At 37.5% G+C, this 137,392-nt stretch overlaps 2 protein-coding genes across 10 annotated transcripts; both read left to right on the top strand.

Moving 5' to 3' along the window:
* The first annotated feature begins 16,716 nt into the window (after window positions 1-16,716).
* On the top strand, window positions 16,717-76,610 carry LOC106874233 (uncharacterized). 9 transcript variants are annotated; one of them, XM_089353932.1, is made up of 9 exons: window positions 16,717-17,160; window positions 32,361-32,521; window positions 35,811-35,919; window positions 49,100-49,913; window positions 58,775-58,866; window positions 61,950-62,229; window positions 63,838-63,932; window positions 65,559-65,664; window positions 72,910-76,610. In XM_089353932.1, exons 3-9 carry the CDS (start codon window positions 35,854-35,856, stop codon window positions 73,083-73,085), a joined length of 1,629 nt encoding a protein of 542 aa, XP_089210058.1. In that variant the 5' UTR covers window positions 16,717-17,160; window positions 32,361-32,521; window positions 35,811-35,853; the 3' UTR covers window positions 73,086-76,610. The 9 variants fall into 9 exon arrangements, with proteins under 9 accessions (XP_089210058.1, XP_089210019.1, XP_089210028.1 ...); XM_089353924.1 differs by lacking the exon at window positions 16,717-17,160 and adding an exon at window positions 17,734-17,861; XM_089353893.1 differs by lacking the exon at window positions 32,361-32,521.
* A 38,097-nt stretch (window positions 76,611-114,707) lies between these two features.
* On the top strand, window positions 114,708-118,530 carry LOC149137624 (uncharacterized; the record flags this gene model as incomplete). Its single annotated transcript, XM_089347987.1, has 3 exons — window positions 114,708-114,914; window positions 116,193-116,252; window positions 118,477-118,530. Coding segments are annotated over 3 exons (321 nt in total), but the record flags the coding sequence as incomplete, so codon positions are not given.
* Window positions 118,531-137,392: the final 18,862 nt, after the last annotated feature.

Below are 137,392 nucleotides of genomic sequence, written 5' to 3'. Positions count from 1 at the left end.
CATTGTCGGTTCTGTGATCACTGGTTCACTTTTCACTCTCTAATTTTTAGAAATACCTGTGTCCCTGAAATTAAATCCGTGTGGTCTCGAGAGCAGCTTTGATTAACTATTAAACAATACATGCATAATGTGCTTAGAACACCAAAAGAAGAGAGGCATTAGAAAGCTTTTCTGTTCTTTTCCACTATCATATTTACTATTATGCAAATGATAAAATTATAGCTGCTTTTTTTTTTCAATGATAAAAGAAAAGACTTTGAAAATTTGTATATATTTTTTCTCGCTCTAAGGCATTGGTCTCCACTCTTTCATGTACTACGGAGTGGTTTCATACAAGACTATTTTCCCACAGACCGGGAGTTGTTGGCACTCCGTCGCTTACGACGTCGAGGGTTCCAGTTGATCCGATCAACGGAACAGCCTGCTCGTGAAATTAACGTGCAAGTGGCTGAGCACTCCACAGACACCTGTACCCTTAACGTAGTTCTCAGGGATATGCAGCGTGACACAGTGTGACAAGGCTGACCCTTTGAATTACAGGCACAACAGAAACAGGAAGTAAGAGTGAGAGAAAGTTGTGGTGAAAGAGTACAGCAGGGTTCGCCACCATCCCCTGCCGGAGTCTCGTGGAGCTTTAGGTGTTTTCGCTCAATAAACACTCACAACGCCCAGTCTGGGAATCGAAACCGCGATCCTATGACCGCGAGTCCGCTGCCTTAACCACTGGGCCATTGCGCCTCCACACAGACCGGGAGATAACGCGCATAAAATTAAAACAAACAAACAAACAAACAATAAAATGCATAACGTACAAGGGTGGACAAGTGTAGGTATACACTTGGTTAAGATGAGTAGAATGTTCTTTTCATTTCTTTATTTCTTTTTTTTTATACCTAAGTGATTCAAAAGTCGACTAAGGGATCTGTAGGAGATGCCCTAGTTCATTGGAAGCCCTTTAAAAAAAAAAAAATTCTGGTGACTTTGAGTGTCTGATTGAGTCAAGTAACTGTAAACCTACCTTTGCCCATTCCTGTATAATTTAATTATTACAAGGATAATACGTATGTATTGCATATATAATCCACATATAATGGAAAAACACTCAACAGATTGCAATAGTCATAGAATAGAAATAAAATTTTTTAAATTATTCTTTCTATGCGGCCCGGGACCAAATGATCCGCAGTCCGGTGGTTGGGAACCCCTGTACATGAGGCTTTCGCCTCACGGGCGCCATTTGCAAAGACTTGGAAAATTTACATTTTCTTGTTGATCTAGTTATACATAAATACGTAATGTGTTCATTATGCTAACAACTATTTTGTACTAAATAAATATAATTAAAATTTATTAAAAAAAAAAAAGAAGAAAAACAGTTTATATTCAGTATAGTTGCGGGATCTGACCTGAGGAATGAACTAGAAGAAAACGGTATTTTTAATTGTATTATTTCACATTTAGCACATTATTATGGCTTAATGTCTTGTCAGTGAGATAATTGAAGGGTCGAGAGGGCAACATTGTTAGACTGTGTTTAGAACATTAGTTGACCTTAATCCGGCCCTGTTCGGAAATTACATTAAAGGAGGAAAAAATAGTCTAAATATAGAGAACTGAGTAATTAACGTCAACAGCTTGTTTATCTAAATATAAACAATTTACATAGTAAGTAGTAGTAAATACGAGTAATTAAAATAGAATATCGATTTCCACAATCTGACCAAATAGGTTTTGTACTATTCACAGATAAACAGTGGACGACATTTCATAAATATCTCGCATCTATCGTAATATCATCGTAATGCACTATTCTATATTGTATTGATTTTGAGTGATTCAGCATACGTGTGGGGAGGGTGGGTGTGTTATGTGAGAATCACGGACGATCCACTGATTCGATATGGCTTCGAATAACCAGCAGAAAACTTGACTGTTCGTACACTAGCTAGTACTGTCGCTGAGTAACATTTATTACCAAGACATTTATTTCTCAACTGTCCGGTCCATTTAGCTTCAAGTCGGTTCTGTAAGAGAAGGAACTGCGGCTTTTAGCTACGCCTTCTATTAAAAAAAAATTCTGCTGAGGTTAGCTTTGCCTTCATTTTTCTGGCGGTCGAATTTAATTAACGTTTGGTAGACTTTCAAACACAAATTTCAGTTATTCTGTTACGTGAAAAAAACGTACTACTATTAGTAGAATAGCAATCTGTCTAAGCTACAGAAAACGGAGATGAATACTAACTAGCCATATGGATCCTTAATATTTGGAAATGACTAGATATCTTTCTCAAGGGTTTTAGCGGGATAATTAAAGTGAAATGACTTCAGTTTAGGATTACGAACAGGAAGCGATCTCTGAACGTCGTGTGTTCAGCTTCATTATGTTATGGGGAAAGGGAGGTTCACGTGAAAAAAAAAAAAAAAAAACTATCCGTGTGTGAAGACCATCAAAGGAGGGGAAGTGAATTAGAGAGAATACACTGAGATTTCCCTTTATCTAAAGGATTCATTATGGTGACAACAGTGGAAAAGTAAAATTTGTGTGTGTGTGTGTGCGCGCGCGCGTATGCATATGTGCGTGCTTGTCTTTCACCGCTTGACAACTGCTAGTTTGTTTGCATCCTCGTAACTTAGCGCTACAGCAAAACGAGAACAACAGAATAAGCACTAGATGTGAAATAATATTGGGACCGATTGATCGATTAAACTTGTCATGGGCAAACTGCGACCCGCAGGACTTTCTGACTGGCACACCTAACGAAAAATTACCTTGAATTTTTGGAAAATTTTCAGATTAACACCCGCACGATTTGCACTAGGGTGTTAGGGTTAGGGTTTTAGGGTCAGGGTTAGGGTCTTAGGGTTAGGGTTTTAGGGTTAGGGTTAGGGTTAGGGACGGAATTACCTAACCCTAACCCTAAAACCCTAACCCTAATCCTAAACCTAACCCTAACCCTAAAACCCTAACCCTAATCCTAAACCTAACCCTAACTCTAAACCCTAACCCTAACCCTAACCTTAAACCCTAACCGTAACCGTAACCCTAAAACCCTAACCCTTACTCTAAAACCCTAACCCTAACACCCTAGTGAAAATCGTGCGGGTGTTAATCTGAAAATTTATCGAATTTTTTTAAGTGGTGCGGCCGGCCTGATGATGATTTCTGTCTCATGCAGCCCGCTTCTCAAAAAAGGTTGTCTATACCTGGTCTAACCCTTCAAGGCGGTGTCTAAGCACGGCTGCCGTCCAATGACTGGAACAAGCAAAAAGAATTTGTGGTTGTGTTGATAGGCGCAGGCGTGTCTGTGCGGTAAGAAGCTTGCTTCCCAACCACATGATTCCGGGTTCGGTCCCACTGCGTAGTACCTTGGGCAAGTGTTTTCTACTATAACCTCGAGCCGACCAAAGCTATTATAAGTGGATTTGGTAGGCAGAAACTGAAAGAAGACCGTCGTATATGTATGCGTGTCTGTGTTTTTGTGTCTGTGCTTGTCCCCACCATCGCTTGACAACCGTAACTTAGTGGTTCGGCAAAAGTAACCGATAGAATAAGACCCAGGCTTATAAAGAAAATAAGTACTGTGGTCGATAAGTTTGACTAAAAACTCCTGAAGGCGGTGTCCCTGCATGGCCGCAGTCTAATGACTGAAATAATTAAAAGATAGAATATATGTGGTTTCTTCAATTGAAGTAATCCCACTTCATCTCCGCTATTAATACCCATGGTTTCGGGTCCCGGAAAAATACACGAGGCAAAAATTTTGCCTAGTACCCTAGGCAAAAACATAAACCTTGCAGCTCTCAGTTTCATCTTCATTTAAAATCTTGGGAATTCTTGGCTAACGAATCAACAATCTATTTTATATTTTTCTGAATATCAAGCACCATTGAGTGAGCAACGGGAGCTTCCTTGCCAATCGAGATAAAATGAATGACCTGGTTACATTTGAAAGCTGTTGACGACATTTACATCGTAATGTTTTTGGAAAAGTAATGAGTACCACATCGTTTCATTCTCGCCTTTTATTCTTCTGTCCAATTCAATGTATATGTTATTACATCATTGCAAACGTAGTCAAGTAGTTGTTCTCCCAATGTGATTTCCCGAAGAGGCCTTCATTTCTAAAAGGACTCATCTACTACCCTAACACCACAAATATTCCTCCAGGAAAGGAATCACCACCACCACCACCACCACTATCATCTGGTTTTGTTCCATTGTTAGAAATCACATTGTTGTTTATAATTTAGACTTAAGGCTAGAATAAGAACCGCAGCTACACAAATCAATGCATTTTGTTGGACACGCTAAAATTTTTACTTTTCCACTTGTCACCGTAATAATTCTTTCCAATTTTGGTGCAAGGCAAGCAATTTTGCAAAATTACATTGATTCCAGTATTTGACTGGCATTTCATCGAGCCCGGAGGGATGAAAGACGAAGTTAGAACGTATAATGAGTTGTAAGAAATACCACAAAACACTTTTTTCCGGCTCTCTTAGTGATTCTGTCAGCTCGTCACATGGCTCTTGCCATAACAACGATTAGGTCTAACATAAGACAAATGACCAGAAATATAGGCGAGGGAGAAGGGTTAGTCGATTAAATCGACTCCGATACTGAGCTTGTATTATATTTTATCACTCCGAAATGATAAAAGGCAAAGTTGACCACGATTCTGTTTGATCTCAGAATGTAAAGAGTGTCGGACCCCCCCCCCCCCCCTCAACTTTGAGGGTATTTTATCCGACGCTACCATAGCAGCATTACTCATAAAACCGACCATTCATCACCTTCGACCGATGTGTTTGTCGGTAATATACCACCATCAGAGCTGAGAAAAAAAACTTTGAAACTCTTAATCATATGCTCTGCTCTGCCTTGTATGAGACAACATTTATTGATTTCTGGATTTTTGTTTTATAGTTCGGCTTTAACGGCGTCATTTATTTTTAGTGCATATTTGGCTCTTTGTTTGTTACCAAGCCGGTTTCTAATGATTTTTCTATGACGTAAGCTACTAGAGTTTTTCAGTCTATTTCTTCTTCTTCCATTTTCAAATATCACTCTTGTTCACTTTATCTGTGTTTTTGATTCCTTTTTTCTTTTTTTCTTTTTGTTCCCTTTATTTTTATATTTTGATCAATTTCTTTCAATTGATAACATCTATATAAGATATTTTGTTCTATCAAATGACCTTCACCTATTCTCATTATATCCGAGATCTTCCAACCTAACACATATTTTACTTCAATGGGTGCATCAGTTGGATTTTCTTGCTCTCGTTGGCCGACTGACTGAAATGAAAATAACGAATGGCAGAGACAAAAAGAAAGACAATGCTACATTTCAAAACCATATGTTTCATAGAACGATAAAGAGATGATGGAAGAAGGAGGAGAGAAAGAACAAATGTGTGTGTGTGTGTGTGTGTGTGTGTGTGTGTGTGTGTGTGTGTGTGTGTGTGTGTGCGTGCGTGCGTGTGTGTGTAGTGCATGCGTAGGTGTGGATGTAAATAGGAATATATTGAAACATGGCTATAGCAATTTTTTCCCCTATTTGAATATTGCCATCTTCAAATTCATTGTATATATGTATGTATGTATGTATGTATGTATGTATGTATGTATGTATGTATGTATACATGCATGAATGTGTGTACGCTTTTTCGTTCGTTCTTTTTTTTTCTTTTCTTTTTCTGAATTCTTCCCACAAGGATAGAGAACTGGTTTCTTGCAAAGAAACAAAGCTTCATGCTTGGAATTTGGGTAACAAAGGCAATGTGTGTGTGTTTGTGTGTTTGTTTGTGTGTGTGTGTGTGTGTGTGTGTGTGTGTGCGTGTGTTATATCTAATTCGGAACAATAATGTTGCTAGTCTATTAACGTTCCAAAGCAGAATCTTTTGAGTATCGGATAAATGCCTTGACGTATTTTTCCGACTCTACGCTCCGGATTCAAATTCTGCCGATGTCGACTTTGCCTTTCATCCTTTCGGGGTCGCAGACCTTGTGCCTTTAGCAGAAAGGATTATTATTATCATCATCATCATCATCATCATCATCATTATTATTATAATTGTTATTATTATTATTATTATTATCATTATTATGATTATTATTATCATTATTATTATTGAATGAGAGAGCAGTGCATGCCATCAAAATGACACTGGGGTAAAATATACGAAGCCCAGAATACCCATCATAACTACCCATCTGATAAGAGTACACCATGCACATGCATCACGACCATATGTGCGCGACATGGTGATCTCATAACAAGATAAACAGCGCATGACCTTGCAGGTGGGGGTCCAGTTGGAATTTTGTTCAGGTCGTGTAGCCCATCCCGCTCAATGGTCCTTGAATAAGGGTTGTTGAACGAAACATCCATGATTCCAGAGGTGAATCATTCAAACTCCATAGAATTCCACTCAACACATGGCTATGATGCTTCCCCACTACTTCTGCTCGTGATCAGAGATGCACATATCGTCAACCACTAAAGGACATGCTCAACTGGTTAAGGTCAAACAACTGACAAGCAAATCTGTGGTACTGAGCAGAATATTTGTTGTAGCCCATCTTCTATACCAAGACAAAAGAATGTACATGATAACACTTCCAATCAATTAAGACCAGAAGCCATGAGAGCCAGTGCCTGACCGGACAACATTCTTAGCGGCATTTCGTCCGTCCTGCTTTATTTTCTGAGTTCAAATGCCGCAGAGGTCGACTTTGGCTTTTCACTTCCTAAAGAAGAACTTCTCTTCTCCTCTGGAAAGAATCCTACATTTATTTTCTGTGATTCTATATAATCTCTTCAACACTCCCATCTTTTTTCTGTTCCTCTCTCTCTGCCCCTTCTTTCTTTCTTTCTTTCTTTCTTTCTTTCTTTCTTTCTTTCTTTCTTTCTTTCTTTCTTTCTCTTCCCTCTCTCTGTGTCTCTGTCTCTGTCTGTCTGTCTGTCTGTCTCTGTCTGTGTCTGTGTCTGTCTGTCTGTCTGTCTGTGTCTGGCTCTGTCTCCCCCCTCTGTCTGAACGGTCTACATCTGATTAGTGGAGCGTATGTTTATCTGTGCATTGGGATCTACTTCCTCATCTTTGTGTTGATATTCTTCCTCTTTTCTCCACGCGATGATTCCTGTACCATATTTTATTAGTGATTGCTATTATGACGTGTCTCTACCCATTCAATTTAGATTTTAAATATTCTATACTGGAGGCTTCCTTCATATCTATACTTTGAACTCTCTCTCTCTCTCTCTCTCTCTCTCTTTCGCTCTCTCTCTCTCTCTCTCTCTCTCTCTCTCTCTCTCTTTCGCTCTCTCTCTCTCTCTCTCTCTCGTTAAAGGCGCAAAACTGATATGATTTTTGGACGATAACTGACGAGGGAAGAGCATGTCCACGTCTTGTGTGCGATATATGTATATGTATATATATATATATATATATATATATATATATATATATATATTGCCATTTTTGTTTGGAATTTAAAATTTCCCTTTGAACAATTTACCAGAACAGTAGGTTTTAATAGCATTAATGGCCGAAATCTGTCACCAGAGGCGCCTCAATCTATGTTCAATCCAATTTCTCGTATCAAGATTGTGTGTGTGTGTGTGTGTGTGTGTGTGTGTGTGTGTGTGTGTGTGTGTGTGTGTGTGTGTGTGTGTGTGTTGTGTGTGCGTGTGCGCATGCGTGTGTGTTTGTATGTATGTATTTATGTAGGTATATGTAAATAAGATATATGTGAAATATATCCAACAGACATTATAGTGGAACAAGCTAGACAAAACTTATAGGTAATTGTTACCGTTAATGATATAAAATACATTTGACTACATTACAAGGACATTGACGCAAGTGAAATATAATAGCTCTAGTTTTGAACTGAAATTGGATCGCGCTTTCATTAAATATCACTCTCATAGTTTACAACGCTTGGCATGATGGGTAACTATTTTAATGGTACAGCGAGGTTTTGATCATCTGAAACTCTGTAGAATTACTAATATAAACCTGCGTCTCAGATTGCTGCTTTTCTCGGTCAACAGATATTTTTAAAACACTGGATGTCTTTCTGAAGTAAGGAAAACAGTATATTTTGGCAGCCATGTCTTTCCTCAAGATAGAAATGAGTGAAGTGACTTGATTTCAAATCGTAGCCGTACGAGGGGTTGCTGAAAAGTTCCTGACTCTGGGTAAAAGGAAATACAAGACGATCAGTTCATTATGATTTTAGTCAACATATTCCCCGCTGAGATTCACACACTTATTGCAGCGGTCTTTTAGTTTTTCTAAACCTTGTAAAAGAACTCGGAAGCCTGGGCCTTTAACCAGGCCTTTTGTGATATCCTTAAATCCAGGAACTTTTCTCCACACCGTCGTATCAATTTACTAAAAATTTCTTTTTGTTCAAACGTTTTCGCTACAGATATTTGTAAAATGTAGTCCTCTGTGTATCGTACTTTTGTGTATATACAGTGCTGATAGGCCAGTTATTGCGGTATCTGTCCAGAGATGACATCTTTATGTATGTGCTGTTTCATAAGCTCAACACGTCCATAAGAGAATGCTATCTCTACATGTTTCAGTTAGTTTAACTGTGACGATTATTACTATTATCATTATTATCTACGCGCATCTCGGTCCTCAGCTGACGGCACTTCCATGCCTGTAAAGTTTATCTCGAACAGGGAGCTTTGCCTGTTCGAGATAAACTTTGCAGGCACGGAAGTGCCGTCAACTGAGCATGTCCGAGATGTGCACAGAACAACGAGACGGTTCTGCATGCACTAGTCCAGTACCCGAGCATTGCTGACCTATGGGTTTATGTTGAACACCTGCTGTCGCGTGTGGGACGGATCCGGCTATCAACTGAATCCATCGTGAAGATCGCCCCGCCGCCTTCCTTTAACCGGGAAGGAAAGGCTGTGTTTATATGCCTGGTGGCCATGGCGAAAGAGGTTGTATGGTAGACGAAATTGAAGGAGCTGAAGACAAACGCTTTTCTCTTCAGCCAATCCCTGATCAACTTCTTCAAATTTCACTTGAAAAGTTAAATAAGGTAGATAGGGAAGTGTTGTCTTCTAGCCAGTTTGCTGAAAGGTGGATGAAAGTGGTGAGAATGATGCGAGTGAACGGACCTGCCCTGAGCATACGTCTGTAGTTGGAAAAAAGGAAAGAAAAAAAGGCGCCAAAAGTCAGGGTACCCTTGTTTTTTTTATGGGGTTTTTCCATGAGCAGCCATCGAACGTTTCTTCCCTATTGAGGATTATACATTGTTGATTTCTTTCTTTCTTAAAAATAATTTTGTTAGTCTTGTTTACATGCAAGACCTTCACAACAACACACACTCACATACATACATACACACACACACACATTCTTTGCCTTGTCTTGTACTGTCCATAATGTTTTTCGTAATGTAAACCTCTGTAGTTAATAAAGAAATTTTTATTATTATTATTATTATTATTATTATTATTATTATTATTATTATTATTATTAGTAGTAGTAGTAGTAGTAGTAGTAGTAGTAGTAGTAGTAGTTTATGAGCATAATATGCTTGTATATGTATGCCTATGGTTAAACATAACTAATATACCGGTAGTGTAATGGATACTTCTATCCCTTAGACGGTTATTTTAACCTCTAACTCAATTAACCTCTTATATATATATATATATATATATATATATATATATATATATATATGAGAGTATTTATAATTATAAGCATAATTATAATTAGAGTTCAGCAAAAATTGCTTCACCATATACCGAAATTTAGAAATAGCAGTTAAAACACTATTCCACTACCATAATATAACTCCCATATATCTTACTGTTCCGTTAAGGTAAAATCAACAGAAAACGTACTTCATCCAGTGAGAGATAAATATCATTTAATGTCAGGAGTATAAAGGTACGAGCTACTAATACTTTCTTGGTTTGGAGACGCGGGTCTAGGTAGGTTCTTACAACATATATTGTGTCTTTACCATGAACCTTCTTCTCGTTTTTTCTCGTGATTTCTCTTGTACTAACTTCCTGATTTGCCAATGTGTTCAGAGTATTAAGGTTGCTTTGAGACACAAGGCGCGTTATAAAAACTTGCCTAGACACGCGTCTCCAAAGCAAGAAACTGTTAGTAGCTCGTATCTTTATACTGTGTACATTAAATGATTATATGTGTGTGTGTGTGTGTGTGTGCGTGTGCGTGTGTGTGTGTTCTTTTACTTATTTCAGTCATTTGATGGCAGCCATGCTGGACCACTGCCCTAAAGAGCTTTAGTCGAAGAAATCGACCCAAGGACTTATTTTTTGTAAGCCTAGTACTAATTCTGTCGGTCTCTTTTGTCGAACCGCTATGTTACGGGGACGTAAACACATCAACATTGATTGTTAAGCGATGATATGACACACACACACACACAAACACACACACAAATAAATAAATACATATATATATAAAGAAAACAGAAAATGGAGAAATATTGATGAACCACAATTGACTTACATCGATTATTATTTATTAATTCAATAGACTGCAGTCTATTTGTATTGAATTAATAAATAATAATTGATGTAAGTCAATTGTTGTTCATCAATATTTCTCCATTTTCTGTTTTCTTTAAATTTTGATTCTTGATAAACTCATGTTTATCCTTGTCGTTACCTATAATTTATGAGCATAATATGCTTGCATACGTATCCCCATGATTAAACATAGGTAATATACCGGTAGTGTAATGGCTGCTTCAATCCCTTAGACGGTTATTTTAATCTCTAACTCAGCTAACCTATGTATATATATATATATATATATATATATATATATATATATATATATATATATATATCGCTCATAGGTTATGAGCGATAGTGGTGTCAATTAGACCCAGAGGTTTCAGGTAATGCTGAGTAAGTGCTATGGATAGACCACTGCTGAGCTCCAGGTTCGGTGGTTATGCGAATAAGGGGTCCAACGTAAGTCATATATCAGCCTGTGAATATAAGGATTTACTTTTCGTAATGAGATAAAAGACCACGGCTGTGTATAATATAGAGCATTTGTAAATAGAATGTCTTACAGCTGTTTCCAGTATATTTATTATATCCCTTCATCGGAGACGGTGTGAGAGGATGATTAAACAATAGTTAGTTTAGTTAAGATAGGAAATAGAGAGTGAATGTAGAGATATTGTATTTGTAAATCGATTTGGAAACAGCATATAACACTATAAATAAAGTATGCAGATATTGGGCTGCCTGTTTATAAATTCTTATGATGTCAACAATATGTGATATATATGTGTGTGTGTGTGTGTGTGATGGGCTTCTGCACAGTTTCTGTCAATTAAATTTATCTCACAATATACTGACCGACCCAAAGCTACAAAACACACTTTTCCCCGATACGGTATAATGATATCGAATCCGGTAGTACGGTCGCGAAGCAAACTTCTTAACTATGCTGCTAAACTTGCGCCTATGCTGCATCACATTTTTGATATTATACTTTGAAATTCATTATCAATCTTAGATTTTAATTTCATTTTAGATTAATACATTATGACAGGAAATTACTTTCCGTCTCATCATATAAACAGTTTGCATTCATCTAACCAAAGAAGCGGCGAGCAATGTTGAAAATGCCAAGATCCTGGTTAGCAGCGGCTATGAGTTAGTTTCAATCACCGGTTGAAGCCAGTTTCTCTTCAGCTATTTTACAAATATTCAAGAAAGAAGCATAAACATTGTAGCATAATCTTCATTCTTCTTATTAAATATTATAGAGATGAAAACAGGTTGCTTCGTAACTTAGTAACAAATCAATATTACTGGAGATAAATGTTTTAGGAGAATATCACGCATAAGCTTTTCACTTGACACAAAGCAAGTGTTCACGTGGAAAGAGAACTACAGCCGGATACATTACGACCATTGTGTGCGCGCGCGTGTATGTGTGTGTATGCTTATTTCCTACAAAAGATGGATTCACCTTAAAAAAATGATCCAGCAGTGACTTAACTCAGAATTATTAAATACTAGCAAATCTACCCATCTACGATGGAGACATAAAGTGAGAAAGGGAAGTTATAACAGCAGTATGTATTGAGAAATGTGTAAATGGACTTGATAGATATATAATGTGATAGATATAATGTGATAGAAACGTGTAAATGGGCTTGATAGATATATAATGCGATTTCTTAGAGAAATCACATTATTGTTGGTGATGCAGCATTCTATTGCAGCTATATGACACGTGTTTGCGACTAAGTGACATGTGATGGCGATTCACTCCCGAATTGAAATAGGCTCTCAGCCTCTGTATCATGAATGATTATGTGGACCACTCCTAATGAAAGCCAAAGCTCCCTTCGACCACTACATAAAAAGTATTAAGAAAATATGTTATTTAGATATACTTTTATTTTAGTTGTTTACACTATTTAACGCTTGTTTATACTCTTATACATTCAAAGTTCACAAATTACCTGAGGGAACAAAGAGACGGACAGACGGACTGACATAACGCCCATTATAGTAAAATTGTTTTGTGTTCTGTGATGCATGCCAACTCGTTGCTCTTCTGAGCGAGTTATCTTGAAACTTGTTTCGTCCTGTTCTCGATCATTACTCCCTGTCTATATTAATCTTCAGATATACTTTTCTGTATATTTTCTTGTGATTGTTTTCTTATCCTTGTGTGACATCTGACCGTCGATTTTAGAAAATATTAAGGATTAGTGAAAATTCATCATATTTGTTTTTCTACGTTTCTAGAATCCACGTGAAAATGAACAAAAAAAAAAAAACAATATGGAAAGTTTAATATGTGTTAACCTATAAAGCCTAACACACACACACACACACACACAAACACACACACATGTACACGCACATGTAAAATAAGTGTGGTACGGGGAGGGGGCGTACAGAATAATAGGTATTCACACATATTGATGCGGACAAGCTCAAACTTCTCGTCAGTTATCAGCCAAACATCACCAGTATTCGACACTTAGGATAAAATTCTTCAGTTTGGCAGGTTAGGAACAAAACCTGCCGGGATAGAAACAAGCTGACATGAAAGACGCTTACAAACAGGAATAATCTTCTCTATTATAGGCACAAGGCCCGAAGCTTTGGGGGAGTGGACTAGCCGATCACATCGACCCCAGAATTTGAATGGTACATAATTTAATCGACCTCGAAAGGATGAAAGGCAAAGTCGACCTCGGCGGAATTTGAACTCAGAACGTAGCGACGGGCGAAATACCGCTATGCATTTCATCCAGCGTGTTGACGACTCTGTCAGCTGGCCTGCCTAAGCAAACAGAAATAATGAGACAGGCACAATAACAAGACCAGAAGAAGTCTTTGGACTAGAAGGTAAACAAGGACGAGTTGCAAGAACAGGAAAAACATAACGGCGAAACGAATAAGCAATGACAGAAAGTGAAAAATACGTAAACGAAGAATGTCTTGCGACAAAGAAGAAAATTAAGCCGTGTTTGTGTGAACTAACGCTAATGGGAAAGAGGTGACTATTTCGGGCTTAGCAAGGGAAGATAGACAGACAGACAGACAGACAGACAGACAGACAGATAGATAGATAGATAAGGAGATCAAGTTTTGAGAAAGAAAGGAGTCCTTTAAAACAATATTTTAAAAGGAGGCCTAATTGTGGAGTTGAAGTTAATTAAAATCGCAGACAAATCCTGAGCTACAAGAACAATAGCTGACCACGACAGCTGTGAATGTCAAAAGGGTGGGTCGCATAGAAAAACAGGAAGATCACATAGTGGCTTATGGGAGGGGTGAGAAAGAAAAGGAACTAGTTAATTGAGAGAAAGACCGAGAAGTGGGCGAAAGGGCTGTAGGAAAATAAGGGTAGATAAGTAGATTGTGATAAAATATTGGTTTCAACTTTTGGCACAAGGCCAGCAATTTCAGTGGAGGGGTTAAGTCGATTTCCTCAACTCCAATAATCAACTGTTACTTTATTTTTTTTTTGACTCCTAAAGGATGAAAGGCAAAGTCTTACTCGATGGAATTTGAACTCAGAACGTAAAGACGGATGAAATGTCGCTAAGCATTGTGTCCGGCGAGCAAATGATTCTGCCAGTTTGCCGCCTTCGATAAAGATAAAATGTTAAAATGAAGGGAAGACATAGAAAAAGAAATGAAACATGAAGGTAGAGAGATAGTTAAATCAATAGGTGGACTGAAAGAGAGATGGAAAGGCGAATATAAGAAAGAAGAGAAAGACCGAAAGAAGGATGAACAGATGGGTACATATATAGATAGACAAGAAGAGAGAAATGATGCACGAAATGGAGACCACGGAAGTTAATTAATTAATTACAAAATCTGACACAGGGAGACATACACAATAATAGGAAACATACACTCATAATAGACGCAAACTAGTTCAAACCCCTCTTCAGGAATCGACCAAATAACTCTAGAATTTCAACACCCATGATAATGTTCTTCAGTTTAGAGGTGTCATGAACAAAAACTCCTGGGATAAAAACGAGCTAACATGAAAGACGAATACTAACAGAATCATTAAGACGGGTACAATAACAGGAACAGGTGCGTTCTATCCTGTGATGCACCTGTACACATCATCAGTGATGTTTCGAGGAGTCAGATATTTCGGGTCTTTTAAAACCAGACACCCTCACCTAGATGACCCAGCCGGGACTGATAAAACCCCAGCTTGGGTCCAGTTACCGCTGCCTCTGGTAACACTGCTCCTTCCAGTGATCGCACCTCCTGATCCACCTCCACATTAGAGGCAACCTTTGCAACCTCCTCAGCCAACCAGATGGCCTTCGGCTTTGCTGGAGCAAGCTCTACAGATGAACTGGCCCGCAAGCCCTTTGTATCTCACCCCGATGTGATCATACCTTGCCTGTCACCCATTAATGCTTGTCGCTAATGAGGTGCACTGGGTGGTACATTTCCCCCCTCACAATTCAATGGTGCACCCTCAGATTTAGAAAATGCAATTTACAAAAGTCTCCTCGCAAATTAGTGCCCACCCAGAATATTCTGCAGCACCAAATCTGGCGTCGGGCCTATACTCATTGCTTTGGCATAGCTCCACCAGCTCAGCATACTTCTTTTTCTTACTCTCATTGTCCTCCTCGATACAGTCCCCTTAGGGAACGGTGACTTCTAACAGAACCACTTGCCTGGATGCTCCTGAGATCAATACTATATCCAGCCTTAATGTTACAAATAGGACGAGGAGGCGGGCCTAGTAGCTGGCGTCTTCTCCTCGCCAACCCCGTCAAAGGTAAAACACTTTCTCCGTTGAGCGACGTGTTTCCTCACAGTATGTGCTTACCGAATTTATTCACAAGGTATTGGTCAGCTTAGGGAGGATTGAACTCGGAACTGTGTGGTTGCGAAGCAAACTTCTTAACAACACAACCATGCCTATGTTTTTTTCTTCTTCCAAATTTTTACAAAGTGGTAACACTGTGGATGTAAAACAAGATGCTTGTCACAATGTACAAGCTAAAAACAGTTCAAATACAGCATCGAAGTTTCTCAATCTTTTCATGAATATAACACACCCACTTTCAGCCTCCACGGTTATCTACGAAACACTTTAAAATGAACTTGACTCCACTCATAGATTTTTTTCATGTTTCTCTTTATTTTCATATTACATATTTGTATTTGTATGATCCCAACACATTGCGTGACGTCCTCCGACCCCTCCTCAAACATAAGACACACTGGGTGAATGCCCGAGTTGCCCGTACCTTAAGCCGAGTCTCAGTGATTCTCCAAGTGTTCGCTTGGATAATCTCAATTGATCGGAGATTTGTTTGTTAACCCATAAACTGCTGGGATTTTGCTGTATGTAACACGAACAGCTGAGCCTGTTTTGGGTGAAGGTCAACATCGATCTATCACTCGAAAAAAATACTCAGTGTTTCTTAACACCTTCTGTGATTGACTACACTGTTTCTGGGGTGAAAGGCTATCGTGTGCATACATTATACGTCATCAAAATTAGGTAGATCACGCCCTTCTTCCGTGGCCACGCACTTGGCCTGTCGCACTGGCGCGTTGGCCACTGAGGTGGCCTATCGCAGTTTATGGGTTAAACACCTTCAGAAGAGAAGAAATATTGCCAGGTTTTGGTAATGTCTTTTCACAACTGGAAACAGTTAAATTTCTAAACGGACTTGAGTAAAGTGGACAGTTGTAGGCAACACTACTCTCGCAAAAAAGATAAGCAATTTCTGAATCTGAGTTGTGTGTTTTTTCTTTTTTTAAAGTTAATGTTTATATACGAGCGTAACAGTGTTTTGTTTAAATGCTTCCGTAGACAAAAAATGTTTGCAAATTTAGCTATCTTTTGCAAAGTGTACGTACTATCTTGCAAATCGTCAAAACTCTAGAAAATATCAATATCTTTTAGTAACAACGATAAAAGAAATGACAAACTGATTTAGGCAAGAAATTAACAGATTTCATTCAATATCATATTGTTGAAGTAGCGTAAGAAAGAAAAAATCTTTTCCACGTGCGAATGTGTTTATTTTTTTTTCTTTTCCTCAGAAATCGAAGTAATCAATTTCGACTTATCTGCCCTTGGTTTGCATTCGTGTGGTTACCGAAAAGAGAGAGAGAAGTAACACTAGATATAGATATATACATAGACAGAGAAGGGGAAACGGAGAGAGATAAAGAGAAAGAGACAACAGAGGAAGAAAAAAAGAAAGAAAGAGAGATACGGAGAGAGAGAGAGAGGAGGAGGTGAGGCGAGAACGAAAACGTTTAAAGCAGAAGTGCAAAGAAAGAAGTCTTGACGCATTTCGGTCTGGAGTTGTCACGTGACTCGCTGAAACGGGCAGAATTAGGGAAGATTAACAAAATATTTTCTAACTCTGGCAACATATACATCATTATTTATTATAATAATACACTCCCCCATAGACACATGTGGCCAGGAACACAGCTGCTGGCAGATACCAACTCGTTCCCGCGAACTCCTCTTAAATCTGTGCATTTAATACGAGTGACTGCACCCTATATCATTATCAATCATTTTTATCCTTCCCAGGTATGGGGTCTGTTGGCCTCAACGATCCCTCAATTATCTACAAAAAAAGGTAAATACTTTTTTACATAGATAACAGAAGAAAAAATGAATACTTCATCGTTGATTACAATTTTCGTTACTTTCCCTTTCTTTTACCAATTTTGTGGAGTAATCTTTGAAGTTTATTTACAAAATCCAAAGCTGGCGATGCTTTATCGTACTCGAAGATGTTGAATGAAAAATGTTAATATATCCAATAAATTATTTTTTAGCAAGAATTGTTAATTTAGTAGCGAAATAAACAAGTCATATTTCAATGGAGCATGTGCATAAAAAAAGAATATAAATATAATAATGTTTTTTTTTTCGTATCCTTATGTTTTATGATCATTAAAACTTAGAACCGGCCCACAAGTAACAGCTTAGAGAAAGAAGACAATATTTGTCAGTTTGGATACAAGTACCACTTAAAATTAAACCCAATTCACAATTGAAATTCCCCGCCCAACTGGCAAACGCAAATAGATAAATGTAATCTGTCTATTGATATATATATATAGATAGTGTTTTAAATGTTTAAAGCCTGTTTTGTATTATTGTTTACTCGAGCTGTTACTCTTCTCTCTCCCCCCTCTCACGTATGACGCTTATAGATAAAGCGTGGCACCATTTGACAAATATACACATGTATGCGCACACGCACGCACAAGTGTTTTCGTTTCGAGTTTTCTGTTAAGTAATATGAAACATGGAACATATGATGCTGGAAAGGTAAATGTTTATTGTACCTTTTAAGTATTTTGTTTTATCTTTAGGATATATATACTTAACTGTATATATATATATATATATATATATATATATATATATGTACACTTACACTTACTACATAGCACACACAAATAGACTCAACTAACGAGTTGACCGCCTACCACATAGTGAAAAATTAGAATGACTAGCTTCCTTGTCTTCAGAAGTTCTAAGAAAAGGAACGTAATATATGTAGTTTTGTTTTATTCATCTTAAAATTTAACCTTGGTGTGAAACTTTAAATCTTCAATATAGAAAATTCTATTCCAGCATAAACTATTGAACTCTTGTATTGGATCTTAATTTGCATGGTATGATTTCTTTTTCTAATGCATAACTGTTTAAAGTTATAGCTATGAGAATAGGAAGTTATTATAGTTATATATATTCTGAAGGGCATTACATAAACAACTTTAAATAATAGTAAGTGGCGAGAATGAATCCATCGTATTCAGTAAAAGTAGCACCCGCTACTTTGTATACAAATGTAATTTGGAAACCTTAAAATCCGTTCGACGTGTCTTTCCGGTTTTATGTTATATACCACAGATGGAATTGTAGTATTGTTTTTGAGTACTTTGAAGCTGGAGTATTTATAAGGATCGAAGAAATGGGGAGTTGTTTATGCTTTTAAGAAAACCGACGTCATCAATTCCTATTGTGACATTAATACTCCGAAATTTTGCGTGCCAATCAAAAGTAATGGATTTACAAAATCTCGAATATTATTTAATGATTCTTAGATTGAATCTAATTGGATATGTTCAGGTACAGTTGAAACTGTTCACATTCCCTTTTGATATATTTATATCTGGCAGAAAAACAGACTGGCATTAAAAAAAAAATGTATTTTGACAGTATAAATCCTCACTATTGCTGAGAGATATCTGGAGAAATTTAGAGGTTTTTTAAAGATATACAATGATATTGCACAAGGTGATTCCAGATATCCAGGTTCTATGAAAATTACTTTTTTTTTTGTTCTGTTGTCATAAGGCTACAGTTCTTAGAAAGATTTAGTCAATTGACTCAACACCAGTAAATAACTAATTTATTTTATCAACTCTGAAAGATAAGTCAAACGTCGATCCCAGTAGTAAAATCTAGTTACAGCAATCAGTTGTTTTGCCTACGTAATACAGTAAAATCAAAACCACTTTGAAGAGAGAGTTGGGGTAAGTTCTCAGGTACCAACCCTTCTGTTTCATAGGCTTACTCAAATTCAGCTTTGCACGGGAAGCCAACGAACCGCCCGTCGAAAAGCATCTCATCAGAGCACTTACAAAGAAAGAAGGATCAGCATTGCAAACGTCTTGATTCTACTTTCATTAACTATTTGGAGGGACCTACAAGTTGAGTTGTTGGTTTCTGAAGACATGTATTTGTAATTTGTTATTTAAAAATCCAATATAGTATATTTTCTAAACTAGTACTTTTCATTCAGGGTGACAGGGCTCTCTGCATTATCATACACAGAGTTCAGGGATATAACAAGGTTTAAAAAAAAACAAAAAAACTATTAGCTTTAAGCATAAAGAAAGAAAAAAACACAGGCTTTAAACAGATAAAGAAAACAAAAGTTATTTTGAAAAAAGGAGAAAGCAAAAAAACTGGTTGCAACAATAGTTTTTATAGATTTTTAAATATAGTTTTATCCGTGCGCCAAAATAAATCATTTAGGGGGCATCGTTGTTGAAAATATTTACCCCTGACAAAAATATAATTCTAGATCTTATGTACAATATATACATGTTGTTGGCACACAAAGGATGACTATTAAAATGTTAGGTATTCTCTTTGTTGTTTATTTGAAATCAAAATAAAAGCAATATTTAAATCGATATTTTTCTATTGCTAAGCACCTTTAGTTTATATTGTTTAGTCCCACGTCTTGTCTTGATCTAGCACGTCTATTATCAAAGGCTTTCCAGCTGTGATCATTCTCGTCGTTTGTTTATTCCAATGTCACCGTTTCAATGACTGCAATTTTGAAAATCTGGCTGCTATTTCTAACAGGTTCAGTGATCACGTAAAGATGCTTTTGCTGAAGGTAGTGTAGTGGTCGTTATTAGTCACTGGTTAGCCTTGATCAAAAGCATTCTAGCCATCACCTTCCTTTTTTTTTTAGAATCCCAAAGACTACACTGAGTGTCCATTCTCTTTTTTTGTGAGCACAGAGAGGTTTAATTTGTGAGCGATGTGGCTGTTATTTTTAGCAGGTCGAATAACTGCATAGAGGTCCAATCGCCCAATATCCAAGTATTAGGTGGTTGATTTGGGTAGTCTTTGTTTTATCCTTATGCAGCTAACTATTGTTAATGGAAGGTTTGATAGGAATTAAATAAGATAATTTTGCTGAAATTATTGCACACATTTTAAAATCTAAACTATGGTGCCATTAGAATAATAATTATAAGTAACAGGGATTTCTAATTTTGACACAAGATCTCACATTTTGGGAGAAAAGAATACTTTATTTAATTAAGTATATTTGATTACACTCGAGAGCTGGAAAGCAAAGGCTATTCTGAGTTCAAATTCCACCAAGGTTGACTTTGCCTTTCATCCTTTCGGAATTAGTAAAATAAGGACCCGTTGAGCACTGGGGTTGATGTAATTGACTTAACCTGTCCTCTGAAATTTCAGGCCTTGTGCCTATATTAGAAAGGATTATTATAAAAGCTGAGAGAATCGTTAGCACACTGGGAAAAATGCTCAGCAGTATTTTATCCATCCTCAGATCTGAGTTCAAATTCTGCTGAGGTTGACTTTGCTTTTCATCCTTTTGGGATCGATAAATTAAGTACCTGTTAAATACTGGCGCTGATGTAATTGACTAGTCATCTTCTCCAAAATTTCAGGCATTGTTCCTTTAGTAGAAAGGATTATTATTATTATCAAGTGAGAGAAATGCATGCCATCTAAGTGACACTGGGGTGCCAATATATGAAGCCCAATGTACCCATCTGATCAGGGTACACTAGGTACATGCATCACTACTATATGTGCATGACATGGTGATTTCATATCAAGATAAACAGCACATGACCTTGCAGGTCAGTTAGCGCCCAGTTAGAATTTTCTTCAGGGCGAGTAGCCCATCCCACTCAAAAGGTCCCTGAATAGGGTTTATTGATGATGAATGAAACACCAATGTTTCCAGAGGTGAAATATTCAAACTCCAAAGAATTCCTCTCGACACATGGCTATGATGCTCCTCCACTACTCTTGCTCATGATCAAAGTTGCACATAGCAGCATCCGCTAAGGGTCAATCAGGTCAGTGGTATTGAGCAGAATATTTGCTGTAACCCATCTTTTATACCAAAACAAAACATGTACATGGTAACACTTCCAATAAGTTTTATTATTATTATTATTATTATTATTATTATTATTATTATTCGCCTTCCTGACACTTGTGCCAGTGGCACGTGAAAATACATTCAAGCAAGATCGTTGCCAGTGCCGGTGGACTGGCTCTTGTGCAGGTGACACGTAAAATACACCATTTCGAGCGTGGCTGTTGCCAGCACCGCCTGACTGGCCCTCGTGCCGGTGGCACGTAAAACACCCACTACACTCTCGGAGTGGCTGGCATTAGGAAGGTCATCCAGCTGTAGAAACTCTGCCAAATCAGATTAGAGCCTGGTGTCGCCTCCTGGTCCACCAGTCCTCAGTCAAATCGTCTAACCCATGCTAGCATGGAAAGCGGACGTTAAACGACGATGATGATGGTGTGGCAACTGATCTTAATGAATAGTTTAATATAAAAATATGTTAGCAAATGTTTTCAGATGTGCCTCTTTGGAGATAAATTGCCTATGATGCAGCTTGCATGACTAAAAGACTATATTAGAGTGGGAAGCAGTTTTACGCTAGAATGTGAGAGGTTAAGACAAAGAAGGGGCCTGAAGAGTACAGGTTTCTTGTACAAGAACTAAATGTCTACTCACATTATAGAAGAAATAATGGGAAAAGAGAGGTAAAATAGTGGTGATAAAGTGTTAAGGCAGACCCTCAAGATACAAGGTAAATAGAAATGATGGGGACAGAACAAAAAGAGTGGGTGGGCTTGGGATGGTTAGAGATGGGCACAGGCACGGCCATGTGATAAGAAGCTTGCTTCTCAACCACATGATTCTAGCTTCAGTCCCACTGTGTGGCACCTTGGGCAAGTGTTCACTATAACCTTGGGCTGACCAAAGCCTAGTGAGTGGATTTGGTAGACAGAAACTGAAAGAAGTCCATCTTGTATATATCTGTGTGTGTGTGTGTGATTTTGTATGTGTTTGTCTCCCACCACAGCTTGACAACTGGTGTTGGTGTGTTTACATCGCTACTACTTAGCAGTTCGGCAAAAGAGACCAATAGAATAAGGACCAGACGTAGCAAAAACCAAAATAATAAATAAGTACTAGGGTTGATTCATTTGACTAAAAATTCTTGGTGGTGCCTCAGCATGGCTGCAGTATAATAACTGAAACAAGTAAAAGATAGAAGATATATTTTAATTAATAGATAATAATCTATCAATTATCTCTCTATTTTCTTATCTCATTATACAATAAATAAATATATATAAACTACAGCTTATATTGTTGCCTTGCAGTTGAGTATTAACTGTAATGTTCAACATTCTTTGTATGGGTAACTAGCCAGTACTTTCATTAGATTTTGCTATCCCTCAATGAGGTTTGTAACCTTTATTTGTACTTTTGTATGTGTGTGTGTGTATATATATATATATATATATATATATATATATAGTTCACTTTAAACTCTACTAGTGGCAACACTGAATAAAGCTACATGGATACATTTAACCTGGATGAGATCTTAGTGCAACTAAACCAACAGGATGCAAATGGACACCATATCCTAAGATACTTATGCAGTAGAAACATATGTTGAACACTGGTTTAAAGGGAACAAACATATGAAAGACTGTAATATTAAAAACACTGTAGATGTATAATTCTCCATCTTTATGTTATATATATATATACACATGTACACACACTAAATATGACTAGGGTATTAGAATACCTACATTGCTAGAAATAAGAGCTACAAAGCTCTAGTCCTTTCAGTACATATGTATACAATTAAGTGCTTTTTAGCTCTTATTTTTAGCAATGTAGGTGTTCTAATACCCTAGTCATATTTAGTGACAATTATAGTTCTCCTTTTGAGTAAAACATTGCACACGACTGCTTATATTAATTATATATATATAAGGTTAGATATATGTATTTTTGATTTGTCCTTTCATCAATCTATCATAAAAATAGCAGTCTGATCTATTGATTTAACCTGATTGTCCTGTGAGAACCTTTTGTGGACCTAGGTTATAAATAGAAAGATGGTATATATGAATGAAACACACCAACATATGTTGCACATTGTTTACAATTACCATTATCATAATTAATGCTATGATATATTTTTTCAATGTTGGCATTGTTTACAATTATCATAATTAATGCTATAATATATTTTGTTAATGTTGGCTTCTGTCTGATATGTTATATAATGCAACATATCACTTCACGTGATCCTAAATCAGTTCATCTTTGATCTGTCACTGCTATATATATATATATAGTTATGATATTGCATATATTATAATATATTATATATTCTGTTATCATATGTGATGTTATATATCAGGCAGAGTTATTGAAGCAGATTTTTCTATGGTTAGATGCCTTTCCTGTTTCCAAGCAAGGCAATATTTTTTCATGGCCAGACATGTTTTCACAGAATATTGGAAGTGAATGATATCCATTTACAACAATCACACAAGAAGACACAAACATACACTGTCACATGTTTACACACACATATACACAATAGGCTTCTCTCAGTTTTCATCTGCCAAATTCACTCACAAGGCTTTATTGCCCCTGTTTTTTTTTTTAAACTATATCTGCACTAAGGTGGCAAGCTGGCGGAATCATTAGCATGCGCAGCGAAATGCTTAGTGGCATTTTGTCCATCGTTACATCCTGAGTTCAAATTCAGCTGAGGCTCACTTTGCCTTACATCCTTTAGGGGTCGATAAAATAAGTATAAGTTGATTACTTGAGCTGATGTAATCGCCCTACTCCCTCCCTTGAAATTACTGGCCTTGTGCTAAAATTTGAAACCAATACTTTCATCTGCAGTGTTGACTTGATCCTATTCCAGAATGTGTATATTGTTTACATCCAGCCTTATATTTACCGTATTTCTAAACTAGCTGTCTAATGGGTAGGTAAACGGAAGTTAAAGTTCCCTAGGGTATTAGAATACCTACATTGCTAGAAATAAGAGCTACAAAGCTCTAGTCCCTTCAGTACATATGTATACAATTAAGTGCTTTTTAGCTCTTATTTTCAGCAATGTAGGTGTTCTGACACCCTAGTCATATTTAATGACAATCATAGTTTTCCTTTTGGGTAAAACATTGCACATGACTACTTATATTAATTTTACACACACACACACACACACACACACACACACACACACACACATATATATATGTATATATAAGGTTTGATACATGTATTTTTGATTTGTCCTTTCATCAATCTATCATAAAAATAACAGTCTGATCTATTGATTTAACCTGATTGTCCTTTGTTATAATTTATACTTTATTATCTTTGGGAAAGACCCACTACTCTCCCAGTTTTTTGGTCCCAAGTTAGGTTTAGTTGATCATCCATTTATGGATATCTCTAATCATGAAGTCTAACAATTGAATCATTGCTACACATTTGCATTGGAGAATATAAGTATTCATCCTTTTTATTATGGGGGAAAATTCCTTTTATTATTTTCCATGAACATTTCTCATAAAATTTAAGCTTAATGAATCATGTTCTAAGAATGTTCCTCTTCATTCAATTATTCAGAAATAAATGGTGATGAACAAGTACTTTTTCTTTTCTTATACTGAGAATTTGAAACTTCAAACCTGCTTTAACTTTCAGAAACAGAATAACACAGTGATTTTATGCATATATATGTAAAGGGTAAGGGTAAAGACCCCCTTTGGTCATGAATGACCTTGGGATTGCACCTAGAAAGTTACCCTCTGAGGCACAAGTTCCGGTAAGGTTGTTTATGGAAGACCAGCAGTAGTCCATGCATATCAGCCTCCCTTCTCCATGCCACTGATGTTATCCAAGAGAAAGGCAAAAGGCTGATACAGCTTGGCACCAGTGAACTAGATCAACATGAAATAAAGTGTCTTGCTCAAGAACACAACACACAACCTAGTTTAGGAATCAAACTCACTGCCTCATGTTTGTGACCCCAATGCTCTAACCACTGAGCCATGTACCTTCATCACACACACACACACACACACACACACACACACACACACACACACACACACACACACACATGTATATATATAGATATAACTATTTTACTCAACTCCTTATCTAAGTTTTCTTGTTTCTCCCATTTGCCTTAAGAAACTCAGTGGGACAACATTTTCTTATTCTCCTATTTAAACTCTTATTTCTTTGTGTAAGTAATAATGAGAGAACATCATCCATATGGTTTATTGTTGATATTTTAAAACGCTGCTTCTGATTCCAACTTTTACATGATATGCTTGTTTGTGTGAGGCTGTAGTGATATTAATAACATTTTAAAAAATAAATAGTTCCTTTATTATCATTAAATTTTATTAATGAATAGATCCTTTATCAAATAAATATGCCTATTTGTTTGTTTGTTTTTTTCCTCTTCTCTGTCCATCCTAGAGTCAAATTGTATAGGAAATTGTTTTAAGGTTAACTTTTCATTTCACATCATATCCTTAAAGTAAAAAATATAGACTTTATTTTTGAAACGTTTATAATACCTTTATTGTTATTTATTCCTTAGTGTAGAAGTTAACTAAATACTAAACAATTAAAATCTCTGTAGGAGGAAGTTCTCTTTGTAGAGTTTGCATCACAGGAAGACTGTGTCTAAGGGAAGAAGGTGCTTAGCTGCTGATATATTTCTCAGATATACAGTTGCATTCCTTAATCTTTTCAGACATTTACATTTCTTATCAGCATCCTGTAATTTAAAAAATCTATTTCCCCTCCCCACAGCCAATTTTAAAGGATTCTTGCCCTGTGTTATTCATATAATCCTTGAAGCGTGGGTCTCGATCTCTTATCTAGTATCGTTTTTCTATAAATAAATATGACAAAATCGTTAGTTTTCATGTTTTACATCTTTTCCTGGTTATTTATGTGTCAAGAGTAAACAACTTACATCGTTTTCAGTAACATTGGCAATTAATAGGACTGGTAGTTGCGGATAAGTTTCAACAGTCTGCCTGGTGCAGTATGGGGCATATTACCTAATCCTTTTGAGACCTGGAGTCGTAAAAAGATTCAAAAAAACAAATCTACTTTAATATAAAAATTATTAATGTTTTACATTCGTTTATCTGCTGGATGGGTTTGTAATGTTGCAGTTACCTTCCATATGCTTAGTCTTTTCAACGTAAGCATATGATGCTGCCTCTGCAAATGCTTTTGGTAGTGTCTCCATCTACACTCTTAAAAAAAACAATAGAAATTTATATAAGTTATTTATATAAGAAATTTATATAAGGTTGTTTTAAGAGTGAAGATGAGATCTTAATGTGATTAAAAGTGCCCATACAAAAACTTTGTTTACTCATCTTACGACTATTTATAGCAGTCTACATAATTACACCAATATGTTGGAGTAGGTAATTGAGTCTTCAACGAGAAAATAGTTTATGAGAGCCGTCAGGATAGGAATTTAGATTAAGAACTAGAAGACAAGCTATAAAGTCTACATGAACTCACTTATCTGGATTTCAAGGCAGTGGAATTTAATTGTGTAGCCTTGACAATGTTTATCTCTGTTGACTCAATCTCTGTCTATTTATTTTAACTATAATTTGCGGTTTGATTGTTCATAAACTTTTTCTTTAATTGTATATACACTTCCTCCTTGAATCGTTACTAACAACTTCCTTTTGGCTCCTAATTTTAATATGACATTTTGTTTTGACACGGTGACTACGCGTAAATAGTAAAATAATATATAAACTTTACCGAGTTAGTTCTAAAAAAAAAAAAAAAAAAAAAGAGTCTTAGTGACATTGCAACAAAATTTGATGTCATTTAACTGAGGTATCTGCATAACTTAATCATCATCGTACTAATTTCTTAATACAAAACCAGCATTATTTATTTTCATCTGAACTATCACTTATATTAGAAGCCTAGCTTTAACCCCTTAGTGACTTAATTCTCAGTTGTCATCCGAGCTCAACTTCTGATCGACCAAACACAAATCTGTTCTTTAGGGTATAACATTCCCCCTCTGTCTAGCTAATGACCGTTCTGCACACTCTAACATGCAGCGATAGTGGAGGCGCAATGGCCCAGTGGTTAGGGCAGCGGACTCGCGGTCATAGGATCGCGGTTTCGATTCCCAGACTGGGCGTTGTGAGTGTTTATTGAGCGAAAAACACCCAAAGCTCCACGAGGCTCCGACAGGGGATGGTGGTGAACCCTGCTGTACTCGTCCACCACAACTTTCTCTCACTCTTACCTCCTGTTTTTGTTGTGCCTGTAATTCAAAGGGTCAGCCTTGTCACACTGTGCCACGCTGATTATCCCCGAGAACTACGTTAAGGGTACACGTGTCTGTGGAGTGCTCAGCTACTTGCACGTTAATTTCACGAGCAGGCTGTTCCGTTGATCGGATCAACTGGAACCCTCGACGTCGTAAGCGACGGAGTGCCAACAACAACAACATGCAGCGATAAATCTTATAAGGTTGCAGTTTGACGACCTGGACATGTTACACTGTCCAGCCTATTTCTGTATAGTCGCATATTTCTCATGGCCGTAGGGAAGTGAGCAAGGCGGACTCTATCTGGGCGTGACAGTTGCTTTACTTCTATATTTGGTGCTCATCCCTGCACAATGTTTTGGGGGTCAGTGAGGATGTTAGTGTTGCAGGAATTTCAGCGTGCGTGTGTTCCTTAGACAGCGTTTTTAGGATACTCTTTTACTTGTTTCAGTCATTTGACTGCGGCCATGCTGGAGCACCGCCTTTAGTCGATCAAATCGACCCCGGGACTTATTCTTTGTAAGCCTAGTACTTATTCTATCGATTCTATCGGTCTCTTTTGCCGAACCGCTAAGTGACGTGGACATAAACACACCAGCATCGGTTGTCAAGCAATGCTAGGGGGACAAACACAGACACACACACACATATATATATATATATACATATATACGACGGGCTTCTTTCAGTTTCTGTCTACCAAATCCACTCACAAGGCTTTGGTCGACCCGAGGCTATAGTAGAAGACACTTGCCCAAGGTGCTATGCAGTGGGACTGAACCCGGAACCATGTGGTTGGTAAGCAAGCTACTTACCACACAGCCACTCCTAGTGTTTAGATGCATTTTTTCTTTAAGTGGCAGGGCTATGATGATTGAAACTTGCCATACGTAGCAACAAACTATGCTCCTCGCATGTCAAATGCTCTAACATTTTGAATATACTTCTGATGTTGTGCAGATAGCCTTTGTACAACCAATAAATGGTACATAGTGCACTGTTTGGTATCTTCCGTGGTTTATTTTGATTTGTTGCAGAAAGCGGTTAAGGGCTCAGGCAATCAGTGATGGATCCAGTATATAGGTTATTATTTTATCCTTTTACCCGCACGATTTTCACTAAGAAAAAAAAAAAAAAATCAAATTTTTTCTTTTCTTAGTAATCAACCAAATATATTCTTTTCGTTGAAGTACATACCTCGAGTCCAGTAATCTGGAAGATCACATTTATCAATATCATTTGAAACACCATTGCATGTACTTCTAGCATCAGATGAAATGACAGCCTTTGGGAGATCATTATTTACAAGTAAATTCTTATCATCTTGGCTGGGTTTTTTTTTTCACTTTTTTTTTACCGTTTAATTCTTCATGAAGCTCTCTTAAACTATTTTATTATACTCATTTTCACATGGGTACAGATTAATTGTTTAGATATTTGATACTTGTATATAATGTGTGCAACATTGTTACTACTTGCATTTTTGCTGAATGAGACTGCTTACAATAAAAATATTCACTACTCACAATTTAGTCAGAGAGAAATTATAGAAATTTATTACTTTTCTCTCTGTCATTCTTATCTAACCTAAGTGCAGAGACCATATCTAAAACTGAAATTTCTTATTGGAGAAGACAATAATAAAAAAAAGATCTATTGAATTACACATTATTCAGCATAATTCTGACCTTCCATAGTAATTTCTATTTCTACAAGCACATATAAAAGCTGGTCTGAATACTAAGCCACAGTAACTTAAATTTTTAATGGAAAACTTATGTGAAGTACACTACTCGTACTTTTATAAGTACTATGTTATATAATATTGTCATTATGCAGAAAAACACTTAGCTTAAGTGGGTTAAAATACTGTGCAGACTCTCATGTATGTCCAACCAAAACCAAGCTGAATAAACAACTAGACAAGCTGAAGCATGCAGCGTAGTAGTTCATGAAACCATTCATCTTCTCTACCGCAACAAACATCCCAGGAAATGTTGGTAAAGTCGTTGGGCATCTCATCCATATGGTCATATAAGAAGCAACTGTATGTAATTATTATATGTGGTTGTTTATTGATGTTGTGTTTTAGTTGAGACAGATGGATTAAAGTTCGATTGTCAGGTGGCACTGAGTGTTTAAAGGATTTATTGAAAAGACCATGGAATAAATGACAGAAGAAAATAATAGTTGAAGTGACCCTTATTTTACTGTTACCATATATAAAAGACAACTGCTTTGAGCTGTTGTATAAAGATTACTTGGTTCTGTCATGGGTAGTTGGGATCTTTCTGATTTGACGGGCAACACTTTTCATTTATGTTTTATGTTGTGTTTTTGGTACCGAAACACTTTCAAACTTCGTATACTTGTATATTTTGTGTTATAGAACAGATAAAAATTTAACAAGTGGTGCCCGTCAAATCAGAAAGATCCGGTAGTTGTGTTCATCTATGCTAGGAGAATGGAAGGAAAAAAGAGAGAGAGTAGTAGGTGGTTGATGAGTAGAGATGGTGAAAGTTGTGCATAACCCCCCCCCCCCCCCCCATTACATGCAAAACGTACTCCCTGTGCCAGGCGATAGGGAGATGCTCTTCAAGGAGGTGCCAAGAGAAAGAATTGAATTTGGGTTTGTTTATTACGTTTTCCTACTTAATTTAGGTCAGGCTAAAAAAAAGATTTTTTTTGCCTTTTATCTGATCTGAACTGTATTTAACCTAAGGATTCTCAGAAAACAATAGGACTTATCTAAATATAACAGTTGACTCTCATAAATTTCTTGATGCTAATGCTGAGAACAATAAGAAGGGACTCAGGTAGAAAAATCTACATTTGCTTCATGTTATTAGACTTTCCAACTGGATTTCCAAGTGTGATCAAATGAGACTATGGATATTGTTCAACCATGTTGTTCTTGATCTACTCTTAGGTCTCTTGCCACTTGGATAGGCTTGAAGAATCCATCTTGTGGTTCTTTCCTGTGACATTCTAATTACATGTCCATAGTACTGGAGCTATGACCTTTCAATGCAGTGAAGTAGCAACTCAACCTGGAGAGACACTCTGATCTCTGAGCTACAGACCTGTAAAGTGGCATTAATCCAAAGATCCTTTCAGAGGAACCCCATTTTGGCTGCTTGTACTCATGACTCTACTCTTTCAGTCATTATTCAATGTTCATGACCATAAGTGAGGATAAGCACAAAAATCAAATTGAAGATAGCATGCTTGGTTTTCCTATCAACTTCTCTTGTGAGGATTGAATGCTGGAGCTAGTTTATAACTGTACCAGCATCTGGAAGTCACACATCCAATCCAGCCTAGAGATATTTAACCTTCACAACTTGTCTCACTGATGTTCCACTAACATGCAGAATGCATTGGGAAGAACTTGAGAGGACAAATGTCTCGTGTAATTTGAATCAATTTTTAGGAATTTGAATTATAAATCATTGTTACTATTAGAATATCTAATATAACATTTAGAATTCAAGAGAGATGAGTTGGGTAACTTTTGGTTTCTTAATTTAAACTTAAATATACACATTCATCACTGAAATATATTTCCAGGCCCTTAATGTTCTTGGCTGTAATGTCAATATGATATATAAATCTAATATGTATAACATCTTTTGCTTTTGATGGAGATCCAGGCCAGAGGCTTCCCTTACATTATTTTTTTAAGCCTAGTGTTTATTCTATCAATCACTTTTGTTGAACTGCTAGTTTACGTTGACACACCAACACCAGTTTGTCAAATGGTGATGGGTGGACAAACACAAACACACACACAGAGATACATATGTGTGTGTGTGTATATATATATATGTATATATGGCAGGCTTCTTTCAGCTTCCATCTACCAAATCCATTTAGAAGGCTTTAATTGACCTTACCCAAGGTGCCATGCAGTGAGATTGAACCCAGACCCATGTAGTTGAGAAGCAAGCTTCTTACCACACAGTCATGCCTGTACCTGTAGACAAAAACTCAAGACAACACTCACATTTGAAGTATTCTGGTTGATCGTGTACAACAGTGGGATAAGGCTCGTTTCATTATCTCTGCTATATTCAGGAAGCTTACCAACACTGATACACTCCTGCTTTGGTTTGAGGTCATGACTCATGCACCACTGTAAATTCTCCATTAACATTCCGTGTCTCCTCAAGGTGGCAAGCTGGTAGAAGCATTAGCACACCAGGCAAAATGCTTAGTGGCTGAGGTCGACTTTGCCTTTCATCCGTTTGGGGTCAATAAAATGAGTACCAGTTGTGTACTGAGGTTAATGTAATTGACTTGCCTCATTCCCCAAACTTGCTAGCCTTGTTCCAGAATTTAAGACCTATGTTTTATGTTTCCTGTACAGTTGTTGGCACTCCGTTGCTTACGACATTGAGGGTTCCAGTTGATCCTATCAACAGAACAGCCTGCTCGTGAAATTAACATGCAAGTGGCTGAGCACTCCACAGACAGGTGTACCCTTAACGTAGTTCTCAGGAGTATTCAGCGTGACACAGTGTGATGAGGCTGACCCTTTGAATTACAGGCACAACAGAAACAGGAAGTAAAAGTGAGAGAAAGTTGTGGTGGAAGAATACAGCAGGGTTCACCACCATCCCCTGCCGGAGCTTTGTGGAGCTTTAAGTATTTTCGCTCAATAAACACTCACAACGCCCGGTCTGGGAATCGAAACCGTGATCCTATGACCGCGAGTCCGCTGCCCTAACCACTGGGCCATTGCGCCTCCTTCCTGTACAGTACTCCACAGTTAAACATGTGCCATGCTGATATTACTAATGTTAAATTTCTGTTTTGTCATCTGACATATCTAATTTTACAGAATACTTACAACTACAATTAATGGTAATGTGATCTTCGAACAGAGCTATAATTTGGTAATCTACAATCAAACGAGGTCAGGGGCATTCTAGAGCAGCAACCATCTCATCATTTTGTGTATCTTGGACTTCATCATGAATGTGTCTTTCATATTTAAACACAGTAAAGTCTGATTTTATTTCTATTTCTAGCAGGTCAATTGATTGCATAGATACTTTCTCCTTGTTGATTAACAGCACAGATGAAATAGCTCATAATATACTAATAAATTACCTATACAGCTATAAATTATCAAAATATAAACTCGTATTTTATCAGTTCCTTGTCTAACACTACTAACATGACCTTAAACTGTGATCTCCATGTTATATGTACTATTGTTACATATAAAGTTTTAGAATAGCTTTATAATTGGTCTCTTTAGACAGTTAACTCTGCTCACTATCAGCCTTTTCATATTATTTCAAAATTATTAATTCATGTAATTATTCAATTATGGTATGATTGGCTGGTTCTAGTGGTATTAGGGAGAGACGAAGGACAGTTAAATGGTAGGATTTAATAATCAACAAGGAATGTAAACATAATGGCTTTTCACTTGAGCAAAGCCATAGTATATCAACATCCATGCTCATTCACATATGCATGCACACACACACAGATACACACATCATGGGCTTCATACAGTTTTCAAATACTAAATTCCACACAAGGCATTGCTTGGCTCAGGTCTATAGAAAACATTTACTCAAATTGCTTCACAATGACACGACATCTATTTATTTATACATGCAATCATTTTAATTAACTTCTGTGTGTGTGTGTGTGTGTGTGTGTGTGTGTGTGTCTACACACACAAGTACATGGCTCAGTGGTTAGAGCATCAGGCTTACAATCATGAGGTAGTGAGTTCGATTCCTGAATCAGGCTGTATTGTGTTCTTGAGTAAGACACTTTATTGCGTATTGCTCCAGTTCACTCAGCTGTAGAAATGAGTTGCAACACCAATGGTGTCAAGCTGTATCAGCTTTTGCCTTTCCCTTGGATATAACATCGGAGAGGGGAGGCTGGTATGCATGGGCAATGGCTGGTCTTCCACAAACAACCTTGATTGGAGTTGTGTCTGAAAAAGGGTACTTTCTAGGTGCAATCGCATGGTCATTTGTAACTGAAGGGGTTCTTTATCCTTTACCTATATGTAGGTGCCATATAATAAGCACCTGTGCATCTATGCTGGCACCATGTAAAAAGCATTCATGCTGGCACCACGTAAAAAAAGCACTCACGCTGGCACCATGTAAAAGTACCCAGTACACTCAGAAAAGTTGTTGGTGTTAGGAAGTGCATCAAGCCATAGAAACTATGCCAAAACAGACAACTAGAGCCTGGGGTAGCCCTCCGGCTTGCCATCTCCCATCAAACCCATATCAGCATGGTAAATGAACATTAAATGATGATGAGCAGGAGGATACACACATGCGCGCACACACATACATCAATGACTTTAACCCTTTAGCATTCAAACCAGCCATCTCTTGCCTATATGTAACAATTTTATGTTGAAATTGGCCAGATCTGGCCTCTCACCTTAACCTTACTATGTCATTCTAAAACTAAACAATCACATCATTGAAATCTCTAAACTTCAAGATCATGAATGATTAATTCAAAACAATATAAACTAACAAACAAACAAACATTTTATTTGGCAAATTAATCTGAATACTAAAGGGTTAATTTGTTGGTGAGCTAGCTTTTGCTGATTAGCGAAATGGTCTTTCAGATGTTGTGTAACATAGGCGCAGGAGTGGCTGTGTGGTAAGTAGCTTGCTTACCAACCACATGGTTCCGGGTTCAGTCCTACTGCGTGGCACTTTGGGCAAGTGTCTTCTACTATAGCCTTGGGCTGACCAAAGCCTTGTGAGTGGATTTGGTAGACGGAAATTGAAAGAAGCCCGTCGTATATATATATATATATATATATATATATATATCATCATCATCATCATCATCGTTTAACGTCCGCTTTCCATGCTAGCATGGGTTGGACGATTTGAATGAGAACTGGTGAAACCGGATGGCAACACCAGCCTCCAATCTGATTTGGCAGAGTTTCTACAGCTGGATGCCCTTCCTAATGCCATGTGTGTGTGTGTGTGTGTTTGTCCCCCCACCATCGCTTGACAAACGATGCTGCTGTGTTTACGTCCTCGTAACTTAGCGGTTCGGCAAAAATTGACCGATAGAATAAGTTCTAGGCTTACAAAGAGTAAGTCCTGGGGTCGATTTGCTCGACTAAAGGCGGTGCTCCAGCATGGCCGCAGTCAAATGACTGAAACAAGTAAAAGAGTAACATGTTTGTCTGTGTCTCTAGCAGAGCCATACCTTCCAAGACAGATGTAGACTATAGTCCAATGTTCTGCTTGTAAAGGTCAGCAATTAATAAGGACTGAGGCATTTTCTGTCCGCCCCCCCCCCCCAATCCCATGCTTAAAGTGTAGCTTTAGTAGTATTGCTTCATTTTTGTATCTGTTTAGCAAGATTCTTAATGTGAATTCGTCTGTTGAAACAAATTTTGTTGTGTCTGTGGAGAGCCATACTGCCTCAATATCTAACACACACCAGTTCAATTTCCATTTATTTATTTTTCTGTGTCATCCAAAATTTTGCTGCTTTTGCAGCCTTGTCAATGGATGTTGAATCTGTCCATTATCAATATTATATATCTTTTATTTGTTTCATTTATTGAACTGAGACCTTGCTTGGGCACTGCCTTGAAGGGTTTTGTTGAATAAATTGGCCCCAGGACTTACTTTTAAGCTTGGGACTTATTCTATCAACCAGAAACAGTTTTGAAGCTGTTAGTTATGTGTTGTTATAGTCCATGCTTTTTTCCATGAAATAAAGCAACTAGGTTGTCAACATCTTCGTTCATTGAAGCATTTGTAATGTGTTGTCCTTTGCTTTGTGATGCATTTGTAATGAAGGTTAAAAAAGGAATGAAGTCATATCATTTGTGTAGAAATATAGCTGGTTAGAAGTAACATGTTTGTCATTAGAGTACAGAAAAGGTGTGGAAGATATTACGAAACTTTGGAGTATTCATATTGAGTGAATGTTGGAGAGAGAGATCTGAGGTAGTCTAACATAAAATAGATGATCTACAAAATGGAGTGGGTTAACAGGTAAGAAATTTTACTAGAAGGTTCTAAGGTTAAATATGGTTGAAATCTTTGTCAGTGTTAAGACTAACAACATTGCTTTTACTGAGTGACCTAGTAATTCCTCTCAAACTCTTTTTCATTAACTTGTGCTTTACTCATTACATATTGATGTTTTCCTTGCTGTCTCGCTCTCTCTCTCTTTCATTTTTCTTTTTTCTTTCTTTAAAATTCTGCCTTGTATTTTAAATACTGTTGAATAATTTGATGCAAATCTTTTATATTTGCAGCCGTTCAAAATGGTACCATGGAATCGCAGACTTCGCCAATGTAATGAAGGCATTTATTGGCACCAATTATTTATCTGTACCATATGCTTTCAGTCAAAGTGGAATTATTGTAAGTAAAATATATTTAAATAGATGTGTGTATATATATACACATATACATTATTGTAAGTAATATGTATTTAAATAGATGCGTGTGTGTGTATCTATCTATCTATCTATCTATATATATATATATATATATATATATTCGTTTATATTTATATAAAGGGCATTATTACAAAAAAATAACAACGCCACACAGTGGACTTCTCAAAATAACCACATTTAGTACCTAATGCAATGAAAAACAACCAACAGAAGCCTACCTACTTAACTGTGTATCGACCGATTTCGCAATTACTAGAATGAATCTAGATTTCGTATATATATATATATATATATATATATATATATATATATATATATATATATATATATAAACAAATAATAAATGAGTACATGCATATATACTTACAAGTATGTGCATACCTACATCTACCTTTATATATAGGTGCATATCTGGGTACAGGACGTTGCAAACAAAACGTAGACCAAAAAATAATAATAACCAGAGTGCAGAAAACATACAGGCCACATAGAGAACATTTTCCTTCATCAGCTGCTACCATTCTAACACAGGCGTTTCGAAGAGTTAGGGCAATATTTTTTTTTATCTTATTTTGTACTTGTTTCAGTCATTTGACTGCGGCTATGCTGGGGCACCACCTTGAAGAGTTTAAGTCAAATAAATTGACCCCAGGACTTATTTTGTCAAGCCTAGTACTTCGTCTATTGTTCTCTTTTGCCGAACCACTCAGTTACGGGTAAGTAAGCACATCAACACCAGTTGTCAAGCGGTTTTGGGGGACAAACAAACATATATACGATGAGCGTCTTTCAGTTTCCGTCTACCAAATTCACTCACAAGGCTTTGGTCGGCCCAAGACACTTGCCCAAGGTGTCATGCAGTGGGAGTGAACCTGGAATCATGTGGTTGGTAAGTAAGCTACTTACCACACACCCACTCTTGCACTGCACTTCACTGTGTGTGTGTGTATAAAAGCACAGGGATAGTTGTTTCATTCAGAAATTACTTTTACAATAATGTGGTATGAGGTCCAATATCAATGAACCTACAGCACTTTGGACAAGTAGTGTTTTCTACTGTGGTCTTAGGTTGTGAGTGGAATTGTGTGATGAAAACTCTGCAGAAGCCCATTAGATATGTGTATGACTGGGTTATGTTTTACAGAGGCCCAAAAGCTGTTATTGTTTTTGCTGTCTTAAATTAGCAACTCAACAAATACAGGTCAATGAAGTTTATACTGGGGCTAATATTATCATCTTCATTTAATGTTGGTTTTCCTTGCTGGCATGGGTTGGATGGTTTGACTGAAAGCTGAGGAGCTGCACCAGGTTCCATTCTGATTTGGCATGGTTTCTACAGCTGGATACCCTTCTTAATGCCAACTACTCCAAAAGTGTAGTGGGTGCTTTTTATGTGGCGCCCATATATATATATATATATATACTGAGTTATATTAGATATTTTTATCAATCTTTAACACACCCCATTTATGTTAAGCCTGTTAAACACACTCACATATAAAAAACTTTTCCCCCAATACTTACATTAAAATAAAACTACCTAAAATAACTGATTTTAATTTGCATTAAGATGTGAAAATCAATAAACTGGCTACCATAGACATCGAATAGCATTTCACTACCATTTGCCTTTATGTATGTGTGTATTTGCACACATTTCTTTGTGTAAACATACATATATCTGTGTGCACGTGTGTTATATAATATAATGTGAAATTTAATAATTGTAACTTAGCCATAAGTTTCACCTGCTGGTTTGTCAGGGTCGACAAACTGACAGGTGAAACTTAGTCTTATTCAGGAATTATTAACTTGTACTAAATTTTATATTACTCTTTACTTTGAATTAAATACTTGTTTTTCTCCCATTTGTAGGCAATAGTATAATCCACTCACATATATATATATATATATATATATATATATACACACACACACACACACACACACATTATATATATTGGTGCAGGCATGGCTGTGTGGTAAGAAGCTTTCTTCCCTACCACATGGTTCCAGATTCAGTCCCGCTGTGTGGCATCATGGGCAGGTGTCCTCTAGTATAATTTTGAGCCGACCAAAGCCTTGTGTGTGGATTTTGTAGACAGAAACTGAAAGAATCCCGTCGTGTGTGTGTGTGTGTGTGTATATATATATATATATATATATATATATATATATATATATAGGCACAGGAGTGGCTGTGTGGTAAGTAGCTTGCTTACCAACCACATGGTTCTGGGTTCATTCCCACTGCGCAAGTGTCTTCTACTATAGCCTCAGGCCGAGGTAGATGGAAACTGAAAGAAGCCCGTCGTATATATATGTATATGTGTGTATGTTTGTGTCTGTGTTTGTCCCCACAACATCGCTTGGCAACCAATAGTGGTGTGTTTACGTCCCTGTAACTTAGCAGTTCAGGAAAAGAGACCGGGGTCGATTTGCTCGACTAGAGGCGGTGCTCCAGCATGGCCGCGGTCAAATGACTGAAACAAGTAAAAGAGATATATATCTGTGTCTGTGTTTGTCCCCCCACCACCTCGCTGCTTGACAATTGGTGTTTGTGTGTTTACATCCCAGTAATTTAGTGGTTCAGTGAAATGACTGAAACAAGTGAAAGAATAAAAGAACACACACACGCACACACTGTGTTTTTCAACTAACCTGTTTCGTCTTCTGGCAGTGGTTAACTGATCTTATAGCGTGTTATATTACTTGTCATAGTCCTTATGCATTTGGCACTCCTGACAACAGAGAAAAGTAGCAATCTTCGTTATTGTGTATGTCATTATTTTGTTTGTTTTTTTTGTCCATCGACCTAGTTTTCATGGTTGGTTGCTCTTCCCATTCTGCATTATTTATCAAAATAGTAGTGATTGTTAGAGTGTAGAGATAAGAGTTCGGGTGAGCCTGTACTTGTTTTCAGTACCTCGATTCAATTCCTTTCAAGAAGTTGGAGGAAATATCATAATACCTGCTCTTGTTTCTTGTAACACAGTCCACTGAAGGTTTTTTTTAATTTTAATACTCTTTACTCTTTCACTTGTTTCAGTCATTTGACTGCGGCCATGCTGGAGCACCGCCTTTTTAGTCGAGCAAATCAACCCCAGGACTTATTCTTTGGAAGCCTAGTACTTATTCTGTCGGTCTCTTTTGCCACCATTGGTTGTCAAATGATGGTGGGGGGACAAACACACACATATATATATATATATACACATATATACGATGGGCTTCTTTCAGTTTCCGTCTACCAAATTCACTCACAAGGCTTTGGTCGGCCCGAGGCTATAGAAGACACTTGCCCAAGGTGCCACGCAGTGGGAATGAACCCGGAACCATGTGGTTGGTAAGCAAGCTACTTACCACACAGCCACTCCTGCACCTCCTGGTTAAATTTTTCTTCTACATTTCTTTAGGTCATCTAGGTAGAAACAGTTATAGGAACACCTGAGAATATTATGTTATAGAAAGGTTTCCTTAACCAACGACTATTATATCTTCACCTGTCTGCTCTGGATTTTGTGATTGAAACTTATGAACTAGCTCTCATAAAGTTCTTGAAACAAATTGATGCTCATTTGTTGCTTAAAGCAATTTTAATTTCTTTAGACACCTTAACTTCTTTTCCCTTTAAAACTAAAGGCTTGCAGCCTGTTGATTTGGTTTCTGAAAGTGTTTAGATTAAGTCTGTTATTATGAGCTATGTTTTTAAAAGTATTACAAGTTTTTAGCAAATAGTATGTTTTGATCAAGATCATTTTGAAGCATGTTATGTTCAAGCACTTAATATTTCATAATATCTATAGCAAACGTTTTGTTCAACATACAGCCATGTGCATTTACATTTTTAATGCTATCATTATCATTTTAGAGTTGTTCTATGTTGGTTCTACAGTAGAAAAAGTATAAGCTTATAGAGAGCAGGCTCGGAGTATTTCCATCATCTCAAATTACTCTCCTTTCTTAGTAACCATTATCGAGGCTTTTCATAAAACCAGATCTATTGAAGATCAGCTTGCCTATCACTCACCAGTGGGCCTTGGCCTTCCTTAAAAATAAATTCAAAAACAATGTTTTTAGGCATAGACGTGGCTGCATGGTAAGAAGCTTACTTCCCAACCACATGGTTCCAAGTTCAGTCCCACTGCATGGCACCTGGGGAAAGTGTTTTCTGCAATAGCCTGAGGCCAACAAAAGCCTTCTGAGTGGATTTGGTAGATGGAAACTGAAAAATACCTGTGATAAACTGAAAAATACCTGTGATATATGTGTGTCTGTGTTTGTCCCTCCCCACCATACTGCTTGACAACTGGTGTTGATGTGTTTACATTCCTGTAACTTAGCAGTTTGGCTTAAGTGACTGATAGAATAAGTACTAGGCGTTAAAAAAAATGCCTTGGGGTCAATTTGTTTAACTAAAAACCCTTCAAGGTGGTGCTCCAGCATGGCTGCAGTCATGACTGAAACAAGTAAAAGAATAGACATCAAAAAAAGTATTTAATGTTGTTTGCCAAACAAATCTCATTGAAAAACAACCTACCTACATTGCTTCATTTGTCTCTCATCTTTTTATTAGTGGCATCCAATCATATTGCAGCATGTGTGATTGGAGTTTTCTTTTACCTACACTCTATTAATGGAGGTGCAATGGCCCAGTGGTTAGGGCAGCGGACTCGCAATCATAGGATCGTGGTTTCAATTCCCAGACAGGGCGTTGTGAGTGTTTATTGAGCGAAAAACACCTAAAGCTCCATGAGGCTCCGGCAGGGGATGGTGGTGAACCCTGCTGTACTCTTTCACCACAAATTTCTCTCACTCTTATTTCCTGTTTCTGTTGTGCCTGTAATTCAAAGGGTCAGCCTTGTCACACTGTGTCACACTGAATATCCCCGAGAACTATGTTAAGGGTACATGTGTCTGTGGAGTGCTCAGCCACTTGCACGTTAATTTCAGGAGCAGGCTGTTCTGTTGATCGGATCAACTGGAACCCTTGACGTCGTAAGCGACGGAGTGCCAACAACAACACTCTATTAAGTCTAGTATGCTCCAAGGTTTGGTTTCATTTCTTGCATTCTGCCAACCTGATTTCCCCTCAAAAAAACCACTCCTTAGCAGATGATATTTCCTTTCAGTTTATCTTAAACTTCTGCACTCACATGTAACCTTGATACCTCCTGTTTTCAGCCTTTTTGCCAATCATTTTGACCATGTCTTACTGCTCGTTCCAGGTGATTTGGGATGATTGTGTGTGAATAATGCTGTGCAAGTTCTTCCTACTTATATCTAATGTGCAACCTATTATTTTGGGTCTAACCGATGGAAGCTTTTGAAATCATACAGTGGAGCTTTCATTATAGCTGCCTGGGTATCATGCATGTATGCAACAATGAAATACTGCTCCTTCTGGAGTTAACTTATGTTTAAGGGCACATGGAAGATTTATCATGGGTAGGAGATGTCTGGATTCTTCAGTCACATATGCAGCTGTATTCCCCAGTAAAGTGCTGCATAGTCAGTCATGGCCTTCATTGATCTCCAATGATTGAACACCAATGAACTCTTCACACATTTGGAATGGTGCTCCTACTGCACATACACACTCTATACTATTTCCCCCAAAAAAATCGCCTGGCTGATTGGCTTGAAGATGCTCGTCAACCAACTCCTCCTTTTAGTCAACATCTATGCTCTCATACCTTAACATTTTTTAACCATTATGACAGACTTCTGCCCCTAGGAGCTGACTACTCTTGTGTTACCTCTACCTAGGGACCCCTGACTCACTCTCACTTGTCTTTCTTCTTAACACCCATATTCTGTCCCCATCCCCATCCCTGGTCTTGCACTAATCACTACATTCTCTATTTTCTCACAAGAACATTGGTCTTCTGGAATTCCTTCTTTACCCATGTTTTTTCTGAAACCTTCAACTGGCAACTATGCAAGAGGAAGATTAATTCCATCGATCTCACCGGATTCAGTGTGCCTGTGTAGGCCCAGCCCCTTCCTTCAGGCCAAACCAATAAGAAAAATATTTTAAATTAAAGCTGATGCATGATAATAAGAGTAATCAAGATGCTGTTATAATTTACAGTTGGATGTGGAACTGTAGGGGATCTAATTCTTGATAAATAACAGCAAGAAATCTTTTCAATTTTCAGGGTACTATAGGCCTTTGATAAGCTCCAGTGCTATATAGTCTAGTGTGAAATGAGAAGCCTGAATTTGAAAGGCTCTAAAGAATGGTTCAGCATATATGTTTCTGGAGGAAGTAATTGTAGGATAAAGCCAGCAGTGGAATTAGTGAAGAATTTAATGTTGTCATGACATCATATTAAGATTCCATCTTCTGCCTGCCTTGCTTCATCAGTTTGTTCATTCACTTGTGTTGTGTCCATTTTTACATGCTAGAATGAATTAAACACACATCTTGTTGAGGCATTGTTTTACAGCCAGATGACATTTTTGATGCTAATCCTTGCCTGTATCTTAAGTTAGAGATCTTTCTCCACATGGCCTCAAAGACACAAAACAAGTGGGTGATTTATTGACAAGAAATGCCAACAGAACACTATACAAATACTAACTTTTGAATAAACGAGCAGCAGATGTTAACAAACACTGCACGCATACATACATCATCATCATCATTTAAAGAAGTCTGTTTTCCATGGTTAAAATGTTTAGCAGGTATGATAAGACTGCTATTTCTTGTAGATTGGGTAATTTATGAAGTAACTATCTTATTGATTAGGGTGAGAAATATTATCCCTGATGACAAAAAAGACATTTCTCTCATTGTAAAATAATCAGAAAATTAGAGATATGTGTAAGAAGTGTAATAATACTGTATAACAATATAACAAGTTGAAGATTGATTGTAGAGGATAGGATTTGTAGCGATCAGAACTTTTAATTGCTTTTTTTTTCTTTTAATTGGTTTGTCATTGAATTGCAGCTGGGCTAATACATCATCTTCGAGGGTTTTGGTTAACTACATTAGCTCAATGAAGGTGTATGGTCTCGTGGGAGGCAGCGTTTGATTCCCAGTCTGTGGAGAACATGACTAAAGTTCTTCATTTCACATTGCTTGAGTTCCCTCTACTGAAAATGCAGCAGAGTTGAACCTCACATTATTAGTCCCTTGGGTGTGTGGTAAGAAGCTTGCTTCCCAACCACATGATTCTGGATTCAGCCCCACTGCAAGACACCCTGGGCAAGTGTCTTCTACTGTAGCCTCGGGCAAACCAAATCCTTGTGAGTGGATTTGGTAGACCGAAACTGAAAGAAGTCCGTCGTGTGTGTGTGTTTTTGTGTCTGCCCCCCCCCCCCCCCAACCACCGCTTTACAACCGGTGTTGGTGTGTTTACGTCTCAGTAACTTAGCGGTTTGGCGAAGTGACGATAGAACGAGTACTAGGCTTCAAAAAATAAGTCCTGTGGTCGATTTGTTCGACTAAAAACCTTCAAAGTGGTGCTCCAGCATGGCCATAGTCAAATGACTTAAGTTAAAAAAAAAATTATAATATAAAGATGTCAACAGACCTTCACGGCTGTAAGCACACTGGATACTGTTTTTTTAAATCAGTTTTTGGAAGAGGAGATAACCAAAGTCATCTCCTGGATGTAAAGGGACATAACTGCGCTGGGCAACGAAAATCTCGAGGAATTTTCGCTCGATGCACAGATTTTTACACACACACACACTCTCTCTTTCTCTTTCTCTCTCTCTCACTCTCGCACACGTATTTATGTTTGTGTATTTCAGGTTACTCTTGGTGCTACTGGGGTACAACTCTGTAGTTATGCCGCTACTGGTAGCACGTAACCCAGTACAACCTGTCACAAGGTCGTGCCGTCGACGACTAAACTGACAACCCTACCACGTCTGCTTGGTTATGAGGGTGCTTTTCGATGGACAACCTGCACAACGAAAAAGCTGTCGAAAGACGGATGCACTTAGTAGAGTCAATGGCCAGCCAAGAGCTGGGAGTGAACGACCTCTAGTCTTTATTTAAACATCTGTTTAAGAGTAGAAAATTGATGTAACACCTGTAACTTCGTTTTTTTAAATCCTATAATGTAGACTAGTTCTTCTTTGACAAATACATGCGTTTGGGATTATCTCTGTTCAAAGCGTTTTCAAAAGCTTCAGGCACGGGCGTTGCATCATTTTTAACACTTCTATTATGTGTTGTATACTATGGATTGCCGTAGTCGAATAAGACAAACTGGTCGATGAAAAACATGATGAAATGAAGGCTTGTGTAAGTGGTACACTCTCTGGACATCTGCTGCTCGAGGCACCTATAATTGCCACATCCATGCTGCTTATATTCAAGAGAACAATGCCAGCTGTCATGTTTAATGGGCTTTTACATATATAATATACCAAATTACGTGTGTCTAAAGAGAGAAAATAAAAGCGTTGTTGTCCATGCATACAAGTTGTTCCCTGCATCGCTCTCCAGCTGAGCATTCCTACCTTGAGGGCTTGTGGGTGCTGGTGCCACGTAAAAGGCACATGTGCAGGTGTCACGTAAATGCACCTGTGCTGGATAAAAGCACCCAGCCGTAGAAACTAAGCCAAAACAGACATGGAGCCTGGGCAGCTCTTCATGTATGCAGAGTGCGATGGGTAAATTGTCGCTATTTTATACTTTTAACTTCATGCATGCACATCGTTTGTTTTTGATTTTGTCGACTATATAGTATAGTAGGGTCAGTCAGACACTGTCTGTGAGAAAAAAACAGTACCATGACGTGATTCACTCTGCCAGAAGTTTGGAAACAACATGCTGTACTGCTTGGCATTTGTGCTGGAAGCTCCAATACGAACGTTTCAAAGTGTTTGGGTGTCAATCTGAGGACAGTGCAGAGGATTCAGAAAGAGTTGGACAAGACTAATGGTGATTACAAAGGTACGGCAGCTCAGAAATTTCATTCTGATAAGAAAAGAACTCCTGAATTTGTTGGTGTGATCCAGGCCATGATTAACAACGATCCCTCCATGTCAGTCAGGTCCATCGCCAGGGACATGGGAGTGTCTGAGTTTCTTATGAAGTAGATAGTGTTTAAAAGCATTCAGTATTCCTCATACAAGATGAGAAAGGGCCAATTTGTACCCAAGCCATCACGGACAAAATGAAAGACTGCGCTATGAAGCTTTTGAACAAACTTAAGCATCCCCTCCAACCAAACATGTTTTTGCTTTTCTCAGATGAGAATTTCAGGATCAGAGTGTGAACACACAGAACAACCATTGGCTTGTTGTGTCCCCAAAACATGTACCGAGAGTGATAAAAATCAAACATCCAATCAACATCATGGTGTTTGGAGTGATCACGAGTGATGGTGGTGTTATGCCTCCTTTCATCTTCCCACAACATGGAGGCCTACATCAAGTGCCTGGAGAAGGTAGTGTTGCCCTGGGTTAAGAGAGTGGCTGCTGAAAGACCTTATGTCTGACAACAGGGCTCTGCACCATGCCACACAAGCAGAAGAACCCAGTCATGGCTGTCAGACAATTTCTGTGACCACATCACTCTTAACATCTGGCACCTAACTCCCCAGACTGCAACCCCCTTGATTATTATGTGTGGGGTGCAGTTGAATGAGAGACCAACAAAACTCCTTGTAACACCAAAGATGAACTGAAGGCAAGGATTATGACAGCATTTACCAACTTAAACCAAGAGATTGTCCAGAAAAGTTCCAGGAGATTCCGAAGTCGTTCGGAGGCCATGGTTGAAGCCAATGGCGATTTTATTGAATAAATTTACTCTTTAGTATTTCAAGATATTTTTATGTAATTTTGGTAAATATATCTGTTAAAATAAGATGTCAGTGTTATTTTTATTTTTGATTGATTTAGACAATTTATTCACCACACCCTGTATATATGTATGTATGTATGTCTATGTCTGTCTGTGTGTATGCATGCATGCATGTTCGGAAAGGATCGATGGGCCACGCTTTCACGGTCCGTATTCGTACTGAAAATTGAGATCGAGCGAGCTTTGCCAAATTACATACATACATGCATGCATGCCAAATTTCACTCACAAAACATTTTGGAACATATATGGATTAAATTTTGCTGACATAGGCTAACACCACCAGTGATCACAGAGTCTGGACCTTACCTTACAGCAATACTGTATATTCTACAACCTTCTTTTCTCACTATGCCTAACAAAACTATTTACACCATATACTCAAAAACTTTCTATTTACTTCTTATTCTCGAAACTGAGTTCCTTCATCCCTACTTCTTCAAACCCTTATTTACAATTTTGCATCCCTAATACCAAAGTCTTTATATCCACCATCCCTGCTCTCTCAGTGAAAATGTCTAAAACTCTGGATTTTTCACCCCCTCACAGCTAATTAACTCACTCTAATTTATTGTTCTTTTACAAACTTTTATAGGAATTGGGTTTCAAAGATGGTGTCAAGGGATCAGAACACAGCAACTGATAATGTTTTGAAATTCCATCCTATCTATATATTACAAGGCCAAAACGAAAGAAAAACATGTAGTGATGTGGATGACTCTTTGTGTGAATCTGATTTATAATTTAGCACTTTATGGCAGATGTACTGCAAGGTGAAGACAACCTAGAACATATTATCTGTACACATTGAGAATGATGATGACAATTTCTTTTGATATTGAATCAGCACAAGGCTGAGTATCACAGAACACACAGAATTCTTCATTTACCTCCCAAAAGGTAAAAGGCAAAGATAACATTTAGAACATGGGACAAAATTAAATACTGTACCGAGTATGTTAGCCACTCCTCAACAGCACAGTTTAGGCACAAGGTCAGTAATTTTGAGGAGAAGGGGATTGATTACATTGACCCCAGTGCATGACTGGTGCTTAATTTTATCAACCCCAAAGAGGTAAAAGGAGGTGTTAATCTCAGTGAAGTTAGAACTCAGAATGTAAAGAACGTGAATAAATACTGCAAAGCATTTTTCTCTGATGCTGTAATCATTTTGCCAGCTCTCTGTCTTAACAATGACAATAATAATATATTGTCATCATCCTTTAATGTCTGTTTTCCATGCTAGCATGGGTTGGATAGTTTGACCAGAGCTGGCAACCTGGAGAGCTGTACCAGGTTCCAATCTGATTTAGTTTGGTTTCTACAGCTGGATGCCCTTCCTAACACCAGGCATTTTACAGAGTGTGCTGGGTGCTTTTTAAGTGGTACCAGCAAGTAATAATTTTTTTCTGATTTTGATACATAGCCAGGGGTAGGGTTAAGTTAATACCATTGATCCTAGGACTTGATAGGAAGAGCCGACATCAAAGAATCAAAAAGCGATGTCGCTGCAAACGCTTGACCGCCACAAGCCAGTTATCCCTGTGGTAACTTTTCTGACACCTCTTGGTGGATGCATATTTATTTATTTTATTTATTTTATTGATTTTGAAAGGACAAAAGCAAAGTTGATCTTGTAGAATGTATACCACATAGAATTTGGTCTAATGATTCTTCCTGTCTACCACCTTTTATAGTTGTAACAATTACAATGACAATAATATTCTCACATAAGCACAATGTTTGAAATTTTGGAAGGGCAGCATTTTTGGGGGAAGTGTTCAACTGGTTCTTATTTTATCGACTCCGAAAGGATGAAAGCAAAATCGACCATGGCAGAATTTGGAATGATAAAGAAGGGAGCTGAGAAGTATATTAAGCAACTCCCTGGTAACTTCAATCTCCATGAACTACAAAGGATAACCTTGATGGGTACAGCCCATATACTACAGAAAGCACTCTCCATCTAAAATGGAATAAATGTGGTGATAATCTTAGCATGCATAGCAAAGCAAAAGTCCCTTGGCTACTCTTGGCCTCCGGAGGATGCCTGGCACTAAGGCAGCTGCAATAAAGTTACAATGAAAAGAAACCATAAATAATAATAATAATAATAATAATAATAATAATAATAATAATCATGTGTTGAGAGGAATTCTTTGGGGTTTCAATAATTCACCTTTGGAAACATGGGTGTTTTGCTCAACATCCTTAAACAAACCTTATTCAGGGACCTTTTGAGCGGGATGGGCTACTCGACCTGAAGAAAATTCTAACTGGGCCCCACCTGCAAGGTCATGTGCTGTTTATCTTGATATGAGATCACCATGTCGTGCACATATGGTTGTGATGCGTGTGCCTGGTGTACCCTTATCAGGCAGGTAGTAATGATGGGTATAGTGGGCTTCGTATATTTTACCCCAGTGTCACTTTGATGGCATGCACTGCTCTCTCACTCAATAATAATAATGATGATGATGATGATGATGATGATGATGATGATGATGATGATGATGATAATAATAATAATGTGAGCTGGCAGAATCATTAGCACAACAGATAAGATGCTTAGCTGCATTTCTTCCAGCTTAGTTCAGATGCTTTTGAGGTTGTCTTTGCTTTTCATCCTTCTTGAGATCAATAAAATAAGTTATCAATGAAGTATTGGGATCAATGTAATCAAATTGTACCCTCTCTTGAATATTGCTGACCCTATCCCAAATTCAAAAGAAATAATGATAATAAATTTAACCATACTGATAAATGTTATGTACATGAACCTAATAAAGTACTAGAAAGTAAGAAATATTGGACGTTGTGAGGCTTTAACATTCGGGTGGACAGAGTAATATAAGTAGAAAGCCTGATTTAGTAATTTAGTAGATAAAGAGAATAGAAAGTGTCAGATAATTGACTTTACAGTCCCAAATGATGAGGAAGTCAATATGACAGGTATAGAAAAAATGGCAGAGTACCAGGACCTAGGCATTGAGTTACAGAGATTATGGAAAGTGCAGGTAAAATGTATACCTGTAGTTATAGGTGCATTAAGAACTATCCCTAAAGATTTGAACAGATGGATAATGGAAATAAGCATAAAACCCAGTTTAGTACACCTCCAGTAAACTGTTATGAGGGACAGCTAGAATATTTAGAGTTCTTGGTATCTAAGGTTACTTGTTGTAGCCTGATGTTAGCAATTTTTCTTTTCCAACTGTCTAATTTGTTGAGTGTATATGAAATAATGATGATGATGATTCAATCTGGACAGCACTTCTAAAATAATTTCATTTTGCTCTACTTTCAGGCGGGCTTGATTCTACTTCTCATCATTGCTAGCCTTACCAGCCACTGTTGTCAGCTGATTGTGAAATGTAAATACTATGCTTTGGATATTCTTCTTTGGAAATTCGATGCCCGTCACCTGAAGTCATCTGATAATATGGACCAACAGCGCCTCGAGCTGGAAAGTCAACTACAGAAACAACTATCCTATGGAGACATTGGCATGATTGCGTTTGGCCGTATTGGTCAAGGTGTCGTGAACTTTTGTGTCTTTTTAACGCAGTTTGGTTACTGCATCGGCTATTCCATTTTTGTTGGTAACACACTGCTATCTTTTTTCCCCGTTGTTCCGCAATGTGTGCTTTTACATGTGGCAAACAACACTCAGCTTAACACCTCCTTAAGTTTGAAGCACATAATGGGAATTCCTTCTAACCAATTTAATCGTTTACCAAACCACAGTATATCTTGGAACTGCACTAATGTTTTTAACAAAAGTGGAACTTTAATTCCACCTTCAGTGACTGAAACCCCTAAGGGCACTAAAAAAACAGTTATCTCACACCTCAGTAACCACAATGCCACTTTCCCAGTTACGACATCAATATCACCTTTAATATCCACAGATATAATCACTTCATCTTCACATATTTTGCTACCACATGTCTCCTATGTAAAGATGGCACCCAATCTGTATATTCTCATTTTGCTTCAATTACCGATTCTCATCCTCTTCTCCTTTGTTCGAAATATGCGTGTCTTGGGAATTATAAGTATTTGTGCCAATGCATCTATTGTTCTTGGTTGGGGTGCCATCATGATTTTCCTTTTCATAAGTAAGTAGTAAAACTGATTTGTTAATCCTTTTTGTTAATGTCTGTCTATCTATTTGTCTTTGTATTTTTATTATCATGCTTAACACAGTTTATTTTTAACCCTTTAGCATTCATATTATTCTGTTAAATGTAATGCTTCTTTATTCACATTGTTTTGAATTAATCATAAATGATCTTGTAGCTTCAGGAATTCAATTGTGTGATGGTTTATTTTTAGAGTAACATTGTAGGGTAGGTGTGAGAAGCCAGATCTGGCCAATTTGAACCAAAAACAGATAAAATAGATATAGCTGGTCTCAGTGCTAAAGGGTTAATATTTTGCACTGTTTTTTAGAAAATAAAATGATGCTTGCAAAGAGGTTGTGAAAACTATGTTAAATACTCAGCAAAAATAATTAATAGAAATATGTTGCAGAAATGCTTAACCCTTCACTATTTAAACTGGCCCTATCTGGCCAAAATATTCTACCAGTTTTATGTTCAAACTGGCTAGATCTGGTTTCTAACACTAACCCTGCAATATCATTCTAAAAATTAATAGTTACCTCATCAAAATCTGAAAGCTACAAGATAATGCATGATTAGTTTAAAACAATGAGAATAAATAAGCATTGCTTTTGACTGAATAATATCTATGTTAAAAGGTTAATCTTGAGTATGTGATTTTCTCTAAAGGAAAAAAAAAAGAAAAATATCTTGAGCTGGTGTTAGCCATCAATATCTAATTTTTACAAATCATGGATGCTTTTACTCCTTTCAATGTTGTGGGTTTAGAAGAGGTATAGGTTTACTCACTGTATTGTGAGCTAAGAAAGAGCCAGTTAGGATAATGACAGCATCTCTGGCAGTAGTTTTTCCTGCCTTTGTTTTATTTATCACACTGATAACAGATTTGTAATACTTTGTAATAGTGCACTTATGGAAGACAAGGCAAATGGGTCCTTATTTCATTCATGCTGTTTATTGATTTGTCGTTTGTTTCAGCTGCATAGCATCGATACATTATAGGTATAATTTTACTGTTTCAACATAACATCAGCATTCATTGAAATGTGTTGACTGAAATATTAATAATCCACTTCCTTGAAATGTATAAATCATAAGTTAGTAACAATGAAATGGAATTGTACAGATTATCTTTTATCTTTCACTTGTTTCAGTCATTGGACTGCAACCATGCTTGAGCACTGCTTTGATGGGTTTAGTCAAACAAATTAACCCCTGTAGTCATTTTTTAACTCTTTAGTATGCAGATTATTGTCAAATGTAATGCTTATGTATTCACATTGTTTTGAATTAATCGTGCATTGTCTTGTAGCTTTGAGATTTTGATCATGTGATTGTATATTTTGGGAATAACATCATAGAGTAGGTGTGAGAGACAAGATATGGCTCGTTTGGACACAAAACGGGTCAAGTATTTGGGTTGGATATGGCCGGTTTGTATGCTAAATGGTTAAATCCTGGTACTTATTTCGTTGGTCTCTTTTTGCTTAAGTTACAGGGACATAAACAACCCAACACTGGTTGTCTAGTAGTGAGAGGAACAAACACAGGCATAAAGACACACACACATATATATGATGGGCTTCTTTGAGCTTCTCTCTACCAAATTTATTCACAAGATTTTGGTCAGCCCAGGGCTATAATTGAAGACACTTGCCTAAGTTGCAATGCAATGAGGCTAACCCTGGAGCCATGTGGTTGGAAACGAACTTATTATTACACAGCCAGTTATTCAGTCAACTGAACTACATATACAGTGTCCTATCTGTGTAGGAGGCTGTGTATTCCATACAGGTTTGATGAAATCTTCAGACACAAAGAGAATGAGTAATACATGACAACACTGGCTAGTTTTAAGTGCTGATACTGTCCAGCCAGTAGGTCTTGGTATGATTTCAGTCTATCCAGTTGCATTTACAAGGCTTGTGTCAGCCCATTTCTATGGCAGACGACACTTGCCCTACTTAATAAGCATTACTAAGATCATGGTGATTTCATGGCTGCTAAGTGAACTTTTTAACTTCTCAACCCTGTCTTCACCATCACCACTCTCTCACTAATTTCCTTAAGTCTTGTAGGTCAGATTAATTTTGCAGTGATTATCTTTCAAACATTACACAGAAAGAGAAAAATAAAAAATTAAAAAAAGTATTATATATGCTTTGAGAAGTGTCTTCTACTATAGCCTTTGGCTGACCAAAGCTTTGAAAGTGGATTTGGTAGACAGAAACTGAAAGAAGCCCATTGTGTTTGTGTATGTATGTGTGCTGGGTGGTTGGTGTTAAGAAGGACATCCAGCTGTAAAAACCCTGCCAAAACAGACTGAAGTCTGGTGCAGGATCCTGCTTGGCTTTCTCCTGTCAAACCATCCAGCCCATGCCAGCATGGAAGTTGGATATTAAAGGATGATGATGAGGAGGATATAGATAGGTGTGTTTGTTCCCACTCCACCCACCGCTTGACAACCAGTGTTGGTGTGTTTACGTCCCCATAACTTCGCTTCAGAAAAAGAGATCGATAGAATAAGTTTGAGGCTTAAAAATTAAAAAAAAAAAAGGCAAGTATTGGGATTGATTTGTTCAACTAAAATTCTTCAAGGCAGTGCACCAGCATGGTCACACTCTAATGATTAAAAGAAGTAAAATATGTGTGTGTGTGTGTGTGTGCATGCACATGTGTGTGTGTGTGTGTGTACGTGCGTGTGTGTGTGAGACACCAATATATTTTGATATAAATATAAACACATCTGGTAATATAAAGTGCGCAAAAACCATGTATGAGAATACTAATGCTATGAGTCATCAGATATTTTAAAACAGAATGTTTGTTTTGCTTTTCTTTCATTTTGAATACAAATATATTTTGAATAATATTTATAATGTTGAAATTTTAATGATTTTTTTTTGTTTTTTAATTGTTTTTATTACTAATATGACTACAGATTGTTCAAATTATTCATGTTTTTTAATCCAATGCTTAACACTAATGAATAATTTCTGACGCTTAAAATATTTTTGCTCGTTTGATATTAAACAATGTTATCATATGCATGTAAGCAAAAATAATATCAGGTAGTTGGTTCAGGGTTACATGCACATATACATATACATTTTATATATATATATATATATATATATATACATATATATATATATTTAAATAATTTGGGAAAACGAATTCCCAAATCAATCAGGTACAACCATTTACCATTACATGCATCTGCATATCATACAGTGGGGTCTTACTTTCTTGCTTATCATATATTTATATATTTATCTAGAAATATACAAAATATATAATAGAAATCAATAATAATTCAGCTTTTGAGATTAATAGATATGCAGGTATTCTATTTCAGATAATACATAAAAATAACCTAATGAGTATGCCTGAAGGTGAACTCATGGTATCTATTTGTACATCACAAAATAATACTTTAAAGTATTATTTTCTGATGTGCAAATAGATACAAGTTTACCTTCAGATATACTCAGGTTATTTTTTTACACAGACAGTAAAACACACACACACATGATGACTTCTTTCAGTTTCCATGTACCAAATCCACTCAGAAGGCTTTGGTTGGCCCAAGGCTATTACAGAAGACACTTGCTCAAAGTGTCAAGTAGAGTAGACTAAACCTGGAACCATGTGGTTGGGAAGCAAGCTTCTTACCACACAGCCATACCTGTATGCCTGTATGTATGTATGTGGCTGTGTGGTAAGAAGCTTGCTTCCCAACCACTGTGTGACACCTTGGGCTGACCAAAGCCTTGTGAATGGATTTGGTAGACGGAAACTGGAAGAAGCCTGTCATGTGTGTATATATATATATATATATATATCTCGTGTATGTGTGTATGTATATATATATATATATATATATATATATATATATATATATATACACGCAGCTATCCTCATTCATTCTCACCACATGTCCAAACCAGCGCAATCGTCTCTCTTGCACACCACAACTGATGCTTCTTATGTTCAGCTTTTCTCTCAGAGTGTAAGTATCTTGAGAGAAAAGCTGAACATAAGAAGCATCAGTTGTGGTGTGCAAGAGAGACGATTGCGCTGGTTTGGACATGTGGTGGGAATGAATGAGGATAGCTGCGTGAAAAAGTGCCACTCCCTGACAGTTGAGGGAACCCGTGGAAGAGGTAGGCCCAGGAAGACCTGGGCTGAGGTGGTGAGGCAAGACCTTCGAACATTGGGCCTCACCGAGGCGATGACTACTGACCGAGACCTTTGGAAATGTGCTGTGCGTGAGAAGACCTGGCAAGCCAGGTGAGATCGTTGCCAGGGCCCCTGGACTGGCTCTTGTGTGGGTAGCACATAAGATGTACCATCCTGAGCGTGACCGTTGTCAGTACCGCCTGACTGGCCTGGTAGGGTTTTCGAGCGAGATCATTGCCAGTGCCCCTGGACTGGCTCTTGTGCGGGTGGCACATAAAAGACACCATTTCGAGCGTGGCCATTTTCGTGTGGGTGACACGTAAAAGCACCCACTACACTCTCTGAGTGGCTGGCGTTAGGAAGGGCATCCAGCTGTAGAAACTCTGCCAAATTAGATTGGAGCCTGGTGTTGCAATCCGGTTTCACCAGTCCTCAGTCAAATCGTCCAACCCATGCTAGCATGGAAAGCGGACGTTAAACGATGATGATGATGATGATGATGATATATCCATAACTTAGTGGTTCAGCAAAATAGACCGATAGAATAAGTACTAAGCTTACAAAGAATAAGTCCTGGGGTCGATTTCTTTGACTAACACCCTTTAAGGCGGTGCTCCAGCATGGCTGCAGTCAAATGACTGAAACAAGTAGAAAGAATATAAAGAAATAACCTTATTTTATGTCGCTCCAGTCCACTCAGCTGGCAAAAATGAGTTGTATTTGTATTTCAAAGGGCTGCCCTTGTCACACTGTGTGTCACGCTGAATCTCCCTGAGAACTAGGTTAAGGTTACACGTGTCTGTGGAGTGCTTGGCTACTTAAACGTTAATTTCATGAGCAAGCTGTTCCATTGATTGTATCAGCCGGGACCTTCGTCATCGTAACTGACGGAGTGCTCCATAAATTTTAGTGTTGTTTCTCTATCCATCATGTTTATATGTTCATTAACTTCTCTTAGACCATTGGTGCAAAGACAACAAAACTCAAACCAGCAACTTCCCTAATCCCTGGGAATGTCCTAAGGGGGTCTATTTTTTTAAGGGCCACCTACCTGGGGCCCCACTAACCCCCCCCCCCCATCCTATTTTTACTGCATTTTATACTAAATACATGGCATTGACAACCAAATCATAGCAATGACAATGAATTTCTTACCATGAACTCCCAGGGAGTATCGTAAGGAGGTTCAATTTCTGAAGGGCCGCTGAAATGAGACCCCACTGACCCCCTTATTTTTACTGCATTTACCTCACTCCTACGCTTATTGATTAAACTACGATCAGTATCAGTGCTTAGCACATTTGCAGAAATAAGTTTGGGCATTCTATAAATGCCTTCATATACATTCACGTACATTCACATACATTCAAAATTGAGATAAAGAGTTATAACCGGTACGTTTCAAGTGTGGTAGTGTAGATATTTATATTTTGTAGTTTATGAAACTTGTGTCTAGTGTATATCATCATCATCATCATCATCATCGTTTAACGTCCGCTTTCCATGCTAGCATGGGTTGGACGATTTGACTGAGGACTGGTGAAACCGGATGGCAACACCAGGCTCCAATCTAAATTTGGCAGAGTTTCTACCGCTGGATGCCCTTCCTAACGCCATGCCCATATATATATATATATCATCATCATCGTTCAATGTCCGTTTTCCATGCTGGCGTGGGTTGGAAGGTTTGACTGAGGTCTGGAGAGCCAGCAGCTGCACCAGGCTCCAATCTGATCTGGATGCCCTTCCTAATGCCAACCACTCTGAGAGTGTAGTGGGTGCTTTTTATGTATCAATCAGTCAGTCAGGCATCGTTCACATTCGGATAGTGCTTTTTACATGCCACCAACATTTGGATAGTGCTTTTTATGTGCCACCGGCACAGGAGCCAGTCAGGCGAGCCTGGCATTGTTCATGTTCAGATAGTGCTTTTTATGTGCCGCCGACACAGGAGCCAGTCGGGGGGCACTGGCATCAGACATGTTCGGATGGTACTTTTTACGTGCCACTGGCACAGGAGCTGGTTGGGCAAGCCTGGCATCGTTCACATTCGGAGAATGCTTTTTATGTGGCGCCAGTACGGGAGCCAGTCAGGTGGACCTGGCATCGACCACGTTCAGATGGTGCTTTTTACATGTTACTGGCATGGGAGCCAGTCAGGTGGGCCTGGCATAGTTCATACCAGCATGGGAGCCAGTCTGGGGGCACTGGCATCGGCCACGTTTGGATGATGCATTTTACGTGCCACTGAAACGGAAGCCAGTCAGGAGGCACTGGCCACAGCTACGATTTTGGTTTTTTACTTTTTATTATATTTGTTTCACTCATTGGACTGCAGCCTTGAAGTATTAAGTCAAACAAATTGCCTCCAGTACTTGTTTTAAGTCTGGTACTTAGTGTGTGTGTGTGTGTGTGAGAGAGACACACAAGTGCACATTGCACACACACACACACATGTGCACACGTATGTATGTATACTTGCATATGTGTTATGCAAGTATTTTTGTATGTGTATGTATATATATATATATATATATATATATATATATATATATATATATATATATATATATATGTATGTGTGTGTTTGTGTGTCTGTTTGTCCTCCCAGCATTGCTTGACAACCGATGATGGTGTGTTTACGTCCTTGTAACTTAGCGGTTCGGCAAAAGAATTAAGTACTAGGCTTACAAAGAATAAGCTCTGGGGTCGATTTGTTCGACTATAAAGGCGGTGCTCCAGCATGGCCGCTGTCAAATGACTGAAACAAGTAAAAGAGTATAAAAAAAGAGTATGTAATTCTGTTTTATTATGTTGATGTTCGTAAAAAGAATTCTAAATTTTTCTATCAAATAAATATCTTGAAATGTTAGCGGATGTTAAATAATGATGATGATTTTCAAAAAAAAAAAAATGCTATTTTTTATGTAACAGCAGTTACGTATTAATCAAAGTGGATTTGATTATGTATTTTTTTGACAGCAGAATTTATGTAAAACTAATTATATTAATTTCTTAGCATTTCATAGTTATTTAAAATATATATTGTACTTCATGTAATTGCTGTATAGAAGATGCAACCATAGAATTAACTAACATAAACATTTCCACTTGTATTAATTGGAAATATGATAGGAGCCATTGTTGTTGGTAAACTGGATGGTATAAACAAGTAGTTTAAGTGCAGTTGTTCCTAATTTTTCCATATGAAAGGGCCAATTTAAAGGATTAAATTTGGTCCAAGCTTAAATGTCCTACGAAGGCTATGGGTATGGTCCTTTTTTCCAGACGAAATCATTGATAAAAAAAATATGCTTACTCTTTTACTCTTTTACTTGTTTCAGTCATTTGATTGTGACCATGCTGGAGCACTGCCTTTTAGTCGATCAAATCGACCCCACGACTTATTCCTTGTAAGCCTAGTACTTATTCTATCGGGCTCTTTTGCCGAACCGCTAAGTTACGGGGACGTAAACATACCAGCATCGGTTGTCAAGCAATGTTGAGGGGGACAAACACAGACACACAAACACACATATATATATATACATATACATATATACGACGGGCTTCTTTCAGTTTCCGTCTACCAAATCCACTCACAAGGCTTTGGTCGGCCCAAGACTATAGTAGAAGACACTTGCTCAAGGTGCCACACAGTGGGACTGAACCCGGAACCATGTGGTTGGTAACCAAGCTACTTACCACACAGCCACTCCTGTGCCTAGTTGTGAAACAATGTCTTTAATTTTGCTGAAACATAAAGTAATTAGTTGGTTTTAGGTTAAAATTTACTTAATATTCTATATTTGCGGGTGTATAAGTTACACTTTAAGCAAGTTTAACTCTTTAGCATTCAAGTTAATTTGTCAAATATAACGTGTTTTTATTTGTATTGTTTTGAACTAATCACATTATCTTGTCTCTAGATTTCAATGTGATTGTTTAATTTTAGACTAGCATTGTAGGGTAGGTGTGAGAAGACAGATCTGGCTGGTTTGAACATAAAACTGGTTGAATATTTGGACCAGATATGGCTGGTTTAAGTGCTAAAGGGTTAATGTTTCATTATACACTCATGCACTTCGTATCCTGTTTGTAATATGGTTGCATTAGATGCATAGCAATTTTTTGTTACATTTAAGAATATTAAAAAAAGTGTCTTATACCCTGGCATATATAGTAATTTGTGTTTTGGTATTATACCTAATGCTATATGTCACCAGTTTACCTAATTTTTTTGATAAAGAGCAGTTGACATGATCATTCATTGTTGGATATTTCTAATCATGGAAAGTCAAACAACACTTTAAAATAATTAATTTACAAGTGTTTGGGTTATTTATTTTAATTTTTGCTAATTACATTGATAAAGAAAAATAAAACAAATGTTATAAAAGCATTGTTGTTCACTTGAAGCATTGAAGTACAGAAATAGGAAATGAAAATGGAAATCTTCGCTCCCAAAATATAAAAATTTAAAGGTTTTTTTGTAAAACTTTCTAGAAACTTTCTTTATTTCCTCTTTTAATTTCTAAAACAAATGTTATTTATTTTGATTAATCACTTTATTCAGTTTTGGTGAGAGGTGAGAGGGAGTGTGTATTGTTTCTTAGGGTTTCTTTTTTTTGTTAATTTTATTGACCTTTTGTTTTTTTTCTTTTTTTATCCAGAATTTTCATTCAGTGATGAGTTGAAATTAATATCTTCAGAAGCATCGATATTTTTTGGCTTGTTAGCTAGTGCCTTTGAAGGAATTGGAACTGTGAGTATGTTTAATCCTTCAGCATTCAAATTACTCTGTCAAACGTGATGCTTATTTATTTACATTATTTTTGAATTAATCATGTACTATCTCACAACACTGTGGAGGTGCAATGGCCCAGTGGTTAGGGCAGCGAACTCGCGGTCATAGGATCGCGGTTTCAATTCCCAGACTGGGCGTTGTGAGTGTTTATTGAGTGAAAACACCTAAAAGCTCCACAAGGCTCCAGCAGGGGATGGTGGCGAACCCTGCTGTACTCTTTCACCACAACTTTCTCTCACTCTTACTTCCTGTTTCTGTTGTGCCTGTAATTCAAAGGGTCAGCCTTGTCACACTGTGTCACGCTGAATATCCCCCGAGAACTACGTTAAGGGTACATGTGTCTGTGGAGTGCTCATCCACTTGCACGTTAATTTCAGGAGCAGGCTGTTCTATTGATCGGATCAACTGGAACCCTCGATGTCGTAAGCGACGGAGTGCAAACAACAACAACAATCTCACAACACTAAGATTTCAATGATGTGATTGTTTATTTTTAGATTGACATTGTAGGTATGTATGAGAGGCCAGAGCTGGTCAGTTTGAACATAAAACAGGCAAAATATTTGGGCCTGAGATAACCAGTTTAAATGTTCATGGGCTAAGTAATTCATTATTTGAATGACATAGTAGCTAATGAAATATAATACTTAATAAGGTTACTACTCCACTGGATAGACTACTGATGCTCCTGGCTAAAGCATGTATTCAGCATTCCCTCTAAACTCTGTTTGTGCCATTACACGATTGTTGTATTGCTGTTGTGCACATCAAAATGTTGTTATTCATTTTAATTTACAAGTGTCTTCTTCTATAACCCTGGGTCACCCAAAACCTTGTGAGTCAATTTGATAGATAGAAACTGAAAGAAGCCCATCCTGTGTGTGTGTGTGTGTGTGATCATCATCGTCACCCTTTAGTACGTTTTCCATGCTGGCATGGGTTAGACAGTTTGACCAGAGCTGGCAAGTTCCAGTCTGATTTGGTTTTGTTTCTATAACTTGATGCCCTTTCTAGCACCAATCACTTTACAGGGTGTGCTGGCTGCTTTTTATGTGACAAAATGAAATGAATGGATTATATGGGTATTACTACATGTGTTTCAGTAGCAGATTTGTTCTATTTAATTGTCCTCTGTTTAATTAAATATATATATATATATGTGTGTGTAGGAGGCGCAATGGCCCAGTGGTTAGGGCAGTGGACTCGCGGTCATAGGATCGCGGTTTTGATTACCAAACCGGGCGTTGTGAGTGTTTATTGAGCGAAAACTCCTAAAGCTCCACGAGGCTCCGGCAGGGGATGGTGGCGAATCCTGCTGTACTCTTTCACCACAACTTTCTCTCACTCTTACTTCCTGTTTCTGTTGTGTCTGTAATTCAAAGGGTCAGCCTTGTCACACTGTGTCATGCTGAATATCCCCGAGAACTACATTAAGGGTACACGTGTCTGGAGTGCTCAGCCACTTGCACGTTAATTTCACAAGCAGGCTGTTCTGTTGATCGGATCAACTGGAACCCTCGACGTCGTAAGCGAGTGCCAACAATATGTGTGTGTGTGTGTGTATTACTGTCTTCTTGCCTCATAGTTGCTAATGAGTGACACTGTCATGCAAGTGGTGTTCTTCATTTCCAGTATTCTGTGGAAAGATGTCTGCTCATAGGAAAATATTACCTTACTTGGAAACAAGTGAGGGGTTGCAACAAAAAATTACATCCAGTCATAGAAAAATCTGTCTCAAAAAAAAAAATTCCCATCCCACCATGCATGCATGGAAAAGCGGATGTTAAAACAAAGCTGATGATCATGGTGTGCTTAATAAACTACATTAAAGTTTGAAATCTGTGGACTAAAACTTTTTTGGCTCAAAGCATCAGAAGTTCTTCTCACATGTTAAGAAAAATTAGAGGCAACACAGCTTGTAATAACAGTTGGGCTTATTTAGTTCCAGGTCAGTCTTTAATCATATGCCTTTTTTAGGAGTGTGATATAAAAACTGTTTTGGTCTACTTGACTAATGAATAACATCTGTTGTATTTCACAGATGAGTAATTGAAGGTTTTTAGCAAATGAATAACGTGTGATATTTCACAGATGAGTAATTAAAGGATTTTAGCACAAAAGAAAAAAAATATCAAAACCCTTATTCAATTTCACTGCATAATTATTTTACCCTATTTAATTTGAAATGCAGAAAATAGGAAGGGTACAAAATATTGTAAGAGATGTCCCAGCTTCCTGCTTATTGAAGAAGCTTTCATGGTTACACAACCTGCTAGAAATAGTTGAGTTCCATGTCAAGTCTTGATGCTAAACAACAACAGTCACTGAAACTACCTTAATTGTATGCCTTTTGTAGGTGCACAATATAAAAGTTGATGTTTTGGTCTACTGAAATGCAGAAAATAGGGTGGGATCGAAATATTGTAAGGGATATCCCAACTTCCTACTTATTGAGGGAGCTGTTCATAGTCACTAGTATCACCTAATTATTGTTTAAAATCTGTTATTAAATTGCCAATATGGAGAGACACATTGAATTTACATAATAAAAATGTTTATGTTCTGATATGCATTAGAACATAAACATTTGTACAAAACACCAACATTCAGTGCAGTATTTAGCACAGAATAGCATGCCAAAATTATATACAAATACAAGTTTTAGCCAGCTGTTCAGGTGTTGTAAAATTCTGGATTGTGAAGACACACTTCATTGGGAAACAGGACCCCACCCCTACAAAAGAGAATTGGATATGTAGAAGTACATATTTCACATTCTCAAATCTTATTGCTTAACTGTTAATTGTAAGCACTTTTAGGTACATTGTTCTTTAGACCCATGAAAGTATATGTCTTTAGCTGGCAACAAGGCTTCCTTCCTGTCAACATTTATATATAATAGTAATATATTCTTGTTTTCTTATGTTACTTTGTTGTTTCACTGTTAATCACTGCACCAACATACCCACAGTGCAAAAATATTGCTTGAAATAAATTCATACATTATGTATAATCATTTTTTTGTTTCTTTTTTCTTGCAGATTATTCCAATTGAAAGTAGTATGGATGGGAACCGCCACAATTTCTCTAAATTTCTTAACGGTGCTATACTGATAGTTAGCTTCATTCTGCTGGTGCTTGGTTTGTTTGGTTACTTACGGTTTGGCTCTCATGTTAACCAATTGATCAACCTGTCCCTTATTCATAGTGGTTTAGGTGCGCATTTGCTTAATGCCTGCCTCATTGTTGCTGTGATCTGTACATATCCTCTAATGATTTATCCTGTGTTGCAGATGATTGAAAACTTTGTCTTTGTGCAAGGTAGGTAGAATTTATAATTTTTTTTTTCTTGTTTTGAAATGCATTTGTTTGATTCTACCTGTGGATGAGAGAATGTTCCAGAAAATTTTCTCAATTTGGATATTGTTTAACCCTTTAGTGTTCAGATTATTCTGTCAAATGTTTTGAATTTACCCTGCATTCTCCTGTAACCTTGAGATTTCGATGATGTAAATTGTTTATGTTCAAAATGACATTGTAGGGTAGGTGTGAAATGTTAGATCTGGACAATTTGAACTTAAAACAGGTAGAATATTTGGGCTAGATATGGTTGGCTTAAATGCTAAAGGATTAGTTTTCTGATTTTTCGTAATATCATTCTTGAAACCAAAATCTGCAATATTAATTTAAAAAGATATTTCAATTTTAATTTTTTTAATACTATTTTTACTCTTTGACAGGCCATGTTAATTCAACTCAATGCTATTATAAGAGTTTGATTTCTGTAAAATATCACCTGGCTCTAATTTATTTAATACTCAATAGATTTATATTCATAAAAAAAGATTGTATTACTTAAACACTATTTGAAAAAAGAACTTTGGGCTTTAAACTACATGTTTTCAGATTTTATGTAAGGCTCCTTCAAGTAAATGTATTAATTTTCTAAGGCGTAGCTGTGTGGTTAAGAAACTTGCTGTCCAACTATACGGTTATAGGTTCAATCCCACTGCATATTACTAGCGGGGAGACAAATAAATCCCCATCACTTCCAGTGCTGAGACCACCATATCATGTGATTTTGACCTTCCTTGGTCTTATCAACAATAGACACTCAACTGCTAGAGATAGCAGCACTCATCTCCCTCCCAGTGATATATAGAATAACAGTGCCTAAACATTATCATACTTCATGGTAATTGTTTCTAACTTAAGCACAAAACCAACAGTTTTGTGAGGTTGGGTTTAGTCGATTATATTGTCCCCAGCACTTGACTGGTACTATATTTTTATCAACCCTGGACGGACGAAAGATAAAGTTCATCAGTGAGATTTGATCTAGAATATTAAGAGCTGTAACAAATGCCACAAGGCATTTTGTGTAGTACTCTAACTATTCCTCTAATCCACAGTTCTAATACTTCTCAGTATTTAATACTTTGAACCCAAATCTGGTGTATAAATAATCGTGTGTTGCTTGAACTGGTTTGTTTTAAAGTCCATCATAAACTTGTTTTATTTAGTGAATAATTAATTAGGCATTACAATGCTGTATAATAAATGAAATCATTGTTCTTTTGATTAATTTGCAGAAGCAATATTTGAAGTGTCACACAGTTTTCAAGCTATATCCATAAAAGAAATAACATTTATAACCACTATCTTCCTCGTTTCTGCTATCATTAATTCCATCATTTTGAATTCCATATGTGAGACTAATTTTTCACGATGCAGCTATTTCTAAGGGCAGTAACTATAAAATATTTGATGTAGTTTTTTCGAGTTACCTCCCCTATTTAAACCGCATTCTCTTCTCAGTTTTATTTATTTATTCATTTTTAATTATTAAAAGCAACTTATCGATATTCATTATATATTCATATACAAAACACTTGCATAGATATATTTATATATGTATTCATATTACAGAAACACTACCTGACAGTGAGACCATGTCCACAAATCTCCTAGATTCATTTGAAGAGGATTATCCATTACCTGTAACCAAACCAATTCCTTCATCAGTGAGTTTTTTTTGTTTTTTTTTTGTTTTTTTGTTGTTTGGGGTGGGGGGGTTCTGTTGTAATCTGCAACAATTTATTCATCAAAAACATCATCTTAGACTGTGTCTCTGTTCTATTTGTATTGGGTGCCCAATTATACATTTAACATTAATCATACAAGATTTGGGCTGCCATCACTGCACTTATATAGAAGAGAGGCCCAATGGAGAAACTTCGTCGTAGTATGTCTTGCTAAATAAGGAAGTTAATCATCACTATCTTTTGTATGTCCACTTTTGTACGGTCAGATGTTCTTCCTGTTGCCAGCCCTCATTTGTTTCCCAGTCAGGTAATATTTCCTCGTTATCTGACATTTTTCACAGAAGATTTGGAGTGAACAACATCACTTGCATGATGGAAACTTTTATTTTCCATTTATCTTGCAATGTCAAGGCAAAAATACTGTAACACACACGCACACACACGACGGGTTTCTTACAGTTTCAATCTACCAAATCCACTCAAAGCTTTGGACAGCCTTAAAGGTTATTGAAACTTTCTTTCTCATGAGGAAATCTTGTCTATTTGCATTTTTGTTCCTAGATCATATAGCAGTGTGATAAGAAAGAAGCATCCAGAATGGTGTTCACATGCTTATGTCCAAACCAAATGACTACATTATATGTCATAAGGGAGAAGAACTTTTCAAATTGCTTCTGAAAACTACAACCATTGTAACTTGACTCTTAAGCGTTTTCCTTGTCTTGGCATCATGTAATCATCATCATCATCATTTAACGTCCACTCTCCATGCTTGCTGATAAGCCAGAGAGCTGCACCAGGTTCCAGTCTGATTTGGCATGGTTTCTATGGCTGGATACCTTTCCTTATGCCAACTATTCCAGAAGTGTAATGGATGCTTTCATATGACACTGACATGAGTGCCATTTACATGGCACCAGCAATGACCATGACTACAATGCATGGGTTCCATTTACATGGCACCGGCATGACCACAACTACATTGCATAGGTGCCATTTACATGACACTGGTAACAACCACGACTACAATTTATGATGATTCACAGGTGCCCTTTGATGATTATAAATGAGTATTACCATTATACAAGTGATGGTGATCGTTTCCTGTCTCCCATGAAAAAAAAAAAATGTCTGGTCATAGGAAATAAATTGGTTTCAAATTTTGGCACAAGACCAGAAATTTCAGAGAAGGGGATAAATCGATTACGTCAACTCCATTGCTCAACTAATACTTACTTTATCAACCTTGATTGGATGAAAAGGCAAAGTCGACCTTGGTAGAATTTAAACTCAGAACATGGAAACAAACAAAATGCCGCTATGCATTTTGCCTGGTGTGCTAACGATTCTGCCAGCTTGCCTCCCTCGTCATGGGAAATATTACCTTGCTTGCAAACAGGTGGCAAGAAGGGTATCTGGCTATAAAAAAAAACCTGCCTCAACAAAATTTCCATTTGACTCATGAAAGCATTGTAAAGGCAACATTAAATAATTATGATAATAATGATCTTGATAATCCATCAGAGCTGAATGATTAGAAAATTAAAGCAAATAGAATTCATGAGAAAAAGTATTTAAATCTGTCTTCCGTATCATTTTGTACAGGTTCCTTCTTGGAAAAGACATGGTGTTAGAATCTCCGTCATTACATCAACTATTGGTTTTGGTATTCTCTTTCAACACCACTTTGCATACTTAACAGCTATTTTAGGTGAGTTTTTTTTTTTGTTTATTTTTCCTTCTTTTTGTGAGAACTATGTTATATCAGTAATTTCTGTTGAACTTTTTGTCTTCTAGCTGTAAGTATCCATAGAATCTTAAAAGTTTGTGTTAGATGTTTTTTATTTTAAAATAATTGGATGTGTGTGTGTATGTCTGTTAATATGTATGTATATATATATATATATATATATATATATATATATATATATATATATATATATATATATATATATATACATATATACTGCATGACTGCAGTCCAGTGACTAAAATGAGGGAAAGGCGTGTGTGTGTGTGTGTGTGTGTGTGTGTGTGTGTCTGTGTGCGTTCTACTATAGTCTTGGGTCAACCAAAGCCTTGTGAGTGGATTTGGTAGATGGAAACTGAAAGAAACCTGTCATATATATATATATATATATATATATATCTTCGAAACGTCTAGTTAGAATAGAGGCAGCTGACGAAGGATTAATTCCAAGTGGCTATCTGTTTTCCTATGTGTTCGTTCCATTGTCTGTAGCTCATTGTTCTAACGTCCTGTACCCTGATATGCATCTATATACACATGTAGATGTAAGTATGTACATATATGTGTGTATATCATCATCATCATCATCATCATCATCGTTTAACGTCAGCTTTCCATGCTAGCATGGGTTGGACGATTTGACTGAGGACTGGTGAAACCGGATGGCAACACCAGGCTCCAATCTAATTTGGCAGAGTTTCTACAGCTGGATGCCCTTCCTAACGCCAACCACTCAGAGAGTGTAGTGGGTGCTTTTACGTGTCACCCGCATGAAAACGGCCACGCTCGAAATGGTGTCTTTTATGTGCCACCCGCACAAGCCAGTCCAGGGGCACTGGCAACGATCTCACTCGAAAATTCTACGGGAGCCAGTCAGGCGGTACTGGCAACGGCCACTCTCAAAATGGTGCATCTCATGTGCCACCCGCACAAGAGCCAGTCCAGGGGCACTGGCAACGATCTTACTTGGCTTGCCGGGTCTTCTCACGCACAGCACATTTCCAAAGGTCTCGGTCAGTAGTCATCGCCTCGGTGAGGCCCAATGTACGAAGGTCTTGCCTCACCACCTCAGCCCAGGTCTTCCTGGGCCTACCTCTTCCACGGGTTCCCTCAACTGTTAGGGTGTGGCACCTTTTCATGCAGCTATCCTCATCCATTCTCACCACATGTCCATACCAGCGCAATCATCTCTCTTGCACACCACAACTGATGCTTCTAATGTTCAGCTTTTCTCTCAAGATACTTACACTCTGACGGGTATTCACATTGACATTACACATCCAACGGAGCATACTGGCTTCATTCCTTGCGAGCTTACATATGTCCTCAGCAGTTACAGCCCATGTTTCACTGTCATGTAGCATGGCTGTTCGTACGCATGCGTCATACAGTCTGCCTTTTACTCTGAGTGAGAGTCCCTTTGTCGCCAGCAGGGGTAAGAGCTCTCTAAACTTTGCCCAGGCTATTCTTATTCTAGCAGCTACACTTTCAGCGCACCCACCCCCACTACTAACTTGGTCGCCCAGATAGCGGAAGCTATCAACTACCTCTAGTTTTTCACCCTGGAATGAGATAGAAGTTGTTTCCTGTTTGTTTACAGTCTTTATTGCACCTGAACATCTGCCACAAACAAAAACTAACTTGCTAGTTAACCTGCCTTTGATGTTGCTGCACCTCTTATGTGTCCATAGCTTGCACTGGGTACTTCTTATAGAGTTACTACCTACTCCTTTTCTACATACTGAGCAGGGCTATCTACCTGAAGGGCTTTGTGTTTTATCTACCTTCCTACTTATTAGGATTTTGGTTTTAGCTAGGTTGACTCTAAGGCCCTTCAATTCTAGACCTTGCTTCCACACCTGAAACTTCTCCTCTAGTTCTGATAGTGACTCCGCAATTAGGGCAAGGTCATCAGCATAGAGGAGCTCCCAGGGGCAACCTGTCTTGAACTCCTCTGTGATTGCCTGGAGGACTATGATAAATAAGAGGGGGCTGAGGACGGAACCTTGGTGGACCCCTACCTCTACCCGGAATTCATTGCTGTACTCATTTCCAACCCTCACCTTACTGGCAGGATCTCTGTACATGGCTCGCACAGCTCTCACTAACCATTCTTCTATCCCAAGTTTCCTCATTGACCACCAGATAAGGGATCGGGGGACCCTGTCAAAGGCTTTCTCCATGTCAACGAAAGCCAGGTACAGAGGTTTATCCTTAGCTAGGTATTTCTCCTGCAGCTGTCTCACTAGAAATAAGGCATCAGTAGTGCTTTGACCTGGCACGACCCCGAACTGCATCTCATCTAAATTGATTCGCTCCCTAATTAGTTGGGCTATGACCCTCTCTGTAACTTTCATAACTTGATCTAACAGCTTGATGCCTCTGTAATTATTTGTATCTAAAGCGTCACCTTTACCTTTGTAGCAGTTGACTATGATGCTGCTACACCAGTCATTGGGTATGACTCCTTCGTGTATCACCTGGTTCGTAATACGGGTGACTAGGCTATAGCCAACACTGCCAGATATTTTGAGCATCTCTGCAGTGATTCCTGATGGGCCGGGGGCTTTCCCGGTCTTCATACTCTTAATTGCTTTATCTACCCTGGTACTATCAACTCGGATAGCTGGTCCCTCTATTGGGTCGACATACGGCAGGCTCTCTTCCTCCCATTCATTCTCTTTATTAAGCAATCTATCGTAGTGGCATCTCCAGACCTCTTTCTTTGCATCCTCATTTAGTGCAAGCGTACCATCATCCATGCGAACACATTTCTCTCCTACAACATCACTATTCTCTCTCCTACACTGTCTTGCAACACGAAATACCTCAAGTCTTTGGTCCTCACGGCGCAGATATGCATATATATTCTTTGTATTATATATATATATATATATATATATATATATATATATATAAATGAGAATGTGTGTCTGTCTGTCTGTCTGTCTGTGTGAATCCCTAAAACTCGAGAACTACACAACCAATTTCATTCAAATTTTACAGATGCCTTACTTAGGGTTCCAGTTGTGTTTTAGTCAAAAAAGAATTTTAACTCCTTCCAGAGTTCGAGCCCACAGCAACATAATATCTCCTCCACTATTTAAGTATTGCGTGTCAAAAGTGAAACAAAAACACTCATGTCAAATACTTTCACTTTAAAAATGAAACTATTCTACTAACTGAAACAATCACATTTCGATACTGTAATGACAGATACTTTCAGAGAGAGAGAGAGAGAGATGTATATGTATACATATAGATGTATATGTACACGTTATTCCACTAACTGAAACAATCACATTTCGATACTTTCAGAGAGAGAGAAAGAGATGGATATGTATACATATACATGTATATGTACACGTATATGCATAGATATATATATATAGATATAGATCTATATGCATACATGTATATGTATACACATGTGTAGATCATCATCATCGTTTAACGTCCGCTTTCCATGCTAGCATGGGTTGGATGATTTGACTGAGGACTGGTGAAACCGGATGGCAACACCAGGCTCCAGTCTGATTTGGCAGAGTTTCTACAGCTGGATGCCCTTCCTAACGCCAACCACTCAGATGTATATATATATATAGATGTACATGTAATATGTACACATATATACATATATATACATGCATACAGATATCTATACATATATACACCCATCACACACAAACACATGCACACAAACACACACATTAGTCATTTGTTTTCTTATCCAAAACTACGTCAAAAGTACTGAACGGATCTTTATGAAATTTGGAAATTATATTCTATGTATAACGGCCATAACTCCCATGAAAATTCATATATTTTTGATGTTGATGAAATTTTAACCCGAACATAACAGATGAGCATTATTTGTAATTCAACGGTACAACAGTGTAAGACTACCCTTTCAGATATACTTTCATTGTGATTTCTGCAATGTGGTGCATAAATTGTCAAGTAAATGAGACGCATCTTTGCCTCCACTGATTCACTTGCAAAGTGTTGAGTAAAATTATTTCGTTGCAGACCTCCTTTGGGTCTTTTTATTATCACTACGACACACATAGTCCCCAGTTGGTAACATTGATTTCAAGGCCCTCCTAGATGAGAGACTGGCATTCCACTTAATGTCTATGTTCCACGCTGGCATGGATTGGAGAGTTATTAATGTAGAAATATGGTATCGTAGCTACTAACAGTTGAGGGTTGCGTAGTCTAGACGGCGTTTTTAGATTTCATTATTCTCTTTAACCCGGGCAAAGCCGGGTATTTCTGCTAGTATATATATATATATATATATATATATATATATATATATATATATATATATATGTTTGTGTGTGTCTGTCTGTGTTTGTTCTCCTATCAGACAAATGACTGAAACAAGTGAAAGAATAAAGATTAAAAGAATATGAGTATGTGTGTTTAAGGTCTCTGTTAGTCAGAATAAAGCAGGGCAGACCAAGGCATGGTTTTTCTGTGAAGACCAGTTTTTTCTCATGCTTCCTGTCTCTCTCCACATGATGTAGGATTTTACTGGCAGCAAACACATTAAGATGAGTGATGTGCAAACTCACACACACACACACATGCACATACATGAAGAAATTTGTTATATCTTTATGCCTCCAGTATCATAGTACAGTTGATATTGTTGATGATAGATAAAGAATACACTGTAACAGTATTATAACAATCAATATTTCCAACACACTAACTTGAACTGTAAACTGTACCTGAACTTCAAAGACCAAATTATGAACTGCCAACTACATCAGACCACTACTATTTATATGTAGTGGTTCCGTCTATTCCTGTATGGGGGTGTCTATTCCTGTCTCACCACAACAGACTTCTTTCCATTTCTAGTTACAAATCCATGGTTACTAGAAGACACTTGCTCTAGGTAGCACACAGTAGGACTGAACCTGAAGCCACATAGTTGGGAAGTGAAACCTATCCAATCTTTGCACCTGAAACCTATTCTTCCCTACTTGTTATTCACTCCCTGTTCTTCATTCATCATATTCACCCCAATCTTTATTCCCCCATCTCCCACCTTACACATTTGCAAACTTTACCCACCTATACTCCCAGTTCTTCTGCTTCCATTCACTTCTACTCACCTCATAACTTGAGGTTCACCTAGACACCTCTTCACCACTTTTTTCATCTCTTCCTTGCTTCACCCTAATTACTTCCCACCCTCTCTTCTATAATATGGGTTGTCATGTAGCCCACCTTTTGCAAGAAACCTGCTAACATAAAGCTACGTTTCTTGAGTTTTGTAGTCTTGGGAGCTGATGGCAGCACATATTTACTTGACATCTTTAAGTGTTAGTGACTGTTAATGAAAGAAATGTAATTTGGGAATTTATACTAAATAAAGAAATATTAACTTAAGAGAGACAAAAGCATGTTTGCATGAATAAAGAATTATCTCGAAATCTCTTGGTATTGATTTGTTTGGTGCATTGGCCTTCATAGGTTTGTTAGTTGAGAAAGACTTGTTTGACACCTCAAAAGTATTTAGTAATGAATATTAATGAAGTATAATGTGGAAATTACATTATTAAATTACAGTGATGTATAGAAAATGTTAATGAATTTGAATAACATCATAATCCTCATGTAATGTCTATGTTCCATCGGATGGTTCAACAGATCCGTTTAATCCAACAACTATATTGTGCTCCGATGTCTACTTTGGCATGGTTTCTATGGTTGGATGTCCTTCCTAATGCCAACCACTTTACATCGTGTACTGGGTGTTTTTTGCTTTTTCATGCCAATATTGAGGTTGTCATGCAGCTTGCAAGACTATGACCCCCAAAGGATTGGGAAGTCAGATTTAAAATTATGAGAGAAAATGGGGTCAGAACTGAACAGGTTCTTGTAGAAGAGCTGCATGGTTACTCACATTTCATAGGGGTATGAGAAAATCATCAATACGAACAGCAAAGATGAGGTGTCCAGGTGGTCTTTCAAGGCATGAGGTGAGCAGAAGTTGGGAGGTGGGTTGCAAGGTTGTATGGGGTGTAGGAGATAAAGAGACTATATGTAAGGACAAATTCGGCATTACTTTTATACAGTCTAATCTTAGTCATAATGCTGTATTTTTTAAACTTCCATTCAACAGCAGTTCTACAGATACAAATACATCATAATCATTTGGATCTAATATATAATCCTTTGTTAATAGTATTAGCAAATTAGCAACATAAAGAAAATGATGGTGACACTTGTTTACAACTATCACACAATATTAAGATGAGGAAGCAGAAACATGCATTCACTCACATATATGCGACAAGCTTCTTTCAGTTTCTGTCTCCTCAATCCACAAGGTTTTGTTTAACCTGGGACCATTGTGGGGGATACTTGATCAAGGTGCCACGCAGTGGAACTGAACCCGAATCATTGTAGTTGGGAAGCAAACTTCTTAACCATGCAACCGTGTTTGTGGTGTGTGTTATGTATACACACATGCTCTTGTGCGGGTGGCACATAAGACACCATTTCGAGCATGGCCGTTTTCGTGCGGGTGACACGTAAAAGCACCCACCACACTCTCTGAGTGGTTGGCGTTAGGAAGGGCATCCAGCTGTAGAAACTCTGCCAAATTAGATTGGAGCCTGGTGTTGCCATCCGGTTTCACCAGTCCTCAGTCAAATCGTCCAACCCATGCTAGCATGGAAAGCGGACGTTAAACGATGATGATGATGATGAAGGAGAGAGAGAGATGTGTGTGTGTGTATTTACTTTGAGTGATGTAACAACATGAAAACCTGTTGTATTGTTTATGTTACTGTTTTTAAGAACTTTTTTATGCCAATACATACATACATATATTATGAAGTCTTGAATGTTTTCAGCAATATACATAATAATTAGAAATAAAGCAATTGAAGACTCACCAAAACATGTAGCTAAATAAATAAATCTTTGTTCATGCGTGTGTGTAACAATAAATAATTGGATTCTATTGGAAATTGATTTATTTATTCAGTCTATGGCATGGCTTTTTTCATTTCCAACTTTGGACATTGGGACTTATTTACATAGGACATCAATTATTTTGTATTTCACTACCAATTTCAACCATTTACTTCTTTTAATTTCAGATACTTCATAACATTCTTACAAAAACAGGAAAACAAAAAATATTCAATAATATTTCCTTTTTTTTGTATCTCTATTCAGGTTCAATTGGAGGGACGCTTCTCTTGTTTATCCTGCCCTGCATCTTTGAATTGTCTCTCTGGTGGAAAAAATTGTCTGTTAAAGTAATAATCAAGAATGTGTTTATTGCATTGTTTGGTCTTGTTGGCAGCTGTCTTAGTCTGTATTCCATCCTAAGAAAGATGAGCCGATCCTGAAGCCATCCAGATAACAGTTGCATGACATTGCATATCAGCTTACTTGGTCAGAATGTTTGGCAGTGTGTATATATATATATATATATATATATATGCGAGTCTCTGAATCTATTTAAAATGTTTAACTAAGAAACAACAGCGAACATATCAATCACTGATGTCAGAAAATTTCTGCTGTACCATGTTGGAGACAAGTAATTCTAGAGTAACAAGCCAACTTTTGCGCAGCTGTTTTTAGGTACCTGGTTAGTACTGCTGTTCCATTGTTATTCTTAACGTCATTGAAATCTGTTGTAAACTCATATAAATGACAACAGCCAAATCACCTTAATATTATTGAATATTATTTTCTGGTTGATCTCTCATTCTTTATGAAGAAAAAGCTTTTATTCGCAGAATTTAAAATTAGTATTTATCTGATATTTTTTTTTTTTCAAGTAATTCCCTTTTGTTTTCTTAGCAGTGTTTGCTCAATTTTTAAGAAAAAGTATATATTATTATTTTTTTTTTCTGTTTTTATATTTAATATAGATTTCTTTTCAATAAGACATGACATAAATTAAATTAAGTAAAGAAAAAGAGTTAAGGAATCGAAAGATAAACATATTTTCATTCTTTATTAGAATGGAAGCCAAAACATACACACACGAAAAGCATATCATGAAATTGTTTTCTTTTATTTTTTTAATTAATGGCATATCGAGAAAAGAAAGCATTCAGTTTTTTTTTTTTTTTCTGAGGAAATAAATTTCGTAACTAATTGGTGGAAATTGGTGAAATCAGTTTTTAAATACAATGGTAAAAAAAAATGAATGAAAGATTTTATTTATTTATTTGATAACACATTTGTGTGATATCACCGAAATAAAAAGGCACACAGTGTTACATAGATATGACTGTGTTTCTTAATTTTATATAATATATATATATATAATGTGCATGTACATATATGTATATGATGTGGAGTGTGTATATGTATGGTGTGTGTGTGTGTGTGTGTGTATGTGTATATATATATATATATATATATATATATATATATATATATATTATCCGAAGTGTACAGTATTATATATCCATCATGGCTGATCTTACCAATTGGTTTCGTGCTAGGAGTACAATAGAGTGTTAGATAAAAATCCAATTATATAACACTACACTCATCAGAGGCAGCCGATATGGAATGAAATATGGCAACTGCGTGTGTGTGTGTGTATATATATATATATATATATATATTATATATACATAAATTAAAATCCAGAGAATGGATTCATTGGATGTTTTCCATCCTTGAAGGTGGTTTTTTAACATCTATTTAAATATATTGCATATATATATATATATATATATATATATATATATATATATATATATATGTATGCATGTATATGCAGTGTATGTATGTATGTGTATGTATATATATATGTATATGCAGTGTGCATATGTGTATATATATGTAAGCTGTGTGTGTGTGTATATATATATATATATATATGTATATGTTCTTGACTACTATGTAGTCTAATAAAATGACAAAAATTGAATGTCACCTTTCCATATTTTCATTTGTTTTTCTTTTTCTCTCTTTTTTTTTTGTACTATTTGAGATTGTAACATTTGGTTTTATTTCCAAAAATCACCAATGTAAACTGTGTGAATGTCATCATATCAATATTGGGACCAATGGAAAAATAAAAGTGTAAATTTTGCATCTGTGTCCTGTTCCAATATTCAAATTTATTGAAATTTATAACAAAAAAATAAGATAAAGCAAGGAAAAAACTTTTTATAAACAATATCATAAGTCTTTTTGTTGTTACTTATACATATTATGTATATGTATGTATTTTATCCTTTTACTAGGTTTCAGTCTTTGGACTATGGCCATGCTGGGGCACTGCCTTCAAAATGTATTCAATATTTCATTGAACTGATATGTTTCTGTTGATAGGGCAAAATATCTTAAGATGAAGACCATAACAGGTAATAAATTAGTTAATAAAGCATGGCCAAGAATTGATAAATAATTATGTAATCCAGCTGCTAATCAGAGAAATATGTGTGGTCACTTCGAGGTAATTTTTAAAAAATGAATTGTCATTATTGTATGACTAACTCTGTCTAGCAAGGAGTTGGTGCTTGCAAATCCTGAATGGAAGGTTATCTTTATTTGTTAATCTCCAATTTTGTATTAGTGTTGATCAGACAAACTGACTGAAGTTTTCTCCTTGTTATAAAACTGCTGACTGAACAACATGTAATTTGATTTTACTGATCTGTATACTAGTATTCGTTTTAAAGTTGGTACAAGATCCTCTAAGCTTCAGTTAGAGAAGTTAGGCCAAAAGTAATAAAAAAGGGTTAGATAACAGTATATAAGGCAACACAAATGCTTATATATATATATATATGTACATTATAATTCAATAAGAGGATAAAGTCTTTATAAGAATTTATCAAGTAGTTAGCATGAAAAAACCTCATAAGGGAGGAAAAAAAAACATCTTTTATCCCTATAAATATATTTAATTTATATAAGGGCATTACTATACAATAACGTTATTGTATAGTAATGCCCTTATATAAATTATATATACATTATATATATGTGTGTGTGTGTATGTATATATTTATTCAAATATGAAATAGAAGCAGCACTGGTGCGAAAAACATTATTGATCACATATACTTAATGTATATGTTATATATATTTGCTGGTAGGCTGTGATGAGCCAGGTGTTAAAACACCTGTGAGTCATGGACAGGCAAAACAACTCGCCCTGGACTTCATTCAGGAGTGTTGGACATCTGTTTCGTCAATTTTGTGGCTTATCAACATCACATACCTGAACTAAATTGGAGGTGACTCATACTGCCAATCCATGACTTATATAAGCATATAGTGTGAAACCTATGTATGTGATGAACAGGGATGTGCATGGAAGAGATTAGCAGAGGCTGGATAGAAATGGCATTAAAGCAAGAGAATGGTTAGAGGAGGATTAAAGAAGATATTTTAGTGAGTGAAGGATTTGACTAAATAGTTATATGAGAAAAGACTTAGAGCTAAAGAGAAAATTGTAAAATAAAAGAAATTTATTTAAAAGAAAAAAAGACAATATTGGCAAGGAGTAAATTTTAATTGAATATTGGTGATGTTTTAAGAGAAATAGGAAAATGGGATATTAAATTATGAATTCATCACTTCCTTCTGAAACCTTAAATAATTGCTAACCTAAATATGCACCTGCATATGCACAATGTTAAAAATTTTCTTTACATTCTATAATTTAATTTCTTCTGAAATACTGTGACAATACTGAAATGTAAATCAGAAATATTGTCCAGTTCACACAGCAATATCCCTTTCCATAAAAAAAAAATGACATTTTTTCTAATAAAAAAATATATTTTTTCTTTTTTTCTTTCCTTTTTTGTTAAAAAAATGCCATGAGTTAGAAATACTTGTGTGTACAAGTAAATAAATCTACATATTTTCTCATTAAAAATCATTAAAAAATCCCCCAGTTTTTGCTTTACTTATTTTTTGTTTTGTGTTGCTGTTGGTTGTTTAAAACACAGTGCAAATGTTTTAAACAATATTCCATTGTTTATTGCTTTTGTTCATTATGTGTTCATTTGTGTAATGTTTTTTTTTTCCTTACTGGCATTAATTGAAGTTTTGTCAGCTTCCATCATTTTTGCATACACATCAATAGAAAATAACTGATTAACTTTTGAGTTGTGTATGCTTTACTTGTAGACTAGGCGTGTTTTATCATGCTCGTAGCATTCAGGAAGAACTAAAGGGTCACTTCTAGTTCTATCTCTGTTCTTATTCAGGAATACTGTCCTTTTAAATCTGTAGGTTGCTCTGTGACTTATAGAGTCCTTCTACTTGCTTGTATACTCTTTTACTTGTTTCAGTCATTTGACTGTGGCCATGCTGGAGCACCGCCTTTAGTCGAGCAAATTGACCCCAGGACTTATTCTTTGTAAGCCTAATACTTATTCTATCGGGCTCTTTTTGCCGAACCGCTAAGTTACGGGGGACATAAACACACCAGCATTGGTTGTCAAGCGATGTTAGGGGGACAAACACAGACACACAAACATATAAATATATATACATATATACGACGGGCTTCTTTCAGTTTCTGTCTACCAAATCCACTAACAAGGCTTTGGTCGGCCCGAAGCTATAGTAGAAGACACTTACCCAAGGTGCCATGTAGTGGGACTGAACCCTGAACCATGTGGTTCGTAAGCAAGCTACTTACCATACAGCTGTTCACATTTTGGTGTTTTCTACAACTGGATACACTCCGTTACCAACTACTTTACACAGCATGTCGGGTTTATTGTAAAAACACAAATGAGACTTTATGCAAAAAGAACTGAAGTATCCCTAATTACAAAAATTTATATGTATGTACAAGGCTTCTACATTTAAACTTCTCTCTCCCCACTTCTCTCATAATTATCTGTAGAATTTAATATTAAGCTAGTGGCAGTTATTAGGCAAGAATTAAGTTCTTATTTAGTATTATTTTATGTTCTATATGGCCATGTAGTTAAGAATTGCAGGTTTAATCTCATAATATGGTACCGCTGGCAAGTGTCTTTGACTATAGCCATAGGTTGAATGAAGGTTTGCGAGTGGTAGGTGGAAACTGAAAGAAGCTCATCATTTATATACATATATACATATATATATATATATATATATATATATATATATATATATATATATATATATATATATATATATATATATATGTGTGTGTGTGTGTGTATTTATATATATATCTATATATATATATGTGTGTGTGTATGTATATGTATATATGTGTGTGTGCATATATATATATGTGTGTGTGTGTACATATATATATATATATATATATGGTCTAAAACTGATATTTTTGGGAAATAACTATCTTCTCTTGAAAAATTTTGGCTTTTTCATTACTGTAGGACACAACTAAAATTTGCCAATTGCCTTGATGTTTCACTTGACTCAAGAATTCAGCATCTACAATGCCTACTAGAAAGACAGCAAAATCCAGTATATTCAGAGACAATCTAACCATCCCAAAAGCATAATTAAAAGTCTAATTAGGAACATATCTCTTAGATTTTCTTCTAATGAGAAAATACTCAAAAAAGTAGCTCCTTATAACGAAGTTCTCAGTAATAGTGGTTATAAGGAAAAAGTAAAATAACAAACACCACACCAAAATAAATAAAATGTAAGAACAGAAAAAGGAAACTTCAACATACAAGTCTCCACACCAGTTGCCAAATTTCTTTTTCAGAATACTCGATAAACACTTCTACCATAATCACAAGTATCATAAACTAATTAAACTATTTAAGACTGTCATATTCTATAACCAACAACTTCAAAAAAATTGTGCAGGAGTGACTGTGTGGTAAGAAGCTTGCTTCCCAACCACATGGTTCCAGATTCAGTCCCACTGCATGGTACCTTGGGCAAGTATATTCTACTATAGCCTCAGGCCGACCAAAGCCTTAGGAGTGGATTTGGTAGGCGGAAACTGAAAGAAGCCTGTCGTATGTATATATATGTGTGTCTGTGTCCCTCTCACCATCGCTTGACAGCCGATGTTGGCATGGTTACGTCATCGTAACTTAGCTGTTCAGCAAAAGAGACCGATGAATAAGTACTAGGCTTACAAAGAATAAGTGCTGGGGTTGATTTGTTCGACTAAAGGTGGTGCTCCAGCATGGCTGCAGTCAAATGACTGAAATAAAAGAAAAATATACCTTCTGTAACGGTTATTTAGATGGGAGTCTGTGGTCAATAATTGTAACGATGCCTGTTATAGTAGTTGTAACAATATGCAACAGCTCTTGTCACATCAGAAGGTAAGTAGTTCTTTCTAGTCAGGGTGACCATTTGTCGCGGTAATGATATTCATTGTTTGCCATTTGGAAGATGAACGAAGAACAGTCGGGGACACCAAATTGTAATGGTTAGTTCTTCATTGCAGTCGAGGGTCACCAATTGTAACGGTTGTTGTTCAGGTGTTGGTTGCCAGTGTAATGGTTTGCATTGATATATGTTGGAATCGGCAGTTAGTGATTGTATCGGGTGTTGCTGTTACAGATGTGCAAGATGGAAGAAGAGCAGTGAACGAAGTTGTAAAGAAATATTTATTTACCGTTACTTTGTATATATCCAAAACCACGATGGGTTGGTTTGTATAATTAGTAAATGGAAAAACATGCGAGATAAAATGAGTTAATTTCGGCCAGTATGTGTGTACATATTCTTGTAGTAGTAATCCACAGATAGAGATAGAATGAAGTTGTAAGAGAAAAGAAAATGAGCTAGTGAAAGTTAGAGTCGAGGGAAGTTGTGTCTCATAGTCGCTGATTGTAACCTTTCTCCTGGCCATTTGTCTTTAGTGGTTGCCTGCTTGTGGCCATGACTTTAGTTGGTCTCGGTTCACTAACTGTTGCTCTCACTAACTGGATTCTGCCTGTGGTCGCCTCTGTGCCATCTTTTTGCCAACTAACTTTTTCCTACGGGGTTTTAGTATTTATAATTATCCAAACTAGTTAGAAGGAGAGACATATTGTTGAGAACAATGAATTTCATTGGCAACCTGTTATCTCTATTCTAGTTTTTGGTGGCCTAGAAGAGGTTAGACGCGTCAAGTGGCAAAGACATTATTCTGCTTAGTGAAGGCATTTGGCAAATGTAACTGCTGTCATTCACAGAAAAACTATTGTTTTACTGTGAGAAAAGCACTGTTGAACTGTTAAGTGCAATTTAGTTATCGAGGATCGAATCGCCGCCATGCCTGCATAAAGCCACTACACTTCTATTCAAATTTTATAAAGAACATCCATAATTTGTGAACTTCCAAGTTTTTCATTTAAACTGAATTTAAAGTAATGCTATATTGGTAGGGTACTAATAAATGCTTTATCATTATTGCGCTCTTTGGTTTTGGGCTACAGACCCAATTAGACTACCAGAGGTACTATCTCGAAAGTCCGCACGGAGTGTGTCTTGTAAGCTAGTATATATGTATGTATATATCTGTGTGTGTGTGTCTTTGTGTCTGTGTTTGTCCCCCATCACCGCTTGACAACTGGTGCTGGTTTGTTTACATTCCCGTAATTTAGTAGTTCGGAAAAAGAGACCGATAAAATAAGTACTAGGCTTAAGATATATGTCCTCGGGTCAATTTGTTTGACTTAAAAGCCCTTCAAGGTGGTGCTCCAGCATGGCTGCAGTCAAACGCTTGAAACAAGTAAAAGAATAACTGCAAGCTCTCCATCTGTTTTCTCTCCTTATTCCTTTCCATAGAAGAGTGGAAGGTCAAAGCATGAAACACTTCTTGCATATTTCCTGAGTGTATGTATAGCAATTTGCCGCATGAAATATATATAAGGAACCACGGGATGATTCACACCTTGGAATGAATAAATTGATGTATACATGTATAACAGTTAATAATCTCTTTCACATGTGGGGTCCGGACAAAAGCCCCCTAGGACAAAAGCTCCATGGTTATATTTTTGCGGTTATTTTTTTGTGTTTAGAATTTTTAGTTGAATGTATGAACCCCAGAATTTTTAAAAACTTGTTGCAGTTAATTAGACTGTGGCCAACCATCCTGGGGCGCCACCTTGAAGAATTTTTAGATGGCTGTATGGAACCAAGAATTTCTTTTTAAGCTTGATCAAAACCACTTCTGTGATATAATTCATTTTTGTTTTTCTTGTTTTATTTGTTGCAGTCATTAGACCGCGAACATGCTGGGGCGCTACCTTGAGGAATTTTTAGTCGATTGTATCGACCCCAGAATTTTGTTTAGATGATTTTCAACCATCGTATGAAGTTAAGCCTAGAAGGTCTCATGACATGCTAGAAATAATAGTCAAATCACTTGAATCTTTTTATAACCCCCACTTCGGTTATTTATTTTTTTTGGTTATTCTTCATTTTCTTTTTATTTTCTAAAAATTTTTTTTACTTGTTTCAGTCACCGGACTGTGGCCATGCTGGGGCACCACCTTGAAGAATTTTTAGCCGAATGTATTGACCCCAGAATCTCTTTTAGGTGATTTTCAAACAGCACATACAATTAAGTCTAGGTCTCTCCACATGCTAGAAATATCAGCTAAATCTTACAATTATTTTTATATGATTTCGCGTAAACAAAAGCAGAAATTGCGTTTGTAAAAATGATATTATTTTCCAAAATTCCAATTTTTAAGTAAACAAAATATATTCAAGCGAAAAATGGTGTCAAAACATTTGTCCCTCACAACGGCATGTTCCGTGTGTTTCTTCATTGTTAGAATAATTTTAAAGTTTGAAAATGAAAATAAATCAACTTTAATATCAATAATAGTGCTATTGAACTGTTAAGTGCAACAGAACACAAGCCTCTTTGCTACTCAATGTACATATTATCTGAATTCTAACAAAAGGGAAAGCATTTACTTCAAGAAATGTGTAGAAACATAAAAACGATAAGAAGTACGTTTGAATGACTATATATACGCACAAAAAATGAAAGTAAATATTATACATGTCTCTGGCATGTTTTTTCTTCACAAAAACTAGAATTTGTTATTTTTATGGAGAAATAACTATCTCTCTATTTAGGCAAACGATAAGAAGTACGTTTGACTGACTAGTCTTCTGTTAGACCTTCAACGGCCGGAGAAAGTTCAAAAGGTGAACTTATTCTCATTAATCTGTAAGCGCTGAGAGAAGAAAACAAAACACTTTAAATATATATTTTAAAATGCTGATTTTTCTGTGATCATAGATTCTTCTAGCTAGTGCCCCAGCATAGCCGCAGTCTAATGACTGAAACAAGTAAAAAGATTTTTAGAAAATAAAAAAATTGAGGGTGTTATAAAAAAATTTCAAGAGATTTGACTGTTGTTTCTAGCATGTGGAGATACCTTCCAGGCTTAACTTCATGCCCTGGTTGAAAATCATAAAAAAAAACATTCTGGGGTCGTTACATTCGAGTAAAAATTCTTCAAGGTGGTGCCCCAGCATGGCCACAAGCCTAATAACTGTAATAAGCAAAAAGGTAAAAAAAAAAAAAAAATTAGGGTCGATACATTCAACTAAAAATTCGAAAAATAAAATTCATTTTACTCATGAGAGGTACGATGAAGGGGTAGTGGTTGAGAATTTTTTTAAAATGCGTATTAGAAATGTTTCAGAATATGAAATACAATAAAATAGTGGTAAAAAAATCTAATATTGACTGCTATTGTAGATGCAAATTGATTGGGGCTTAGGGCCAGACTTTTAAAACATGGTTTAAAAAAAATTATTTTTAAAAACGTTTCAGTCAATGTTGTTGACTGTGTTTTAGTTAAAGCTACTACTTTTAATTAAGCCTGTCTGGAGTTGTCTCTCTTCAGTATTTCCCGTTGATAACGGCTAAAGAGCTAGAAACGCATCTGGGAATCCGACAGAGGACAGCACTGGACAGATATAGTGTTTTTACTCCTTTTTTACTATAAGAGATTTTTTTCTCCATGGTAGCTGCAATGAATTTGCCTTTAGAAGTTGAAATATGCCACAAACATATTTTAACTAACCTAAAATTTGTTTATGCCTAAATACTGCTTGGCGCTGATACTGCTGTAATTTTTCCGACCTGGCGTTAGTGGTCTACTTGAGCAACCCAGTCAATGCTGTTGACGGTGTTTTAGTTAAAGCCACAGCTTTAATTTAGTTTGTCCAGAGTTGCCTCTCTTCTGTATTTCCCCATTAATAAACGAGTAAAGAGTTAGACATGCGTTGGGAATCCAACAGAGGGCAGCATTGGACAGATATAGTGTTTTTACACCTTTTTACCATAGGAGAGAATTTCTTCTCCACGCTAACTCTCAGTGATATAACAAATATGGTTAAGGTAAAAGATTGAGAGAAACACTTTCCATTCCAGGAAATGGATGGAAGGTAAAATAACCGAAAATCTTATTCGTCCAGAATGAAAAAGAAAAAAAAAAAAAGGAAAACGATAAAGGAAATAGAAATTGTTTTATTAGTTAAACATAATAAAATCAATGTTATTGTTATGATTGTGGATAACAATGTTTTGATTGGTTTCCAAATTGTTGTTGTTTCTAACTGAAAGTTTGTAGTCCCACATGGTGACCTTGATGTCAAACAGTGTCATATAGTTTAGTTTTCATTTGGAGGTTATCGCACTGTCTCCTCTTCGTCTCACTCTCTCTCTCTGTATATATTTCTCTCTCTCATACACACGTATATGCACACACACACACAACTCTCTCTCCTTCTCTCTCTCTCTCTCTCTCTCCTTCTCTCTCTCTCCTTCTCTCTCTCTCTCTCTCCTTCTCTCTCTCTCTCTCCTTCTCTCTCTCTCTCTCTCCTTCTCTCTCTCTCTCTCCTTCTCTCTCTCTCCTTCTCTCTCTCTCTCTCTCCTTCTCTCTCTCTCTCTCTCCTTCTCTCTCTCTCCTTCTCTCTCTCCCTCTCTCTCTCTCCTTCTCTCTCTCTCTCTCTTCTCTCTCTCTCCTTCTCTCTCTCTCCTTCTCTCTCTCTCTCCTTCTTTCTCTCTCCTTCTCTCTCTCTCCTCTCTCTCTCCTTCTCTCTCTCTCCCTCTCTCTCTCCTTCCCTCTCTCCTTCTCTCTCTCTCATTCTCTCTCTCCCTCTCTCTCTCCTTCTCTCTCTCTCTCTCCCTTTCTCTCTCACACACACATGCACGCGCGCACACACAAATACGCACATACACAAATTTGTTTGTCATTGTGTCAGGGATCTAAACTGAACTAAGTTGCTAATAAAGTAAAGTTATGTTAAATCTCTATGACAACAATAACGTTATCAACATCAACGATGCTAACCTCAGATGTTTATGCTTTAAAATATACAAATTTTTCACATTTACTCATCTATAAACATTGTGCATCCTTTCACGTGTAACATGTGTTATGTATTAACTGACCTGTAACAGAAAAAAAAAGGCAAGAGATATTTATGGAAGATGGAGTGGTCAGGTGTGGGTATGTCAAGTATCACAGATGAGATGATATTTAAAAAAATCGAGAAAAGTGGTGAATTACCGTACTATAGACCTATCCAGTCCATATCAACATTTTATTCTTATTCTTTGGAGTCTTCCATTTATTTAAGACGTAGTCTCCCAAATAGGAGAGACCGTTTCGTTGACTCTATCGTATTCAATTTCGCCATTGGTCTGTCTCTGTCAAAAATTAGTAGATTCAATAAATCTAATAGCGCGTCTATATAATAGTGTCAGGTTTTCATTTTTTCAATTGCGCATAGACATCTATAGGATATCACATCCGTTGTATTACTTTGCCTTTTCAACAGTACGCCTCATTGTAGACAGAAACTGTGAAGAAGTCTGTCATTCACCCCTCCCCACACACACATACATACATACATACATTCATATTTATATAACAGCTCAAGTGAGATAAAGATTGTATATTTAAATGTTAAATCTGAGACTTTCGGAAAATGTAGGCACCCAGGTAATTTCATCTTATGGAACAGAGTCACCTTGAATTTGCACATAATGAATGTGTGTGTGTGTGTGCATATATGCAGAGAATTTAGGCTTACACATATTCTTTTACACTACATCTAGCCAATCTTAGTTCATTGGTTGAATCTTACAGCGTCTTTAACGGTTTATTATCTTGCTATCTAACTGTAACATGAAACTTTTTCCATTTTAGTTGTAAATTCTTAATTATAATATATCCTCTTAAATGCTTCATTAATTTCGAGTTTAGTATTTAACAAGTCGAGTTTTCATTGGAAATATAAGCCTTTTAATAAATTTATCTATTATCTTCATTTCACTATACTTTATGAATTTAAACCAACTAAATTCTTTCCAGCATTCTTTGAATGCTCCAAACAGAAGTGAATAGAATTTGCTTTTCGTTCTCACTCTCACAGCAGTTAGTTGATGTTCTCCAAGAGTCAGAAGATTGACATTTATTTCAGAACCGGATATTATGAAACTCTGTGCATTCCGATGCAGTAACAGTCTTTTTGTTTGTTTTAAAAATACACGTATACCTATATAATATTTGAGTTTATGTTTGTAGTGGTCTTAAAGCCGTCGTTGTTGTTTATGTAGTACATCTCTAGGTTCCATAAAATAGCAGTTTGACAAAGACAAATCGATAAAATAGGTTGCAAATTGAAACAAATAATGTAGTCAAAATGATGAACTAAAACCCTTGAAGGCATTACAACATTATGACCCACAGTCCAATGACTGAAACTAGTAAAAGAATTTGATATGAATGCTTAGAAATATAAATATCTATATTCTGATTTTTTGTTGTTGTCAGATGAGTCTCTCAGATGAATCTTAATCACCTAAATTTATGACGAGGAGACTTGCGGCTAAAGTTGACAAATTTGAAATCGGATGTATCTGCACTAGCTGCATTGCACCAGACACATGGTTCTCATTAAAAAGTTGTATTCTTTTCTTTTATAATACAATTATAAATTATTTTTGTATCGGTAGTTCTGATCAATGGTTCATTTGGAGAAAATAAAAATCAGTGTAAAAGAAAGCGCAAATTTACCGAAGTTAATCTGTCTGCATAATATAGAGTTAACGTTAGAATTTTATTCACACTAATGGCAAAACTAAACCTACAATAAGGGATTTGTAAACAACCGCATATTTAGTCCAAACGGCACTAACCGGGTAACGAGCCTACGATATAGTGTGTATGTCAAAAGATACAAGGGTGGGGGTCTCCTTGGGGATTTAGTATCAGGGAAGGTTGTGTCAGAGTTTTTTTTTAAACAGGTGGGCGATGCAGCATTTTTTGGCCGATAGGTGGGTGATATTGCAATTTGGCGTCAAAAGTTTGGGAAACATTGTTTTAAAGAGTGTCTTCTATTATAGCCTCGGGCCGACCAAAGCCGCGTGAGTGAATTTGGTCGATTGAGACTGAAAGAAGCTGGTCATATATATATATATATATATATATATATTCTAAACAAAACTGTCCGACGAACAGGAACATGAAATTCTGAGTAACAGTTTTTGTGATATTTTTGCTGCTTTTTAATTAAGTATATATATGTATGTATGTATGTATGTATGTATGTATGTATGTATGTGTGTATATATATATATATTTATATATATATATATATATATATATATATATATATATATATATATATATATATATACATATATACATACACACACATGTGTGTGTGTGTAACGGATGAGATTAATTAGTAAACAATAATGTAGGAAGACGATAGTCATTACAGAGTAGGATGGAATGTCGGAGTTGTAATCAATGTGTAAGGATTGGTTCTTTGTTGATAGCCATGATGTAAAGATGAATGAACAGTGATTGAAGTTGTGAAGAAAATATTTATTTACCGTTACATCGAATATAACTTGCCTCGACGGGCAGGTTATAAGATCCTAGAGCGTGCGAAGTAAAAAAAGTTAATTTCGGTTTGTGTGTTCGTATTGTAGTAGTAAACCATAGAGAGAGATATGGTAATGTGCAGAAAAGACAAAGTGAGTTAGTGAAAGTGAGAGAGTGTGGGAAGTTGGACCTCATAGCTGCTGACAATAAATTTCATTTCTCCATTTGACCATCGTTTTTAGTAGCTGCCTTGCTTTGGACCATGATTCTAGCGTTCTGCTCCCTAACTGATGGTAGCTGTCTCTGACTCGAGTTTGTCATTCATTAACTGATTGAGTTATCACGAGCCGACTAACTCAGTTATCACCAAGTCACTAACTCATTTTTGCTTGGGGTTCTTGCTTTTATAACTATCCAGAAGGATAGACATATCGTTGAGAACAATGGGCTTCGTTGGTGGTACTGTGATATCTATTCTAGCTTTTGGTGAAATAGAAGAGGTTAGAAAGGGTCAAGTGGTGAAGACATTATTTCGACCTAGCTAAGGCAATCTGGCAAATGTAAAACTGCTGTCACAGGAAAACCATTGTTCCACCGTGAGAAAAGTTCTGTTGAAGTGTTGATTTAAATTTGGCTATGGTGGATCGAATCCACTTCAAGCTTGCAAGATTCACTACATATATATCCCGCACCACCATTGTTTGACAAGTGATGTTCGTGTGTTTGCGTCCCCGCAACTTAGCTGTTCGGCAGAATAGCTATGATAGAATAAGCATCAGGCTTACTGAGAAAAGTCCAGGGGTCGATTTCTTCGACTAAACGGCGGTGCTCCAGCATGGCCACCGTCAAATGACTTAAACAAGTAAAAGAATAGAAGAATACTGGAAGAACGTTCCGTACCACGAAGCCAGGATGGTTCTTTGAATATGTACGATGTATTTTAAGGCTAAATAGTAATTCTGTTTACGTTTACGTAACTGAGATATTTTGGTTGGATTGTATAGTTATCGGTTTTACACGCATTTCTATACTCTGTAACTGTCGCAATATAGAAACATTTCTCATGGCACCAGTACACAATTTACAAATGCTTACATTTTTTATATTTCCGTGAATTTTTAACGGATCCAGCTAGTACATATGATTGTGTGTATGTGTGTGTGTGTGTGTGTGTGTGTGCACACCCACCCACACAATGTATGTGTGTGGGTGTAAGTATGTGTGTACATATATATATTATAGCTCTCATGAGTGCTACTGGTAACATGTAATCCAGTACAACCTGTTGCATGGTCGGGTTGTCGGCGACTGAACTGGCACCTCCACCAGGCTAACCTGGTGAGAAGGGTTGCTAGAAACCCAGCAGGATTAAAAACAAGACCTGTTGAAAGCTCGGGTGGACCTAGTGCAGGCTCAACGGCTATCTAGCAATAGCACGGGTACCAGAAATTCCGGGATGGTGCCCGGCGTGCTGAAAGACCACTCAGCTTTTGTTGAAGCATGTCTCTAGGAGAAAGTCACTCTGATATAAAACCAAATATGCAGGGAATGGCATTGGACGTATATATACGTGATATGTATATATATATATATATATATATATATATATATATATATATATATATATATATATATATACATATATATATATATATGTATACATACATACATACACACGTACTTACACCCCCCCTCACACACACAAACGCACGCACATACATACAATCATATGTGTATGTGTAAGCTGAGATATCTGTATTGTATTATAGACCCAAATAATCATGTCTCATCTTGAACTCACTCTCTATTTATCTATATGCCAATCCTTATTTTGATTGTTTGATGTGGTTTTAGGTGGGAGCTTTAACTACAGTTTCTCGTATTATTGAGTGACCACACAGAAACTGTCCCGGTTCAACCTGTTTTGTTCAATTAGTTTCTATATATATATATATATATATGTATATATATATATATATATATATATATATATATATATATATATATATATATATATATATATATATATATATATATATATATATATATATGTATATATATATATATATATATATATATATATATACGTATATATACGTATATATATATATTGACCGTTGACTGAACACTATTCAATTTTTTTTCTCCGTGTTTTTCTCCTTGTCTCCGTATTCTTTCTGTTGAAGAGCGTAGCTCGAAACGTCAAAGACTTTCCGTATTCCCGAGCGTCATACTAATATATACTTTTGTTATTTACACCACCTGTCCTCGTCTGTTGTTATTATTTGTATATTCTCCCATATATATATATATATATATATATATATATATATATAAGGAAAACGAAAGACAAATAAGGTGTGCAATGATTTTAAGATTGACAGTGAAGTCTTTGTATTCGCTATGTGTGTGTGTGTGTGTGTGTGTGTGTGTGTGTGTGTGTGTGTGTGTGTGCGCGTACCCCGTCAGACAAGATACTCGGTGACATTTCTTCTGTTTTTTATGCTTTGAGTTCCAATACCGCCGTGATAAATTGTGTCTTACACCCTTTCGGGGGCGTGGAGCGATAAAATAAGTACCAGTCGAGCACTGGGTCGCGCAAGTCCTGAAATTTTATGAGGAGGAGATTAGTCGATTGCATCGACCTCATCAGTGCTCAAGTATCATCGAACCCGGAAGGATGAAAGCTAAAGTTGGCCTCGGCGGAATTTGAACTCAGAACATAAAGATGGATGAAATACTGCAAAGCATTTTGTTCGGCATGTTGCTCTCACTCACATCATAGTTGGGCAAAGTAGTCAATTGGTAATCGAAAGAAGATTGCCACAGTAAATTATCTAGTCTGACTAGTTATCAGCTACTTATGAACCATTTACCAGTTAACAGATAGAATTATTTAGAAATATTATACAATTTGATACACACACACACACACACACACACACACACACACACACACACACACACACACACACACACACACACACACACACACGCACACACACACAGAGTTAGTTAACAGATGTGCTTGATACTTGTACGCATGCACACAAATGATTTTAGTTTTTAGTTTCATCTTTCTCTTTATTTATTTATTTATTTATCTTTTTAGCAGTTTCCAATTTCAGATTTATTTTGACTGTTCGGGATTTGAAAATCAGGAACGAAATTTGAGCTTTAGGTTAATAAATGCATTTTGACACTCTTAGAGTATCGAGTATTCTCTATTTACCCTCTTGTCTGTTTGTCTGTCTGTCTACTACATAAATGAAAGTATGCGTGTATGTATGTATATATATCCTTTCTACTATAAGCACAAGGCCTGAAATTTTGGCAGAGGGGGCCAGTCGATTAAATCGATCCAGTACGCAACTGGTACTTAATTTATCGGCAAAGTTGACGTCGGCGGAATTTGAACCCAGAACATAGCGGCAGACGAAATACCGCTAAGCATTTCGCCCGGTGTGCTAACGATTCTGCCAGCTCGCCGCCTTGATGTATGTGTATATATCACCGAAAGGTTCTGAAATGGTGTGTCCTCGAGAAAAAACGGATTTGATTTTCAAAATCTATGTCCGAAGGAGAAGGTTTCCCGTAATTAGTTATATATATATATATATATATATATATATATGATTTGCAACGGGAAATAACTCAGCATTCAAAACACCAAATTTACCTCTCTCTAACTGTCCCATCTGTCTGTCTCTCTGTCTTTTACGCTTTTTTCCTCCCTGTATATATTTATCACACACTTTCTCCGTGTATATATATTTTCACGCATGCTGAAACTCTCTATTGATGTTATGTTATATGGACTGTTAGATATGTAATTCGTCTGACGTTCCGTGTGTCATGTGGTTCGTCTGAGTTCATTGTTTCATTGTTGTTGTCTTGTGAGACTGTCGTAGTAAAATGTCATTGATATATATATGGCGGACATGACTTTTGTTTATTCATAACGAACATTGGGTGAGTGCGTTCTTTGTATGTAATTGAACAATAAATGTAATAATTAAATTGTATAACTCGTTATGTTATCTCTGCGAGTCACCCGAGGGAAACATAACAGAGTTTATTGGCGTCGCCAATAAACTCTGTTATGTTTCCCTCGGACTGACTCGCAGAGATAACATAACGAGTTATACAATTTAATTATTACATTTATTGTTCAATTACATACAAAGAACAGTGTTTTCTGCATCACCAGGTTCATTGTCTTCCTCAGTTGTGTACCGCGGTCGCAGCTATTCCCAGTGTCGTCTCCACATCGGGCCATGAGGTATGACCTTCACATTAAAGCAGCGAGTACCCAATGACTTCTTAATGATTGCTGGTACCCATCGGGGATCTTTGTCTCGGCGAGGTCCATAGTATAGTGCATACACAGGATCTCCGGCCTTGTACTGCCTGGTAACTTTAGCGACATCAGCCGAGCTTGGAGTCACCTGAGACTTATGTGCTTCCTTAGACTGTTTGCCTTGAGCAATGTGTGTTGGCGATGGCAGCAGAGAATCAATCCTTGTTCGTATCTGCCGGTTATTCAAAAGTTCACTTGGAGAGAATCCACAGGATGTTGGTGTTCTCCGGTACTGCATCAAGAATTCTTGAAGTGCTCGTGTTGGCGGAAGAGAAGACTTCCTCAGAGCTTGTTTGAAGGTCTGCACCAAACGTGTGAGGAAATCCGAAGTGCGCAAAGTCTTCCTCAAGCAGATTCAAAGTGGCTTTGGAGGACGACTTTGCGCACTTCGGATTTCCTCACACACTGGTCACCGATAATGCACCAACTTTTACGTCTGAGGAGTTCCAGAGCTGGTGCAAAGAACGCGGGATCACACACCTGACAGGGGCACCTTACCACCCAGCTACCAACGGAGCAGCGGAACGTTTGGTGCAGACCTTCAAACAAGCTCTGAGGAAGTCTTCTCTTCCGCCAACACGAGCACTTCAAGAATTCTTGATGCAGTACCGGAGAACACCAACATCCTGTGGATTCTCTCCAAGTGAACTTTTGAATAACCGGCAGATACGAACAAGGATTGATTCTCTGCTGCCATCGCCAACACACATTGCTCAAGGCAAACAGTCTAAGGAAGCACATAAGTCTCAGGTGACTCCAAGCTCGGCTGATGTCGCTAAAGTTACCAGGCAGTACAAGGCCGGAGATCCTGTGTATGCACTATACTATGGACCTCGCCGAGACAAAGATCCCCGATGGGTACCAGCAATCATTAAGAAATTATTGGGTACTCGCTGCTTTAATGTGAAGGTCATACCTCATGGCCCGATGTGGAGACGACACTGGGAATAGCTGCGACCGCGGTACACAACTGAGGAAGACAATGAACCTGGTGATGCAGAAAACACTGTATTTGAATTTGCAACAGATCACCCGATGGAGATCTCGGAAACTGTGCCACTAACACAAAGACAAACCAGACCCAAGACCATGTTACCCGTTCCAGAGTATGGACCAGACAACCCAAGACGGTCATGTGGTTCGTCTGAGTTCATTGTTTCATTGTTGTTGTCTTGTGGGACTGTCGTAGTAAAATGTCATTGATATATATATGGCGGACATGACTTTTGTTTATTCATAACGAACATTGGGTGAGTGCGTTCTTTGTATGTAATTGAACAATAAATGTAATAATTAAATTGTATAACTCGTTATGTTATCTCTGCGAGTCAGTCCGAGGGAAACATAACATGTTATATGTAATTGTTTTCTTTTGCTTAAAACTCAGGAGACAGACGAACACAGAATGCATAGACTTGATGATATGCGAACATGAGACTCCGTCAACGTTCTCAGGAGACATCCGTGTATAGGATGTATCGATTAGATGATACGCGCATAGATTCAGGAGACGATGTTCCATTTCAATTCAAACGACTTCAATTTTCAGTGAGTCTTAGTTTTACCATGGCCATTATCAAATCGCAAGGACAAACATTTTCGGTTGCCACGGTCAGTTTTACGTTGGATATTCACGAGTAAGTAGTAAGAAAAATCTATGCACCAAATGAAAAACAAGAAACTTCCTTTATCAAGACATTATAAACTATCCCAAATAATACAGAAACCCGTCCCGAGCAAGAGCTCTATCTGTCGAGGAAGACATGATCTTACATGGAAAAACAAAAAACAAATATTGAAATAAAGGCGTTCTATGGTGAAAATAATCCGGTAACGACGGGCTCTTGTTTGTTTTTTGTCTTTGTTCCTCGTCCGTCCATTAATTGTCCTGTCTTGAATTACATTTATTTCATATTTGTATGTTCACTTTCTGTATTGCATATTTGTTTATTTTTTGTTTCTTTGCTCACTTTCTGACATGTTTGGTCCCTTGTTCGTTGGCTCGCCATTTCCTGGCGGCTTCTTGCTATCGGCGCCACGAGAGGGATCAATATTATCGTTGAAGGCGCAAAATTGTATTTGACCTTCTGGTCAATAACTGATGAGGATTTGGTGAACTTCTGTGCCTGTTTTCCATTTGTTTGTGTATTTATTGTACGTTTTTAACTTATCATATATATATATGATAATAATATTAGGGAATATATCATTCTAAACGTACAGGAATATTCAATTTAGTAATACCAAATTAAATTTCACAACATGTATATAAATATAATTTAGAGAAGTACCACCATTATACAATTCAGACAATGAAAGACCCCCAATGACACCATCCAGAAAAAAATACACTATAAAAATACACTATAAAAATACTAATCTAAGAATTCAATAAAGTATAAAATGTAAATAGTAGAGAATTGATAGAGCATAAAAGGTAAATAGCAATAAGTCGACTACGCGCGTTTCGTGGCTATATTAAAACAGATAAAATCAATTCAATTAAAAAATAAATCGATCCAAATTTAATTCTATTTAAAAATATAGTCACTCATCAGGTCTAGAATAAAAATAAAAGTCAATGTACGTATCTTACCACATAATAATTAATTAGAAATAGAAATGAATATGTATATAAAAATACGTGTTAATACAATAAATAAATGAAAAACATTTAATAATATTACTTAAAAGTAAAAGCATAATTTATCTTATCGAATAACTACTGTGAACTAATAATAATCATCCATTAAGAAAAGAAATAAATATAGTAAAACCCGTGTTAATACAATAAATAAATGAGAACATTTAACAATATTAATTAAAATTAAAAGCATGACTTATCTTATCGACGACTTTCTGTGAAAATAAAATTTTAAACGTAATGCGTAGAACTTAGCATTTATAAGAAATATATCACGTGACAAATATAGCGTCACTAAAGGTAGAGAGAGTGGAGGCGCGTGGCTTAGTGGTTAGGGTGTCAGCATCATGATCATAAGATTGTGGTTTCGATTCCTGGACCGGGCGACGCGTTGTGCTCTTGAGCAAAACACTTCATTTCACGTTGCTCCTGTCCACTCAGCTGGCAAAAATGAGTAACGCTGCGATGGACTGGCGTCCCGTCCAGCTGGGGAACACATACGTCATTGAAACCGGGAAACCGGGCCCGTGAGCCTGGCTAGGCTTTAAAAGGGCGCATTTATTTATTTTAAAGGTAGAGAGAAGTACGTATTTAAGTTAATAAAATGACAACATGTATTTCAGAATAATAAAAACTGACCTGTAGTATACCATTTACTGGAAAAATATTAAAGTCTGGTTATTTTTAAAGTCTAAATAATTTAAAATTAAAATACGTAAAAAATATATAAAGTACGTAAATAATGCTAAGTTTTTATAAATTAATATATTTTCATTGAATTATTTATTTATTTATTAGAATAAAATTAACTACGCTATTTATTAGAATAAAAGTAACTACGCTATTTATTAGTAAATAAACAATTTAATTTATAACAATAAATTCACAGTAAAATTTGCTTGAGTTATTGCCTAAGTTATTGCCAAGTCTTCACATTTTTAGTCTTGACACAATGCCTATTTTTTACATATTGAATTTACTACCATATATACTATTCTAATTTGCATAAAACGTTTTGTCTGTTGTGAGTGGGCGTGTATATACATATACATATATAAATGCACACACACACAACAAACATCATTGAGTTATAAGGTTTATTTACATAGCATTATGTGGTAAATATAAGTAAAGACTGCATTCACGGAACATTCTGCTGTGAAATGTTTTGAATTCGGCATATGTATTGATTTCTTGCCTAATCCTCTTTTTATATGCCATGTTTTAAGAGATTACCGTTTGAAAGGAAAATCTCCATTGAGCACCAAAACAGATACGAGGAGAACAATGTCTTCTTTACAAGTTTTATGGACACAATGGAACCAACAAATAATAATCATTATTATCGACTGCCAGGCTGGTTGGTTAGCTGGTTGGCTGGTTGGCTGGTTTGGTGGCTGGTTGGCTGGCTGGCTGGCTGGCTGGCTGGCTGGTCGGTTGGTTGAGGGAAAATTAACGAAAGGAGTTTTCTCGTACTTCGTTGTTATCGTCCATTGTTAGTAGTGTTATCATCATCGTCGTTATCGTTATCACTGCCATCGTCATCATCATCATCATCAGCAGCAGCAGCAACAGCAGCAGCAACAGCAGCAGCAACAGAACTATTATTTTTATAATTGCTGCTGTTTTTATTGTTGTTGTTGTTGTTGTTGTTGTTCTTGTTCTTGTTCTTCTTCTTTCTCTCCCCCTCCTCCTCCTTCTCCTTCACCCCCTCCCCTCCCCTCCTCCTCCTCTTCTTCTTCTTCTTCTTCTTCTTCTTCTTCTCTCTCCTCCTCCTCCTCCTTCTCCTTCACCCCTCCCCTCCCCTCCTCTTCTTCTTCTTCTTCTTCTTCTTCTTTCTTCCTTCTTCTTCTTCTTCTTCTTTCTTCTTCTGCTTCTTCTTCTTCTTCTTCTTCTTCTTTCTTCCTTCTTCTTCTTCTTCTTCTTCTTCTTCTTCTTCTTCTTTCTTCTTTCTTCTTCTTCTTCTTCTTCTTCTTCTTCTTCTTTTTCTTCTTCTTCTTCTTCTTCTTCTTCTTCTTCCTTCTTCTTTTTCTTCTTCTTCTTCCTTCTTCTTCTTCTTCTTCTTCTTCTTCTTCTTCTTCTTCTTCTTCTTCTAATGTCTCTCATCCTCTTCATTCTCGCTATTGTTATCCTCCTCCTCTCCCTCCTCTCCTGCTCACCAGCACCAGCACCACCAGCCCCCCCCCACCATTTACAAAATTGTCTTTGAGTTAATGGTTGAAGAGGTAATGCTCCAGAAAGCCAAACAATGCATTGTTACTTTTCTACACACAAATGCCCTCACTCGCGCGCGCACACAATGTAAATATATGCATATTTATGCATGCGCGCAGTACACAATCACCGTTGCACACAATCTGCTCCTTAATTGTTTCACTGAAGACCTTAGCACACAATGACAGGTGCAGCTGTTGTTGATACTGTTTAGCCCTAGGTCATTCCTGGTTGAGTAAAGCTATGAGAAAAGGCGTTCCAGCTATAACCATCACGTTTTCCCTAGGTTCACTGCACGTATGAGCATATTACCTAACCCGCCTTTTAAAACGTTAAGGTGTGATTTATACGCATTTAGTTGCTATTATTAGCAGACCGAACAACCACATATAAACTCTCACTTTGGTTCGACTGCACTTGTTAATTTGTGGTAGAACATCTAATCCTTATATTACGGGAGAGTCCATCATCGTCACGAGCGAGCTTAGCAGAATTGTTAGCACGCCGAGCAAAATGCTTAGCGGTATTACGCCTGTTTTTATGTTCTGAATTCAAATTTCGCCTAGGTCGACTTTGCCTTTCATCTTTTCAGGGTCGATAAATCAAGTACCTGTGAAACACTAAGGTCGATGTAATCGATTATACCCCACCATACACCCAAATTTCAAGCCTTGTGCCTTTAGTAGAAAGAATTATTATTATTATTATTATCATTATTATTATTATTATTATTATTATTATTATTATTATTATTGCTGTTGTTGCTCCAACCATAACTATTCCGTCTTTTATGTGGTATTTAGAATTACAATATCCAGGGTATCCTTTTTTTATTTATTAAATCGACGAGAGCTTTGACTGGTATTTTTACAAGGTCGATTGGCCACGTACAAGTTCTCTCCTTGGTTTGAAACGAAAAAGAACCTGATTAGTCCAACGTGAGAAGCTTCCACAGAACTTCTGTGAAACGACAATATTTTGTTTTTAGACACACGACAAAAGCCATTTTAGCTTATGGCCCTGCTTGACAGCTGTGTAAAATGAAGCGTGTAGAAATATGTATACTTCGCAAATACACAACGTAGAAGACTTAAAAACTCAACACTTTTTAATCCTCCGTGCCTTTCGTCTCTCGCACACGACCAACTTCTTCCTGTTATTTCTCCTCCATTTTCTTCTTCCATATTATTTAAACTACGGTTTACCCGCTGAATTACCTGCTACCGTATACCTTTTACACAGGACTGTACCTACACAGGTAATCACCAGGAGCGTCTTTGGATTTAACCATCCCTTATATATATATATATATATATATATATATATATACAGAGGTGGGCACCAATAATCGAAAAGTTAACTTCGTTAATCCGTTAATTTCTTTGAAAACGAGACTTTCACCAAATAATCGCTTAATTAATTAAATTAATGACTTACTAGCGCAAACGACCAACTTCTTCCTGTTATTTTTCCTCCATTTTCTTCTTCCATATATATATGAGTGTAAAGATTTGTTGTAAAAAAATTTCCGAGGGGTTGGAGAGAGGAGTTTCCAAAAATTCACAGGACCCGACATTTTCCCCTCATAACTTTCTGGAAAATAGGTATTTTTTAATGTAATTTTATACAGATACCTTCCAAACGGTGTAGATTACGATTACAAAGAAATTTGTAGGCAAAAGTTTTGGAAGGAGACGGAGTTGGGAGAGGAGTTTCTGAAAAACGGAGTTTCGGATCAGATGGTCCACATAAGTTGGAATTTCTCCGTTGACGGGGATTTTTTCCAATGTTCTCCACCAAAGCCTTCAAAATGATGGGAGATATCTTTTCACGAAAAAAGAAGAAAAAGTTTGAAATATTTTCCCCTCCTGCTATCCACTCACCACCCCAGTCCGAAACGATTTTATCCATTTTTTTTTCACTACGCACTTAAAACCCATGAGAGAAACATTTTCGGTTTAAAATAATTTCAGAGGAAAATGTGTGATTTAAGGGAGATCTGGCTGTTGTTTCTAGCATATCTCCAAACCTTCCTCTTCGTTTCTTTCTCACTCACACACCTATTGATATTTTTCTCAATACACGTGTAGTCTCAACGGAGTAAGGCCGTGTTATGTGTGTGTGTGTAAGTAAAAAAACACCTAAAAACATCTTTAGTATTCATATTAATCTGTCAAATGTAATGCATATTTGTTCACGCTAATTTGAATTATTCAGGTTCAAGAAGGGTGTCTACAATATTTGCTTGTCATTGGGTGCTTTATATACCACTGTTTTATAGTTATGTAATTTTAGCTGATCTTGCTGAGTAAATTTGACTTTTATGGGCAGGTAAATTTAATTAACAGGTGTAAAAGCAATAACATTATGGCCCAGATGGCAACCGACAAAAATTTTACCACTTTTTAAGATGAAGTACATTAATTTGAATTAATTAAAATACAGGTATAATCGGTACAAGATTTTATTCTTTTGGTAAATATTTCGTACCTCGGTGTGGAATAATTATTTTTCACAGATTTTTTTCGGGTGTGTTCAACGTATCTGACCTCCAAACCCGCCGCAAGCCACTTTTTTCCGGAAAAGAAAGGTGGGAGGGGTGGTAGGGACTGTTCCTTCTTAACAGGATAAAGAAATTTCCCGCTGTCTTTGCAAGCAACAAGCGGGCGGATTTGGTTTCAAATCCAGGCAGGGCCAAACGAGGTCCTACAAGTTATATATAATAAGTGGCGTTTTATTGGGCGTTGAAAGAATGACGTGTACAATATCAAATATGCTAAGACAATCTGAAAACAATAGAAACTTTGAAACGTTTACCCGTTTTTATGAAATTTTTGGGTTAACGGACTTGAGTTAACGGAAGCTAAATGTAACGGAAATTAATTAGTCCGATAATAATTTTTCAAAGTAAACCTAAAAGTTAAACCGTTAACGCAAATGTTAATGGATTAACAGACTTACGTCCAGCTCTGTATATATATACACGCGCGCGCACATATACACGCACATCCGCACAGACACTCATACGACGAGGTTTGTCTCGAAAGAAATACAAAGTGAGAATAACTTTCTTGATATTGACATAGCCCGTTCAGATTGCACATATTGGCGGAGTAACGCTTCTTTTATACCATCGTTCTACTCAACATAGTCTCTTTTACAAGTGGATAGATATGTTGTTGTTGGTACTCCGTCGCTTACGACGTCGAGGGTTCCAGTTGATCCGATCAACGGAACAGCCTGCTCGTGAAATTAACGTGCAAGTGGCTGAGCACTCCACAGACACGTGTACCCTTAAAGTAGTTCTCGGGGATATTCAGCGTGACACAGTGTGACAAGGCTGACCCTTCGAATTACAGGCACAACAGAAACAAGAAGTAAGAGTGAGAGAAAGTTGTGGTGGAAGAGTACAGCAGGGTTCGCCACCATCCCCTGCCGGAGCCTCGTGGAGCTCTAGGTGTTTTCGCTCAATAAACACTCACAACGCCCGGTCTGGGAATCGAAACCGCGATCCTATGACTACGTGTCCGCAGCCCTAACCACTGGGCCATTGCGCCTCCACAAGTGGATAGAACACCAACTGATAAGCCCAATTTACCGATTACCTGATTTGTTGCCAAAGATATGAGTGATCACACATTATTATAGTGAATGTAAGCAATTTTTATATTTTTGTTTGGTCACTTTCTCCAAATGGCTTCTTTAAGAGATTTGAGTATCTCAATATGTTGCTCGCTATTCACGGAACCAGCCATGTCCCGGAAAATCAAGGAGACCGACACTCCTGTCATTCACAAAAATTGCTACGGTAAGTCATTTTGCCGCTCGCATGCTCTCGAACATATTAGGCCACTCCCTGGACCGAAGATTTCATTCTAGATCACAAAGGTACGGTCACATTTTAAACCGTTTTTAGATCGGGGTAAAAATCGTGTCTTCTTTAGCTTCACTAGCAGAGCTGCAGACTTCCAGGTTTCTCGTCTTCAAATCAGGTATCAATTGCCGACGTACCCACTTTGCATGCCCTTTCGGATATACAGAGTCTTCCACCATCTTCTGTAATATACTGCGATCACAGTCCAGATGTGTACAGATTATACACAGATTGTGAGACATCTGCGCGGGTCAATTCGTCCATTCACTAGCAGTTCATGTCAGTAGCCGCATTTAATTATCTCCTACAGCATGCTTCATCTTTAATGCTGGTTTCCCCTTCTTTTAACTTCTACGTCCATCTGTGTACATTACTCTTGTCAATGATATCATTTCCATAAACAAGTTGTAGCTTTCTGCAAATGTCAGAAAGTCTCCACTCTTCTTTCGTCAAGAACTCATTGACAGCAAGTTGCTTCTTGCTTGGAAAGCGTTAAACTTCCTTGCGGTATACCCCCATTACATCATTTTCATCTGCTAATTACTCCGGCGCACAGGAGCCATAGAGATAGAATAGGGCATGCCAAAGCTAAGCCGAAACAGCTGTAAGTTTCTGTATATTCTCCAGTTGCTAAATGTACTTTATATTTGTAACCTTAATTGTTAATATGACATGGTATGTCATAAGCATCTGTATATTGTGGTTTTTGTCATTTTAGTTATAAAATAAACAAATTAATCAACGGAATACACTGTCTGCAAGTCGATGGATACCGCATATTCTCCTCCATTTTCTTATTGCTATATAAATTTAGGGTAAAATAACTCCCTTTTACCCACACCCACTTATTGCACTTGGTATAACACTAGTGTAACAATAATTGGGTACCCTCCCAGCAGTGTATTGGATAGATACTATCCCTTTGTGGGTTGAAGCCTCAACCCCTAACTCTCTTGCATTATATATACATATATATACACACACACATATATATATATATATATATATATATATATATATATATATATATATATATATATATATATATATATATATATATATATATGGGAGAATATACAAATAATAACAACAGACGAGGACAGGTGGTGTAAATAACAAAAGTATATATTAGTATGACGCTCGGGAATACGGAAAGTCTTTGACGTTTCGAGCTACGCTCTTCAACAGAAAGAATACGGAGACAAGGAGAAAAACACGGAGAAAAAAAATTGAATAGTGTTCAGTCAACGGTCAATCATAATAATATATATATATATATATATATATATATATATATATATATATATATATATATATATATATATATATATATATATATATATATACATATATATATATATATATATATATATATATATATGTGTGTGTGTGTGTGTGTGTGTGTGTGTGTACGGGCTTCTTTCAGTTTCCGTCTACCAAATCCACTCACAAGTGTGAGTGTTCGTTTTAATTCAATCTAACCTTCTGGCGGTGGTAGTGGTGGTGGGGTGGTGGTGGTGGTGGTCGTCGTTTTTGTTGTACTGTTACTGTTACTGTTGTTGTTGTTGTTGTTGTTGCTGCTGCTGTTGTTGCTGGTGTTGTTTCTGTTGTTTCTGCTGCTGTTGTTGCTTCACTATTTTCTTTCCGAAGAGAACCTCAAATAGGACTACATTATCCTATGTGACCTTCCTTGTTTAAGACAGCAGAGTGACACGGAAAGAAATTTTGCTGCTGTTTCTAACAAGTCGGACAACCATATAGAGTCTGTCTTGTTGAATGTGTGTGTGTGTGTGTGTGTGTGTGTGTGTGTGTGTGTGTGCGTGCGTGTGTGCGTGTGCAGGTACATCTTGTAGTTGGCATGGCAATAAACATCTCACCTGTACTAAGTTTAGAGATTAGTGAAGATTTTTGATTTGATTAACAATGCTGGCAGATATTTTTTTCTTGCCACTAACTCAGTAGCGCTGTAGCTGCGAACTGTTGCCAAGACAACTTTTGCGTAATTAAGGGTTAATGAATCAGGATTCTCGCTGTATGTGTGTGTTATATGTTTCATTGTGTGTGTGTGTGTGTGTACAAACCTATAAATATGTGTGTATATATGTGTGTGTATGCGTATGTATGTGTGTATATATATATGTGTATATATATATATATATATATATATATATGTGTATATATATATATATATATATATATATATATATATATATATATATATATATATATATATAGTTAAAAAAACACAAAAACAATAACAAAAAAAACAACAAAGTGAGGAAGTGATACGGATAGTGTTATTGGACGCTCGGGAAAGGAAGGAGAGAGAGTATGACGTTTCGGGCGGAGCCCTTCGTCGGAAAGACAGAAAGTTCGGATAATGGAAAAACGGAGGAAGAGGAAAATGGCACCGATGCCCACGAGGTTACATTGTGAAAGGACCGGAAGAGGAGGTGGTGGGGGAAAAGTTCTTTCTAAGACAGGAGAGTGAAGAACGGGGGTGAATATCTGTGCGTGCGCGAGAGTCTGCGAGTATGTGTGTGATAACAGAACGTGTGTGTGCGTATGTATGTGTGTGTGTGTGTGCATGGTTTGGTGGTTTATCTGTTAGTGTGTATGTGTGTTTGTGTGTGTGTGTGTGTGTGTGTGTGTATCAGGCTCATACCGTCAGTAATTACTCGGGGTAGGCAGCTGGTAACATTTATATAGTAAAACACACAAAAAATAAGCGAAACGCAGCCGCGTGACTGGGTTGAAGGCAGCTTCACTTCTGCCTTTACAGCACTTAAAGGGAGTCTTGTTGTTGGAATGTACGCAGTACGTGTACTACAGCAGTACTGTGGGTAACTTAAATACTAAGATTGAAAGGCAGGGGCGAATTATTCTTACCTAATCTACAAATAAATAAATAAACGAATAAAATATTTTGCATTTTATGCATAATAATCAGAGTAACTCATTACTCTTTACTCTTTTACTTGTTTCAGTCATTTGATTGCGGCCATGCTGGAGCACCGCCTTTTAGTCGAACTAATCGACCCCAGGACTTATGTTACGGGGACGTAAACACACCAGCATTGGTTGTCAAGCGGTGTTGAGGTGGAGGGGGCGGGGACAAACACAGACACACAAACATATATACACACACGTACATATATATATATACATACACATACATATATATATATATATATATATATAGTCCGGATACTTATTGATCAGACATATATATATGATGCCTGATCAATAAGTATCCGGTCTGTTGCCATAGAAACGAAGCTAAAGCACGGAGAGTGAAGCCACTTGACACAGATTGACCTTGAACTCTACTGTGCACGTGCACTACGTTTTAACGTTCTATTATATTTCATCTGTTTACAGCGTTGCTTGGAAGGATAGTGTGTAGCGTGTGATCGTCGCATTGACCATGATAGAGAAAGTTATGGCGATACCTGCTCAGAGGCCTACGCAAAATTGCAGAAAGTGTATGGAGAGGAGTGTATGAGCTCCATACAACTATACGAGCGGTTCAGACATTTCCAAGATGGTCGAAAAGTGTCGATGTTGACGAACGTTCTCGGAGACCCGCAACCGGCAGAACTGAGAAAAACATCGCAGATGTGCGTGCAGCTGTGAGAGGAAATCGTCGGATCACCATCCGTGAGTTATAAGAGGATGTGCAGATTGGTTACGGTTCAGTTCAGTCCATTATCACTGAAGATTTGGGTATGAGACGCATGTCTGCCAAGTTTGTGCCAAAACTGCTTTCAGGTTTCAGTTTGCGTAGGCCTCTGGGTAGGTTTCGCCAAGCTTTTGGCAAAATTTGATTCAGAATCTCTGCTTAACTTTCTTTGTCATGGTCAATGCGACCATCACACGCTACACACCGTGCTTCCAAGCGTTCACTGGTCGAAATGAGGAGTAGATAGACAGCCGACAACTGATGACGGGTCGTTCTTTATGTTACTTGTCCTATTTTCCATTTGTTTTTCTCATTGTATATGTATTGAACTAATTTGTTTTCGTATTTCCTCTTGTTTACTGCTGAGGACGTCCTGCATCCATATACGCATATGTATATATAAATATATATACATATGTATATGTAATTATATATACATATATATATATATATGCATATATATAATTTATATTATTTGATTGAATGCCACGCATCCATTTCCAAATAAGTTTATAACACACACACACACACACACACACACACACACACACAGATATATATATATATATATAGATCTATCTATCTATCTATCTATCTATCCATATGTATATTGGGTCATCCCATAAATAATGCAGTTTTTTTAATACTTCTTTTACTTTACAAAATTAAGATAAACAAAGTTCTTTTTTTTTTATCACCATTTTCTACAAACCTCTTCTATCTATCTGGTAGACTTGCAAGACCTCTCTTTCAAAATTCACTTGTCCATAACGAAAATACTCCTCCAGTGCTGTTCTGATCTCGTCCACAGAATTTTTTTCGTCAAAATTATTTTGAAGACTGCAGAATAAATGATAATCAGATGAGGCAATGTCCGACGAATATGGTGGGTGGGGCATTGTTTCCCATTCATATTGATCCCCCGATTCGAATGTCATCCTCGCTGGATGTGGCCGAGCATTATTCTGATGGAAGAACACCTTTCGTCTTGAAACCAAAGACAGTCGAATATTTTCTTCGTTTTTCTTGACTTAAGCCGCTCAAGCTGCTCACAGTAGATCTCCTTTGTTATCGTTTGGTTTGGGTTTAAAAGTTCAAAGTGGGCTAAACCTTTCGTATCCCACCAAACAGATAACAACACCTTATGTGGGTGAAGACCTTTGTAGCCTAGGGTGGGGGAGGACAGTGTTTCTCCTTTCCCTATCCACTGTCTTCGGCGCATGTCATTTTTATAGAGAAACCATTTCTCGTCACTAGTCATTTTCCGTTACGTTGTTGCCTTTATTGAACTCATAATGCAAAATATGCCGAATATGCTCCTTTGTCACTTCCGTTATAGCTTTGAAAAAATAACTGTTAACATCGAAATTCACTCTTCAAAATTTACACTAAAAATAAGTACAAGTTATAATAACTACCTGCTTTTATAGCAAGTTGATGCAGGTAGTTTATCCCGTCCCCCTCCAACTTTTAGTTCATGAAATTGAAAAAACTGCATCATTTATTGGATAACACAATATAAACATATATGTGTGTTTACGTGTGTGTGTGTGTGTGTGTGTGTGGAGGCGCAATGGCCCAGTGGTTAGGGCAGTGGACTCGCGGTCGTAGGATCACGGTTTCGGTTCCCAGACCGGGCGTTGTGAGTGCTTATTGAGCGAAAACACCTAAAGTTCCACGGGGCACCGGAAAGAGATGGTGGCGAACCCTGCTGTACCCTGCTGTACCCTTTCATCACAACTTTCTCTCACTCTTTCTTCCTGTTTCTGTTGTACCTGTATTTCAAAGGGCCAGCCTTGTTACACTCTGTGTCACGCTGAATTTCCCCGAGAACTACGTTATGGGTACACATTTCTGTGGAGTGCTCAGCCACTTGCACGTTAATTTCACGAGCAGGCTGTTCTGTTGATCGGATCAACTGGAACCCTCATCGTCATAACCGACGGAGTACCAACCAGTGTGTGTGTGTGTGTGTGTGTGTGTGTGCGTGTGTGTATGAAAAAAAATATATATGAATGCTTACATGTATGGATATGTATATATGTATGTATGTATCTGCATATATGTATAATATACCTATTTGCTAGCACAATGCTGGTATGCACATGTGTTTGTGCGTGTGTATGTTTGTGTGTGTGTGTGTGTTTGTGTGTGTGTGAGTGTGTGTGTGTGTGTGTGTGTGTGTGTGTGAGTATGTATGTGTATGTGTGTGTATGTGTGTGTGTGTGAGTGAAAAGTATGAATGTCACAAAGCTCCTTCATTCACTCCTCCATCCTTCTTTTACCCCCACCTCCAGCACCACCGCCATCACCACCTCCAGCAGCACCACCACCACCACCATCAGCTCTAGCAGCACCACCACCACCACCACCACCACCTCGCCAGTATGAAGGAAATGCCACTCAGACTCTCATGTCCTAAACAATTATTAAAATCTACTTCAAGTTGTGCGATTAAGTTTAGGCATGACCTGGTTCAATAACGACCAAAACCCATCTATATTATCTGAATTTTATACATTCCTAATGAATATATAATGTATATAATGTATATATAATGTATATATTATACATTCCTAATGGCCGCTTATTCGTTGTCGAAAGCAACCATCGCTTGAAGCATTTCAGAATCGATCTCAACGTCTAAGCATTACGGCTGTGACTCTTCAGGCCGGCAAGTGACCTACACTCACTGGTACAGATGTTACGACATGATTGTTCTCAACAAAAGAAACCACTCGCTGGTTATTTTGCACTGTCATGTGTCATTCAAGGCCCCCAGCTGGCAACATACATACATACATGCATGCATACATACATACATACATATATACATACAAACATACATATACACACAGTTGCAAAATAAGGTGAGAAAATATTGTAGCTGAATAGATAGGTGAACTCTCTCTCTCTCTCTCTCCCTATATATATATATATATATAGGGGAGAATATACAAAAAATAACAACAGACGAGGACAGGTGGTGTAAATAACAAAAGTATATATTAGTATGACGCTCGGGAATACGGAAAGTCTTTGACGTTTCGAGCTACGCTCTTCAACAGAAAGAATACGGAGACAAGGAGAAAAACACGGAGAAAAAAAATTGAATAGTGTTCAGTCAACGGTCAATCATAATAATGGCCGATCATAACAATGACTGACCGGAAGTTATATATATATATATATATATATATATATATATATATATATATATATATATATATAAACAATATATGAGTATATGCATATATATGTACATGTATGTATATACGTTCATCTACATGTACACATAGATACATAACTGGGTACATGACGTGGCAAAAGAACAAGGACAAAATGGTAAACAAGGTGCAACAAACAAGCAAGCCACATAGAAACATCCCCTTCATCAGCCGCCACCATTAAAACTCCGGCGTTTATATATATATATATATATATATATATATAGCCGAAGTAACAGAGTGACTCAAGGTCTGAGAGTTTCGTGTGTTGGCACTTATATATATATATATATATATATATATATATATATGTATAAAGAGAGACAAGGATAAAGAGACCAATGGCAGAGTTAGAAATAAATTTTGGTCTCTTTATCCTTGTCTCTCTTTATACATACACCCGCTAATACACGACTTATGTTATATTCCCCACTCATGTTTATACAACGAAAGGGGCAAAACTAGCCGGTATACATCACTTACTTGGTATTACCTGTATCTTTGGGTTTGGTTGAATCTAATACCCTTCATAACCTTATACATATATATATATATATATATATATATATATATATATATATATATATATATATATATATATATATATATATATATATATATATATTTCGGTGCGAATGAGTTTTTTTATACGCCTCCGAGTTTACAATCCTGTAAATAATAATAATCGTATTCTATAATATAAATTGGACATGGGCGATCGTCGTATTCTTTCTTGCCTTGAGTTTCACGGCCAAACGGGTGGGTGGATTCGCGTGAAAAATGGCACACATGTGAAGACGAGTGCATAGATTGGAATGTGGTTTGTATTTTTTCCTAGCCCCCATGCTTACCGAGAAAATGGATTAAAATTTTTTCTAATGGAATTCCCCTGTTTGTTCCGCCATTAAAACAACCAGTTGTTCACACAGCCGGCAAATGCCATTTCGCTAGCAACAAGGGAAGTACAGGATGACAGTCAGCCAAAGCTTTCGCTATGCTGTCTCTCTTCTTTCACCTCTTTGTGGGGTTAATAATCTTAATCTTTGGTTACAGTTTCTCATTTAAACTACATAATTGTCGGATTAAGACAGTAGGGTGTTTTGAGGACTGTCTCTCTCACATACACACGCGCACGCGCGCGCACACACACACATATACACACACACACGTCCATTTCATATATCTTCTTTTAATTTCTGCTCTCTGCAAATAAAATTTTTACGGATACAATACAACTACTTACAAAAATAGGGATTAATGTATAATTTCTTTCTATGTTCATAATTAAATCAATGTTTTAATGATTAGACAAAGGTCCAATAGAATAACTCTCAGAAACAGACTACGTACAAATTCGTTCTTCACAACTCCTGAAGCTGTTTTCTGACAAGGAGGCGAGGGGAGTCAGGAAATTTCCATACAGCTGGAGGCTCCAATCGAAATAAGGGATCCGAAATGATAAGGTTGAGAAACGCTGTTATAGATTATGCTTAATCGAAAACGATCACAGCCACATCATCCAAACAGAACGAGTGAAACCGGGCTTAGCTGCTAGTTTTATATAAGCTTAAAGCTTATGGTGATCATCGTGCAATGACTAAGGAAAATAGTCTAATAAAGGGACATATAAGACCTCGACAGAAAAAAAAGTTTTTCCTATCCGCGTGGGTGTCGACCCCACATCCCTTTGTTAACGCGACATAGTTCTTAAATTTGACAGAAATGGGGAGTCTGATTCGATAGTATAAAGGTAACACACTTAGTTGCGTTAACAAAAGGATGTAGGCTCGACTCACACGCAGATAGGAAGCCTTCTTTTTTTCTGTCGAGGGCTTATATGCCCCTTTATTAAACTATTTTCCTAGGTCATTGCACGGTGATCGCTATAAGCTGTAAGCTTATATAAAAATGTATTCTTCAAATTCATTCGATTTCATTATATCTGACTTTTTATTCGAACTAACTCATGTATAACCCCAGTCCCTAAATGTTTTTGTTTTGTCCTTGTGATGTCCCCTCTACGTGAGCTATGTATTTGCAATAAAGAAATTAGTGAACAGAGACCAACTAGAGTCATGGTCACAAGCAGGTAGCCACTAAAGACAAACGGCCAAAGGGAGAAAGAAGGTTACAATCAGCCAACTATGAGACAACTTTTCTCGACTTCATAACTTTCACTAGCTCAATTTATTTTCTCTTACAACATAATTCTATCACTATCTATGAATCACTACTACGAGAACGTGTACACATACACCGGCCGAAATTAACTCTTTTTAACTCGCATGCTTTTCCATTTATTAATTATACATACCAATCCGTCGTAGTTTTGGATATATATATACAAAGTAACGGTAAATAAATATTTGTTTACAACTTCGATCACTGTTCTTCATTCATCCTGCACATCGGCAATAGCAACATCCGATACAATCGTAACTGCCAACTCCAACATATATCGTAATACAAACCGCTACACTGGCAGTCAACACCTTACAATACCGTTGTAATTGGTGACCCACTGACGTCACCTAATTTACCGCTACCATTGGTGACTCTCGACTACAATGAATACTATTGCCGTTACACACGCGCGCACACACACACACACACACACACACACACACACACGCACACACACACGCACATATATATATCACTGTCGATGAAACAATACCAGTTGGGAACTGGGGTTGATATAGTCGACTTATGCCCTTCCCGAAATTGTTGGCATTGTGACAAAATTTGAAACTGTTATTATTATTATTCATCTCCTCCCCTTTTAGGCCTTGTGCCGTTAGTAGAAAGGATTATTATTATTATCATTGTCTTTGTACAGTTTCTAACGCTGGAGATGTACTACGCTGTCAGCTGTTCACTACCAGTGAACTAAGGTAACACCACTTATTTTTCGAGCACCTTCCGGAGTATTCGGGCGGTTCCAAGCGGTGCTATTTTCTGCACTTAAAATACAGTTTTGTCTATCAGGAGTTGTTCGTTGGTATCTCTGCACCTATGCTTGCAACCCTTCTGCTCATGTGGCAGGACTCTTTTTTTTACCAGATGTTGGTAGATTGACTCTGCGAGTGTTCCAATTAATAACTTCCACATAAGTAGCAAACACGATATCGGCCTGTAATTGTCTACTGTATTGCCTTTTTCGATGTTTTTCAATCACAGCACTGTCCTACCCAATGTCAACCACTCTGGTGTTACTTGGTCGGCATTTCACAAGGTGTTGAGTTGCGCAGCTATTCGTGCATGACATTCACCAAATCTTTTGATCCAGTAGCCTTGAACTCCATCTGGTCCTGGGGCCTTCCAGTTGCAAATTTTTTTTGCTGATTTCCTTCACTTCCCTAACTGAAATGATTAGTTCTGCCTGTTTTGGACAGACTACTGTTTGTTTCAGTTCTTGCAACCATTCAGCATCATTCTTGTACTCCTTGTCTTTACTCCAGATGTCACTCCAAAACCTTTGACTTTCATTGTTATCTGGTATCAACTTTTCATCTGTACACTCTCCATTTATTTCTTTATAGAATCTCTTCTGATATACTTTCAATAACCTATTCTGGTGGTAACCCTTCATTATTTGGTCGCATCTTACCATCTTTGCTTTCTTTGCAACGAGACGCTGTTTCAGTTCCTCCATCACCCCTTTCAGGCCCTTTCTTTCAAAATTATACTTCCTTCTCAGCGCCCTTGTATTTTTGTTTGCTTTTAAGCTCCCCTTTCTCTTTTCGGTCTAACACAGAGATTTCCTTCGAGAGCATGTCTAACTCCGCCTGTATTCTTCTTTTCCGCCATGGATCTTTTCTTTTGTCACTCCCATTATGTTTCTTTTTCTTGACATCAACATCCACGTTTTCTGCTACAACAATACTTGCTGCCTTGATCAAATTATTTGTTTGTTTGTTATTTATTTATTATTTTATTTATTTATTTATTATTATTATTATTGTTGTTGTTGCTGCTGCTGCTGCTGCTTCGGCTGTTGTAGTAATAGTAGTAAAAGTTATCTCCATATTCTGAATTATTATTTTAGTCAGAAGTTATTATTGAACCTTTTTTGGAATGTGTACTTTGATCTTGGGTGAGACAACAAGGTCATTTCTTTTTTAAAATTTCCTGTAATTTTACCGTAAAAATGGCTTCTTTTTACTCGCTTTCCGGTTCTAAGAAAAATTACACTGAGCAAAGCAAAGTAGTTACAAAAAATATTAATGAATACACGCAAATAAATGACAAAGAAAAAAATATATATTTTCACAAAAAATATAGCAATCAACACATTTGACATTTTCACAAAAGAAGTCAACCCGTTTGTCAACGACGACGACAGCAAAAACAGACATGTAAGTACTTCGTCAAACGTAGCAAAAAATAACAAAATATTATTTTGAACCAGAAAAGACAAAATATGGAACATTTACAGATGGGTGGGGGTGGGGGAGGGGTCTTTCCTTACCATCAAAGGAAGAGCTGGAGACTGCCCTAGCAGATACGTTAAGTGGAATCTATTAAGACAGGGAGGTTGTATGGCATCATATCTATCCTTGTCAAATCAGAAGACGAAGCTAAACTAGAAGCTTAAATTGTCTGAGACATACTTGCCCATAAACTAGCGTTACTAGCACCACAATATTTGGGCAGGAGAATTACAAGGTTTAACGTTAGGCGCATCGGTGACGACGTCGACGTTGGGTTCATAGTCACTTTCTTAGCAATAATTGATAAGTGGTCAGTGTCGGTGTAACTTTTAGAGAAAAGTGATTGGATGGGAGCTGCCATGGACGCACAAGTCCTTACGACTTTGTCATACTACAAAATAGTACCAAAACTGTATCCTGTAGAAGATGCTGAAAGGAAGACATTAAAACTCAGTAATCACAGCAGAAACCCTAGTTACAAGACATGTGGTAGTAAAAACCATTCAAAGGTTTTTCTGCGCAGAAAGTCTAAAACAACAAAAATAACAGGAATAAAATATAGGGGTTGCTGTCTCTAAGGTGGCGCCGGGCACAAGTCTGGAAGTCGTCGTAATTGCCAGGAACTGAGCCAGAAGACCCAGAAGTCCCGTTCTTCTAACCACAGCCATGAAAGAGAATGAGAGTTACAGAAAGCAACAGTAAGAAATAAACGGCTGGGAAGCACTCCATCACAGCAATTCACATAGGAGAATGGGAAACAGACGATAGCTAAAAAATCACGCAGAGAGGTACATTTCCAGTGAAGAGGGGACAGTCTTCACCGAAGAACTCATCTTTGACAAGGAGCCTGTCTTCCATGACAAAAAAACTAGTCTGACCCCTAAAGAAATGGAATGAAATTCGCAACTTATCGCTCTGATAAGACACTTATACAAAAAAAAAACAAAAAAAAAACAGATTGTGAAGTAGGGATGATCAGGAAGGAAGAGGGACCATATTTCAAAGAGTATAAAAAGGAGAAAATATAAATACAAATTTCTGAAAGATATTACAAAGTGTTATATGTTAGCAATTCGAAAGAAGTGGGTCATTACTTGCCAGCTGCATCTCAAGAGCTTCTCACAAGATATCTTTAAATCACCAGTAATGAATAATACACAAGTAATTTTGATAATTCGAGAGTAGTTAGACCGTCGCTAGATATAACTGACAATTTGTTTCAGTTTATGACATTGCTAATAGTTTTGTTACAAAATCAGTAATTTTGGTGAGAGGTGATTAGTTAATTCTATCGATTCCATTATTAGATGAGTACTTTATTTTATTGACTTCAGTGGCAAAGTTGATATCAGCAGGATTTGAACTCAGAACGTAAAGAGCCAGAAGATATCCGCAAGGTCATCTTCTGACGCTTCTAACGATTCTGCCAATCCACCACTCTGATGCGAATAATATATGATGATATTTAAATTCTGTGTGACATCAAAGAGATTGATGATTATAATTTTTGTTGTTATTAGTCGTTATCTTAAATCGATATTGATTGATAAAAATATGCAGATACTTCCTTATTCTAAATGTTTCCCTAATCCATCCATTTGTTGGCGGTTATGGTCGCTCATTACATTGTTTAACACGATCTTTGTCCTTAGGTAACAACTGTTATTTCCTATTTGCTTACCCCTAGAAAATATGGAAAATGGCTCATATTTCCTTCAAACTTTGCTTTCAAATGTCAAAGAATCTCTCTCAACTCATGGCTATAATGCTCCCCCACTACTCCTACTTATGACCAGAGATGCACATATTGTCAGCCATAAAAGGTCATGCTCAAATGGTTAAGGCCAAGCAACTGACAAACAAATTCTGTGGTTTTGAGCAGAATATTTGCTATAACGATATTTCTGCTTCAGCAACTCAGCACTGAATCGGCCTGAAATGTAATGGAAAATAGGTCAGTTTCAAAACATTGATGTCCAGGTCACAAACGCATAGTTTGAAGGGAATAGTAGTAATTTCCTTTGATTTCTAGACAGAAGCAAATAGGAAATAACACTTACTGGCCAAAGACAAATAATAATAATAATAATAATAATAAATGCCCGGATGCAGTACCAGGCAGTGGCTCTCATGGCTTCTGATCTTAATTGATTGGAAGTGTCATCATGTACATTGTTTTATCTTGGTATAAAAGATGGACTACAGCAAATATTCTGCTCAGTACCACAGATTTGCTTGTCAGTTGTTTGACCATAACCAGTTAAGCATGTCCCTCGGTGGCTGACGATATGTGCATCTCTTATCATGAGCAGAAGTAGTGGGGGAGAATCATAGCCATGTGTTGAGAGGAATTCTTTGGGGTTTGAATAATTCACCTTTGGAAACATGAGTGTTATGCTCAACATCCTTAAACAAACCTTATTCAGGGACCTTTTGAGCGGGATAGTCTACTGGACCTGAAGAAAATTCTAACTGAGCCCCACCTGCAAGGTCATGCGCTGTTTATCTTGATATGAAATCACCATGTTGCGCACATATGGTTGTGATGCATGTGCCTGGTGTACTCTTATCAGACGGGTAGTCATGATGGGTATTCTGGGCTTCGTATATTTTATCCCAGTGTCACTTTGATGGCATGCAGTACTCTCTCACTCAATAATAATAATAATAATAATAATAATAATAATAATAATAATAATAATAATGATGATAATAATAATAATAATAATAATAATAATAATAATAATAATAATAATAAGAAGAAGAAGAAGAAGAAGAAGAAGAATAACAAAATAATAATAATAATAACAAAATAATAATAATAATAATAATAATAATAATAATAATAATAATAATGATGATGATAATAATAATAATAATAATAATAATAAGAAGAAGAATAACAAAATAATAATAAGAATAACAAAATAATAATAATAATAATAATAATAATAATAATAATAATAATAATAATAATAATAATAATACAAATTTTGTTACGTTTGTTCATTATTAGTAGTCCATCCTTTTAATATAGACTAAGGAAGTAACATCATCTACAATAGCACCAGCTCATCTGTATTTTCATTAATCATCAACAATTACCGTTATGAATCCTAGCCAGCATTTTCATCATTATTGTCATCGTTATTATATCTCTTTTAGAATCATTACTGCCATCTCCGCTATTGCCAAAGATAACAGCGTCATTATTAAGCATCGTCCACCAGAGAGCAAACCATCATCGCCATGCCAATCGCTTCAGCAATCATCCTCCCCTTCGCCTCCTTCACCACATCAACATTCTCTTCATCGATAGTAGTAGTAGTAGTAGTAGTAGTAGTAGTAGTAGTAGTAGTAGTAGTAGTAGTAGTAGCAGCAGCAGCAGCAGAAGCAACAGCAGCAGTAACTCCCTAGACACCATCACTCCATCATTTTTTCTCCTCCACCTCCCTCCGTCCCTCCCTCTCCCCTCCTCCGTCCCTCCCTCTCCCCTCCTCCGTCCCTCCCTCTCCCCTCCTCCGTCCCTCCCTCTCCCCTCCTCCGTCCCTCCCTCTCCCCTCCTCCGTCCCTCCCTCTCCCCTCCTCCGTCCCTCCCTCCATCTCCCCTCTCCCTCCCCCATCCTCCCCTCTCCCTCCCCCATCCTCCCCCCCAATCCTCCCTCCCCCATCCTCCCTCCCCCATCCTCCCTCCCCCATCCTCCCTCCCCCATCCTCCCTCCCCCATCCTCCCTCCCCCATCCTCCCTCCCCCATCCTCCCTCCCCATCCTCCCTCAATCTCCCCTCCTCCCTCCCGCCCTCCCGCAATCTCCCCTCCTCCCTCCCGCCCTCCCTCAATCTCCACTCCTCCCTCCCGCCCGCCCTCAATCTCCCCTCCCCCCTCCCGCCCTCCCTCAATCTCCCCTGCTCCATCCCGCCCTCCCTCAATCTCCCCTCCCCTCCCTTTCCCCTCCTCCGTCCGTCCCTCCTCCGTCCGTCCCTCCTCCGTCCGTCCCTCCTCCGTCCGTCCCTCCTCCGTCCGTCCCTCCCTCCTCCATTCCTCCTCCTCTCTCCTCCTCCCCCTCCTCCCTCCCCCCCTCCTCCTCCCCATCCTCCTCCCCATCCTCCTCCCCATCCTCCTCCCCATCCTCCTCCCCATCCTCCTCCCCATCCTCCTCCCCATCCTCCTCCCCATCCTCCTCCTCCCTCCTCCTCCCTCCTCCTCCCTCCTCCTCCCTCCTCCTCCCTCCTCCTCCCTCCTCCTCCCTCCTCCTCCTCCCTCCTCCTCCTCCCTCCTCCCTCCTCCCTCCTCCTCCTCCCTCTTCCTCCCTCCTCCTCCTCCCTCCTCCTCCCTCCTCCTCCCTCCTCCTCCTCCCTCCTCCTCCCTCCTCCTCCCTCCTCCTCCCTCCTCCTCCCCCTCCTCCCCCTCCTCCCCCTCCCCCTCCCCTCCTCCCCCTTCTCCTCCTCCCTTCTCCTCCTCCCTTCTCCTCCTCCCTTCTCCTCCTCCCTTCTCCTCCTCCCTTCTCCTCCTCCCTTCTCCTCCTCCCTTCTCCTCCCTTCTCCTCCTCCCTTCTCCTCCTCCTCCCATCTCCTCCTCCTCCCATCTCCTCCTCCTCCCTTCTCCTCCTCCTCCTCCTCCTCTCCTCCCTTCTCCTCCTCCTCCCTTCTCCTCCTCCTCCCTTCTCCTCCTCCTCCCTTCTCCTCCTCCTCCCTTCTCCTCCTCCTCCCTTCTCCTCCTCCTCCTCCTCCTCCTCCTCCTCTCCTCCCTCCTCCTCCTCCCTTCTCCTCCTCCCTTCTCTCCTCCTCCCTTCTCCTCCTCCCTTCTCCTCCTCCTCCTCCTCCTCCTCCCTTCTCCTCCTCCTCTCTTCTCCTCCTCCTCCCTTCTCCTCCTCCTCCTCCCTTCTCCTCCTCCCTTCTCCTCCTCCCTTCTCCTCCTCCTCCTCCCTTCTCCTCCTCCCTTCTCCTCCCTTCTCCTCCTACTCCTCCCCCTTCTCCTCCTCCTCCTCCCTTCTCCTTCTCCTCCTCCCTTCTCCTTCTCCCCCTCCCTTCTCCTCCTCCTCCTCCCTTCTCCTCATGAAAAGCCCTGAGTTTGTTTGCCTCTTATAGACATTTTCTTTGTTATATTTTTCATTGTTATCGACTTCTTTCACGACACTTTATGTAATCCCACCTTGTTTTTCATGTTTTGTAATGTCCAGTCCCATTTTTGTCGCCCCTTGTAAAGAAACGATTATTATTATTGTTATCATTATTATTATTATTATTATTATTATTATTATGATGATTATGACTATCATCATCGTCGTCGTAGTCGTCGTGGTCATCATCATCATCATCATCATCATCACCACCCCTACCACTACCACTACGATAACAACAACAACAACATTATCAACACTTGTATTACCAATAGCAATAAAAGGCAGTTAATATCAATTTTCCAGCGTGCGTGCGTGTGTGCGTGCGTGTGTGTGTGTGTGTGAGAGAGAGAGAGAGAGAGTCTTTTCCGCTACGCTCCTTGAAAATAAATGTGTTAAGCTGTTCAACAATGTATGCTAGCAACCATACATCTTCTACTTAATTATAAATATTGATTTCATACGGAGGTAGTCAGTCAGTTAGTCAGTCAGCTTAGTATGTATAGAGAAATAGTATAAGTGATTGAAATAACTCGCATTAAATGTGTCAGGAAAGCCGCGAGCTGGTGGAATCGTTATCATGCCGGACAAAATAATTAGTGGGATTTCTTCCGGTTCTTGACATACTGAGTTCAAATTCCTCGGAGGTCGACTTTCTTTCATCCTTTCGAGGTCGATAGAATAGTAACAGTTGAATACTGAGGCTGATGTAATCAACTAGCCCCTCGAAAATTTCAGGTCTCATGCCTACAGAAAGGATTATATATATGTGAAGTAAGGCGGCGAGCAGACGGAATCGTTAACATGCCGGACAAAATGCTTAGCAGCATTTTTTCCAGCTCTTTACGTTCAGAGTTCAAATTCCGCTTAGGTCAACTTTTCCTTTCATCCCTTTTGGGGTTGATAAACTAAAGTATCAGTCAGCCTTGTACCAAAATTTGAAACTGTTTTGAAAGGTGGCGAATTGGCAGAGTCGCTAGACCGCCGAACTTAGCGGCACTTGTGGCTCTTTATGTTCTGGGTTCAGACATCGGGGAGGTTGATTTTGTTTTTCGTCCATTCGGGGGTCTATAAGATAAGTACGAGTTGAGCATTGGGGGTCGATGTAATCGACTAGACCCCTTCCTGAAAATATCAGGCCTTGTGCTTATATTAGAAAGAATTATATGCGTCAGACAAGGCGGAATCGTTATGCACGCAAAAATAATAATAATAATAATAATAATAATTTTAAATGCTTGGTGGTATTTCTTCTAGCCCTTTACATTCTGAGTTCAAATGCTACTGAGGTCGACTTTACGATCTGATGCTTCGGGGCTGATAAAATAAGTGAGCACCTGGGTTGATAAGATAAGTGAGTACCAGTTGAGCAAGAGTGAGTATCAGTTGAGTAATCGACTTCTCCCCCTTAATACTGTTGGCCTTTTGCCAAACTTAAAAAGAACTATACCTGCTAGATCATCTTTTGTCAAGAGAAACAAGTTGAGAGTTGTTAGAGAACTGGCACTCCAATGCCATGCGGTAGTTGTCCAGACTCACTGCGCTTTGAGTTCAAATCCATCCGAAGTCAACAGTGGCCCATCATCCTTTAGAAACTGATAGAATAAGTATCCAGCTTGAGCAGTGAATTGACAAAAGTATTCGAAGGATGGGGATTTTGTTCTAGCTCCTTGGGCATTTGTCCCAAGTTGGTAGCCTTATACATTGGATAAACATTGGTAGCGTGCAGAGAGGAGGCTTGCATACACGGGTAACTGTTAGTCTTTAAAAAAATCTTGTCCAGGTCTGCATGTACATCTGCAGATGCAAGGTCAATATTGATCGTCCAAAACCTTAAAAATGACTACCATGAATTAGATAGCGCTGGTTTAACTGATAGCGCCGGGTAATAATTTAAACTAGTGCTGCCTGATTCATGGTCGGGAGTCGATGACTAGAATAGCAACATCACTTTAGGGCAGAGAAAGTAGCATAGTTAGGGGTGAGGGGCAGTCCGTTTCGTGTGACACTTTTATGGGATCGGCACTTTAGAACCGATTTACTTGCCTGTATAGGTTGTATAGGCCTCATGCAGGGTGCACCAAATTCAAGGGCTGTTCTGGGGCAGAGGTTGCCAACGTGGTGTCTGTGGAACCTCAGCGCTCCTTCAACGGTAGAACAGAGTCTTTGTAAATTTTGTTTGAAATGTTAAAAAAATTACAGATTCTAAAACGTACAATTACTCCGTTACACAGAATTATTTTGAAACATACAACTTTTGATTGAGATATAAAATTGAAAACGAGTTTGTTTGTCTTCAGGAAAAACGGATTTAATTTTCGAAATCTACGTCCCAAGGAGAGGGTTTCCGGTAAATATTAATAAAAAAAAATATAATTTTCTACGAGAAACAATTCAACTTTCAGATAACCAAATCTACAACACCTTATCTCTATCAGCAGAATTTGAACTTAGTGTGAAAAGACCGACGAAATGCCGCTAAGCATTTTGTCCGGCGTGCTAACGATTCTGCCAGCTCACCATCATTTTGCAAACAACGAAAACAACAGCAACAGCAACAACAACAACAACATAAACAGCAACAACAACTGTTCTTTATTATATCTCAAGCTGGCTTTGAACTGAAAGGGTTCAAAACTTTTGTGCTCTGCACTTTTCACCTCTATATTAGTAATTTTTCAATTGTGGATGCTTAATTTTACCTCTTGGCTAGGAGCCAACAATTTAAACGGATTAAGGGACACCCACTCCTGCCCTTCCCTACATTTTCATTAATTATTTTATTAACTTTGTAGATAAAAAGTAAAGCAGACACTTAATGAAACAGGAAATAATTGCTGTAAGTCTCGTGGTCTAGTCCTACCTTTTCTAAGTTTCAGCCACACAGTAAATATTTACATTAAGACAAGAGAAAACTACTCAGGTACACGCTCTGTATGCAAATGAAATGTTAAAGTTAGTGTTAATACAGTTAATGTAATAAGCCAAAACATTTTAATTAATTCTTCCTCGTTTTGGAACAAGGTTAGCAATTTTGAAGTAGTGGGGAGTCGATTACACCGACCCTGGTACTTCACTGGTGCTTAATTTTAATCCGAAAAGATGAAAGGCAGAGTCGGTCTCGGCGGAATTTGAACTATGAACATAAAGCACCGGAAGAAATTCTGCTAAGCATTTCTGTCCAATGCGCTGACGATTCTGCCATCTCGCTGTCGTTTTTAAATTCAACGTTCTCTTTTACTCTTTTACTTGTTTCAGTCATTTGATTGCGTCCATGCTGGAGCACCGCCTTTAGTCGAGCAAATTGACCCCAGGACTTATTCTTTGTAAGCTTAGTGCTTATTCTATCAGTGTCTTTTGTCGAACCGCTATGGGGATGTAAACACACCAGCATCGTTTGTCACTATTAGGCAAAGCTAACCATACACACACGTGTGTGTGTCTGTGTCTGTGTGCGCGCGTGCGTATATGTATGTACGTACGTACGTATGCATGTATGTACGAATGTATGTATGTATGCATATATGTATGTATGTATGTATGTATGTATGTATGTATGCATAAGGAGTGTGTGTGTGTGTGTATGTGAATAAGTCCTTAGTATTAATTTCAAGTTAGCTCACCATTCAGTGTTTAATCAACATAAATCTATATTCTATTTGAAATGGTAAAGACTTTCATCTAATCTGTTAAATATATTGCCAAATATAATATAAACAAAGAAAAACAAAAGAAAAACAGATACAATGGGTTTATTATAATCTTCTAGTTCTGGGTTAATAGCCTAAAAATTTAGTCATAAAAATATGTAATTAAAACTTGCATGGCTGTGTAGTTAAAGCGTTCGCTTTACATCTGCGTGATTCTAAGTTCAACCCCACTGTACGTCACTATAGGGAGGTGTCCTCTACCTCAGTTCCAGTTCACAAATGAATGTAAAATGTGAGTAAAATTTGTGTGTGTTTTACATTTGTGTTTAGCAGTGTAAAATGAGATACCATATTTTCGGAATGAAATGTCGAGGTTTTTCAAACCCAAACTTACAGCCCAAATAATGGTATGTCGACTTATACAGAAAACCGACGTTGGAGGACCGAGAATTCCATGTGAAATGCAACAGGATTTGGAAAGATAGTAACACATGAGAACATTTCTACTCGAACACTGACATCTAACAGAATAAATGTTGATTGAAAGAACATACGCTTGATGTTGTTATAATAGCGGAGCTATAAAAACATTTCTATATATGTTTGTTGACTAGGAAATACGCTTCGCAATCGCGTTCTTTCGGTTTCAGTCATACTGTGCAGCACCCTGGACAAATTCACTTACAGTATCTTGCGAGAGAATGTGGGAACTGTGCAGGGGCTTGTCTTTTACACATACATACATACATACATGGACACGAATGTGGCCAGAAAAATACAAGAGAGTGGAGACATCTATAGACAATTGATAAGGAGTTTGCGTATCCAGTACCCAAGATATACTTTCAGTTTCGTAACATTTATTATTAGATCTACAGGATACATACCAAAGTATATCTGAATGTGAGATCTTGGGGAGAAAATACAAATCCTTAATTCATAATCTACAAACGATCGCGACATCCATTTGTTGTTTACACCACCTGTCTTCGTCTGTTGTTTTTTCGTGAATTCCCCCTATATATATATATATATATATATATATATATATATATATATATATATATATATAATTTTTTGACCATACGTGTACTGATGAATAAAAGATGCAGATTACTGCGTTGATTATGAAACCATTCGTTTACCGTTAAGTTAAAAGTTTTTAGGAGGTTAGCTTTGAGAGTTCGTGAGGCGTTATTGTATAGTAATGTTCTTATATAAATTGAATATATTCATAGGAAAAATGATGTTTTTTTTTTCCTTTATGAGGTTTTTTTTCCTTTATGAGGTTTTTTTTCCTTTATGAGGTTTTTTATTGGATAGATATTATCCCTTAGTGGGTTGGATTCATAACCCCTAACTTTCTTGGATTATATATATATATATATATATATATATATATATATATATATATATATATATATATATATATATCAAAGTACAGGTGAGAATGTAAACCTCAGGGGGATAAAAATATCCAAGATTAGACTGCTTGAATACCCGACAATACAGGTACATGCATATATAGTATTAATATTATAAAAAACCAAGGGAGAAGATGGAGATAAGATTAATAAAAGTTTATTAATACATTGACAAGACCAGACCTACAATTGTTTCAATTCATCGTATGCACCATAAAATCAACAAAATTTAATCTAACTAATTCAATTTAGTTAATTATTATATTCTAATATTTCATTAGTATTAATGAATAATAAATCTGACTGTTTTTTCAAGTTATTTGTTTAGTTGATATTAATATATTATCAATATATATTTAGTACTAATATTTATACAGAGGATATAACTCAGAGAAGGAGTTGTCATTATATGGAATTAAATTATTTTTTTATTTCTTATATCATTTAAAATTTTTTATTAGTGGACTTTTTGGGTATAAATATGTAATATGTTGATATATATTTATAAATTATATAAATTATATAGTGGAATATGATAGCTTATTTTAACTATCTTGATTATATTTTATTTCTTTTTCTTTTTAATTTTTTCCAATATATGGTGATATGTGTGAGTAAAAAACTTATGTGTGTATGTATTTTTCGCAGAGCATAGAAAACAGTCTATAATAAGGACGTTAGAAGTCCAGACGCAAGGATGAGAAATATCAGTTCGTAGCTAAGGTACACAGTAGTCGAAGTACTGTACCAGGAGGTTGTGGCGTTGAAGGCAGAGCCGAAGTAAGACACATGTCGTGTAAGAAGTTAAGGCTTCAATGCTGTGGCCGGTTACTTGGTATAGGAGTTCTCGCAGGTTGAATTCTGGCCGTTTACCCTGGTGAAGCATTTCACACAAACAGCATTGAGAAAGTTAACCTGTGCGAGTGCTGTTGGTGGTGTGTACGTAGAGATGTCGGTGTAGACGCTGACGATGAAGTAGCTGATGGTGGCGTCGAAGATGGAGTTTGCAGCAAGGTGTTGAAAGAAGTGTTGGATCTCCGTGAAGCTGTGTCGTGTAGTCGCTGGAACTGGCTGGTGCTCTGTGGTCAGCGGCTAGACCTCAGAAGGTCTAAAGCCGAGACAACTTTAGCGCAGACAAGCTAGCTATTTATAAGAAATAATCGGCTCAACCAAGGGTTCAGAAAACTGTTCCACGTGACCTTATCAGAAGGCTGCGATTGATTGGTTTGCACTCTGGCGCGAAATAGAACACGAGACAAAAATGCGCCAATACCAACCAATCAGAGTGGTGGACACAACAGGGTCCAAAGATGCGGCCGAAGGCTAGATGTTATCTGCTGCGTCCGCATTCATGCATATATAACAGAGAGAGAAACTTCGCTACAGTAGTGTTATAAAATGAAAGACTCGTTAGTTACTATGTTGACAACTCTATCTATCTATCTATCTATCTATCTATCTATCTATCTATCTATCTATCTATCACACACGCTCTCTCTCACTGTATTTCTGTTTCTCAACAACAACAACAACAACAGCAACAACAACAACAGCAACAACAACAACTTGTCATTATAGTGAAAGGTTTTTCTTGAAGTCTGTGTTGCGTTGTCTGTATGTTCAAAGACATACAGAAACGCACACACATACACACAGAAATACACACTAACGACACACACACACATAAGTGTTACAGAGAACACGGCCAGTTAATAGTAGTTATGCTATATAATAAAAATCTTTTTTGAAGTCTGCGTTGCGTTGTGTTCATGGACTTGTACTTAAAATTCCCGCGTTTTTAATCAAAAATTGTTTGTTACTATGGTGACAACACTCTACCTATCTATCTTCCCCCCCTCTGTATTTCTCTCTCAGCGACAACCTTTTTCCTCCCCTTCTTCCCCTCCTTCGCATATATCTTGTGACGGACAGACAGACGGAGATCAGCTTGTATTATGGCGGCGAGCTGGCAGAAACGTTAAGCATGGTATTTCGTCTGTCATTACGTTCTGAGTCTAAATTCCGCCGAGGTCGACCTTGACTTTCATCCTTTCGGGGTCGATAAATTAAGTACCAGTTGCGCAGTGGGGTCAATCTAATCGACTGGCCCACTCCCCTAAAATTTCGGGCCTTGTACCTAGAGTAGAAAAGAATCGTTAGCACGCCGGACAAAAGGCTTAGCGGTATTTCTTTCTTGGCTGCACGTTCTGAGTCGTTCTAATTCCTCCGAGGTCAACTTTACATTTCATCTTTTTGGAGTCGATAAAATATCTACAATTTGAATACTGGGATCGATATAATCAACTACTTTCCTTTCCAAACATTTCAGGCCTTGTGTCTGTAATAGAAATAATTTCACTATTATTGTTGTTAATTGTTCGATGTTAATTTTAACTTTTATTATATTTCATTTTCGTAATTGCTGTAGGTTTAATCTTTCCAAGCTAGTAGAAATAAAGGCGTAATATACATACATATATTTTTATATAACCAACTCACATGTTCGTATATATGCGTCTGTGTTTGTGTGTATATGTGTGTGTGTGTGTATATATATGATTGCGTAAGTGTGCGCGGGAATGTCGACCAAAATCTTCCAATTAAATCAGAGTTGTTCCTTTAGTCGGTTAAATGGTACGCTGACCTTCTTACATAGCACTGGTTTTTCCATGTAGCAACTTCATGCAGCAGTTGGCGAACGGTGTCACGGGAATTGTTAGCTAACTGTCAGTCGGACAACTTCATACTTGTGGGTTGCCGGGAAACTTGGAGTACAATATGTGAATCTTTCTTAATGTAATATAATATATTAAATATATTCCTCATTTTCAGAGATATTGAAGTTAGATGTCTATCTACTCCTCATTTCGAGCATTCAACGACAACGAAGCTAGTGAGTAGCGGTAAAAGATCGCGTTTATGTTCCACCGCTACCCACTAAACATCGAACAGTGATCAACTTAGTGGATCGTGATATGCTGGAATTCTCTGATCGCATTGATGTTGCCCGTGCTGCAAGTGGTGGCCACATTGAACACTTGTAAGACAGGAAATAAAAGTTGATTGCGAGTAAATACTTGTGACTCAGCTGAAATTTTCTATTGCTTTTCCTTATTAAAATATTACGTAATGAAATCGGTTCCTTCTTTTTGAATAACCCGGTGTGTATGTGTGTGTGTGTGTGTGTGTATGCGTGTATATATGTATGTATGTGTGTATATATATACACGTATACACAATAGATTCAGCACGCAGAGAGAGAGAGAGAGAGAGAGAGAGAGAGAGAGAGAGAGAGAAAGATAGGGGGGAGAGGGAAAGAAAGAAAGATTGACAAATAGTCGACCAGGTTGATAGACAGAAAGTAGATAGATAGATAGATAGATAGATAGATAGATAGATATTATCAGATACCTTCAGTTTGGGAGACTCAAGAGGATTTCCAGGGCAGTTATGATAAAAAGCAGTTTTATCAAGATTTATTGCGACGCCAAGCATGTTATAATGCGAATTAAATTTTACATAGAAGTGTTGGAAGATCAGTTGCATTGGGTGCAACGATATGGTAGTTATCAGTGTTCAGGAGCCGTCTTATCAAAGATACATAGTATTATCTAGAATTAAACCACTTAAGGCTGAGCAACTTACCTGTTATACAGCTGCGATAATAAATATCTTCAGACCAGTTTCTTGAAAGCGATTGGTTAAGTATATTGCTATACTTAACAATAAGTCATATCACTGTTTGCATCAGCTCTGATTGAAAATGGTCATGAGTATTTTCCATTAATTACAGCATGTTTTGATATCATCATAAAAGGGGTTGATAAACATTGTAAATTTATGAAGACAGCCAACGTTATTGAGAATCCTTCAGGTGATTTAAAGGTTGGATTAGTTAGGCGCCCGACTCTAACTCCGCTAAGAAAAAATTCCCCAGGAAAGTTTTGTGACTCACAACCCATTCTCCCTGAACATAAAACTTGTATAGATCAGATCTTTTTTTAGTTTCGTAGATAAACACTTTCCCCAAACGTATAGACACGGGAAAATATTTAGACAACTCTCAAGAGTTTATTTAAGCTGTGCACCTAGTATAAAGAAAATCTTAGTAGATGGGCTCATACCTGAAACAGAAGCAGGATACTCACGCAGGACCAGTACCACATGTACACTAATGAGGTTAGTGCAACTAGCCTCATTAGTGGACGTGTGGTACTGACAGAATCGTTAGCACGCCGGACGAAATGTTTAACGGCATTTCGTCTGTCATTACGTTTTGAGTTCAAATTCCGCCGTGGTCGACTTTGCCTTTCATACATACATACATACATACATATAATGGTGAACTTGCCTTAGCAGACGATAGATGAGGGTTCCACAGTTTCTTGCTGAACAACCTGCACAGATGATGTGTTTATTGTGATCAAATGCTTGTACAGTACATTAACTCATTTCCTCTATTAAATCGACATTGCCTGTGCAGGTGCACGCTGTGCCACATGTCATATGCCAGATGTCAAAGTGATCACAGAGCAACGTAAGATGAAGTATTTTGCTCAAGAACACTATGCAGTGTTCCTGTCCAGAAATCGAAACCATGATCTCGTCAGAATGTTGCTGACGGATATGAGCCGACTGTTGCACTGGCAATACTGACGTCTCCTCAGATATGCTGGTCAATAGCATATAGCTGGATGTAAATATACAGTCTTGATCTACACATTGATGATATAAAGATAAAAAGCAGAAGAGAAAGAAGACTCGCTTCCCATGATACGATGGCAGCTGTGGTTGAAGATTCAACTGTGCATTTATACCAGTTTTTTTGGTTCTCGAGTCTAAAAAAGGCGACGATCACGTTGCCGAAAGCAATTTCGCTTCATGAAGGCAGCAAAGAAATATCTTGCTTTTTAATTACAGGAGGGCACCAGGATCGTGTAAATTTGTAAGAATGATTCTTCTTTCGGATATGCAAAGCTTGCCAACATCTACTTCCACTTAGACATGGCCCTGCTGTTCCAACATCTTCCGGCTGATTTTGTATGACGTTTCTTCCTCTTTTACTCGCTATATATTGTTGGCTAACGTTGTAACAGCGCGCACATTGCTCTTTTGAATTCTAAACAAGGATTTTTGGTTATTTAGTCTGGCTTTAAAGGCGTCTTCCGTTGCTCTAACATATTTCTGCGAGTGTGCCCTCAGTTGTAAGAAGACAACACCACCATTGATTTGAATATTACGGTGTCTGTGTTGCATTGACTGGGCACTCACTGTTAGTCCTACATTAGCATCTTGCCACCGCACGTGGGTTCGTGGCTTTGAACGAAAAGCATACACACACTCTGATCAATAAGTATCCGGACTGTTATCATAGTAACAAAGCTAATGGACGCAGATTGAAGCCGCTTAGCAAAAATTTGACCTTGAGCTCTGCTGTGCATGCACACTAGATTTGAACATTCTAGCTAACTTCCGCTGTGATCGTCACATTCACCATGAATCTGTATCAAATTTTACCAGAAGCTTGGCGATACATGCTCAGAGGCCTACGCGAAGTTACAGAAAGTATATGGAGAGGAGTGTATAAGCCGAAAAATGTCGTTAGGGACGAACGTTCTGAGAGACCCGCAACCAGCAGAACTGAGAAAAATATCGCAGATGTGCGTGCAGCTGTGAGGGGAAGTGCAGTGAAGAGGCGATGGGTTAGGGTTACATAATTAATATACTAAATTTTGCATATCGTAGTAATTATACTATACATGATAAATACATGTAACGGTTATTAAAACTAAATGAGATCTCATCAGGCACAGGGAAATCGTTAACTTGAGAATGTATTAAGTAAATTTACAACTTGTGTCTTTATTAATTTTTTCTTTATCATTTTACTGTTAAAACCTTAAATAATCTATTTTTAGAGTAAAATTTATAAACTATGCTAAATTAGTTTAGTCGTGATACTTCACTCGCCACATAGGTGGGCGCTAGGCATAACAACTAATTAAAGGGAATGAGGCAACCCCACCAAAAATGGTTAAGAACCACCGATATACAGAGATAATGAACACGTTTTTCGCGTGCTCACAAACATGAATCATAAGTAAACTACCCTCCCCTACCTCTCTTTCATTATCTATCTATCTATCTATCTATCTATCTATCTATCTATCTATCTATCAATTTATCACTATGTGGGCGTTCTAAGGCGGCGAGCTGGCAGAATCGTTTTCGCGCCGTCAAAATGCTTAGCGGCATAACGTTCTGAGTTCAAAATCCACTAAGGTTGACTTTGCCTTTCATCTTTTCGGGGTCGATAAGATAAATCCCAGTTGAGCACTGGGGTCGATATGATCACGTGATCACGTGACCGGCCAGGCTATCAGATGTTGTTATACATCGCTTGTCACAATGCGCTTTTGCATTGTTTTAACCTTCAAATGACGCCACTCTGTTGGATAGGTCAGCAAAACAATCTCTCCCCCCCCCCCCCCCGATGGAAAGGAGGAACTGGAGCAGCATGAAATGAACTGTTTTGCTCAAGAACACAACCCGCTGCCCAATCAGGGAATCGAACCCACGATCTGGCGATTGTTAGTGCAACAGCCTAACCACTAGGCCACGCGCCCTCACTTCGATGTAATGGATTTAGACTCTCCGCCAAGCTTGCTGGCCTTGTGCCAAAATTTGAAATCAATATGTGGGCATTCTTGTTTGTGTGTACTCATTAACTCATAACGTTCTGCTTGAATTATAGAAATAACTCAACAGCTGTATTTTTCTGTTTTATGCAAAATCAGCTGTCAATGAAACCTGGCATTCCTTCTTACAACCACACTTTCATTTTAATTGTCTTAGTTTTCACTGTTTGCTAATATCGGTCGAGCGTGATAGACAAACGCTTAGTTCTTCCGCACATATTCATTTTACTTCCCACTCTATCACTGAATCGGTCTCTGTATATCTGTTGACAGCCTCCTTCTTCCACACAATTCCCTTTGTATGAGAGCAAGATAAATACAAGATGCTAATTAATATATGTGCATATCAGTGCTCCGCAACCGGTATATCGTGGCACACTGGTGTGCCGCTGTGGAACCTGAATATAATTTTTTCCCCATACTTTTATCTATAATTTTAGTTCAGGTGTGCCGCCGAATTTTGAAAAGAATATACATGTACAACAAGTGAAAAAAGGTTACGGAAATTAATATATGTGCATATCAAGGTGGCGAGCTGGCAGAGAGGTTAGCACGTCGGGAAAAGTGCGTAGCGGCATTTCGTCCAACTTCGCGTTCTGTTTTCAAATTCCACCGAGGTCGACTTTACCTTTAATCCCTTCGGGATCGATAAGACGAGTATTAGTTGAATAGTGGAGTCGATGTAATCGACTTACTATCTCCTCTTAAATTCCTGGCCCTGTGCCAAAATTTGAAACTAATATATCTTTAACTTGTTTCAATCATTAGACTGAGGCCATGTTGGAATACCGCCTTGAAGAACTTTTAGTCGAATTAATCGACCCCAGGACTTATTGTTATTTCTTAAGGCCTGAGGAACTAGTTGGTTTGGCTACCAACATTTCTAAAATTAAAGCTAATCGAAAATTAAAAAAATTGGCACAATAATATACTTTTCCAAGCTGAATTGCTGGAGTTATTCTCGTTACCAATGTATTCCTACGTCTTTCGCTCTTCTTACCTCTACATATGACTCTGCATTCTGATGATGTCTACCACTACAACTGGTAAAGAGAAACAATCGTAAATGTACTATTACTACCACTTTTCTTTATTAATTAATCAAATTAATGGGTTACTATCGCAAACGACCAACTTCTCCTGTCATGTTTCCTCCATTTTCTTCTTACATATAATTTAAACTACGGTTTACCCGCTGAATTACCTGCTAGCGTATACCTTCTACCAAAGACTGTACCTACGCAGGTAATCACCAGGAGCGCCTTTGGATTTAAACATCCCTTAGAGGTTTTAAACACCTCTAACTTATACCTACATAATTGATATATATCTACACACACACACACATACACACACACATATATATATATATATCAATAATAATAGTGATTGTTTCTTATTAGGAACAAGAGGGTTAATAGGACTGCAAGAGAAGTGCTCAAGTAAATGAGACGAGTATAACAAACTTTGGTTGTAGAACAAACAACAAATTTAAGGTCATCCAACTAATATATCACATCTCGAACATTTAATCACAAATAAGGAAACATAATGCTTTTTCTATACATAGAATACGGATGCACAAAATCACAGAAGATGAAACAATACTTCATTTAGACAGGCATATAGAAAAAAAGTGAGTACAGACTATCGCGTATAAAAAAAAATTATACGAATGATAGAAGGAAACCTGTCGAGAACTGATGATGCAAAAAGTAAAAGTAAAAATAAAAATAAAACTAGGAAAGGCCCTGGGAAGAAATGTAATTGTAGAAACCCCGAATTATGTCCGTCGGATGGTTCCTGTCAGGTTACTAACGTCGTATATAGATGTGTAGTTAAGGACGAGGATAAATTAAATAAATTCTATATAAGTAGTACAGTATTTCAGGATGGACAATATAAATAATAATAATAATAACAAAGTGACAAGGTTATTATCATCTTCGTCATCATAATGTTTGCTGTCGTCTTCATCGTCGTCATCATCATCATCATCATCATCATCATCATCACCATCACCATTATCATCACCGTTTGCTAGGATTAGATCTTCTATTTACCATATTTGCCGTGGTAGTGAATGACAGAATCACTAAGCAGATAATTTACACCACAAGGCTGGAAAAATTAGCATATTTAAGAAAATAAATTAGGTTAGTTAACCAGTTGTTGTTGTTGGCACTCCGTCGCTTACGACGTCGAGGGTTCCAGTTGATCCGATCAACGGAACAGCCTGCTCGTGAAATTAACGTGCAAGTGGCTGAGCACTCCACAGACACGTGTACCCTTAAAGTAGTTCTCGGGGATATTCAGCGTAACACAGCGTGACAAGGCTGACCCTTTGAATTACAGGCACAACAGAAACAGGAAGTAAGAGTGAGAAAGTTGTGGTGGAAGAGTACAGAAGGGTTCGCCACCATTCCATGCCGGAGCCTTGTGGAGCTTTTTTTAAGGTGTTTTCGCTCAATAGACACTCACAACGCCCGGTCTGGGAATCGAAACCGCGATCCTATGACCGCGAGTCCGCTGCCCTAACCACTGGGCCATTGCGCCTCCATTAGTTAACCAGAAGCAATCAATTATTAAAGTAATGTTAACTTACTTAGGCCACTTCCAGCATTAATTTAATATTGTTCGCTAATCCACAGATCTGTTCTAATCAAGTAGATCCTGTGATCAAGAAGAATTCAAAACGTTTTACTATATGTAGTATCACATTATCTAATATCTTCTTTCTCTTTTTCTTTTTTCTAGAGACTAAAAGGGATGTAATTTGAGGGGGCTGTGGTTGCTATTTCAAGTAGGTTAAGTGACAACGTAGAGGCTCTTTCATAGCCTAATTGTGAATATATATTATGTGACACTGGAAGATAAATCTAACTACAACTCCTGCAACTATCTTGCAACACCTACCAAACTCTCGACGTAGTTTGAATGAAATCTATTCCAATCCTTTACAAGACTGCTTTGTCCTTATCTTACGTAATTACCAAAAACTGCTCGATTATTACTCGCCAAAAACTGTTTTGGTAGTTCTTAGTCATTTTCAGTTCGTGGTACACTGGAAATCGAACAAAAATTACTGGCGTCACTTTGCATGGAAAATTATAAGAAAGCAACAACAACAAACATAATAACAACTGTTGTGTGGTTAAGAAGCCAGGTTTGCAACCACATAGTTTCGAATTCCAGTCCCGTTGCGCGGTATTTTGGTCAAATGTATTCTTCCATATCCCCAGAGCGACCAGTGCCTTGTGAATGAATCTGGTAGACGGAAACTGTGTGGAAGCCCATTGTATATAACGTGTGTTTATGTCTTTGTGTTTGCATGCTCCCAGCGCTTGACACTGGTGCTGGTTTGTTTACGTTCCGTCTTATACCTCTCTCCACACACGCACACACACACACACACACACACACACGCACGCACACATGCACGCGCGCCCGCATAATAATAAAAAGTGTCTCAGTAATAATTCTGTATAAATAATGAGCCAGAAGTTGTTCGTAAACAGCAGTAGTAACTTTCTTCAGCTGAATACACATCATTGATTGGTTAAAATGACCCAAATACGAGAACTTTAACCCGAAATAACCTCTAAAATACAAAATTTTGTAAAAAAACGTTAAGAGTAAACCCTGTTCTACGTTACACATTCAGTCAGTGTCCGAAGTTTCTAAGTTTTTACGGATCCAGCTAGTTGAATATGATAATATTAGATATTTGCATGCTTTTTTATTGCTACTATTTAAATTGTTACCACACCACCACCACCATCACCACCACCACCACCACTACCACCACCACTAGTGACAAAGACAAGGAGATTTCCACGACCGTCAGCTTGTACACGCCGAAGTTCAGTTTGCTTGGGGCGTCAGCAATCCTAGAGCCAACCCTGCTACTTCTACTATGGCCTCGCGCCGACCAAAGCCTTGTGAGTGGATTTGGTAGACGGAAACTGAAAGAAGCCCGTCGTATATATGTATATATATATATGTGTGTGTATATGTGTGTGTGTGTGTGTGTGTGTGTGTGTGTGTGTTTGTGTTTGTGTGTGTGTGTGTGTGTGTTTGTGTGTGTGCGTGTTTGTGTGTCTATGTTTGTCCCTCCAACATCGCTTGACAACCGATGCTGGTGTGTTTACGTCCCCGTAACTTAGCGGTTCGGCAAAAGTGACCGATGGAATAAGTACTAAGCTTAGCAAAAATAAGTCCTGGGGTCGATTTGCTCGACTAAAGGCGGTGCTCCAGCATGGCCGCAGTTAAATGACAAACAAGTAAAAGAGTAAAGAGTAAAAAGAGCTTGATATAAAAAGAAAAAGGTGGATACATAGGCGCTTATATTATCATATTCAATAATAAATAAATTACTTACATGTCTGCATTTTTGAAAAATGCAAAAAATTCGTTCAAATTAATGCAGAATTTAAGCTACTTTGTCAGGAGAAGGAAAGTCTTTCTTTTAGCTGACGACGTAGCATTTTCCGATACTGTAGACATGTAAGTAATTTATTTATTATTAAACATGATAATACTAGTTGTTTGCATGTTTTTTTTTGTTAAGAAACAAATTTGTCGTGATATTTGGTTTTTTTTCTTTTGTTAACTAAACGTTGATCTAAATATTTCTCTATCATTTATGACTATGCTACACCCTTTTCTTTTGCTCTTGTATATTACTACGGGGTGTCCCAAAAGTCACTGATGGGTTTCAATTTTTAATAATTCCTTCATGAAATTTTGACGCAATATAAAGAACAATATAGGCATAGGAGTGGCTGTGTGGTAAGTAGCTTGCTTACTAATCACATGGTTCCGGGTTCAGTTTCACTGCGTGGCACTTTGGGCAAGTGTCTACTACTATAGCCTCGGGCCGACCAAAGCCTTGTGAGTGGATTTGGTAGACGGAAACTGAAAGAAGCCCGTCGTATATGTGTGTATGTATATATATATATATGTGTGTGTGTGTGTGTGTGTGTGTTTGTGTGTTTGTGTTTGTCACCCCACCATCGTGTGTTTACGTCCCCGTAACTTAGCGGTTCGGCAAAAGAGACCGATAGAATAAGTACTAGGCTTACAAAGAATAAGTCCTGGGGTCGATTTACTCGACTAAAGGCGGTGCTCCAGCATGGCCGCAGTCAAATGACTGAAACAAGTAAAAGAGTAAAAGAATAAAAGAGTAACATAATGGAAATTAATATGGACAAGTCAAATTTTGCAACACCACTACATCACATATGAAAAATCTCATCGCTTAAATGGCAGCCATTTTCGGCTTCGCATGCCCGTGCTCTTTCCAAAACTTGCACCATAACACCCTCAAGAGTTTCAGACCCTACTTCTCTGATATCTCTATTGATGTTGTCCTTCAGTTGCACCAGGGTCTCGGATTTGTTGACGTAAACCCTCTCATTCAGGTATACCCACAAGAAAACATCCGGGCTATTCAAGTCTGGGGAACGTGAAGTGAAGGCCAGTTAACATTGCCGTAGCGGGAGATTATTCTCTCTGCAAACCACTGCCGTAGTAACTGCATTGTTTCTCTTGCGATATGAACAGTTGCCCCATCTTGCTGGAACCATGTGTGAGGCCTACTTTGAATGGCCTTCACGTTCCCCAGACTTGAATAGCCGGGATTTTTTCTTGTGGGATACATGAAAGAGAGGGTTTATGTCAACAAACCGGAAACCCTGGTGCAAACTGAAGGAGAAAATCAATAGAGAAATCAGAGAAGTGGAGTCTGAAGCTCTTGAGGGTGTTATGGTGCAAGTTTTGGAAAGAGCACGGGCGTGCGAAGCCGAAGATGGTTGCCATTTAAGCGATGTCGTTTTTCGTGTGATGTTGTGATGACTTTTGAGAAACGCTGTAATGTTTTGTACGATGATATATTAAGGTGCTTTTTTTTATGAGTACTAGCTGATCACTTGAATGTATATATCGTGACTTAAATATATATATATATATATATATATATATATATATATATATATATCCAAAATTTTAAATTTAAAAGAGAGTTTTGACGCTGATATCCATTATTATTGAAATTTATTCCTATGTCAACATTGGAAGCGATTACATGTTTTTCTCATCATCAACACATTGTGGAGATATCATCATATGAACAAATATATATATATATATATATATATATATATATATATATATATTTAAAAATTTAAGGAATGGAGAAAACGCATGTTATAATTGCATACTTTATTCCTACATATGTTTCAAATACCCAAAATTTCAAGGAGTTCCTACATTGGTTTCTATTAACCCATTTATTCTATCCGAAGAATTTTTATTCATTAAGATAGAAAAAATACATATAATTAATTATATATATATATATATATATATATATATATATATATATATATATATATATATATATATATAACTAATTTAGAGACGAACCACCAGTTATACATATATATTACGAAATTCGGTCTAATATTATTATACTGAATTTTACCTGTAAGATTGGAATAATAATTTATTCCCTAATATTATTATTATTATATATATATATAAATAAATAGAAAATAGAAATAGGATTAATAGTAGATAAGGAGTGGTCAGTATTGTGTTCTTGTTAAAAGATGACTTGTGCTTTGTTTATTGGTTTGAGGTCACCAATTCAATTCTCACAGGTGGTACAGTGTACATATACGCACATACACATACACGCACACAACACATATCTATACACATGTGTGCACATATACACACATGTATATGTACACATGTATACATACATAAATACATACATATATATGTATACATAGACCGTCGTCTCGGCGGTGATACCGACCGCGAGTGTGTGTGTCCGTGTGTTACGAGCGCCAGGAGACGCTAGGTCACGCGACCGAGGCAGTCGACGGACGAGAAGAAGCAGGTCGAGCGAGTCGTGCGCCGTGTGCCGTGTCTCAGGCGGTGTACATATTGAACATTTGTGAAATCGTTCATGGAATCCACATACCTTCGGATTTCTCATTCAAATTTGGAGGAATAAATCTTATGTTGCTCAACATTAAGCCTGTTTAGCTTCATTTGCTTTGACAAGTAGTTTCTGTAATATTCACATCTCAAATGATATCAAAGTTTTTGAAACACCCTGTATATATATATGTGTGTGTGTGTGTGTGTGTGTGTGTGTGTGTGTGTGTGTGTGTGTATGTATGTATGTATGTATATATATATATATGTGTTGGCTCTGATTCTTTCAATGTGCTGGCTTCCTGGTAATAAATCTATATTAATATCTGATTTTTTACCGTATGTTTTAATTTAATTATATATATATATATATATATATATATATATATATATATATATATATATATATATATATATATATATGTATGTATGTGTGTGTGTGTGTGTGTGTGTGTGTGTATATATGTATGTATATGTGTGTGCGTGTGTGTATGTGTATATATATGCATATATGAGTGTGTATATATGTGTGTGTATGCATGTATGTATATGTATGTATACATGTATGCATATATGTGTGTGTGAGTGTGAATAAGTATTTATTTTTCTTGATTTCATTTACTTTTTCCTGTTCTCCTTTCTTCCTTCCTCTTGTTGTTGTTGTACTTCTTCTTCTTCTTCTTCTTCTTCTTCTTCTTCTTCTTCTTCTTCTTCTTCTTCTTCTCTCCTTCACATATGCTTTATATATATATATATCATAAAATCGGCCGACAAGGATGGAGCCGTGGTGGTGTGGAGCGCAGACCTCCACAAGGCTGGAGCTCTCCGCCAACTTCAAGACACCTCCTATTGCTCTCTGCTTCAGCCCCACGCCTAACTACCAATAGACTGTCCATGACCTCATTTCCTCATATCCATGACCTCATTTCTTCCTCGCGTCTCCCTCCCACCGCCTCGAACCTCATTGTCCGCATTCCACCCACCCCATCATTTACTTGCTTCCCAAAACCACAAGCCCAACAACCCTGGCCGCCCCATCATCTCCACCTGCAACTGTCTCACGGAATTGATCTCTAAATACCTCGACCATGTCCTTGCCCCCTAGTGGCTTCCTTCCCCTTTCACATCCACGATACTAACTATGCTCTCCGTCTCTTTAACTCTTTCTCCTTCCCTTCTGGCCCCTCTAAACTTCTATTCACTCTTGATACCAAGAGTTTATATACGGTGATCTCACACAACAAAGGATTTTTTTGCGCTGAAACACTTTCTAGATCTTCGACCTAACCCCCAACCTGACACCTCTACACTTCATCGTCTGGCCGAACTTGTTCTCTCCCTCAACTGCTTCTCGTTCGCGGGGATTTTTACCAACAGTTTCGGGATTGGCCGTGGGAACGAGAATGGGCCCCAACTATGCGAACCTGTTCGTTGGCTACATTGAGGCCCAAATATTCTCACAATTCACTGGTCCCACTCCCGAACTATACGGTCATTATATCTCCTGCGAACAACTAGACTAAAAAGAAATGGAAAAGAAAGGGAAAATGAGAAAATCGCTCTGTTTTCTATTATATATAGAGAGTTCAATCTGCGTTGATATAAACGACTTGATAGTTATAAACCTTTGCAACAAATATTCCTTATTTACCTATTTCCGATCCATCGATTAACGGTTTTTACTTAAAATGACTAATCCTTTTGTTTTTGAAATTAACTGACCAATAGTCTCCTCTTAAATGGCCAGACTCTTCCTCCTGCAGAATTGGGGTGGTACAACATGTTTTCACCTAAACTACGAAATAAGCATATTTAAATTATTGATATTTTCGGTAATAATCCTGATTTATGTTATGTAGCTGTGTCGGGCAGTAAAATATATCTCTTTTTTATGTTTATGTTTTGTAAAATTGTATGATAGTCTTGATATACAAGGAAACCGAACGAAAACACACATGGAGGATCGTTAGACCAGAACGAGAGGAAAATAATGAACGCTGTGAGAAACATTTTTGTGGAAAGAGAAAAGATAGAAGAGAGAAAAAAAACACGTTCGCTCTACATATATGTATGTATGTATGTATGTATGTATGTATGTATGTGGTTTTTTCATTTAAGTACAAAGCCAGAAAATTTGCAGGACGGGAATTAGTCGATAGCTCGACCAAGCAATTGACTGATATTTTATATTGTTGCCCTTGGTGGTGGTGGTGGTGGTGGTGGTGGTGGTGGTGTGTGTGTGTGGGGAGAAGGTGAGGATTATCTCGTTGGGTTTTTGAACTCAGAATCTTAAGAGCGAAACAAACAGCACAAAGTATTCCCCACCATCATCACCACTCTAACGATTCAGCCATCCTACAACCCTTATACTTGTATATACATTTTAAATTTAGCACATTTCAACTTTTAGCACAAGGCCAGCAATTTTAGAGGGGTTGGGGGAATAGTCGATTATATCGACTCCAGTACTTTATTTTATCGACCCCGAAGGAATAAAAGACGCACTTGAAAAATCCTCAGCACTCTTGGCTACTCTCTGCAAGTGCAGCGGTTGAAATCCACTGTACTACGTTTTCTTGGGTGTTACCAAAAATTGTATGA

This window comes from Octopus bimaculoides, chromosome 1 (assembly GCF_046866305.1).
Source record: "Octopus bimaculoides isolate indiv1 chromosome 1, ASM4686630v1, whole genome shotgun sequence".
In the NCBI taxonomy this organism is placed as follows: Eukaryota; Metazoa; Mollusca; class Cephalopoda; order Octopoda; family Octopodidae; genus Octopus; species Octopus bimaculoides.
Note: the sequence above shows the minus strand (reverse complement) of the source record. Positions and strands in the feature narration are given on the sequence as shown.

Coding starts and splice junctions, on each gene's coding strand:
- LOC106874233 (XM_089353882.1), top strand. CDS start 29,512: ATGTTGGTAAAGTCGTTGGGCATCTCATCCATATGGTCATATAAGAAG. Junction 58,867..61,949: donor CCTTTGAAGGAATTGGAACT/GTGAGTATGTTT, acceptor TTTTTCTTGCAG/ATTATTCCAATTGAAAGTAG. Junction 65,665..72,909: donor ATACTTAACAGCTATTTTAG/GTGAGTTTTTTT, acceptor ATCTCTATTCAG/GTTCAATTGGAGGGACGCTT.